General features: G+C 36.1%; 1 protein-coding gene across 1 annotated transcript; it reads right to left on the bottom strand.

Annotated features, from left to right (window-relative positions):
* Window positions 1–4,261: 4,261 nt before the first annotated feature.
* Window positions 4,262–116,950, bottom strand: LOC140157449 (uncharacterized). The gene is given in 17 exon segments (XM_072180652.1): window positions 4,262–9,458; window positions 9,461–10,387; window positions 10,390–10,812; window positions 10,814–11,299; window positions 12,499–12,670; window positions 13,048–13,109; window positions 13,112–13,382; window positions 14,458–14,572; window positions 14,920–15,102; window positions 16,764–16,914; window positions 17,274–17,379; window positions 19,502–19,696; window positions 21,031–21,231; window positions 32,833–32,927; window positions 66,572–66,694; window positions 79,862–79,972; window positions 115,620–116,950. Coding segments are annotated over 17 exon segments (5,070 nt in total). The 5' UTR covers window positions 116,796–116,950; the 3' UTR covers window positions 4,262–9,185.
* Between the last annotated feature and the right edge of the window lie 27,229 nt (window positions 116,951–144,179).

The following is a 144,179-nucleotide window of genomic DNA, read 5'->3' on the forward strand; positions in this document are numbered from 1 at the left end:
TTATTGTTTCGTTCTTTGTTAGAGGCCATTGCTTCGGCGCACGATGTGTTGTGGCCATTGCTGATTGTTTTTACACTCGTGTATGTGAACCAGAATAAAAGCTAATATGCAGCCTTGCAGGCTTAAGCTTACTGTTTTAAGCTTACTGGTCGCTCACAGTCTTGTGAAAGATCACACAATTAGGGTTCAAGATGACCACCAATTTCGTCAGGAAGGTCAGCTGAGAGACTTCAGAGATGACTGGTTTCGAATCCAAGCTGTCACCACGCCAATAAAAGGATTAGGGATTAATCTAATGTGATAATCACAACCAGGCACATGTAGCTTCCACGAGTGCAGAGACAGAGAGAGAGAGCCCATCCAGGCTCAGTGCACCTTAAGGGCACACAACTATGAATCAACTGGCGTAAATTTCAGTAAAGACTATTCTACTTTCGCTTTTTCCTCAACCTCCTGTAAGCACTATGGACCACAATGACCTCATCCCAATGACATAGTTCTCTAACCTCAATTAAACAATCATAGTGCAAAATTTGACCTCAAGTTGGAGAGTATGAGTTTTTGTACCCAAATTTCCAAAGGTCATTCAATGAATGTACAAATGTATTGAGGTTAAAGAACTGTGCCCCTGATAGATGAGCATGTTGTGGATCATAGTGAAGCTCTCTTTTTCCTTTCTGTTGCTCGCGTAGGCCTACCATCAGATATCAGGGGTGACATCAGGGTAGGCAATACCGGTCAAGTTTACGGGCAACTGCGAGTATTGTTCACACGAAACCTTTAGCCCCCAATCACGATGAATTGTGAATTTGAAGGTAAATACTATTTTACTCACAAATTAAGGTATAAAACTTATAATGCCGAATTATTTGCCTGAAGTTTTACAGTATAAAGCCTACTTAGACCATCAGTGCCGAAACGTACCGTGAGGTGGGTTCATATACTTTATCGACGTATTGCTTTGTCGATGTCGACAACTTTTCGACATCGGATTTTGAGTTTTGACGATTGTATTGTCGACAATGTAAATTCTTCTACTTGACAGCCCTATGTTTCAGTGTGTTTTATGGGCGCAGAACACCAAATCACTACGCGAAAGGTGCAATTGGTGATGAGTTCCGGTTATGAGTATTGGCTACTACTGGAGATAATGGTGTCCTCCGTGAGGATGGCATGTTCCGATTCGATTTAAATGAAAGATGCTAGCCTATTATTCACCAAAATAGATATGAAATTATACAATTCGATTTCACAAGAAAAGTAGGCCCTTTCCGATTGCTGCTAACGGAACAAGATTTCGTGCTAGTTTTGGTGTTGAAATAGCGGCGTCACTTTTCAACATTTTTAATAAAAAATCTATAAAGTTAAAAGCCCATTCAGTGATTTGTCCATCCGGACGATCGTAGAAATCATCAAAATTTAGATTTTGGTACCTTTGTCATTGCCATAAATGCATAGCCTGCTAGTGGTTCAGCCGAAAGCCGTGTATTCAATTTCGTCAATACTGCTCGTTTCTTCGTTTTTGGCCAAATTTTTCATTTCAAAAATACCAAATGACAATTTGAATGACTTATCCTTCACTTTTAAACAACTTGAGTTTTTTTACACTTTCGCTGGGATCACTGAATGTGCCTTTAACACAAACTGAAGTTTAAATGAAAAGTCATTCCTTACAGGGACGACGTAAAAAAAGTGAAAAATTTTGTCACGTGGGGTATAGACGAATCCAACGAGCCAAGTCATGGCCAGGATTTGGTCGGCCATCTTTGGGTACCCGCTAGCACCAACCTGGTGTTTTGAGCGTCCAATTGTGCAAATAAAAGCCACCTAACACCTAGAGAACATGCAAGGACGAGGAGGGTTAATAGAATAATACAATAGAGATAATTCCGCAGGCAATCCCGTAGCATCTATTCATGTAGGCCTATAGTCCTTTTGTTCGCAAGTACATCCATTTGTAGCGTTTGATACCGCGTGTAGTTAATCCGACTATTATGTCACTTCAACAGCGAATAGACCATTGTAGATTTTGCCTATTGTGTTGTAAACTTTAATCATTCTTTTGTCTACCTGTGTTTTCGCGGAAGGTGTAAAACGGGTGATGGAATGCAGTTTAAAGTTTCCGCCAAGGCCGAATCATTTCACATTTTGGGTGCATTGTAGCCGACGGGTACCCAACTAAAGGCTGCTAGTCAGGTGTAGGAATGCGTGGATTTGGATTCGTCTATAGAAATGTTGACTTTACGTGCTCAATAGAGAAGTTATTTGGTGCTCTGCGCCCTTATTGACTGCGTTGCGTGATTTGTCAAATAGCTGGAAATGTCACAGGGATGTTTACTGGCAGCAGATGGCGCACTTGAAAAACTTTTTTCAAGTGCGCCATCTTAAAAGGAACCAATAAGATGCCGGTCGAGTGCAAGGTGTAGGACAGTCTGTGTTCAATACTAGATTTAGGATTTTGAGGTTACCGTTCGTGCTTTATTTAATGTAATAAAAGATCTCTTTATAGTTTTATACGGTCATTTGTCATAAACACACACATTTAAGGAGACTTGGAAATAATGGCAACTGTTGAATCTCGATTTTCAAAGAAGAGCAGTAATTGTACCGCAAAGCTGGCCCTGGGGTTTAAACCGGAATTTGCAGGTTGGACCGGTCACGGATGCTTATTAGGGGTGCATTGGGTGTTAATTTTTTTTGGGGGGGGGCACTATTAGGGGTGCTTAGGGTTTGCTTATTAGGGTAAAATCTTTGAGATAGCGTCCCCTATTGGATATGCCTTGGAATTCCATCGGGGGTGGGGGGCACTCAACAGAAATGACCATAGGCCTACTGGACAGACCCGTTTTTGGACTGGACAGCTGTGAAAGACCCCTGAATTGTACTCAAACGTAGCCTTGATTTTGATAATTTCAGCTCTAAAAGACCCTTAAATTGCAAATTTGTCACATTCTGTGTTTTACAGATTTTCAACCAGAGAGCCAAGAAAGACCCTTGATTTTGACTGTTCACAGCTCCAAAAGACCCCCTTTTTAACGGTACGCTGTCAGCTCCCAAAGACCACCACCAGGGGAGCACACCCACCAATATTCTGTATGCTCCCAGGAATTCCTTATTCCCAGGCTTAAAGAATTGACATCTTCTTGACTTGAGCAATGCAGTGCTTTTTATTCAGTGTTGGGTAAATACTTTAAAGTGCAAAATAATGACACACATGGGAAATTTTGTGGGTTGGAATTGACAGATATCCGATTGCCCCTTTTACGAAATATACGAGTCAAATTGGAAAAAATGTGGTACTTCTATTTTAGCCACAGAGAGGAACCACAACAACCCTATCCTCTCGATAAAATTCTCATCCCTTTATTCTAAATTATTTAATTAAGGGAGTGTTCATAAATACTTTGGTGGGGAGGGGGGTTGGAAAATATTGGGGATCAAAAAATTTTGGGTCCTAAAAAGGAGGGGGGGATCCAAAAATTCAGTCCTTAATAGGGGGGATCAAAAAAATGTGAGGGTAAAATTTCGGGGTAAAATGTACGAGAAGGCATGTACATTCCAAAAATGCGCATGAATGTTAAGTATTCGATTTTGTAATCTCAAGCTACAAATCAACAAAATGTGCACACTTTACAATTTGGGTGTAACACTATGACTCCAATGAGTAATAACTCCAAACGGTAATTTTTAGCTAATGAGTTAATGACCATAGGGGTAGATCCCAGGGGGATAAATCACCCCAACATATTGTTAGGGGGGATGGTCCATACAATCATCCCCCAATGTTGACGCCTGTATGGTTTCTAACCAAAATTAATCTCATATTTGGTCATTTTAAGATAAAGTGCCAATTTTTTGGCGCTTTGCGCAAATTAATTCCATACTATATTTCACCAGTTTAGCTTCAATATGCCAAATTTGTTTGCACGCTTCACACGCATTTGTACCATAAACTCATTTTGTCAGCAAAAGGTGCTGGATTCACTGGACTTCAAACATTTTTCACCAACCCATATGGAAATCTATGCCACTGTTAATGATGTATATTTTTGGTTTCTTTTTTAGGACATGAAGGAGGGATCAAAAAATTTTTAGACCATAAAAAAGGGGGATAAAAAAAATCCACCCTTTTTTAGGGGGGATCAAAAAAATGTTGACGTCCGAGGTACCAACTTTACCAACCCCCCCCCCCCACCAAAGTATTTATGAACACTCCCTAAGAATCAGTAAACAATGCAATAAACACAATCCAACTCAAATATCAAATTAGTCTTACAATGCATTATGTAAAGTTTATTTTCTGTATAAATTATATATAATATATGCCAGCATTGTCAACTGTACAAAAAACAACTTTGGACATAACATGTTCTCTCCGTTTCATTCTGCCATTCCAGTCAAAATCCATCCACCCCCTGTGGAAGACATGACCTTCATCTTTCACACAGGGAGTGTGAATTTCAAATTGGGTTACCTGAATGGGTGACTCCATTTGAAATTCACACCCCCTGTGTGGAAAATTAAGGTCATGTCTTCCATAGGGGTGTATGGATTTCAACTGGAATAGCTCATTTTATCTTACTGCAAGAGGGAAAAAGAGATACACTAAATCAGTCCGAGCTAACTGCCAGATTTGTAATTCATTTCCTGATCTGGATATGGGTCCTTGTGCATGTCTGTTGAATTCAGCAACTTTAGGAAATTTTCTTTGGTGGACACTTATCTATCTTTTTATCATGAATCTGGTTTCGATATTTATGTAACATATAAATATCATGCAAATATCATGCAACTTTGCTGTGAGTTTTTAATTATTTGCTGTGAGGTTTGTACATTAATCAAATTCATCATTCATTGTTTTTACTAAAAGAAAGTTTGTTCCAGCAATTCCTAATTATTTTCTGTGAAAAAAAATCATACTTAAATGGTTGATTTTAAGCTAGAAATTTGAATTGAGCAAGCCTATGCACAATGCATCATGGGATCGATATTTCCTGATCAGACAATGTGTTGCCAGATTGGTCATATTTCCTAAATCTGGAAATTTGCCCGGACTGCTAAATTGGAGAAATACACATTTTTACTGTCGTATAAATAGAACACAATAACAAAGTCAAGGTTTCAGAACAGGAATAACAATCCCTTAAATTACCTCTCCATTCTTACAGGGCTGACATTTAATATCACTATAATCAAGTTGCTGGTGACCAGTAATGTCAGCCCTTAAGTGAAATTTAAATAGGCTGACATTACTATCAAGAATAAGTAATATAAATGTGTGAAGTAATGTCAGCCTTTTTTAATTTCATATGAGAAACATAATTTAAGGGCACAATGAAGGTTTATCGTACAATTTTTTAACAGGAATAAACTTTAGATTGAAATTACAATTTCACAGAGATAATATACCAGTATTCTTAAATTCAAAATTTATTATTTTTAGAGATTAGGTGTTCCTAAGACTCAAAATGCTACCGTGTAATGTCCTCAAATTACCAAAATAATTCCCGTTTGTATATTATTTAAAAACTGTCTGCAAAGTATTTCTAATTTTGGTAATGCATGTCTTAAAAATTTGGTAAAAATGGCAATTTGTGGCTTTAAAAATTTAACATTTTCCAAATTTGACTTCTAAGATGGACATGATAAAAAACACATTTCCCAAACTTAATGATCCATTAAAAATATGAAAGTTGAATAATTAACGAGATAGCACACTGAACTCACATTTCAAAATTTCTATTTTTCATTGCAGATTTGGTTGATTTTGGACACTTTAGTCAAAATTATCTTATATCTAACAAACAACTTAAAATTTAAAAACTTCCTTAAATTTGATACAGGGCTAATAATAGTTTCACAGTGCGCCATAGTTATTCTGCTTTGTAAGAGTGTTTTGTATGGACCATGCATTAAATCATTATGATTTTGGCAAAATGCTGAAATGCGATTCGACCACGCATTCTCTAATAGTAGTCTACCTGTGCAGTGAATCAATGGGGAGGTATGTATTTTTTCACATAGTGACAAATCACATGAATTTAAAGACCATACCCATTGTGATGTCCCAACAATGAGGGCGACATTATATTTTACTCGGCATATAGTTGTTTAACCATTGTCGCTGCCTGTACCAGCACCTCAAAAGGTTTTTCACAAGATATAAAAGGGACAGCCTTTAATAATCAACGATTCGTCCTGTTGATAAAATCTTAAATAGTCAAATACAGGTAAAAATCATTTACTTAGTTCTAACAGACAGAAAGCTAGAACAGCCATATATTTTAGATCGCACAGAAATACCACATATTACATTGGATCATGTGCCCAAAAAAGATTTGACTAAAAATCTTTTTTAATGAAACTTGTGGAAAATCTAGTTTGCTACAGAATAATAAAATACACAGGAAAGAACAATTTATTTTGGATATTGAACGTAAAAGACGACAAATATTCCCATCTCGTCAATATCTAATCAATTTAAATTCATTTGCTCATATACAAAATATATCTGTTAAATGTGGTAACTATAATACACAATATATTCAAGGCACCGCCATTGTGTGCTTAGGTGTTGCTCTGTAGGTTAAAATTTCTTTGTACAAGAGAGCAAGCAAACAATATTGGCCAAAAAATAAAAAATAATATAAAACTCGGAGAAAAGTTAATACTTTTTTTTTGTTTTCTCCATTTCAATTTTTTAACAATAAAATATAACAGACACTATGTTTGTACAAGACCTTTTGAGGTGAATTCTTGAAACTCAAAAAAAAAAAATAATAATAATAATAATAATAATAATAATAATAATAAAAAACACTGGTAAAGTTTGGTTGTGATTCTAAAGGAAGTGGAGAGAGATTTATCATCTTTGAGTAAGGCTGAATTTTAGAGAATATTCTGAGTCAAAAAACAAAGCTGAAAATAAGTTAAAACAATATAAATAAATCACCTAATAATATAAAGTGATATCAAAGCCTAATATCTAAAATATTTTCAGCTTGTGCAGACTACTACTTATTTGAATATTTTCAACAAAGAATTGTATTTGTTGTTGTTGTAAGACATTATTACGAGTTTGGCAGACTGCCAATAGTGATTCACCTTTTGTTAAATTCATATCAATTACAGTGATTCAGCAAGCTAAACAGTGGCTCAGCATAAGTGAGTGAGAGAGTGCGGCATACAGGGCTAGTTAACCATGCAGTGCCGCACCGCTTGATCCTCTATTCACTAATTCATGCATACCATGAATTTAACAGATACAAATCAATATTCGGCAGTGTGCCAAATTCATAACGATACGTTAATGCAACACAGTCGTTAACTACACAATTCGTCTAGACGTCAGATTTGTCATTTTTATGATGAAAAAAAACCCAGTGTGGTTCTAGTTGGTTCAGGAGCTATATCTTCTTGTGTTACAAAGTGCTTACAGTAAAAATGTGTGTAAAAAATACAAATTTGAGATACAATTCACTCAAAGGTCATTCAAATGAGGTATATGATAAATACTGTTAAATTACAGTGTGTATAAAAAACTGTACAAAGCGAGAGTTGATTTTTTTTTCTTCTTACAATCATTGATTCACAGAAAATTATGTTGGACTTAAAAAGTCTCATTTTCCATGTCAAATTGTATGCATTTAAAGGTGGACGGTCCGATTGCAGCACATGGTGTTATCACTGAGAACCATATATTCTTATTCCAAGTCAAATTGCTTCAGCGGTTTAGTTTCTAGAAATACAACTGTGCACCAGTTGCACTTCTGTGGCGGTGTACCACAAAACTACCAAGTTCTTGTTCATCACACCGCATAAACGGATTGCCCACCTTTAAACATCTACACCCAATATGTGAAATTACCACAATGGCATGACTGAATAAATTCAGAGAGACCTAGCCGATTACTGAGCACGCATTTGATGCATGGGTCATCTACCGAAAGACACAAGTCTAAAAATGTTGTCGTAAATATTGTCTTAAATATAAAAACTAACAACAATGATGTACTTCTAATGATGATATCAAACCAGAGATGATATATCGTACACTTCCCATAATGCATTTCTCCGTTTTTATTTCCTGTACTGATTTGCTATCCAGTGCAACATGTGTCGATAGTGACGAAATGTACCTCAATATACACAGCACATCCACATCTTGCAAAAATATGTTTATTTCATGACTAACGGCCCATATTTTAGCCAGTCTATTCTCAACTTGTGGAACATGTACAAAGTAATAAAAGCATCATTTGATGAAATGAGATGACGTATCATGTTGCAAAGGATTCTGGGAAGAGTAAGATATCATCTCTGGCGGCCATTAATACTCTCTAAGAGATGGATTTTAACCAAACCATTGGTGCTCCGACAGAACCGGAGCTTCAACCGTGGTTGGGTTTTGAAGCCATCCCTAACGCATAAAAGTCTAGGCCGCAGTAATGAATATCTGTAAGGACTTTGAAATCGCAATGAATAAATACGAATCTACTGTGATGGAAAAATGCTTTCCATGTGTCAAAAAAGAGTTTCAAATTTATGCTTCATATATAATCAGTTTAGTACTACGAGATCTGTTCCCACAAAATGAGATGAAAGTTTTTGAGTTATGGCTAGATTCACAATCTCTGGATCGTAAGCTTTTTAAATTGATACATAACTTGCCAGGATTGGTGCCTCACTTGGTCTTTAAAAGCCACCCAAAATTTCAAAAAGAATTCTTATGTCCTGGCCTGTTCAATGAACATATCACCTATAATATTTCCTTCCCATGCGACTTTCCGCTCATTTTGTGAGAACAGATCTCATATACCATTCTTGTAAATCACAATATTGACCAATGAATTAAATATGAGAGAAGGTGTACTCCACCATCTTTGCATGTTACTCATGAATGGAAAAATACAATACCTTTTAAAAGAATACTACAGGTACACTATTTTAGTCCCCAGACATGACAACCCAGTATGGCTGATTTCCCCTAGTATTACACATGGAGCTGTATGGAATGCACCTTCCCTTTTATAAATTCTTTGTAATTTAAACATAAGATTCTTCTGTGAACTCAATACTATCAAGATCTTCCACACATGCCCCAGAGTCTGTGCTACCAGGTTGTTTATGTTTTTGCCAGTTCCGTCTCGCTTGCAAGATCTTTTGCTTGAACTCCTCGTCCGATCTCAATTCAGACACCCTGTCGCTTTCCCATCGACTTCCCTTGACTTTGGTTGGGAAGACGGGGACTTGGGTGGTTCAGCGTGTGGATCTGGAAACGGGAAATGCAACGCCGTCCTCGGGCTGAATCCGTTTCCGGAATCAACCGACGTTGTCGAGTTTCTTGAATCTCTGCGGCCGACGTCCATATGGTTGGACTGTCTTTCCTCTACGCTCGCTGACCTCCGAATTTGAGGTTTGTGCGGAGATGTCAGTTCATTAATACCCCTCCTCTCTGTTACAGGGCTTGTAATCCGCCTTGCAAAGTTCGGCCTCTCTGCGATATTTTAGGGTCATTGTTTTCTGTGCCAGTTGATTTACGAGTTGTATCTTGAGCAAAGAAAATAGGCGCCCTCGTGGGCGAGTCTAATGGTGAGCACCTGTCGCTGCTGCTTCTTTTCAACGAATCCTGGGAATGTTGCAAATTTGATACCCGACTTTCTCGTGCTGTGCGATCACTCGAAGTACGCCGCACAGTAGGTGCTTTCAAACCATGCATACTGTTAGCAGGATACGATTTGTGAAGCTTTAAGTGCTCCATATCGACAGTTTCGTCGTCACTTGATTCAGAGTCTGACGACAAGTAAATAATACCGCTTTCAACTCGATGAGAGTCCTCGTAGAAAACCCTGTCATCTTGCGACAATGATGACCGCAAAGGTGGTCGTGATGGTCGCGACTGCATACCATCGGGACCTCTAGGGCGAGTCACTTGCCTCGATCTATGCCATTGCTGTCTTCCAGGGTTGATTTTAAGTCCGGCATTATCAACCGAGGGAGATTTATGCAACAGCGCCCTCCTGTTCATAGCTTCTTGATAAGACGGAGGGGTATGCCGATGAGAGTCGGGTATCGGCGACAATTTCCTCATTATTCTTTCTCGCTCCACATCCCTCTGTTGTCTCCTTCTGTCGGCAATGTAAGTGTCACTTTGCGATTTCAAAATGCCCTCTTTCGGTGGAGGGTTCTGAACCAGCGATGATTGCGTGGCATCGCGTGGGAAGAATTCCCGCGGAGGAGTTGAAATTACATGCTTTGGTTGAGCTCCTCTGGCGGTTTGCATTGGCCTAATGTTCAAAGTCTTTGGTCTGTCAGTTACTGGCATCGCACGTTGTAATTTACTGTTTGACAACTGTCGACGAACGCCCTCATGGGGCACGGGTTTGGAGTGTTGCGGCATGGCTTATGAGGGAAATAGTCCTTCGAAGATGATGATGAAGATGGTGAATGCCACTTTGGGCCTCTTGGGGAGTTGTTAGCATTATTATGTACAGATTTTGGCCTAACAGATTCAATATTCCTAGAATCTGCATTATGCGAATGTCCTTGTGCACTCTGTTGCGGCCTTCTAGGGCTTGAAGCCTGCCCTTTATCATTATGAAGAATCTCGCTGAACAACTTCATCGAACTCTCCTGATTTAAGTCTTGCAACATTTTTAATGTTTCTGGGCTAATTTCAACTTCATTGTCCGACGTGTCGGGACTGTTTTGTAACGTCATCCCTGCTGTTTGTGGCGCACGGACTACAATCCGTTTACCCTTGTATCGCATTTCTGGTGGTTCTGACCCCTCCTTCTTGAGGGAGACGACGAGCGTCCACAATTGCTGTCCAACCTTCTGGGACATACCCTGCACTACGACTGTGCCTCAGTCCTGTTTGTGATCCCATTGAAGAATTTGATCCAGAAGTCTCCTTCTTGGATTCAACGCCCGAGTCGGTTGACGATGCTTCCGATTCGGGATAGAGTTCATTATTGCTTGATGTCAAGCCCGAGTCTCTGCTCAATGTTGACGGGGACAAAACCTGCCCCGGCCAATGTAATGTCCTTGGACTTGGGCTCAGATCCTGATCATAGAGTTCTCTTTCGATGCTCTCCAACGACGAATCGTCACGTTTCAATCCGGATGGATCGTGACCGCTGTTCAGGCTGTCCGAGTCGCCGCTCGAATAGTGGCGCCGGTTTCCTTCTTTCCTGATTGGCGGATCGCCAAACACATTGATGACGTCTTCTCCAAAGATTTCCGTTGCATGCACGATCATGAATTCCACTAGTACTGGCACTTTCTTGGTTGCATGAGCCTGGAATATAGTAAGGGAAAAATAATAAATAAATTAGTTTAATTTGGACACAAAGATATGAAATGGGCATCTATGTACATCATTACGCGAGAGGGTTTGGGCTGCAAATATTTCTTTCATTCATACAACCCATACTATATCCTTGTTCCTTGTCCTATATTTTTGTCCTCCCCCCCCACCCTATGATTTTTCATTTTGTCTTTACATTGACTTTTCTTGTTTTCCACTGGCTGGTTATTGTTTGTTGTTGGTAATGTAGTTTTGCACGTTTAGATCAATTTTTTGCATAAGCGCCTTAAATCACCTTTATGTATGTATGTATTGTATGCTTTGTAATAACAATGGTTGCATTGTCATTCCATTGTTATCCAGCAACAGTACATTCCTTCCAGTGGTGTAATGTCGTAGGGGCAGGGAGCATATGCTCCCTCCAATCTTTGTCCAAATTTGACAAATTCCATACAAAAAATTATCAGGTCCCCCCTCAAATTGGATGACTTTTTTCTACATCACTGATTTTAATGACTGCAATTGTGACTCACTAAAATTTGCAACAAAAAGTTTATTGACCTGATCAATGACAGGAAGCTCTAAAGAGAAGGCTACAGAATCATAATGTTTATCACCGTCATTAATTAAAAGGATATCATAACCCATGTAATAATCACATCTGACATGTGACATTCAGGCAAGATGGGAATATTCCCTTGCCTGAGCATTCAAGATGGCTGCCATGCAGTAAAGGTGAATTAAAACTAGAAACGTCGCAAGGCGTCGAATGGGATGCCTCCACCCTGATGACCCCAAAATGGGCATTCAAGATGGCTGCAATGCAGTAAAGGTGAATTAAAAAAACTTTATTAAGATGAGGAATAAACATTTCAAATGTTTACGAAGTAATTTAATTGAAGACCGAATTAAAAGGACTAGTTTGCGTCTGACGTTAGGGCATAGGGCGCGACGTGATTGGTTGCTGACATGCGCAGTACGGCATTTTTGGTCAGGTTGACAGGACGTCATACGCAACCTAGTCCTTTTAAATCGGTTTTCAATTCTATACGTTCCCTCACTCATATATCCAAGATGGCCGCCATGGGGTTTGTCACATCAGTGCCGTGAATAAGGCTAGCTGGGCACTTTGGAGGCAAAAGCATCCAGCCAGCCACCTTGACCCGGGTATTACTACTTTATACACGTACCTGTGCCATAGCTCCTGCAGACAGTGGCGGCCACATCATGCTGGGTGCCACGCATATTGACAGATTGTGCGCATTCATGTTGTTCTCGTCGTTGTGCAGATCGATATAGTGCAGCATACAGAAGACATGGTGCAGTAACATAACGTGTGATGGTGGTATCCTGTCCAGTAAGCTGTGGGTGCATGAAAAAATAATATTAGCACAAATATTACCTAGTGATTTGCATGATAGGCTTCAATATGCAACACCAAATTTTTTTATATTGTCTCAAAATATCAAGTACTCCTGAACCAATACTGGGCTTGTTTGTACTCATTTTAATGCATTTTTTATGCTGAATCCAAATATAGTCATGATAATATACAATTCTGAAATTTTTGATTTTTTTAAAAATTGGAATTCCTGTGTGAAAACGATTCAGTGGCATGAATTGAAGACCTATGAATAACATTTGCTTTATTTTTGATTTCCCAACTGATTGAACACCTGGTCCCATCAGGACCCAAGCGTGTCACCGCATGGAGTGACAACTTAAACAGATAAACCTACCTTTTTATTGCTTCTATTCTCTGCAGTACATCCTCCACATTATTTGTATTAATCCAGTTCTCGTACAGATCGTGCATACGAACACCGACTCTGGGAGATTGCGCAAGAATTCCTTGAAGAGCGCAGCTGCAGCAGCGATGGGCAACTCTTCAATGAACACGTCTTCGCCCACATCCAATTTGGCACGGACCTCGCGGCAGACGCGAGCGTTTGCCGACTTGCGGAAGATGCCGGTGAAGAACGGGCCGTTGTTGTACAGCACGGTGATGATGTCTTGCACCGGTTTGGGAAGCGAGTTGTCGGGACAGAGGATCGGTAACGGGATACCAAAAAGTCTGCGAAAAAAAGATGTACAAATCAATGCAATTAGTCAAATGAACTGATCTTCAAAGACTAGTAAGGCACTTCGTTCTTGTGTTCAGGGCACATGATATCTATAATTACATCCGGCTATTCCATGTGAAATCCAGTCCCCCTCCGCAAGATTTTGGAAATATCTTCCACAAGGGGAGTATCATTTTGAAACCTATACTCCCCCTGTATTATGGCTTTACCTATATCTTCCACAACTGGAGTGAGTATTTCAAATGGAAGTTACCTAATTGTCTATTCTATTTGACATCCATATTCCATCTGTGGAAGACTTTAGCTAAATCTTCCACAGGGGTAGTGTGGATTTTAAATGGAATAGCCCAAAATTAATCCTTAGACCTTTGCATGCTAGCCATAGGCATCAACACGAAAAGTCTCAAGATATTTTCTCAAAATATTAAGAGCTATCTCAAGAACCCCTGAACCAATAATGAGATTACTTGTACTCATTTTAATGCATTTTTTTTCATGCTTATACCCAATATGGTCATGAAAATGTAAAATTCTGAAATTAAAAAAATAGAAACTTGTCGTCTGCAGTCGACAACCGTATTGAGAGGGTTAATAAAAGTTTGGACCCTGGTAAATTTATGTCTTCAAAATCTAGCATCTAATATTTTTCATATTTAGAAATAGAAATAAATTTCAAATGACTCAGACATGCTAGTTCCAATCCAAAATTTATGTCTACCCATTAAAATTTTGAGCCTTAATCAGCCCTTGCTTGCAGACTGTTGACTGACGAGTAAAGCGCTGCGACTATTCCATCGTATAAACGGTTCCTTGTTCTGACACAGCACAGACTACTGTTTGTCAAATTTGATTAAATACATTTGGTATTCGTCATCATTCATTACATCAATTTGCATCGATTTTCCTGTGACCTTAACAGAAAGATTGTGGACAGTATATTGACACATGTATCTGTGGTAACAATTTGAAATAATTGATAATGCAACGTGCGCAAAACAGTGCACATGCATGCTCCATGTGAGCATGTAGGTCATGTGCTACTACCCTGGGGGTGCTACTACTTACTTTCCGCTGGGTGATAAAGAGCCTTCGGATGGCTTGGTAGACATACTCCTTTTGAAAGACAATTTGAACGGTGATTTCTTCGCTTTTCTGAATCGCTTTTGAACTCCCGATGTATCTGAAATTGGTGTGGAAAAAAGAAATATCACAATAAGTTTTAATGCATGGTAAAAACATAGCATTGGTCACCATTACTCATTTATTTCTCAAAAAGCAAAACACTTACACAAAACATCAAAAAGAAAATCTCATAATTGTATAATATATTATCTTTCTTGGTTTGAAAACGCAAAATTATTTTGTTTAGTTTTCAATCAAGGAGAAACCTGTCATAACCAATTGCAAATCTTCTGTTCAATGTATTCTTTTTTCTTCAAATAAAAACCTTAAAATGGGTCGAAAACTTTTGAGCTTAACATTTATCATCAATTTGATAATTTCGCCAACACCACAACTCTAACTCACCAATGCTAATTCCGACGTTGGTCTTGCCGGCCCGTCTAAGTATAAACTGGCACTTGTGCTCCGGGAGCTCTTTCTCAGCGAACGACAAGACTTGGTCCTCATCGTCGGGGTGCAAGAGGTCATCATACTTGGCCAAGACATCTCGTAGGTGACTCATTTTGATAGCGTAGGGAATCTCATGACCTTTACGGGAAATAACAAACGGTTGAGAGACAATGTTATTATGGGTCAAAATAAGGACATATTATGACTTATGATGATGGTATGAGATAATGACAAATTCAATTACAAACATGTGCATCTGAATGTTGCTGTCACTATGGACCACAATAGCCTCATCCCAATGGCATAGTTTAATAACCTCAATTTAACAATCATAGTACAAAATTTGACCTCAAGTTGGAAGAGTATGAGTTTTTGTCCCCAAATTTTCAAAGGTCATTCAATGAATGTACAAATGTATTGGAGTTGAAGAACTTTGCCCTGATAGATGAACATGTTGTGGATCCTAGTGAAACATGTGCATCTGAATGTTGCTATTAGTCTCACCCCAATGCTATTTTTTGTAAAATTTGTGGCAAATTTTACAACATTTTTGTAAAATTCTGTGAAATTTCCAGACTACATTAACAAAAAGCAAAGGCGGAATGTTTTGTAATGTGATATTTGCAACAATACAAGATTTGTTTATAATATTATATATTGCATTATTGATATATCACATACTTCTGTCTGGGTCCAAAGGCAACAGTGAATTTCAAATATTTTGCTAAAAGAGATCTGGCAGATTATTGTCAAATACTGCGTATTATTGGCACGTATCGCAATCGATTTCAGAACCATAAATTTAAAAGCCTGCAAAATTGGGCTATTCCATTTAAAATTCACACTACCCCTGTGGAAGATTTTGGAAATATCGTCCACAGGTGGAGTATAAATTTCAAATGGAATGAACACATTAGGCAGCTCCATTTGAATTTCATACACAATCTGAGAAAGATTCAACTTGAATCTTCAACAGAGGGAGAATGAGTTACAAATGGAGCTGCTAAATGTGTTTATTCCATTTGAAATTCATACTCCCTCTATGGAAGATATTTCCAAAATCTTCCACAGGGGTAGTGTGGATTTTAAATGGAATAGCCCAATATTTTTCACCCATAGGCTTTAATCATGTTAATGGGTAACTGTTTGTAAATATCAGAAACTGCGAAACTGCTCCAAACAGTTAATTAATACCGCTAAAAATATCACAATTATAGTATCAAGTAAGTGCAAAATAGGAAGACTGTTTTAAGCAAAGTGATAATTATTTTGACAATTTGGGTCAAAGGTACGCAGAAAGTTTTAATCAAACGGATAGTTTCCTCTTCTCAGAGTTCACTCAAATGTCACCACGGGACGTGTAGATTATCAAAATCCATGTAGGACACGTTTTCACAATAGTTTATCTAAACAATTCCCTAGATGTTTTGACATTTGCTTGTTTAGACCCACTCCACTGTAATCTATGAGTTTAATATGTCCGACAAATCATAATTCACCTGTACATAAAAGTTTTTTAATTTGAATTATGCGTAAGCACATTTAAATGTAAGCCTATCTGGTGTATTTTATCTCTGTCAATAGTGCTCAGGGTCTTGGCTCGACAGGGGCTCAAACCCAGGACCTCAAGAGTACAAGTTTTATTATAGCTGTATCTACTATGTTTAATGGCAAATATAATAGCTATCCCTCTGCCTACATAAGCTCAATCCAGTTATAAGAATATGTGGTGTACCTCAAGGGTCAATATTAGGTCCCTTATTATTCATATTGTATATCAATGACATCATAAATCTTACCTATAAGAGGGTACATGCCAGCCTCCTTGCTTGAGCGCACCCAGAGTTGGTATTCGTTGACGTCATCTGTCTCCAGGGAGAACTTTTCCACGCAGATATCCAGTAACTTCTTTGCAGTATCTGTCAGACCTACTTGCAATGTTAGCTGTGTCTGAAAAGTACAAACCATCAAAATTAATATGACCCATCACAGCAGCACCAGAAATCCGGTTTTAATCTTGTCCTGACTTTTGTGACTATGATATTAACTTGCTCACAGGAACGGCAGTTTAATATATAAAACCTCTTCAGAATAGTTCTTTACCTGCTATAGTAATGGTGACATTAACATGAACCCTATAACAGCTCCCCATTTTACCCCTAGGTGGAGTGGGATAAGCAGGTGTCTTTTCCATGGATACAACATGTTGGCCCGGATTCGAATCAACACCCTTGTGATTACGAGTCAAATATCCTAGGCAAACTGTGCGCCGCAGCAATAATGCACAAAAACATTTGCTAACTGCTTACCTGTTCGGCTTGTTGAGCTGTGGCTTTATTTTCTTTAGTTTCTTTGTTTATGACCCGTACGCTTAATGTCTTCAACTCTTCCTTGTCCCGCTGCGCATCGATATGCCTATCGAAAAAAGGAAACAAATCAAGGATAAATCCATTAAACTTCATTCTTCCAGCAAGTTCAGCAAGAAAAAAAGAAGAGGAACACTAGTTGATTCATTGGCACCAAACCGAGCAACAGAATGATATCGACGACTGTTATTCTCTTATATAATGCCACATAGACCTGTACATTCTACGATACCATCAACTATGGCTGATTGCAACCCACTCATACCAGCATCCAAAACATGCTCACCCGTCAGTCCACAGTTCTTTAACCCTAACAGGCTTGTACATGTATCACATGACCTATGAATGTGTTGGGTACAAAAACTCATACGCCTCAACTTCAGGTCAAATTTTGAACTCTGTTTGGTAGATGGGTGGTGTTGAACTATGACTTTGGAAATGAGGTTGTTTGGTCTTATAGTGTTACTGCCTACAGGGCAAATGGAGTCTTTTGTTTTGTCAATTACGCACAAATGATATTTGGTAATGAAAATGCCTTCGATGGAGTAAATAATACCCTCGCCATACCCACACATCGAGGATTTAGAGTAAGAATACCCTGCCTGCAATAGCTGCCATGTAGACAATTCTACAATTTCTGCATTCTATATTGTACACACGACACCTGGCAGCTTTTGCAGAAAGGACATTCTTGCCCCGTACCCAAACATTGCCTCCATAGATTCCTATCAGATATCACACTACCACCTTAAGACACAAAGTCATCATCTAACGATTTGCCTCCCACTTTGTGTTCGCATTTTTTTGTTTCAAAAACTTTTTTAGGCCAATTTGGAATGAGCCCAAACAATTCACGCAAAGTGATGCAATGAACGATATGTATCACAAAGACTGCGTTGGTCTTTTGTGTTGTTAAATCTAATCAAAGTGACAAGGATGATGGTGATGGTGGTGAGTTATTGTCTCGAAAAACAACAGCTTGACAAACACAAGAATGTAGGATGATACAACTCGGGTTGGGGATCACTTTAAATGTAACAACAGGCTGTTAAACTTTAAGCTGCACAGATTGGCTCTCCTTAGAATAAATCAATCTAACATAGAAAGAGCAAATAAAGGCTTGACTTGACATTTTGAAAATCTCAATTTAAACCATTCTTATCCTGACAAAGCTCTGAATTACATTTGAAACTTTGCTGAACTTCCTTAATGCAATTTTTCACTGTTGCAGTGAGATGATGCTACTCGAGGTGGCATATATTGACAATCATCATCATCATAGCAATGCCATAGCTCCTTACATGCCATATCAGTTATGTTACCGGGTTACTATTGAGCGCCTGAAGCTACTGCATTTGTCGCTTATCACAAGATAAAGTTCAAATTGACTCAGTTACCGACTAATCGGGAAGTACGGGCATGACATTCAACATCTCAGCAATGAAAAATACTAAACCTCAAAGATGTAGCAGTACATTAGTGGTTGTGCTGAAACACAGCACAGATATTTCAAGATCCCTCCAAGATGCATACAATGAACTGAGCCCATTCACTTGATAAAGTTCAAATTGACTCAGTTACCGACTAATCGGGAAGTACGAGTATAAAGCATGACATTCAACATCTCAGCAATGAAAAATACTAAACCTCAAAGATGTAGCAGTACATTAGTGGTTGTGCTGAAACACAGCACAGATAATTCAAGATCCCTTCAAGATGCATACAATGAACTGAGCCCATTCACTTGTATGCTGACCATTCATTTGGTAGCTTTAAAAGATAACACTATGATAAGTATTCCTTTCTCCGAAAGAGTTTTTCAGCAGAATGCACAAGTATGGCCCAGATAATGATCCCCATTTGGCAAAATGACAATAATTTCTCTCTTCCACGAACCATGAAGTAAACATACACAAAAGTGGCTCAGTTGATGTATCTAGGCAAAATGGAACACGATCCTCAAACTAGCAAATACTGGCATAATGAGCCAATACTAGGCTTGTTTGTACTTATTTTAATGCATTTTTCATACCGATTCCAAATATGGTCATGACAATGTAAAATTCTGACATTGAAACTTGACGTCTGCAGTTGACACACACATGTGGAGAGAGTTAAAGATGACACATAATATTATTTTCAAAGTAGCAAAGTTGTAATTCCACACTTACTTTTCTAAGCAATGCCACCATAAGTTCCTCTCCTCCAGAGAGCTAAACGTGAGCACACAATTAGTGGTAGGCCACCCTAAGACAAATGATTGGTCCGCCGGTTTGGCCACCTCGCACACGTCCTCGAGACATGTTGCCATCCATAGCTCGCTGACTCGTAACCTGTGCTTCAACCTGAAGGTGCTTGCTGATTTACTGTAGAAGAAAAGACACACAATTGGAGCGTCAGTATTAGCGTGATCAGATAGAAAGTTACGGCTTGCAAAACTAAGTCACTGTGTCCTGATCTTAAAATATATTGAAATTATGGTACTCATACATACATGTATGAAGCATAAGTATGATGTTGATATGATCTAAGCAAAGTACTGCATGACTTGTGAAGAAGTGGCAGACAGGCTGCAGTCACTGTGCCGGTTTTAACGAATTAATTGAAACTGTGGTACTCATACATGTATGAAGCTTAAGCATGATGTTGATATGATCCAAGAAAAGTCCTGATACATGGGTTGTGAAGAAGTGGCAGACAGGCTGATCGAAGTCACTGTGCTGAGCTTAATGAATTAATGATCATCATGAAGTTAATGACTTGGGAAGTGATGAACCCCAGTCGCATTATGACTTATGTACTTATGCTAAAGTACTGTAAAAGTCAGAAATTTTTGCGCTACATTTATTTTCACGATTTTGGCGCTCCAAGCAGCTATCGCAAAAATAACAACGTACGTACGTAATAAGTATGTTCTTTTATGTTTAGGTATATGTAAGAAATTTAAAATCGCAAATTTAAAAACAAGTGCAGTAGCTTACAATCGGAAACGCACGAAAAATTTACATGTGCGTATATTAACACTTTTACAGTACCGAAATGATGTCAATTGGCTGCTGATGCAGTAATGATGATACATTCTTCTCAAGGTGACTCCGTTCCAAGGAGTCAGGATATCTGCGCATAACTAAGGTCGTAAGATTTGCGTAACTTCAGAATTTACATCACTGCATCCTTAATGATACAGGTTCAGGGTTGTAAATGTACTTTTTAGGATATATCAGCTACTTTCTTATTATCTTATGTATCTCAGATTGATTTGTTTCGTTCCTATGAAAGCAATGATTAAAAAGTGAAATTGGGAGGCGGGGAAGTCACAAATTTTTTTAATTGGAAAACTTTTTGATAATTTTTTGCGCCCAAATCCTTTCAATTCCCGCGTTTCAATTTTATGAGATCTTGACCAAACCATAATTTAATCAGGCTCCTTCAATCCAAGAAATGAGTAAGTCAGAGTTTGGCAAGCTTAAGTTACGGATTACGCAACAGGAAGTTGTTTGTGATAACTCACTTAGCATCTCAAACATCATCATCTGTCAGTACACAGTTCTCTAACCCCAATATGCTTGCACACTCATTGTATTGACCTTTAAATGTGTTGGGTACAAAAACTCATACCCTGCAACTTGAGGTCAAATTGTGAGCTGTGATGGCTACATGGGGGGGGTTAAGGAACTGTGGTACTGGAGATGATACTCACTTTGGTTTGGCGATGACGAGTAAATCATTGAAAAGAAACAGATATCTACACTGGCTCTGCACACCCGCCGTGCACTGGACAGGCGCTTCCATGATGTACTGACGATTGTTGTTGTTGGAGAACGTCGGCGAGGTTCTGTCCGACGGAAGATCCATGTTGGCCAGCGATTGTTGGTCCACGAAAGAGGTACTTGTTGTCATTCTGGATAGGTACAAAAAATAGAGATAGTGCAAATGGGTTAGTTTTTTTTCGGCAAATCAGCTATATCTGAAATTGACTATTGCATTAGGAATCCCAAGATCTACCTTGATCTCCCACAGAAGATCATTTGTCCCATACTCTGCATTTGGAATGCCCTAACAGCATATGTAGCTCGAATCCAGGATTTGCACAGCTATCTTGTGCATTCAACCCACCACAATTACCTTAAATTAGACATGACTTGTTTTAATTTAAATTTTTAATTTGTCTGGGTTGCATGATTTCTGAATAGAGACATTGATAAAGTTGTGTTACATCACTGGATGTTATAAGACAACCACATAGAGAGACAGACAGACAAGTGGACAGAGTGACAGACAGGGTGCCATACATGGATGGAGTATGTAGACTAGAGGAACTATTTCACTTTGAGGTTCCTTAGGTTTGGTTAGCTGACTAACATGCCTCCTCTATGATACCAAGAGTCAATATATCGTAACATGAAAAAATAACAAATACAAATCCACATTCCGAAATTTCGACATATCAATATCAACATGAATGATAAATAACACCAATGACATTTCAAACAAGAACAAGTCACTGGCCTGGATTACATCTTGACTATGAAAATAGCAACATGTACAAGTTGAGAATATTTTCCTTAGACAAATGCCATGTCACCCTAACCCATCACGATGAGTGTCCTGCAGGTGTATCAACTGAATATAACAAAAACTTTGTAACTCCAGGTACTCCAGAATCCTATAGTCAGTGTTGTAGTCAAGTCCACCCAGTCCAGGTCCGAGTCCAAGTCAAGTTCGAGTCCAACATATTTCCAAGTTCTGAATCCACTGAAAAGCAACTTCAGTTAGAGTTGAGGCCTCCAACACTGATCCTATTTTGATCCAAGCATACCTGAGTAATTTCTTCACAGAGTTCCATATTCTGTTCTTCATGGCTACACCATTAGATAGTAGTAGACATACATAATATTAACTGTTCTGAACGTATCATAAGTGCTATTTATCCCCAAAATTCTTCGAACACTGCTTTTTATAGCTCCAAAACTATATTTGCATAAATTCGCATATAAACAACTATTCCATAGCCATGTGATATATAAAATCAGTGTTTTTTCCCATAATGAATAATATATGAACTTAAAACATATCTAAAGAGGATGTTGCACAGTGACCACTCAACTGACACCATGCGTCAGTGGCACAATTATTTCAAAAGCTTACCTCATTATTGTTTATGCAACAAGAGGTATTTAGGAAGTTCACGCTGACCGAGATAGTTTACACCTAATAGTCTAGTCAAGTGCAAGGAACATAGCGGACCCAGAGGTATTATATAGATCTATAGAAGAATTAATCAGCTCTGTCATTCAAATGGCCACATCAAAAACCAATCCAGACTACAGTTTAATGCAACCTGTTTCAAGTTTCAATGTCATTGCTTATGTCATTGCTTATGTTATTGCTTATACTGTAGAAAGTACAACAAGAAGTTTTATATCCACTCCTTTTTCCTCTATTGGGAGGAAGCAACATTAAGGTCCAATAACACTTTCAGAAGAACAATAGAAAAAGAAGTTCTGAATGAAATACAAAAGATGTTCAGTAAAGGTACCATTGTTTACATAATATGTAATTGTCTGAGAACTTCATCTGCAATCCCTTTCCAATAGATGTTTTTAACTTCAAGAACAAGTTAGACGTACAACTAAAATCCAGAAAACAATCCTGATTTGGATTTGCATACCTGATTAATACCTGTTGTTCTAAAGATGTGTTTTCCTGAAAAAAAAATCCAATTTTTAGCACCGGAAGCTTCCAGAACACTCTTCACATTCTTGACACCATTGTTTACATCACGTGAGGCATCCCAATAAGTTTGTTCACCCACCCTGCTTCCTCTGGTACAAGTAGGAACATAGAATTCCCCAAGAGGACAGACAAACGTAACATCCTCTACGAAAACATCCCTATCAAGTGGTATTTACACCTAAAACACTAACCAAACAATCGGCGATCTGATCGATGAGCGATTGCTGCTCTGTCTGACGTAGTTCCCCAAATAACAGACTGTTTTACACAATTTGTTTTGTTATCTTTCAGACATTCAAGGATTAAGGATCTTTTGGTTTTGATTGCAGGATTTTAGGAAGTTATTATCTCTATAAAATTAAGCTCTAATGTTATTTGATGGAAGTACATGTACAAGTTTTATGGCTCATTTCCAATAAATCCTGAAAAAATTTGGAAAAAAAAAAGATATTAAGAAGATTACATCTGGTGCCATAAGTAAGACTAAAATGATATTACGAAATTATTTTAGGAATTCAACAGATTTTACGACTGATTAGTTAAATTAACAATGAAAATGTCGATCATGATGACATACAAGCCTTGAGTGACAGTCCTAATCATATGACGTGAAACGAGTCTTTTAAGGTCTTGGAAATCATTGAAAGAATTTTGTTTTATTATTCTGTACTGAATTATTATTCTGTGACTTCCAATGAATCCAAAACAAGTACAAAATCTTTATCTTTGTTTATAAAATAATTCCAATCAATACATTTTCTAAATTCATCAAGTTTTATGATGTAATTAATATTCTTTGCAATTGCAGTTCTTGGTTTTCAAATTCCCACATCCGAAATGTATGTCAAAGAGTAAAAATACAAAAACTTTCTCGAAACCTCACAAACAAATCTATATTAAGGATTTAGTGCATTAAAAGTCTATCTCCAGTCCAATAGCTGCCCCATACAATTTGACCAGTTCTGTATTCTATATTTTACACATACGACTCCTGGCAGCTATTAAAGATAGGCCTTTCTTGCATCAAACCCTCAATATATTACCTGAAATAAGTACATGACTCAACAACATGAGGCAATATATATATATTATAAAGATCTACCTGTTCTCCACATCCTTTCCCAATCCACATTAACCTGAATAGTCTCCTCTCACAGGCACAGTTCATGATACTGTACACCTAAACATGGTAATAAACTTGACCCCTAGATACGAAGGATCTAACCACCATTAGAGTTCACTCTGGAAGTTCAGGTAGAGTTCAGGTACGAGATAATGATATCTTTCCAGTTTAAAAGTGAAATTGTAGTGATTCACATGATCCTGGTTATCACTTTTTCATACAAGGTGCAAAAGCCAAAATGTCACAGTAATTCTAGTGGTAGGGAAGGAGGGTGGAGCAAGGAAGCCATTCCAGTTGAAATACACACACTTTATGCAAGACATGACCTTAATCTTCCAGGGGTGGGAGATTTCAAATGGAGTCACCCATTCAGGTAACCATGGTAACCCCATTTGAAATTCATACCTCAAATCCAAAGTTCTTTCACTTCAAAGTTTTATCAGCCTCATTTTGTCCTATTATTGTTGGATGCAACATTTTTCCCTGTGGACTTGAACATTGTACAATTTTACCAGATGGAAAGCCTGTTAAATCAACAGAGAAGACACTGGAAGATTCTTTCAAACAATATAGAGAAAGTTAAAGATTTGTTCATTATACATGTAAATGTCATGGCACAGTGTTGACGTCTCATGATTGGCTTGAATTTTGTATCATCAAGAATGCCAACAACCTACCAGTGTAAAATTTTCATTTTTTCCCCAAAATTTAGAAAGTACACTTTTTCTTGTAGTTTTCTCCAGACCCTACCATTGAACTCCTCTGGAGTCTGCACACTCAATATTATTCTCCTTTTCTTCATTCCTTCCTTCAATTTTACCATGTTTCATTCTGTTCCTCACAGCCTCTCTACCTGCATGGCATGAGTCATGACCACTTCTCACATGTTTGTACATTTTGAATAACTGTCACACGGTATCCTGTAATGTGTTTTGTAACTTTGTGTCAAATTCATTACTTAAAGTTCAAGTTCATTATTACCCATCTAATCACACTGACATTTGCAACTCGGTGAAATACTTATAGGTGGTTTTAAACCACTTCTCATTCAGAACTGACCGTCCTGCATTTGCACGTCCATCACGACTAGCACGTAGTATATAACCCAATGGACGTTGAACTAGAATTCAGGAACTGGCTTAGAATAACGCTACTGACCATTGGGCCGGAGAAAGGAAACAATTAATTGAGACAGAGAAATAATAGAAAAATTTATATCGTTGTGGCAATGAATAGGGAAGTAACTTTACGGACTGAAGAAAATCTCTCTCCAAGGTTGGTGTCCTAGCCAGCTTTCATTTTCTTTTAACAGTTGACTTTTGTTGCGATTGTTACTAAAGTATGCAAATAATACAATAATAAGGTTATTGTTTTGTGTCTAGAAACCAAACAGAAAACCAAAAGTTATAGAAAAGAGTTTTGAAAGCATTGTTTAAGATGGTAAGTGTATGAGAAGGTCATTTTTAAATTTAATACTGGCTTTGCATGTCGACTATAGTCTTCCACATAAAAACATACCAAGAGCAAACCCAAGAACCACTGAACATAAAATTGGGCTTGTTTGTACTCATTCTAATGCACTTTTCATGCCGATTCCAAATATGGGTATAAAAATTATCAATTTTTAAATTTTTAAAGACAATTTTGAACTTGTCGTCTGCTGTCGACAACTTTGTGCAAAGGGTTAAAGAAACAGGGTCTTTTCTTTTCATTACAATAAATGACCTTTCTGCTGGCAAAGTAAACCATTAGTAATATAAAGAATTTGGACAGAATAAAAGAAAGTTCTTTTATGTCTTAATTTAATTAATCAGCTTAATTAGTAATATCAAATTCATTCTACTTTTCATCATTTTTGGGCTCGATTATTGATGCCGAAGATCTGTCAGTGTGTATTATTAATCATGGACCACATAGAAGATGTGGACTTTCGATAAGACATGAGCACGGCAAAACTTGACAAGTAGTTTTTAAACAATTGCTTTTTAAAAGAAAATGTCTACAGTCCAATTGGAAAAGTGAGGTTTGAAGTTGCACAAACCTTAACTTCAACCAACATATCTTCATCAGGCTTATGGTTGCAAAATCACACCACCGACAAGCTCCAATGTGTACGAGAAAGATTCCGATAAAGCCGTGATATAACCATTATTGTTTACATTGACATTCTTGCACGTTAACAGGAAGAAAGGAAAGAAATGTAAACTTTAGATTTTCGAGATTTGTAGGTCAAAAGTTTGCCCAGACTACCAAAGCAGACGACACTGTTAAAATATCCGCTTTTCTCTGCTACCTATGCCTATTATTGGGCTATTCTGTTTAAAATCCACACACCCCACGTGGTATCCAGGTTGGATTTTACATAATTTGACCTGAAATGGGAAAGTATTGTCTTCAAATTCCAAAAATTTTCCACACCTTTTTCAACTTTCTGTGCATGAAAAAGCCGGATCAGGCGTTATTTTGAATTTGGTTGGAATTCCAAACATTTCCTCAAATGAGGAAGGTGTTTTTCTGATGGAACAGCCCATTGTCGTTTGTGTATGAAAGCACGTTCACCAGCTCAGAAAACTGGTAATGTTTATTTCGAAACTGTTTGGTGATTGATCACGTTTATTCTGGCAGCAGATTCTGCTCAACTGGAATTGGTTGATTTTGGCTCTGAAAGTGTTTTTCTTTATAAAAGCCAGTTTGATTTGGTATCAAGTCAATGAACGGCTTTGTCACTCTCACTGACCACACGTACGTACGATTAGCTACAAACCTGTGTTATTCTTTATAAAACCAGTGAAAGTCATCACATGAAGGAATGGTTTTGTAAGTAAATCTCACCGACTACACATAGCTCAAAAACTGAGTTCCAAACGCATATTGTAAAAGTGTTGTTGCAGTTCGAGTAACACTATAGTTTGTGTAGTTTCTGAGTCCAGACATTTCTAGAACAACTAGTTTTGTTTTACAATGAGAAACTAAATTAAGATAAGTAAAAGATGCAAGTTTTTATTCATTTTATCTAAGTGAGTATTAGTCCCTCAAGATAACCAGGGATATCCTCGATATAATAAATCTAAACAGGCAAACCAAATCTACACGCAAAACCTAAACCTAATTAAACTACACAAGACTAAACTAAACTTAGATTAGACCTCATTATAAACCAAGACATCCAAACTTGGAACCTAAGAAAGGACATTGACCTAGACCTACATCCCAAATATTAAAAACTTCCTTTCTAAAATAACCCAGAATGAGGTAACATATAACATCATTGCCAAGTTTCGCCTGGGCACATCACACAACAACATTACCATATTTAGTAGTGACATTACCATATTTAGTACTGACATTACCATATTTAGTGCTGACATTACCATATTTAGTAGTGACATTACCATATCGCCTGACATAGGCTCCCAACGTCACATCCAAAAACCACTAATTAATCTGGGATTAATAAACTAATCATTGAGATAGATCACTCAAAGACTGTGTTGTAAGGTGACACCCCGCTGAAGATGCACCGGTAATTGATGATAACTATATAGCACAGGAATCGGCCTTTAACATCCGCTATCAAATTTTGTATGTTATTTAAGTCGGAACATTTTAATTTCCATAGATTTGATGGGAACTGAAGACTGATCTTTGTCGCATTTTAAGCTTCCACGGAAGCTGGTGATTATCAGAGGTGGTTGGAGGGATTATTCTAAGAATATAATTTGCAGAAAAGTACACCGGAAATTAACGTCATAAAACAAATAAAAACATAAGTTTTTGGAATTCCCGTTAAAAATGGTTACATCAGATTTTCAATCAACCAGAAGGAAATGGTTCAGACTATCAATAAACCAATGCCTAAATATGGACATTCAATGCCTAAATATGGACATTCAAAACAAACATGATAAACATAGCCCTGCATTTCAACCAGGAGTCAACATACATGTTGTGTGAATTGGGTCCTGTCTTTTACACCCCGACTGTCACGTATCAATACCACATTGTGTAATTAACTAATTAATATGCAATTAAAAAAAATGAACTTGTGACTTGTACTAATTATCATCGGTGTTAAACAAAGAATGAAGCATGGATGATTTTTTTTAATTTGTAATATTAATGAACTTATTATAATACTGTACTTCTGGTTATAAGATTGTTATGTATTGTTGACAATATAATAGTAATTTTTGTGCACATTTTATTTTCACAAATTTGGCCACAAGTGGTCAGTCGCAAGTTTACACTGCTATGAATTATTGTCATATACCTGTAATAACATAGTCACAAAAATACCAACATACGTACAAAAGATCTCCTTAGTCAGAAAAGGCAAAAATATTCCGTGCGCAAAAATTTACCACTTGTACATTGATATTAGTTATTACACCTTGCATTTCAGGGGGCCTCGTCAATTAGTAATTTTTTATTTGCAGACTAAATATTGACATGCTTCTTGATCTTTGCGCTGTGGCTTTTATCTGACAGTGACAGCAATAAAACTGATAAAGCTATGAATACAGGGGGCTTCTTCCTTGGACTGACGCGTCATACTCTAAAATTATGCTTCATAGAACTAGAGCGGTAGAAATCCACAACTTCCAAGTTTCAGGCAATGTTGCGTCAATGTATATGTTGTCAATGTATGTTGTATTATGTTCTTATGTCAATATTGACATATGTTCACTAACATTATTTGTGAATGGAGTGCAAACTCTAAGCTTGTTAAAGTACAGAAATATTAAGTCAAACACTAAACATGTATGAAATAGGCCTACATTGCAAGTTATATTGCAAGTTATATTGCACTTTTTATATCATATTAAGTCACGTCCATTTGCCTATTACTATGCTCCTAATTTAAATAATCAATTTCATTTATGCTGACTTTGATCTGACTGGATCAAATTGTGCAACATTTTCAGTCATCTTTGAAGCAAAAAGGACTTCTCATCTAAAGAAGATGGGTTCTTTTAGATTTAACCAAATTTGTGAGGTAGTTGTATGTATGCAAATTAACTCAGCCTAAATCATATCCCTATTTATTCTCCTTAATTCTATCAAACAATAAACATCTGTGAAAGCCACAACTTTCTATATATTTGATCCCAAAATAGCCACAATAACATCACTGTAACTTCTTCCCAGATCCCAACCTACATGTATGCACTGGTCACAAATGTCTATCTTGTTCTTATAGCGCAACAATGTTGCAGTCAAGACCTTGCATCATTTATCTCAATTAATAATCTCATGTCCTGCAGTCCGAAATCAACTTCAATGGATTGACTTTAAAGCCAGAGTAATCGCTACTCACAAGTTCACACGGAGGTGAAACATTGTATGTTCTTTTGTTGAGTCAGGCTGCTGTGTCTCAGACATGTCAATGCCTTGAAGTTAAAGTATAAGCTTAAAAATAACTTCTACATCGCGTTGCCGCTCCCAATGGGAGGGTCAGGACGGAGTTTTGCATGATAGCCACACACCGGCAAAACTTAGCAGAAAGCCGACCAACAAACTTTGCTGCACCCTTTTAACTTTCATTGACTCCTAAATTATAAATAAAGCATATAATTATAGTATAAGTTGGTATTATATAGCGCAGAATCAAACAGGGCGGTAATGGCCAATTTGCCCCCTTCCCCTGTCTTTTGGATGGCTTTGAGCAACTAAATAAGGGACACACTGCTAGCCATGAGGCATGTGAAACTTCATAACAAAGCACAGCTGAAGAAGCTACAACCCTCTAGATAGATACTGAATACAACTTTTATTTTATGGTACCTGGATTAGGCTGTTCCATTTGAAATCCCCCCTCCCTGTGGAAACTTTGTCTTAAAAGTCTTTCACAGAGGGAGTACGGGTTTCAAATAGAATAGACAATTGTGTGTACAAATTTACATGTACAGCGGAAGTATGGATTTCAAAATAATTAACATGGACCAATTCCATTTGAAAAACATACTCCCTCTGTGGAAGACTTTTCTTAACTCTTCCACAAGGAGTTTTTGTCAGATTTCAAATATAAAATCCCAATTTTGGATCAAGTCTTAGGTCTTGCAAACTAACAAAAAGATGTTTTCATTTCTGATTGATGACCTTCAGAGTACTGAACCTCTGGTACTATACAAAGATGATTCCAACATCATCTATTACCCCCCTGTCATCTGTTATATCATCTTACAGAGGATTATCAAAATTATCAAGAGTCACCATCCATCAGCCATCATTATCTTCATAATTATATCTGATTATGACAGTGAGTTTATGACATGCCCAGAGATGAGATGACAAGATACAAAGGATCTTTAATTATAGTCCCCGTGTAATTGATCCTTCAAGTCGGATCTCATCACCAAATTCTGACCTTTCAAATTCTCACATTGCCATAAGATCGTCACATCTGATATTTTTAACTGATACACCGGTATAATTAAAATCACACCGGCCAGGATGATTCATTTCTCTTCCTATTACCCTTCTTTTAAATCACTTACTATCAGCAAGTATATGACAACTCCTGCTTAACATGTTCGTCAAATCCTCTCACATCAAGTTGGCTTCATCGTAAGACATCAGCATTAACAGCAGTTACCGGCTCAGAATTGATTACTTACAATGTCACAAGCATTAAGTCCAGCATTTACCAGCTCAACCCGATTATTTCCATGTACAAGTTGCATAATTTGTTACAGTCCTACTTCCAAGAACTGGTTACAGAAGACAAGACTACAGACCTATCATCGGATGGATGATTGGCGTCATTGTCTCTGTAATACCGATATGAAATAGACCTGACACATTCTCAGGAAAATCACTTATAGCCTCGTTAGTCCGTCGGCTTTGATCACAGACATCCTAGCACATTAGAAGTAATAGATCCTTTGTTCCAAGTATTAAATCTTAACCGTGATCATTGCTAAAGGCATAGTTTTACCCACGGTACTGTGTCTATATCATCAACTGATGGAGAACCATTCAACTGAATTCAAGTTGGAATCAATTTAGAAAATAAACACGTAGTAATCAGCGAAAAATTACCAGGAATTCGTCCTATGCTATCGTCATGGCATTCATTTCTTTCAAGGTATTGCCCCCAAGCAGCAACCCTGATTTTCAATTGAAGTTTTGGTCCTCTGTTTGCTAAAACGTTCAAGACTTTGAGGGATTTACTGCAGGAAAGTCCTAACTGCAATAGCTGCCGGGTATCATATTCTATACACGTGTGTGATAATACAATGCAGAAATTGTCAAATGTCTATAGGGCAGCTATTGGCTCTAGAGTCTTCTAGCACTCTCCCAAGACTTATACTTGATTATTTGGGATTAAACTTTTTACCCCCACTGAAAGTCCGACTGTCAAAAAGGCATTTCAATTTTAAGAGAAACGGTTTGACTGTCACTTTACACAGTAGGAACCTATTGGATGGAGTAGAGCAGAATGTAAAACATTGCCCATTCCGTTGACCCACGGCTACTACTAAGGGAACAGACCAAAGGATTGATGAAGGGAGAGGGGGATAAAATGCTGATCACAATTCGCCTATGCACTTAAAACATATTAATGTTATTTTGACCTACTTTCGATTTTGTTACAGATGGGGGGAGGGAGGAGACAGCTATGAAGTGAAACTAGTGTCTGCTACATCGATCTTTTCATTTGTTCCCTGAGAAATGAAATAAAGCGTGACGTGATTATGAGCTGTCCATGTTCGTTCCGCAGGCGCGCAGAGTTCAGCTCTCCTAAGGACTTCTGACAGCTTCATCAACCTATCTCAGCATGGAGAACAGCGGGGAAACCGACCAAGCTGATGTGCCTCAAACCAAAGATGGCCTCTAAACGCTTTGCCTATACATGACAACTTATATTGGTTCATTCTGTCAAGCTAAGACCATAAACGAGAAAGCCAGTTTTTCTTCCCAATATGGACGTTACTACTTGATTCAAAATCAGTAGCAGTAAATAATCTATAGCCTATAAGTCAAGATATAACGCTACCTAATACTCAAAATATGATCAAACTTTGTCCCGATATTGGGTACAAGACAATTAAATCAGACTCTACTTCCAAGTTTCCACATAGCTTTCTAGTTCCCACCTAACCTCCGCACTGTTTCCAAGTTTCCACCAAAGCTCCGCAGGTAATGTATTAATATACTTTCTCACCTTACCCCTACCTCCTTGAAACAATAGAATGTCATGGTGAATAACCTTGATGTTGAAATCTTATCTCCGACCAACACCATTTTGTTTGATACTTCACTCCAGTCGTTGCATGCTCCAGTAAGAATTGACAAACAAACATAAAAAGTTTACAAACAAACATCAAGAAAGGAGCCACAAATTTGGAATGTGGAACATAAATGTTTCCATGGTCCAATAAGAATTAACAAACAAGCACAAAAAGTTTACAAACAAACGTGACTGTAAAAGAAGAAAGGAGCAACAGAATTGGAATGTGGAATGATACTTCAATGTAAATCTTTCAACAGTCCAATAAGAATTAACAAACAAACACAAAATGTTTACTAACAAACATGACTATAACTGATGTTTACATACACAAACATGACTATATTAAACTGAAGAACAAAGCAATGGGCTTAAATCCAGTTGAAATACGTGCAGACTCAGACACTTACCCTGGTCTCTCATTCGTTTTCACTTTATTGAGGGCGCTGCGTAGTACGGTGGTTGGCGCTGACCGCCTTCGAGCTGCTGCTGCTGCTTTGAATTTCTGTAGCAAGACAAAACAGGAAAGGAAACATGTTGGTTAGAGAAGTTGTGCAAAACATGTCTTCACAATAATAAGCATCAAATAATACTGGTATCAATAATCAATATATTATGAACCACTTTTTGTTCCCTTTATTATACATATTCACAAATTGCAAACTTCTGAATGAATACCACATACACAATTTTGTTATCATAACTTCAAGGCTGCAAATGAATAACAAGTTAGAAAAATCTGAAAAAATCTTGTCAAATCTGGAAGGTTTTGTAGCAAAAAAAAGTTTCATTTTGATCTTTACAATTTAACATTCTATGCACATTAATCCATCTTTAAATGTTTTATTTTGTCCTTCCAGAATAAAAGAAAAAAAAATCATTCCTGTTCTCTCATTGGTGGTCCCTGGCATCAGCTGCAGGCTAAAATAAAAAGCTGCCTTCTGAAAATTATTGATATCAAATGCATAAAATTACCTACATGTATAATTTTGTAAGCAAGGAATTCTAATATATATCTTTGATGGGTAGTTTTGACAATTCTGCCTACAAAACTTAGGTACCGGATGTACCACAACATTAGAGCTTTATAAACACCCTGTTACTCAAAGAAAACAATCATGTTACTGAAAAGAGAAGAAGGTTTCAGGATTTTCTTAAATATTTCATAAGGCAGCTTTTTATGCACACATCTCCATTTCTATATGAGTACCCATCTTAAGAGTAATCCAGACATCTTGAGATTTCTAACAATTGAATTAATTCAAATAACCTTCACATTTTCAAATGTTTCATTTTGAAAGGCAATCCTCTAAAAATATGCGTCCTTTCTTCTCTCAAGATATTATTAATCCCTTTAATAAATGCTGAGGAGTATAGGGGTTTATTCTAAACTGAATTTTTTAGAGTATCAGATTTTATCGTTTGACCTTCCGCACATTTTTATTTTACACACCAAAATAAACAAAATTGGAAGACAAAACATCAGAATGAAACAAGCTATTTGATTGGCTCAATGTATGATATAGCACTAGTCTTAGTAACCAATCAATATCATTTTTAGATGCTGATAATTTGGTTGGCCAGTAGTTTGGTTTGAATTGATACAAAAAGTTAGCCAGATTCAGATTGGATAAGAATATTCAGACCCAACTTTATTCATAAATTCAGGAATTTCAAGATCTGCAAACATACAGACATATTTTTGTGAGTAGTGTTTGCGCTCAGCATTCATTAAGTTCTTGATAAGCGGCTTTAAAGTAACCAAATCAAACACTTCCGAAATATCTGGTGTGAAATTTTGACTCCAATTTGAGATTGACAAAATGTTGCTATATATTAAAGTGGGAAAGATTGCTCAAATCGAGCACGGCACTCTGACACACTAAATAAAACAATACTTTCAATTTCAAATTTGATATTATTTGGCAAAATATGGATTTTTATTTTTAATATTGAATGAGATATGAAACACTCCAAACTTGATCAACGCCTATACATTTGATATCAAAATACCTTGCCCTTCCACTATGGACCACAAGAGCCTCATCCCAAATGGCATAGTTCAATAACCTCAATTAAATAATCATAGTGCAAAATTTGACCTCAAGTTGCAGAGTATGAGTTTTTGTACCCAAATCTTCAAAGGTAATTCAATGAATGTACAAATGTATTGGGGTTTAAGAACTGTGCCCCTGATAGATGAGCATGTTGTGAATCCTAGTGAGACTATTCCTCTACCTAAGTAATGAAATATTTGGAAGACTCATTAAACAAACAAAATTGAAAAGAAATGATACAAAGCGATTCCACACTTTGAGAAGGGTTAAACAAATACTCATGTCACGGCAACACCCTTCTGAGACTGAAGATCACTTTCACATCATTCTCACACCTTAGCTCTCTTCACGCGGGTGTCGACTGCAGACGACAAGTTTCAAAAATTTTTTTAAAAAATTCAAAAATTTCAGAAATGTAAATTTTCATGGCCATATTTGGAATCAGCATGAAAAATGCATAAAAATGTGTACAAACAAGCCTTAGTATTGGTTCGGTAGTTCTTAAGATCGCTCTTGATATTTTGAGAAAATATTTCAAAACTTCAATTTTTTCCGTTGAAGCGTATGGCTAGCACGGAAGAGCATTAAAGACAACTAATGACCACTGGAGCTGACGAGAAAGGCTGAAAAGTGTGAACTTTGCATGGTGGATGAGTTTAATAACTTCATATTTCGTTTATTATTGTTTAAATTTTGTTTAATATAAGTAGTTTACGTCAGACGCTCTGTTCGTCTCTGCGTTGATGTAAAACTTCCGCATTTTAAGTTGCATCCTGCAGTTACTGGAATTTTGTTTACCTGTTTATATAATAATGCGATAAAGTAGTCGAAATTTGCTAAACTTCTCTCCACAGTAAACTTTTCTTAAGTTATTATTTCACCGGGTTATTTCACCACTCCCCACGTTTATGATACACAGTGTCAAACTGGTATTCTGTAAAACACCGCTGTTAATGTTGACTTTCCAAACAAATAAAAGGTTCACTTAGCTGGCTTCACTTGTTTTGTTGAAAACATCAAAAGAATTGCTCTAATGTATTCCTCAACACAGTGCAACAAGTACATAGACAAATATCTTCAGAATAGACCGTGCAATAATGGAATAATAGAGCAAATGGTTTTAAGTGTAATGTTTTGACTTGGGGTGAATAACAAGAATAATGCACATTTGTACACTTTCTGCAAGGATTTCTTTTTTTAGACACAGGTTTAACAGAAATGTGTTAAAATGTGCTGGGTCAATATTTGAAGATGCATTACTGGTGGTGTACATGAATAAGGAACAATGGGATTGAAAGAGAACAATGGAATTGTACAATAATAGGGAACAAATCGGGTTGGTACAATTTGTGACCCTACTTCTCATACCCGACTTTTCATACCCCACTTGACCCGACTTTTTTTCGTTACAATAAATCTGTTTAAATATTTCAATGAATACTAAATAAAGTGTAAATGAAGTCTACCGAATTGACATGGCTAAATCAGTGTGAATAGAAAAAAATCATATTTTCAAAGATATTGTGTATAAATCTCGCTCTTCCTCGTTCGCTGCCATAATCTCCAAAACAGTCGTTTGTAAGCTGTCGCATTAAGGTGGTATTTGAGGCATTTTGGAAGTGCTCTATGCATGTTAAAAATAATAGACTAAATGAGTAGGGCAAAGAACACTGATCAATACGCCTTACGTTTTAAGCTAATCAGACATAATATGGTTTTTATAATACACACAATTATATCTTTGCATTGTATTATTTTTTATCAATAATCAATGAACCAATATGACTCGAAATTAATATTCAATAACATTTTTATTTAATAGAATACTTGTTTCAAACTTGGTCAAAGTGTTCCTAATGACTTCCAGATAATTAATTAGTTAGCTGCTCTACTTTGCATAATTAATTTTTCTATTCAAAAGCTGACAGGGTAGTATTTGCACTTATTGAGAACATTTTGATAAGATTGTTGGTTAAAAGTGATAATCACGTGACCGTACACCGAATGAGCCGTAAATGTCCTCAATTGTATTCTGAGTTACAGTGTAAAATGGGCATGAAGGTCGTATTCATAGGTACCTCAATTTGGTGCTACGTACCTCATTTAATGAGATACACGTAGCACCAAATTGAAATACCTATGAATATGACCTTCATGCCCATTTTACACTGTAACTCAGAATACAATTGAGGACATTTACGGCTCATTCGTATAAACGGTCACATATACCTAATTAAAATGAACATATCTAATCAAAATGAAATAGTTACGGGATCAAAATATGGATTCTATTCAGAAACGTGAATAGTGTGAAATTAGAGTGAATGCTTCCCTTAGTTTCTGTTGACTATTTAGAAGCCGACGGGCAACTATTAAAGTTTAAGCTACTTAGAATATTTCAGGTGGTGGCGCATTGCATTCTCTAAATTCAGTAAATTTTCATCGTCAACCGTGTAATTGAATGGGATTATTTTGAAATTTTAAAACGCTTGAAATATCACAAACAAATAGGCCTATCTTGATAAATAATATAAATACAAGCTAAAACCGTTGTTCGATCACGGGTTCGATAATGAACCCCGCAAAACTAACCGAGTAAGTTGGAAAATGTCATACAGCCGGGCGGTTTCAAAAGTTGCCGGCTCGATCATGTCATCCGCCGCCTGGAATAGTATTTGCACTTGAATGAAAACATTCTGTTGAATGCCAATAATGAGTCTCCCTCATGTTTCTACCCCGGGTTTCTACTTTTCATGTTACTCTGGTTATTCGTTAACGAAAGTATTTACACCTAAATGATAACATTCTTTTATTTTGAATGCCAATAATGTACCTCCCCATGCATTGTGCTTCGAATTTTTATGTCGCTCTGGTTATTAAAAGTACTTTAGTGTCCGTCTTACTGAGATGTGGCGACCACACTATTAACTCAAAATCAAAATGAAAATAAAATCTTCCGAAAGTAATAAAATATCTATTATAAAGAGTATAATATTAATAAAAAAAGTTAGGCCTAAAACGAATTAGACGTAGTCAAACAAATCAAACTCAAATAATTTATTTTTAAATTACATACCTAAAAATTTTCTGAAAGTCACAAACGGTTTTGTCTCAGACATTTATTAATTTCTAGAATATGCCTCAAATACCACCTTAAGATCTACGCATGACGACATCATAAACTTATTTTTATTGTCATTGCATGCAGTAGGCCTATTTAACTATTTTACTGCTAGCAACATTTGGCATTTATTTAATATTGACTTCAACGTATACAGCTGTATAGGGCTATCACCACACCAGGTTCAACCAAGTTTATAGCAGATAAGGGGAAACCACTCAGTTATTGACTTTTCTCCTGGTAATTGGTCAATAAGCAAACACTCATGGTGTGCTCATGGTCTGAGCAAATAAGTCCGGTGATTTGTATTGCACAGGGCTCAAAACTCATCAATGCTAATTATATCTCAATATCGCTGAACGAGGCTTTGAAATTTAAGATAAAAAATGCTTGAAAATGCTGGGTTTTTTAATCGATAATAAAGGAAATGTGTATGGCATTTGTTAAATATTTGATTACCTACTGAATACACTGCGAATATCCCACAAATAAGTCGGGTCAGGTGGGGTATGAAAAGTGGGGTATGAGAAGTAGGGTCACAAATTGTACCAACCCGAACAAATCACCCAAAAGTGCATTTTTTGAAAAATAAAGATAAATGTGATAAAGTTAACACTTTATTACATATAACATTTCCATTGTTGAAGCGAGATTCTACAATGTATATTAGTGACAAATAAAAAGTGTACAGTAATTTGCTAATTATTGGTAAACATTGTATTTTTTGAAAATAAAGATAAATGTGATAAAGTTAATAAACACTTTGTGACATAAAACATTACCATTGTTGAGGTGAGAGTTTATTTTAGTGAAAAGGGTACAGTAATTTGCTATTATTGGTAAACATTGCATTTGTTGAAAATTAAGATCAATGTGATAATTCTAATTAACACTTTCTGAGACCATTTCCATTGAGGTGAGAGTTTATTTTAGTTCAAATAAAAGGTGTACAGTGATTTGCTAATTATTGGTAAACATCAAACAGTGTTATTACCACAATTCCATAATAATACAAATGCTGTACAACAAAAGCAGTATTGTTCAACTTTGAGACAAAACAATATATTGTTCTGTAACATGGCAGTTTAATCATTTTATTAGAACTTGTGGTCTATTAATAACCTACATGCAGTAATTTAAATAATAACAAAACAAAATCATATCAAAAGTTTATGACGAAATGTGCCCAAATGCCAAGATTTTCTACCAATGAATTTCACTGGTTCCAATCTTTCCTTTATATCTCTATTTGTCCATATTGCTCGGAGCTTGATAGAAGCCTGGAATAGACAGGGTTGTCAAAAAATTGCAGCCCAATTTCCACGTCAAATCATCATAAGTTACCCAATTTTCTCTTAAAAACATGAAAACTAAAGAAATTCGGTGGAGCCAAAGTCCAAAAGTCACCCAATATTTTTCTCAACCACTGGTTTCTACAGCCATTGGGACAGGATTCAGGAAACAAACAGTCAAAATAATAACATGGAAAATCTTCATAAGCAGACTACCAAATCACCAGATAATCATGTAATTAAGTAATCCTGAGGAGCTATAAAGGCCTATATTGTAGAAGTAGAAAAATTGCTGGAAAAAAATCTTTCCAGAATCTGAATGTTTTGATAATCATGTTCACTAATGCATCACAAACCCTGATAAGAATACCAAGAAGTATCGCATCACAAGAGCACCCAGTCTCATGATGACATAGATCCTGTGTGCACCTAATCCACATGTAATGATTTTCCCAATACCTAACACATTGATTCCCCATAACATATAGATCAATCATAAGCCATTAGTTCCATGAATAGAATTTCCTAATAATCTTTGATGATTATAAACTGTTATATGATTATAGATGGATAGATGTGTGCTATGGTAGCACATTATTGGTATGATCAAGTATAATGATAATAAGGGATCTAATCCCGAGAATCGAGATCTAACATTGATGTTCTTTTTGCAACAACCATTAGTACTTTCCAACTTGCGGATAAAAGCATTATTGATGCAATCATGGACAGTTGATGAAAATATCTCACTTGGAAATGATTTAGTTCAAGAGTTCAGTAGTAAAGGAAGCCTGGCATCCTTACTAATTTACTAGCTAAGTCATGAGGATGCTCGTTTGGCTATTAAAAAAAACCCACAAATTTTGAAATTCACCTGCAATTAATTGGGTTGTTAAAGACATTTTTTATGCTTCACAAATGAAAACCTCTAGTATAGCAAAATCTGCTTCAGATTAGGATATAACACACACAGATAATTGTAAGTTTCTGCGAGATGTATCATTTCTTATCTAAAATCATCAACAAAAAAAATCCTCCAAAACCCTTCAATACAACCACCTTGAACCAAAAGTTATCGCTATTTCTACTAACTCAGCCTGTTCTGAATGTCAAGGCCCACAGTGCATGAAGGGCCGGAAAGTGCCTGCTTTAGGGCCAGGCAGGCTAAGTACACCTGTAATTCTTATCTTTTCCTTTATATTTCGGAGCAATACAAGGTCCAAACACAATTGGTTCAGGGCGGCCGAATATGGGCTGCAGGCTGCCTTTTAAAATGTTAAGAACTGCTGAATTAAAAGTCATCCAAGTTACTAAAGCAAAGTTGTTAATCATTCACCTGCATTCACCTGTATAAGGCTGTATTCACCTGTTGGTCAGGCTCTGTCTGGAAATAAGGCTGATGCCCTGTAAATAATGCCCACCAATTTCAATATTCACTGCATAAAAACTTTCGCCATTGATTAAAAAACTTTATTGGAGACTTGATGCCAGAGACATCCAACTCCATATATCCATCCACTGTTGTCACAAGTGAAACTCTCTGAATCATGATACATGCAAAGATCCTAAAATTAAGATCTACATTTTACACACCATGCACACAGCTCAGAGCAAACGGTGACTGTGCTCTACACAAATATTACAGTTTACAAGCAAAACTATAGGCCTAGGCTTATCAATCCCATAAAATTTCATACCACCAAACTACATATTATTTTCTACAGACAAGCCTATACCCCATCCCCAGTTTTTAACTTACCTTCCTGGGATGCATGCCTACAAATGAAAGGTTTGCTAAGCCATGCTAAGTGTAAAATCAGAATAATTCACCAATACACAGTCCACATCACAGGATCCTAGATCCACAATGCCAAACACTCAAATGATATGTCTCATTCAAATATACACATTTACACAACACTTCTATAAATGTTTCCCACAGCACAGTGTCCAACTTGAAATCACAGTGGTATAAACTACAATGCCGTTCTTTCTACAACTGCCTACGTAATCCAGTCTCTCCTTGGAACAGTTTTCAACGAAATAATCCCTCTATAGCATACAAGAGTGCATCAGGGCATTAGTCCGTATTTACTCTGCCTCTAGGCAAAGCTGCTACTGATCTCCTGCAATAGTGGGTAAGCAGTTCCTTGCCGTTAGCACGAGAATCCATAAAATATCAATATTCCCAACTGAGCATGACAAATATGAAGAATGAAATTCTAATCTATATTATTGGCTATAAAAATAAAATTGTTCTATTACAACAACTTTAAGGGCGTACTACACCCATATATTGGTTTGATTGGTCTAAAAAAATATTTTTTCATTTATAGCGAGGCGATATATGCACGGATCATGTGAAATAAAAAAAATAATAAAAATAAAATAAAAAGGTGTTTTTAAACCATTGTATAGTAAGTCATTTTAGCCCTATATATTTTTTTGTTTACCGTATCCTGGTAACTCAGATGCGTGTTTCATAACAAACCATAATTTATTCTTTTCAACATGTTCAAGTAGGGTACATGAATAGAATACATTAAATCCTTTGTTATACTCTCTATAGAAAATCTAGTGGTGCTTGCAAAATATATAACACTGAATAAATTAAATAAACACTTACACAATAGATGCATAGTCATTAGTCAATTTGATATTGATGTTGTTATTGATGTGTTGTTAGGAGAAGAAAAGGCTATTAGGTCACCGTATGTCAGGTTATAGGTCAATTGGTTCAGGTCAAATTTAAGCATCAATTTTGAATACACATGTGAGAGTCTGTGATACAAAATGTATCATAATGAGGAATAATTTTGATATTCTGTCTTTAATTGGATATATATCGAGAGAAGTGCAAGGTGGATATACTAATATACCTTGGGATGTAAATGGTGAGTACAATTTAGAATGCCTAGTTGAGATGGATTTCACAAATAAATATAAAATAGTTACCAAAATCACAAAAGCTAAGCTTACGGAAAACTACCCAATATGGTGGTATAGGTGACAAGAAATACAATTTTTTCAACATTGCTGTAGTATGGTTGTGGTAACCTGTTACCTATGGCTTAATTAAGTTTCAGTGAAATAATGTCGCAAGTTAAAAATACAAAATATAGCTCAACATTGAAAATAGAAGCATTTTAACCAGTTCCTTTTTGATAGTTGTGGAGCACCAAGTTCATGAAGTCATAAAAGAAATCAGGAACCACTTATTCCCATTTTACATATCAACTTTATTTCCCTAACGTGTTAGCAACACATATCCAAAATTTTAACGAAATCCGTTGATATTAAGCTTTCCAAAATGAAGTGAATTTAAATCATCAGTGATGTACCACCTTTTGGCTTCTACTTTTAAAAGCATGTAAGCTACGTTGATACCGATGCCACCAATAAAACGAGAAGATTTGCCCTTCATTTTGCATACCACTTTGTCCAATTTTTTTGTAATTTCTTCACAAAATGCAAAAAATGCAAAAAAATCAATGGGTGTAGTACCCCTTAAGTCAGTGCTGTAACTCTTGAAAGACTAAATCCTCATTTTCTAGAAATTGTTTGGTTTGTTGGTTTTTTTATTTCCTCAAGGTGCCGAAAAATCAATTATGTTTAGATTCCAATGCAGTGTGTATCAATTTCACGTGTTATGTAAACACTATGTAAACACTGGTACATAGAGGTTCGCATCCAACGGAAAAAAATAATGTCTTAGTTTTGAAAGGCCTCTAGTCTAAGTAAATAAGTTTCAATCCATTGAAAAGAAAAACTTGGAATTTGATGTCACTTGTCAGAAAAAATCAAGGACTGTAGTCTTAAAGATAATTAATATTGCACAAAAGAACGAATGAAGAGAGTAAATTGTTGACATATTTCAAATCACATGAGCTACAACTGGACAATGAGGTCTCTTTATATCGGTGAAATAATAATTTATTCTAAAAGCTTGTTTCCTCTTTCACTTTCAACTTTACACACACATACAGAATAATTAATTTTCCATGAATTCTGTTCAATTATTCTTTTACGACAGGAAGACATAAAAATAATTGTCTTCAATTAGTTAATTAAAAACCACAAATCATTAATTTAATTAACGCTGTAATATAAAACCAGAAAAGTTTGACTTTTGCCCCAGAAAACATTTTTTACCCCTACTTCACTTCCAATGCTTTAAACTGAAAACAATCATGCATTATTTCAGCGTCTCCAATAACTTCTCTAGGGAAACAATAGGGTCTACATACATCCTACTCACAAACATTCATTGTTGATGAAACAAAAGAAGTCATTGTTGAACTTGCTATCAACTTGATCTTCATTTGAGCAACTTAAAAAGTATTTAAATTCCATTTCCTCTCCAGCACCCGAAACAGGTGTATTCAACACTCCTACTCATGGCCCAAAAAAGGCACACCCACAATAGTGTTCAATTTCAAGGCCTCCCAAGTCCATCATTATCACTTCTGTTTCTATAATTAAACCGATTTTTCACTTCTGGCTATTTATTAGGAATTTTTAAAAACATTTAACTGCTTATTTTAGCCACTTAACCCGATACCCATGGCTATTATCGGTTGCAGTAACAACATTTACGTATCCTTCAATTCACTAATAGTACATCAAGAATAGAATGATGACAGGTAAGATTGTTCACAAGGTTGACATAACTACTTGTTAATTCAGTACTTGGTGTACAGGTATTAAAATTTTCCATGATTGTTAGTCACATTGAGATCAGGAAGGCCCTGATGTATTTTTAGTTGAGAAGAAACCCTTTCCTCTGTGCTGGTGCTTAAAAATAACTTGGCCTATAAGCTAAGCTCCTATTCTAAAATAATTCCCAAGTTTGTTGTATTTAACTCTTCTACCTTTCTAATTTCTGGTCAATTTTTTGGAAAAACTTTCTAATTCACTTCTAACTTGACACAATATAATTTATAATAATGAATAAAGGTTATATTGCATCCATAAGCTAAGATATCACATAGTAATGTCAGCCCTAAACACAACTCTGATATAGCGATTAGCCCATGTAGAGAGTTTGACACCTGCCTGTACTTTAGCGTTGACATCCTGCTGCGTGGCTTGTGCCTTGTGGTCAATGCCTCTTAATTAGTCAGTCCACTCTGTCATGGTGAAAAAAACTTTGATCTCAATAATTTTACTAAAATAACATTGAAACAATAAAGAAGTGTGGCCGAGATATTAAAACAAAACTTAAGATGATTCATGCCGTTCTAGCAACCACTGCACATATCTTGTATGTAATTTATTTTTAATTGCAATGAATTTGTTGACTGAAATTTGAAACCAAGTGATTGCTTGCATTGCTTACTGCGTAGGGCCTATTCATCTCTCAAATTTTTCAATCTATGAACTGGTGTCATGGAATTATTAGTATTTTCAGTGGGAGTTCTATCAAGAGGCATTTTGTCTGTATTTTCAAAATATCAGTGGTATTAACAAACAAGAAAAAGCTTCATTCATCTGAAGAAGTCAACTTGGGGCTAACTTAAGCATGAGCAAAGCACATACACATACCATCAGCAAGTGAACAACATCTCACGTTAAACAAATAGGGAGAGGCCTAATGTTTTAGACACTGCACATGAACCCAATAATTGAATCACGTAAAAGAGCTCTAACAATGGGACAATAAACGACATGACATGGGGATTTTTTCCTTGATGTATGACTAAAATCAAAATGCCAAGCTAAGCGTGAAATGATGCAAATAGAGAGGAAAAGTCGAGACTATAAAGAAATGAAAAACACCCTGGGGAATCATTCATTTAGGCCTATACCTGTTACATTCCCTCAAAATTATTGATTTTTGATATCGTTTGAAATTTATCATCAGGAGAAAATGTTCTAGTTTATGAAGTTCAAGTTCAAGCGTGTTTTGGTATTGAAAACCCACACTGGTATTTGATATTCCAATATCTTGGATCCATCTCTCTCATTTAGATAATGAGGTATATGAAGCATAGAACTGCTGGTGAGGGTGGGTTGAGAGGGATACAGGATTTGGAGCCCAACCTGGTCAAAACATAATTTAAGTACCCCCTACCCTCTAATCACCCCTGGGGTTCCATTCTTTGCGATTCCTTGGTATCTAAATTAGAGGTAGGACAAGATATTGGGATTTCAATCATGTTTACTGAAAATGCAGCTTTTTGGATTGATTCTGATATAAAATTGGATCAGTTGAGCCCATATTTATTGGTCGAGTTTTAAAATATTGGACGAGACGTAGTCCAGTCCAATATTTTACAACTCATAGCGAGACCAATAAATATTGGGCGTAAAGCATCCAATTTTATCATTATTATGTTTTGGATCCAATATTATCACAACTTGGATCCATCAAAACATAATAATGTCCAAACATGGACCCATGCCTAAGGAATTTTCCAGCGCAAACCTACCCCCAAACCTAGTATAGGATTTGTTGTGAAAAACAAGACCCATTTAGACCAATTACGTTACCCCATCCCCCTGCCAGACACCCTCATCACTTTTACCCTACCATAAACCCAACCAAAGCTTGATATGTAACACTACCCAATTACCCAACATGTTGGCATAATTTTACATCAGTACATTACATATCGTATTTCACAACCCCTACCTGTATATAGCGACACCTCGGGCATACCCTCGGCCTGATTTCTTTGTCGGTGAAAATAGGTTCTATCCTGCACTGTGCCCCCATCTAATTGAATCTCCCCTTCAGCAGATTACCCCACCTGTTTAAAATACCTGTATTTGTAAGTAACATTTCCAAGGTACACAGTATTTATGTATATCCTAAGCCTTAATGTTTTATTTTAAAATAATACTGTATGTCCTTCTTGCACACAGCCCCACACCTCACTGCATCTCCCCTTCACAATCACATGCTTCAGCAAACCCTCAGTGGCATTTGAGATCGGATTCAGAATTTCCTCTCTCTTGACCTAAAGGCTGACAGTAAATTTGTTCACTTGATTGTTGAGAGTATCCTTCATTTTCTTGTTCTATATCTTCTGTTTCTCATGCTTATAGGCTTTTGAGCCTGGTCCTATCAGGACCCAAGTGTATCTCAGCATATACTTTTTTAGCAGAAAGTAACCAATTGCACTCCAGTCCTGTTGGGCTTGAGAGGCTGACGTGCGCACAGCACACCATTCAATGACATCACAATCAGAAGAACTGAGCCAGTTCTATATTTGTTATACAGATCACACTTCAAGTTATTTTTACTTTATTTAAAGGATCGACCTATCAGAAACCTTACAAAGTTTATAACTTGACCAACCTATGGAAACAACAGAATAAGAACCCATAGCTTACATATTCCACTGGTGACAACACAATGCTACCGGCCTTCTCCGCCTTCCCCCTGGCCTGTATACACCACCCCCTCCCTTTTACCACACTTTCCCTTCGGGCCACACCCACCTGCAAAGAATCCTAACGAAACATTGATCTGTTTGTGTCCTGCAAAGCAAACCTCCCTCCTCCTATTATGAACAACCCTAAAGCATACTAGCCTATTTTTTTCGGACACCCTCCCCACCCTAAACCACACTTTACCCTGAGCAAGACTGAATGCATAAATACATCTTGTTTTTGGTAATGGAATACCCTGAAGTACGGCAAATTGAACATCCATAGGCATAGCCCTAGTTGATAGGCCTCATTTTCACCATTTCTATTTTCGGTATCCTTTTCTAGTTCTTGCACCCCACCCGTACCTAACCATAATTGCCTGTAGCATAACTCACCACCACCTGAAGAATGCAAAAATACCTGAATTCAGTCCAGCAATGCGGATTTGACCACAAAAACGTGGCGTGATCCCAAAAACACCTTTTGGTTTATTAAAGATTTGATTCTGTTGTTTGAGCTCTGATGCATGACAATAAGTTAACTTCATGGTTTAAATTTTCTCTATTTATTTATGAATACTGCAGAGCCCCTACAGCTTGAAATCAATATTTGCAATAATTATGGCTGCCATGTCATATCATCACAAACTCGTACACAGGCCCATACACTAGGATCCACAACATGCTCGCTCATCTATCAGGACACAGTTCTTTAACTCCAATACATTTGTACATTCATTGAATGACCTTCAAAAATTTGGGTACAAATCTCATACTCTGCAACTTGAGGTCAAAATTTGTACTATGATTGAGGTTATTGAACTATGGCATTGGGATGAGGCCATTGTGGTCCATAGTGATAGCCAAAGACAATCCATCCATCTCAAGTCCCTTAAATTCTACCAAAATCACCAGAATTGGCCCAAAATGACCCGAAATGCCCCACAACATCCTAAAAAAAACGTGGGGCTACGTTGCTGTATGGGGATCTGCCATCATGATGAGCTCCATCCTCACGTAAAACACAATGTTCTAGCCAAAATGATGTAAAAAACATTTGTAAAACATAATCACATTTTCAGTTCAAATTAGTATTCAATTTAGGGAGAAATCAAGCTTATATTGGGTGGTTTGCCATTTTGACCCTGTCTGACTCAAAAACCACATTTTGAACCAAAATATCAACTTTTTACACACATGTTTGCATGGAGATACAGAGGAGTCAATGAAATTGGTAGGAATGTGCTATGGGAGACTTGTTGCACTTGTAGTAGTCCTACGCTTTTGGAGTATAAGTTTTTGTATAAGCTTACCTTATTGATTAAAATGATAAGGCTAAAATTCAAAACAACGAAATATTAATGCTAAAAGAGGCTGTACTATATACTTTGTTTGGCTTATAATTGGTATAAGTTTTTGTTACTTCGCAAGTTAATTAAGTCGCAACTTACGCTCGCGTAAATTCACAAAAGTGCACACCAGTCAAACGTTATGCAACTAGCAGAGGTGATGTGCCCAACTGCATGCACGCTAATTGTGCTATATCAATCCGCGATCTTATGAGTAAGACAAACAAAAGTATAATTAGTTTTATTCATCCTGAATTATATCAAGACTAAAATTATGTAGAACTCTCTGAACTCAAATTGAGATGAAGGCAAAATATGCTAGGGTGAAGCATTTAGGCCACATTTTTAATGTAACTGAAATATTGGCATATGAAACAGGGTCTGCAGCTCCCTTAGTTAAAACCAACAATAATAACAACTTAGACAACAAAATTGCATAAAACTGATAGTAAGACATCAAGAATTGAGATATCTGCATCTTCCATTAGCGCAATTTTGCCTTCGTACTTGGATACAATCCATTTCCAAATCCATTCACGCAGTCACCTGGATTGAACTCCGGCAACTAAATACGTCAACTGGATTATTTCAACTACGTCCTATTTTGACGATAAAAACAGATCCGTTACGGCGAAAACTTGTGCATCCAGCTGGTGTTGCCATACTTTACCAAACAAAAAGCACCCAACTTGGATGTTATAAATTCTTTTTTAAGATCTGGTCCCAGATCTGGTGTATGATGAATGGGCAAAAGATGCTCAAATTAACTCGTCAAAAATTGGGATTCTACGCGACAGAAACTCCCTTTTGGTGCCGCTTTATATTCATCTCGCACATTTTACTGATTTTCTGTAGCAATATCCTCAATATTCTCCACAAAACAATGACCAAAAGAGCCCAATTGGGTGAAAAAAAAGTAGAAAATTGGCAACACCCTGGTTTTAGGCTATAGCAGCTGTAAACTCAATTGGCCATTTCCAAATGTGAGAACAGAGCTTGTTGCTTCCTTTTATTTGTTTGGCACGAGGAAATCAAGTTTATTTTTATCTCTGCCTGTTTATCTTCTATCACTTCTTTTCCAAAAACTATCTTGTAAAGCGGTCCCTCTTCCTTTTTTTATGACTGTGTAAATAATTTCTTACGTCTTTGAGGCTGCATATTAGCAGATGGTGGTTTTGTTTGTTGGCATTTTTGTTTTCATAGTAGTTCATATTTGATAGTGACTTCTGCCTTTCTGACGGAGCCCCTGATTGAATAATTATGTGATATAGTCACCTGAGTGACCAATTAAAATACAGCCTATAGATTAAGCTCAATCCACTTTGGCCCTACCACGCTCAAAAATCATTATAATTTTCTTTTAACCAATCAGCAGGTTTACACATGGGGTTAAAATTTGCACATCTCTTCAGTGAATAATAATAATTTACACCAACTTTGTACAAAAGTTCATTATTATCATTTCCTACATGGAAACATGAAACTATTTGAGGTAAAAATGGTGGAAACACCTTTCAAAATAGGAGCATCATGATTTCAAAGAAAAGCATCTAAAAATGTCAAAAATGTGCCTTTTCCATCTGTTGCAAGTAAAGTTTGCAACTATTTATTTTCCTTTCCTGCCAAGATAAATAATCAGGAAACCAAGTATGCAAACTCAAGAGCATCCATTTGTGTCATCCTATGCTCGTCCACACGGTGATTTTTCTGCTTAAGTTACGTCATTCTTGAGTCAAAACTTGGGGAAATGTGCAATTTAAACACTGGAGCCCAACACTCAGAGGTCAAAATTGCACCATTTTATTGAATCAGTACATTTTGGCAAAAAATTATCAAATATGCAAGATTTTCATCAAATGTCAACCACCACTAAAAATATCCTAGCTACAACCCTGCTCTCGAGTATGCCCATTCTCAAGAATTCTATGATCGTCTGAGAATACCCTCTGACAATTTTTTCGGATAGGACTGACAACACTGTAAATTTTCTGGTGCTGGCCTGTACCAGTGGCAAAGAATATAGCAAGGGTTTGGTTCAAGCGGCCTATCTGCAATAGCTGCCCTATAGACAATTCAATCATTTTGTGCATTCTATATTGTACACATATGACACCTGGCAGCTATTGCAGATAGGCCTTTCTTGTGAATATGACATCCAGGATTGACACGCTGCTCTACTTAGATGTGCTGCAACATTACGTAAATGACCTATCGGTTTTGGATCGCAAGAATTCAACAGGCTCTCCTTAAACGTAATCATTTTGCAAGCTGGACGTGACATTTCTCCTAATCTTCAGATTGAAACGAGGCATGACGCACTTGTTTCTAGGTTAAAAGCAGTTAGACCTACCAGGGATAGACCTAACAGCTTTGACAATCAATGTTTCAAGTATTTCTACACCATAATAATAAATATTGACATTATAACAGTGCCTTTCACATGTATCAAAACCTTTTTATTTATTCCGCTGCCATTAGAATATGTCAGCTGCCAAAGGCATGCTCAATACCTTTGAATAGACAATATTCATAACAGCTCCCAATTTCACCCCTGGATGAGAGAGGCAAGTGAGGTAAAGCACCTTACCCAAGTGCACAACATTATGACACTGCCGAGGCTCAAACTCACAATCGCAGAATTGCGAGGCAGAACTTGTACCCACCATGACCATAACTGCAAATAAATTGTGATTTTCACATACATTTTTGCGCAACAATTTCAATATTTTTGCCAATTTCTAATTTTTCAACAATTTCAAAATCACAATTTTGCACACATTTATTTTTACACAAGCTTTTTATGAGCACAAAGAAAAAATGTGAAAATAAAGTGGAACAAAATTTCCAACTTGAATCATTAATTGAAAATCTAAATCATGAGCTACTTACTCATCCTAACCCATTTTTTATTTTTTCCCATGCATCTATCAAAATTTGAAATGATCAAAATTCCAATGATTCAACATTCTGGCATGTCCAGCTGAGTGCACCATTGCTTCGCTAAAACCGCTTAAAATTTTTCCACTTCAGTTTTAAACAAAATCAACTGTCACACCAAGTGATTTTTCAATGATTTTTTGGACAAATTCCAACTTTCACAACCCCATTTAGCATGTTTAGGGATATTTAATGTACATTTTGGTGTGAAATTCATCAATAGAAAATATTTTTGGAAATAACAATAAATCTACTTTATTGGTCCATTATAGTATGTATAATAAATAAAAGAGCCAAAATACAGCATTACAAATAAGTTTCAGTAAATATAATAATTCAATCTACAATTTCAATTGCACAAATTGGAAGTGTGCTTTACTAATATTGAAATAAGAAAAAATATGACCCTGATACTAGTGATAGGTCAGTTACAATTTCATCCACGATTCCAATTGTACAAATTGGACCAGTTCCAGGTACCTGCCATTTTCGATCAATAATTGCAGAAATTATATTTTATTTTATCATAAATGAATAATATTTACCAATAATTTTTATCAGCATTTATCATTAATATCAGTCAGCTCTGACAATAATGCTGGTAGAAATTATGGTAAAATATTATTCATGAAGATCAAATATAATTTATATGAGGGGATATAAAACTGAATTTGGTTCTCATGATATAATTTATGAGTGTTAATTCAATATGTTGACCCAATGGCTGGTTTGATAAAGGCTGTGGCTGGCATCAAGTTCACTGACCAAGTGTGCAAGACCATAGTCCATGCATAATCAATGTATAAAGAAGTGGGGGATAAATTTATTTCAACATCTGAAAGAATTTAGTTGTACAGGTGTAGGGCCTATTGCAAATGGGGGCACTAATATTAACAAAAGCCACTTGAACAATTCTGTAAGGGGCACTTATTAGGGGAGGGGTGCTAATTAGCCTGTAAGTCAATTGCTGGCCAGGATCATGATTTTGGAGCCAATCCTTGGTCATAATTATTTGTCACATCTACTGTGACTATTCCCTCTTGTACTATTCTACAGTGAACTTGTTCTCAAAATATTGACAGATTTATGTATCATAATAAAAACATTGGAATATTTGAGGAGGACAAAAAGACGATGACCATGACCTCATAGTATAAGGGTACAGAAGGCAAGAACATGGATCTTTCTCAAGTACCCAATTTTTGTGTGATTTGCCTGTATCATGTCATGTGGTGAATAGTTTTGGAGATGGAGTAAAGATCCAGGCTTCTGATAATGGTACAATAAAAGAATGGACAAAGAGAAGGCTAAATTTTCAAAGAAAATAATAACAGATTGATTTGAATAAATGTAATAAATTGTATTTGGATTGAAATTATTAGTCTTGTGGGAAAAAAGATAAAGTTTATATTTAGATAATTTAGCTAAGGGAAATAAATAATAGTAATTAATATGTCACAACTATCAACAAAACATTCTTTATGATACCATAAAACTTTTAGCACCAAAACATGAATAGCTGCATTTAGAATTTTAATTTTTCTATTTTAATCTTTTAAAGTGAGTTCTTGATTTATATTAAAATAATAGTCCAAGTCCCTGTTTACATTGGTATAACAATTTAAATTACATAAATGTGTATATAAATGGTAAGAAATTTGAAGTTCAAATGGCCACACTATGGTGAGAAAAACATAACAGCCTGATCTTAGACTAAAAATTGTTAAGTTCTGGTATCATCTTTCTCTCAAATAATGACATTTACGCAAGCCTAATTTCCTCTTGGCCAAAATCCAATGTATTCCCTAACCATGGAAACAGCTTGTACTTCCATGCCTAAACAAAATGACTTACAGTGGACACCTCATTCCTTGCAATATTTTTCCCAGCTTATGAACCTGTTCAACCTTTTTCCATTTCTTTTCTGATTCAGAATTGTATAATTAACAAGTTGAAATGATGCCAATATATTTTATAAAGCATTCAAGCTAGCTTTGAACCGAAAAAGGCGATTAATTTCAAAAGCGCCAACAATTGTACTTTCATGTTTGATATTGAGACTAATGCATGGTTCCAGTTGAAAGTGGATTAATGTAGAACAAGTAAGTCCACTTTAGTCCATTTTACCTGGGATTTAAAGCTTGACTGAAAGTACCCACATCATCATCATCATCAGAAATGGCCAGCATTCACACACAGAAATCTGGATCAACGGTATCCGAATGTGAAAACATTACGCATATATTTGATCCAGATCACCATCTCTGATCTGGATTCAATCGCATCACAGCGTCACATTGGTTCCTCGCTTACATCACACTAGGTGTTCGTTCCCTATAATATACCATGTGGCTCATTAGTAATACACATACACCTGTATAATTTTTTTTTCCTTTTCCAGGAAGTTACAGGTGCGTTTCATTATTTGGCACAAATCTGACTATTATTTTCTCAAACATTTATTTTATTTACCGAGTCCAATTCAAGTGTTCTACACATTTTGGCGTCATATTATCAGCTGCTGAAAAGGTCGATTATAACCATCCATCCGCTCAGTTACGTCTTTGGAGTGAATATAGTAAGTTTGTGGTATTTATGCAAAGTTCTGTGTTTATCATCATACTTTTTATTACAAACAACTTGTGACTATGCAAATGATGTATACGTAGCGATAAACGTAAATCAAAATTAAATTTCTACGCACTCAAATTTGGTACACTCACCGGAGCACTTTCACCGCCACATTACCAGCGTCTTCAGCGGATGTTATTGCTCTGAAGATATGTTGCTGCTTGGGCTGTTGATTTTCTTGTTTGACATCATCTACAACCTGTGACGTCATCGGAGGCGTCAACATCACTAGCAATAGTCAACAAATCTTCAGAGCAATAACATCCGCTCAAGATAAAGGTTGAGCCGGTGAAAGGGCTCCGGTGAGTGTACCAAATCGTGAGTGGCGTAGTGGTTTAATCTTGCTTTTCAACTTGTGACTAATTCATAATTTCTCGAAAGCTTGGTTAACATTGTTAATTTAGCTCACCTGTGATAAAACCATTGCTATTGTTTTTCACTAAATGAACGACAAACTTTGTCAAAAACATCCACTGCACAACAGAAAGTCCACAGCTGCACGTACTTCCCGTTGAACCAGTTTCCCAACAGCACCAGCCAAACTGGATGTTATTGATGTAAAATAGGAACTCCATTCACACCAATATCCTCTGTCAATGCATGGTTAGGCTCAACATGGCACTGCCAATCGGATGGCTAACCGAGATCATTCTCATATTCACAGAGTGTTGATGCTCTATCTGGTCCATAATAACCGCATTGTTCTCAAGTTCGGCTTAACTTATGATATTAAAGGATTATGTATTAGTTAACCACAACCTGTACCAAGTACAAGGTAGTAATTAATATACTGGTGGTGCTAAGCGGGTATTTTATTGACGGAATTAACAAAAACCATAAATATTTTTTAACCACAATATTTTCAGATACATATCTTTTAATCTTAAAAGCGGTAGCCGACATTGGATGAGTATCAATGGTAAAGTACAGCGATGCAGTGATTGTGTTTCTGAACCCGGGACTGGCCTAAGACCAGTGGGGGTGCCAGGAGGGGGCATGTGTCCATCCCGGGGTGTCCATCCCTCCACTCAAAACAAAAATTCCCACCTTTTAGGCCAAGAATGCCACACCTCAATAGGCATTTTTTCAATTGGTACCCAATTCCATTATTATTTAAGACTTGAAGAGCATTAATTCAGTTTTATAATAAAACCCGATTTTAATTCACCTCCAAATTGCGTAAAATTATGACAGAATTGCCTCATATGACATCACAAGTTAAAATGACTCACATCACAAATGTTGTGTTACATATGGACCAAATCAGCGTTTCTTAAGACGACAATTAAATGCTTCCATTTCTTTAACTCAAGCCATCTGTGGCCTTATTTTATTCTTTTAAAACAGACCATTTTCTCTGCGTCAAAACAGCCTGAAAGTAAAACAATTGTTGTTTTTTTCAATTTGTGTACATTGAAAACAGCGCCAAACGTTTGGGTTCATTAAGGTTGGTCTTATATAACCCTGGAATTATAGGTAAGTCCCACCTTAAGACTGATATCTCTTTCTGTTATCATTGTCGGAATTTTACACTATGGACCACAATGGCCTCATCCCAATGGCATAGTTCAATAGCCTCAATTAAACACTCATAGTGGAAAATTTGACCTCAACTTGCAGAGCATGAGTTTCTGTACCCACATTTTCTAAGGTCATGCAATGAATGTACAAATGTATTGGGGTTAAAGAACTGTGCCCTGATAGATGAGCATGTTATGGATCCTTGCAACAGTATCATATTTTCATTCAAGCAAGCCTAGACTGATATATCCTTTTAAACACCCAGCGAAGACCATCGCACACATCCATACAAACAAGAACGTTTCTGTAACAATTTACATAGAGTCGGGGCTCTCTGGTGTAACAATGGAACTTGTTGGTATAACAATGGGACTTGTTGGTATAATAATGCATCCCAACGCCAGCAAAATATTGTCATAGCACCTCCAAAGTGACATAACAAAATATTGGGCTCATCCCAACAAAACAAGGAACAGAAACAAGATTGAACTTACCATGATTTCCTGTGGAGAGTACAATGGTAATATATTCCAAGTTATGTATAATTGCTACAGGAGCATTGCACTATTAAAGTCCACTGCGCTTATATCATAGTTGTAACAAATCATCTTATTTATCTATCTTCCGACAGAATATCCAGAATAATATCGCATATTTGAACCAATCAAGTCCATCCAGGTTTGATTCACTCGTAGAAGAAAGTATTTCCCATAAAATAATTCAGTTACTGACAAAATTAAAAGTTTGGGTAGTCCAGTCAGAGTTGTAGATTTCTTCAAGCAAACAAGCTCAGTAATTTTATTCCAGCTGTCCTAATCAAAACTTTTCACAAATTGGAAGTGAAATATAAGTCCGTCCAGTGTCCACTATTGAAAACTCACTTGCGATTACTTGTTGAAGAACAATATTTCCAATAAAATAAAAGACCGTACATGTACCAACATTGGTATAGTCTGGGACTGACTTGTACTGATTTGTTCAAGCATACAAGATATAATTTGATTCCAGTTGACCAAACCAAAACTCCACTCAAATTTTAAGAAATACAAGTTTGTCCGAGATAGAAAATTCACTCTCAATCACTCGCTGAACAACAGTATTTCCTATAGATAGTACCAGTTACCAATAGTACAATTATTGAAAGCTGGGATAGTTCCGTCCCAGATCCAGTGATTTCTTCGCACAAACAAGTTCTATAATTTGATTCCAGCTGTCCGAATCAAAAACTCACCACACATGTGTATGGGAAAAGACCTACGGATATCCACTCCTATGTAGATCTAATAAGTCATAGAGTACCAATCATGTTGAGTTGCACCATGCATGCACACATTATGGTCCTATACCGGGTCCCCAAACAGGTGTAATAAAGCCTGTGTTAATCACCTATGAATCCTCCTACAGTTTCCTGCCTGCCAGCCTGCTTGACCGGTCCTTAACAAGCCTTGACTAATTAAGACACTCTTGCTGGTTGCTGTTCATATATGGCATCGAATGGTACAGACGCAACACCATTGCTATATCCTACCAACTGTGCCAACTATGAGAAATTGTTGTTGTAGTAAAAGTACTAATAAGTTGGTACGAGTCCAGTAGACTAATTAAGGCGCCCTCATTGATTTTTGGTCATATTCGGCATCAAAACAATGGCATAGACGCAAAACCATTTCAATATCCTACCAACAACTGCACATGAGTAGTAGTAAACTTGATAAATGCTTACGGCGATCGAGACCCTGTGACGATTCATAATACCAGGTCCCTACCAAGATCTTTTACTCATCAAATGGGATCATGGCATAAACATCAATGACAAAACTACGAACCATTGTAGTCTATATCACATGCTACTAGTAGCAACATAACTTTTGCTTATATACTGAAGTTCCGCAATTTCACAGAAAGCTGTGTATGTAGACTAGCTAGCATGCAGTTATCTCAACGTCACAGCTTCATACCCTGGTATTGGTATTATAGTAAGCCCTGGTAGTGGTCACAGGCCTGACAAGCCCGGTGCTCATTAGTGCCGATTTAGACCATGTTTGACCGGAGGGGGATGAAGTCAATGAACAGCAAAAATCCCTCCCTATCTCTGACAACTGGCTATGACATGCGGTAGCCATGGCAACAGATCTGGGGTAACTGGTAGCCAAATGACTGGCAGCCATTTTGGTTATCGCTTTCCAGAATAAATAAATAAATAAAATATGGAGTTGGTATCAAAAATTAAAGAAAAATACATTTAGAGTGAAATTTTGAAATTAATATGTTCCCTCTTATTATTTTTTGAAAACTGACAATTGAAATTTTATTTTAAAAAATGGATTGCACTCTGAAAGAAATTCAGCATGAAATATCGCAAGTTGAGCATGTAAACGGTCAAAATTAGCAGCATCACATCACACAGACTATTAGCAGGCACATATCTTTAATACAGGTCAAGAACCTCTTTTCTGGTATATATTTTTAACAGTTTCTGCAAAAAAATAGTAACACATTTCTATAAAAGGGACAGTATTTAATTGGTTGGCTGAGTCGGGCCAAGGTAGAGTAAAGAATCTTTTGTTTTAAATTATCAAATTAATTCTGCCCTAAATGATTTGTTTCTTCTGAAGAGGTCATGTGAAAAACCCAGGTCAGTTGGTAAATTGTGGGAAAACATACTATTTGCAGAAAAGGGCAATTTTGCATGGATATTCTTTGAAATGTCCATATTAGGGGGTTGCTTTATAATAATAATTACACAAACAAGTATATTTTGGAGTTGAAATACTGAAAGAGCTCTGCCGATCTTCCATCTCACTCAATAGCTATGTATTTCGTTCATTATTGCTATTAGTTAAATTACTTCTGCATACACCTATGTGACAGGATATGGAACAGTCCAAACAACTTTGTTTTATTACTTTTCACTATAGCCTGACAAGTCCACTCTTACTTTCAGGGATGAGGTAGGGAAAAGGAGGGGCTGTACATACCCTGTAATAATTGATATCACTTGTTTCTGTGTTTATTTTTCACTCTTTCTAATACTGCAATTTATACATAATACATAATAGAAGAGATACCACAATCATGCCCTAGCTACTTCAGTGCAAGATATCTTAACTCTTGACTGATAATTAAATAAAACATTAAAATCCCAAGCATAAATGACTAATTAAACCCAATTTAAATTTATAATTAGTCCCTGTTTACCAAAATGTGACAGACTAATTGTCAGTGTGATTATGCAATTAACAGTGACTAATTAACAACCAGATTTACAGGGCTACCTCCTAATAAACAAAACCATCCCGTCCGCATATATAATTACATCCTGAATATACCCCTTTAAATAGCTCGCTGGTTTTTGTTTTGACAAATTACGACGACCTGGAAGACGTCATGACAGTTGGACGAGCGAGAACAAAAGAAGCGGATAATTAATCCTCTTCTATTTCCGAAAGATGAGATTGACAGCAATTAAACAAAAGATTAAATTGTCTCTATTTTAAGGTTGCTATCAGTACATTCGAGAATGAGATAATTTGTGAATTGAGTGTAGGATTTCTGTGTAGTAAATAAAATTAGATCAGTCTGGTCCAAAAATAAATTACAGTGTAAACAGAGTGCATGTAGGAGTAATTATAACATGTAGTATTGCTTTGGTCTATAATTATTATGATATAAAGTTTCAATCCTACTGCATGACTTCCTAGTTTAAATCCCAGGGGGGTACTTAGTACAAATGACCATACGGGGCGTGCCGCTAATATGGGTAGCATTTTCGGCCTTTTGGTATATCAATGACCCCTTTTTTAAGCCAATTTTGGTATATGAATGGGTCCTTTTTTCAAAAAGTTTTCAATTTTTTAGAAAAATAGCCCAATTTTGCCTCAATCTAGCCAAAATTTCAAAATTTTCCCCAAAAAATTGGGAAAATTTGTAAAAACTAAGACAATTTGGGTTAAATTTGGTCGAAAATTTTGACTTTTGGTATATCAATGGGTCCAAATTTCTTGAAAATTGGTATATTGATGGGTCCACTTTCAAATTCTCAGCGGCACATACATACCAAAATCAAACTTGAGTACCCCCCCGGGGTTTAAATGATGTGTGCAGATCTGAAATGGTACACACATCATACTCCTAGAGGCTGTCTTGTCCTGTCTTGTCCTGGCTGGACATTTTCTGTCCTATAGGCATACCCCTGCACTTCTCAGGGATCAGTTACTTTCTACCAAGAAGTAAAATTAGAATTGTTTATAAAAACTACACAAAAGCAAAATTCTACTAGCTCTTGAACCCTCAGTCACTAAAAAAGTCGAGTTAACCAACACTAACCCACAAACCTTGTTCGGAGGATCTGTGGGTAGCTCGGACTAGCTCCAGTGACTAGAGGGCAAGCCTAAAGTACATTGTTACACCAGGACCTAGAAAGTCTCAGTTATTCGCATATCGCACGGTTCCACCATGATGCAAGGAGAGCCTCAAACTGGCATGAAATGAAAGGAAAAATTACAGAACTTTACACAATGTTATATGACTGGTTCAATTCCCATTCATGCATGCTGCCATTAATCTAGGCTCTCCTCGCACAATTGGCGGAACCATGCAATGGGTGAATAGAAACTTCACCAACCATGTACCAGCAGAATGCTCTTGATATTTTAATGTACATATTCCAGTCTCTCTTCAGCCTCAGCATAGTGTCAGAGGGGATATGCTATGTAATTTGGTCACTTGTTTTTCTTTATTGGATGGAAAAATAAAAGGCAGGTTGGCTTAGGAGCACAGCTAACCTTTTAGCAGCAAGTTGGTAGAAGTCGCATATGCCATTGGTTCATTATTTGATCTTAAAATGACATCATAGAGTGAAGATGCCATAATCGCTTAAAAACTTTTGAACCATAAGCACCAAGTTCAAAATGACTAAGCATTTATACACATACCCACACAACATGCATTTCTTGTCTCACAAGGTCTTTTAAGGTCCTACGTGCCTACTTCTTAATTCCAATGCATGATCATGCAGCGACTAGAACCCTCGTTTAGTATAGAGTTTCCCTCGTTATCATACAACAAATCTAAATTGCTTTGTCCAATCGGTGATTTCAATGATAAGAACATAGCAAGTACATGTGACAAGGATATCACATTGCAAAATGAAAACTACAGCCTACTCTTGTTTTTTAAATGTTGCAAAATTGTTGCCCGATTTGAAATTTTGGAGCAGTACCAACTTTTCGGATCACATTCATAGGCCTCCAGCATTTCAGCTGGGCCATTTAGGTTTGATGGACATGTTGAGTTTGATGTTTGCTTTCTAAAATACCAAGGTTTCGACTTTTGTTGCACGTTGCAAGAATCAAACTTTTTTGTTTGTGAGAATTATTTGATTTTATTGCGTAAACATAAGTTTACGAGAAGTTTGATTTATACAAATTTGTTTACGAGAATCTAATTGCAAGAATCAATTCACAGATTCTCGCAAAATTCTAGCCCTGAATTCACAGCAATGTTGTGAAAGGTAATGCAATATTGCTGGGGCGGATCCTGAGGGGGCTGATGGGGGTCCCAGCCCCATCTTTTGACAGCTAAATCATGCAAATTCAGCCTGTTTTGGGATTATATCAGCCACTTAGCCCCCTCTTTTTACAGACACTCAGTCCCCTCTTTTTAGAAATACAGGAACTCTAGTATTACTCATTTGAAGTAATGTTCTTCATTCTTTCTTCAACGGTGTCACTAGTTAGCCAGGTGGAGGCCTGGGGTAGGTAGCCAATAGTCTCAACAAGATCACCCTTCGCACACACTTTTCATCAGGCGACAGCCATTTCTATTCTTAATTATGAGTCAACTAAACTCACCAAACATTACCTCATTGATTATGATTATTGCATTCAATTTTCTTGACCTTATCACCACAAACCCCTGGGAAAATATTAAAAACATTGATTTTTGCCCAAATTCAGCCTTTTCAAGAACCACAAGACCTGCTGAACAAACACAACTGAAGAGAATCTGCGGAAATGTATACATCCACATGACCAGATATATTTCATCTAATTAAGGTTTGGACATATTTATCCATCAAACATCACAGATCAGTTATAATCTCCTGAAATTCAGATGAGTGACCAGTCATTATCCTATGTACGAAGGCAAAGATGGGAGACATGTAAACAAACCCCTGAGGGATGGGATATACTTGAGACCCTGGGGGAGGGGGAGGGGATGGCCACTGTGGCTGTGGTGATGGCACATACGGTGTGGGTGGTATGAGGACACTGTTGATAATTTGAGAAACGGGCATGTTATCATTATCCCAGTTTCCATTTGATGAATGAATCTTGTTGTTGTTATTTTTTATCCTCAAAGTGCTCTGAACTATACCAATATTACATGTGTAGAAAAGTGCGTACAGTCATGGGATGGGCATGCTGAGGTGAGATGCCCACCCCTCCTTTTAATTTTCTTCAAAATTACACATGATCAGCATTTAAGCAAATATGAACCAAAAAACATCTTCGTTCTGCAACTGCAATACATTAATCTACTGAGCCATTCTCAGAATGGGCAATGTTAAACTTCATCGATTTTAGCGTTTATGCCAATTTATTGACTATAAAATACAAGTAGCTGTTCAGCCTGCAATGCAAATAAACAAGTGCTTTAAATAGCCACCTATTACAAAGTGTATTTAGATCATAATAAGCAACAAACATTCATAACAATTCTTTATAATTGAAATTTAACCCAATTATTCTCTTCATTACCACATTGTGCGAAAACATGTCGACAATTTTACCGCAGGCAAACTTTTATCAATTATGAATTATTATAAAAGCATTCCAAAACGCTGATAATACGGCAGTGCGCAACAACATAATATTTGCCGCTCGTCTAGCCAGCAACAGATATTGTAATTGATTAGCGCAATTTCGATCAATACCACTCAACATGAAGATGACAAAGGATCCTGTCGTAATGTCAATATCTCCGCCATTGTTCTTCGACCTCCCTGTAGCGATCTACAATGCTTGCAACGATGTAATATAGGCAGTCATTGTTGGAAAACTTGTTAGGCATTCCTAATTATTATTATGTTTGGGCATATTAGTGTTTTGCATATGGATTTTGGAATCGGTGTCACTATTAGTATTAATTTTTACACGGACGCATATTTCCTTGTTCTGGACTTCAGCTGAAGGGCAATTCTGTCTATAGGAATTTTAGAAAACGAGGTTACAATGTTAAATTATGAATGTCCTGCTCAGAATTTTTTTTGTTTTTTAATGTTTCCAACAGAAATTAAATAAAACTTACTCACACTTTTAAGAAGTACCTTATGCCATAACCTGTCCCTTTTGTTTAATGTCTATGTATCATAAAACTTGTCCCTTCAAGTGTATAATTGTATGGATTGCTCCTTTAATAATTTATTTGAAAATAAAGAACAATTTTGCATTTTCCACAAAATCATTAGATTTGCTCATTTAATTTCCATCCTTATTTACTCTAGTCACAAGTAAATATATGAATTGATATTTTAATTAAAAAATAATCGAGAAACGGTATAGGTGATTCAATTCGTATCTGTGTGTATTTGCAGAATGAAAAAATTGACTTTCATTTTTTATTTATTTAATGCTTGCCTATTCATTATTATGCCACAATGAATCAAAACTCTCATTAACAGCGGTGTGTAAAGGTTCTCCGAGATATCAATATATATATTAAATTATTCATGTAGCAGAAACATTTAACAAAAGTTTTAAAATGATTCTTTTTAAAACCAAGCATGAATGTTAGAATCTATTTAGCACCAAATTACTCATTTTGTACGATTGTGATATAAAGTTGTATTTCTTTCTTCCTTTTTAGATTTTATTTAAAACCATACTCATCCATTATTGAAAGCGGTACATGTTTTGAAGTCACTCTTTTCACCATTTTATTCAAAGTTCGAACAATATGGAGTCTAAAAATTCAATTTCTCGTTTCATACAAATTAAATTACGAATTGACCACATTTCAATATGATTTGAAGCATAAAACCCAGGTTGTTCACATATTTCCTGGTTTATTCATAATTTCCATTAAATTACATTTTAATACACTAGAGCTTTGTGCTTTTAATAATGTTCCCAATTCAAAATTCCATTCTTACTGCACTGAATACAACAGGTCAATGTTTTGGAGCATGAAGCGATTTTTCTCGCTTACCATTTTTATCACGATTATAAGTTAAGTTTTTTTCTCACCCCAAAACAACTTCCAAAAGAAATACTACATAGTACTCCCTCATTGCACAATTTCTCCCTCCCTCAATTATACCCCAGCCTACGGCAACGGGGTTTGAATTATTTTTTAGGATGACTGGGCACATATTTTGGTTCCACAATTGTGCGGTTTTTAGTATGTTTACCAGAGCCCAAATGCCCTAAATTCCAAATTTCATTGTTGGTGCTGTCGGTTGGTACAAAAAGTATTACCACAACCCCTGGGCAAATGACGAAAAATTGTGCCATTTAATTTTTTTTTCTTCCTATAGGGCCTAGATACAGTGGGTCCAGAAGATCAGATATAGATGTTGTTGCAATATTGAATACTCACACCTGTGTGACAAACATATTAACAACAAACATTTAGTCATCCTGTTTATGTGTTTTTTGGAAGGGTTGCTCCAAGCCTAGTCGAAGGGGCATCAGCTAATTAACTAACACCCCTCCCATGCAATACTGTGCAATCACTTTTTCCAGGGTTTATGGTACGATTAACTTTAGACACATTGAGCATCTACTGTGGGGTCCATACAGTCATGCCTAATCAAAGGGGTATCAGCTGGCCCCCATGTGCCCTTATGCCATTCACCCCCAAAATAAACCATTTTTTAAACAAATTTTGCCATTTTGAAGCTAAAAATGGCCAAATATGATGTTAAATGCCATGCATGTGAAAATGTGCAATCTTTAAAGGCTGAAATGATCAAATAATGAAAGTAGGCTATGTCAAATAATGAATAATGACTAATGAAATAGTCACCTCCTCCTGACCTTCCTTATCCAAATATTTGAGCTGAGAACCAATGAATCAACTTTCATTAGCCTAAAACACTCCACATTCCCTTAAGACGGCACTACTGTCCACACGCTATAATCTATAATCGTAGTCTGCAATTGGTTTCCTGACTTTGTGCAAATGCAAAGAATTCCAACTGCGCCAGCCGGAGAGTGACAACTACCGACACATTCAAAGGCAAACATTCAAACAATCGTTATTCAACTTCAAGTCTGTATTTAATGTTACGACCGACATTTCTGACACAAACGGCGATACACGCCACACGTAGGCCCACATATTAATAAAAGGCCAATAAAGACCCCTGCTTGCCTTTTTGACTTTTTGCCAGTTCAAACTAAAGGTTCCTAATGTCACTTGTCACTATACCCCGTTCAATACATCACATCCAAAAATACATGACCGTCTAGACTCAATTTGTCACACATTCATGCTGTCAGGAGTGAACGCAGTTTGAACTTGACTCCTTTATAGTGCACCAAACATAGGCAATATAATGAGTTCTTGAGCACTATTTTCAAGCATTTGATCGATTGATTACTATTATTTATGGTCTATACCACTCTTTATTTGGAGGCAAAACAAATCATTATGTTTTGAACAATTTTTCAAGTTCTATCAAGTGAAACACCTAGCGATAAATCAAAACTTTTATTCTTACAGAATGACTGTGCAATGTATAGGTCTATTGCTAAAAATACCAGTACAATTGAATGGTCTGATATTATTATTTGAATTTTAAATATATCTATAGGTGAAGCATACATTTATAACCTATAAAATATTCTTCTTATCTTTTATTTCACAATAGGAATTTTACTGTCGCATTTCAATTGTATGCTCAATGTGATTAATCAAAAGCATTGCAAGAGTGATACATTTATACATTTGTGTAAAAGGGAAAGTTGGATTGTGGAGGATTCCACAAATATCAAATGAATCCATTTAATAAAGTGGTTTTCAATCAACATATCAAATTACAAAATTGTTACAATTTCATTTAATGTACAGCCTGGTGAATGATGTATTATTTATACAAAAAATATTCCTTTAAAAAGACAGCAACAAAGATGCCAAATGATCATAATTAAATTTCAAAACATTTCTTTTGAGTGCTAAAATAAAAATAAGTGTGAAGATGAACAATAGTTGCAAATGCAGCCCAACTGTTGTTGCTTTCCCCAAATTGCCAAATATTTTATTATTTAAATAAAATATTCTACTATTTAAAGCAAACTTCATTTTTCTTTTAGAGAACCATGCAATTATTGTTTTCATTTCACGACAGCAAACTTTTTCACAACTTTTTAATCCTTCGCAGCAATCCCAACCTCACAGCATATCCATAGCGATTGTCACCCTAGTTACAAAGTAGTTAATCAAGTACAAAAATTCTCTATTTTTCCTCATTTTTTTCTAAAACAAAATGGAAAACATCTTACACCACATGCGTCATATTACAGCTCAATAGTCTATTGAATAGTGAAAAAACAAAGCAGGCTGACCCAAAATTTTACAAAATTGGTCAAATTCAAGGAATGATCTTGTTTTAAAGACGTTATCCTTAATTACATGCACCACTAATCCCAATTAATTTCCAGACGAGTTTCCGTTTTTCCTTTCAAATTTCAAAGTTAGTAATAACTTTTGTGGTCACTCCTGTTAAGACATTGGGGAAATCCTGCAAAACAATAGTGGTCCTTGGCTTTATTTTTGCTAAAACAAAAAGGAAGTGATTTGCACCAAATCTGCAATTAATTGCATAAGGGAAATTAATTTCCACTTCTGTGAACTTAAACCCCTAAATCGGCGCTCAAGCAGGTAGGCAAATTCAAATGATACATCGTCCGCTTTCTTTGAAGTGACTTTGGACCAAATACAGGTGACATTGATCTTTGCACTGGCTAAATTGGGAGCACAGACAAAAAAACCAAAAAAAAACACAACTAAATGAGTGACCCAAATGCAAAAACACGTGACCCAAAACATGTAAGTATCAATTGCAGGATATTCCAAATAAAAAAAATTAAAAAAATAACTAAATGAGTGACCCAAATGCAAAAACGAGTGACCCAAAACATGAAAGTATCAATTTCAGGATATTCCAAGTTTGTAAAAACAAAACAAAAAACAACCCAAAAACTGACTCAATGAGTGACCCAAATGCAAAAACGAGTGACCCAAAACGTGAAAATATCAATTTCAGGATGGGTTATTTTTCATCCCTTAGGCAACAAAAATACAAACAGAATAGACTGGTACCTGGATCGAATAAGAGAATCGTTACAACCGGCTTATACCTAATGATTCCCTCCACAAATTATGATTACGTCAAACGTGAAAAACTATCAATCATATTACAATACCTGTTTGTGACCGCTACCGCAGACAAGTAAAAACAAATTTCATTGGTTATCTAACCCATTCAATAGAATATGAACACGACCAGGGTTTTGTGGTAACTTGTATCTATTCTGCTTGCACTTCTTAATTTGATGTCAACTCACCGCAACTAAGACTTTCATTATATATTTTTTTCTTTCAATTTTCCAATTTTCCAAACTTTCAGACTGAAGCCATGATCTTCTTTCAAAAGATATACAAATGTTAATCTTTGACACTAAGTAATTTGCAGACTGGTGCATATTTGTGGTAGACTACTGATTATAAATAATACAGATAGCAGAACTTTTCATATTATACATGTAATCAAACATTCCCTTTTAAAGGGAACTTTAATTTTCATAACTTTTTTGATCAGGGGGAGCCATTATAGTTTTTGTTGAGGGAGTAACCTACCTCTTCTCTAGGGACCACCCTTTCCATCAGATCCAGGTCATCACTAGGAAATCTGTCTTGCACTTGTTGGAGTTTGTTTTCGTTTTCTGCGTGTCCCACCTCGTCTTCTCTGTCTTTAACCATCTGTAACGAGAATAAACAAAACATAAAATTACACAATGATAGATAATCATTGATGAATTTGAAGATATGCACCTGTTCACCGTCACAAGAATTCAGCCTACTGGCCCTATGCACAATCATGCTTCGCAGGCCTGAAGATTTCAGTTTTAAAAGCATCGCAGCATTGCATCGCGCTTAAGATGTGGAGTATGAATTGGACTAAAGTGCCTAATGGAGGAGTTCCCAAGCATCCCAGGAAAGGAATCCGTAAATCTGAAATGAAACTTGCACATTAAAGCGCATTATCATTCAACCTCCCTTACCAAACATGAATGCCTATTTGGCATTCTGTAGCTATTCGCCAAGCCCTCGAGTGCTAAGGATAGAGGTACTAGATGGTCACTAGCACTCAGTAGCTAATGAATGCCTATAGAGCTGGTTCACAGGCATTCCGAATGCCTTACAAGAATGCTACCGAATGCCTATTTACTCATTAAGCCCTCAATAAAGCTCAATACTATTTACTTAGGCATTCCTAAGCATTCATAACTTAGGCATTCCAAGTGGTTCTAGGATTAGGCGGTTTGCTATAGGCCCTCGGTGGCATTCGGATAAGTCATAGGCATTCCACTGAAAAAATTTCTAAGTATTAGGCATTCGGTTAAAAATTTTTAAAGTAATAGGCATTCCACTGAAAAATTTCTAAGTATTAGGCATTCGGTTTAAAAATTTCTAAGTAATAGGCATTCTGTTCAATTAGGCATTCTGCTATAGCCTTGACTAGCATTCCTTAGTGGTTGACCCAAGGGTCAAACAGGTGCATGATGGGAATATATTTCTAACTGCCATTTTTGAACTGGTGTGAATGCAGAGATGATGGAATCTTTATCCTTTCATGTTTCCAGCTTTATTATAGACCTTATTTTTCCACTTTTTACATTTGGGATGTTACATGACAATGCATATTATGTGGACAACATCATACATGTATACATGTGATCCATGTAGTTATCTTTGTGTGCAATAATATGCCACAATATGGATGGTGTATGTATAAAAGGTAAGCTTAAATATGACTAGATGTAATGTAGGCAGTTTCTTGAAATATGGAAGGAGAGGCTAGTTAGTATGTATATTGGGGCATTATTATTATTAATAATAATAGTGTACATTTATACCACGCACAAATATCCACTAAAAAGCACTCATATGGTGCAAGAAGAGCTCAAGCAAAGAGCATGAAACCTCAAACAATGAAACCAAACAACAGTGACAAATTACCGGTACATCATTGTGTAGCTATAATTATTTTGTGTACGTACACTGATCCCAGAAATCAGGCTGTATTTGCAAATGAACTTCAACCTGATTTCAACCTCTGCATCCGGGCTCTGCATTGAATGTTGGTTGAAATCAGGTTGAAATTTCAACCTTGTATCAACGTTGAAATTTCAACATGATATCAACTAACTTTTAGGTTGAAGGGTTGAAATCAGGTTAGGTTGAAACTTCGATGTTGTTTCAGTATTGATACATCGTCGAAATCCTAACCTGTGCAGACTAGGATATGTTACTCAATTTATCAGTTATGAATTTGATGCAATTTAGTGGATCTTGCTGATGCCCATGGCTCCGGGACATGGCTATATACTTGCTGATATATTCAAGTTCAATTTGTGCATATTCTTAATCCTTACTCTCATAGAATTCCTACAGCAACCCTATAAGATTCAAGTTCAAGTGCTATTTTTGAAAAAAAAAAATACAGGGAAATCATATGGAAAAGTATACTGTTACATCTTTGCGTTCACTCAATTGATGTGAATACTGAATTTTAAGCTGAATTTGCAATTAAAATGCCTCTGCCTCTGTCACAATGGATAAAAAATGGGAGTATATTATGGGCTTACCATTTGCGATTTTCTGCAGTGCATTCCTATTCCTCACTTTTGTAGAATTGCTATAGCTATATTATTATTTATATCGTGGTTCAAGTGCTATTATACAGGTGGTTGGAATACCTATAAGCGGTTGGAATGCATATAGGCGGTTGGAATGCCTATAGGCGGTTGGAATGCTTCCTATAGGCAATTGGAAATTTCTTTGGCGGTTGGAGTGCTTCATAGGTGGTTGGAATGCCACTAAGTGGTTTGAGGGCCTAGCTCATTTACATATTTCGCCTCTGAGGAGGGCTTATGAACCGCTTACGAACCACTTATAGCGGTTGAGGGCTTAATAAGTGGTTCGAGTGCTAACCTGTAGGCGGTTGGAATGCTCTGAAGCGGTTGGTATGCTTCCTAGCGGTTCAATGCTTCCTAGGCGGTTGGAATGCTTCCCAAGCGGTTCAATGCTTCCCAAGCGGTTCAATGCTTCCTAGGTGGTTTAAATGCTTGGTGGTTTGAATGCCTCCTTAGTGGTTTGAATGCCTCCTAGTGGTTCGAGTGCTTAGCTCATTTACATATTTCGCCTCTGAGGAGGGCTTATGAACCGCTTATGAACCACTATAAGCGGTTGAGGGCTTAGAAACAGGCGGTTGAGTGCTAACAACCGCCTATTAGCTCAATGTTATAGTATTGGAGGCATTCACCATTTAGGCATTCATTAGCGGTTCTTTACCATTCAATGGAATGCCTAGTGAGTGCTTAGAGAATGCTAGTTTTTTAGGTAAGGGCTGTTATAGACCTGCGATACTTACATGTACATTTTCCTTCTCCCTGGGGTGCCGCTGTATTTCCACATAAGCACTGGTGGTATACAGACTTACAAATGCCATGATTCTCATTATTCCATTCAAATATTGGTGCAACCTATTGGTCAGTTATAAAATTCCCAATTGTACGAATCCAATTATGGCTATATCTGCAGCACAATTGTATTTCAAATATTCCAATGACTACTAGTAATATTCCTATGCTATTTTGGGTATCAGCAATTTGCAGTGCAAATTTTGTCGAAAAATGTATTTCCACTTGTATTCATCTTGTTGAAGAGTCGTCACCTACGTCTAAAAATTCAGCATCAAAGTCACTCAAATATCCATATGATATTAGATATATATCCGCTTCGAGATACAAAGTAAGCAGCTTAAAACCGACTTCTTGTATCTCTGCGTCAAGGACTCAAGGTATCATCTAGAAATGGTACAATCATTCCAACCAAGAACACTTTGTTCCAACCATTTCCGAATCGAAAGACTAAAAGCAAAACATCCCTATTACTCCTCTCAACGATGGCTAATAATGGAAAAGAGAAAGCCTTCAGTTTCCTTTCACGTCAGTCACCAATCAGTACAAATCAAACTCCACTTAAGATCTTAAGACTCCTTGACTTCACAAAGAAATGAAAGGAAAATTCAACAACGTGTGTGGTAAAGAAGGCTGTTTAAAAATAGCCGATCTTAAATGGTCTGAATAGACGTCACCAAGGAGACGTACAAGACTCGTCTTATACCGGCATTGTCCAGCGACGATGGTCAAAACCGTTAATGAGTGTCAATCTTGCTGTAGTCCTTGTGCGTCCACTTCAGATGATGTTGTACAGAAACACGAGGAAATGGTTGACGGAGAAGCACTATCAATGTTTGAAATGTGTACAAAGTGTTGCCGGTTCATATTTAAATAATGCACCTCAGTCTTATAAGAGATTACACAGCGGTTTTGTGTGCTTTTCGTAAACTTATCTGTTAAGGCGGTATTTTAATTGTTAACATTACTCATCTGGTTATGAAGATATCTGATAGCTTCTACTTCCTCCTTGTGACTCCCAATATGATGCTAAAGGGTGGAGGAAGATGATGCTGCACAATTGAGGCAACCACTACCACTCAGAAAGCAGTTGAGGGCTATCCGAAGAGACTAAAAGGTCTGCCAACCCAGCCAATAGCAGTATCAAAACAAAAATGAAAGAGTAAGCCACTGGGCAGCAGATTCATCAAGGTGAAACGGAACCTTTTGTGATGATTTGAAAGTCAAAAAATGCTCTAAATAACCTGACCTAGGCTTTCATTTTACTGACCTTACACAATTTATCAAAGCATGGAAATAGTAGATCTACTAATATTTCCATGATCAAAGTTATCTCTTTTTTAAAGAAGAATAGCTCTTCTTCACACTATCAGCAATATTAATAGTTACTCCATGTACAGGTTTTACAATTCATTACTTATATCTTCTTTTTTGTTCAGTTATAGCGATTTTTTGGATACATGTCCTTTTGGATATATCACTATGTGATTCTCTGACTGTAATGTCAACCCTCCTTCAATTCCAGTAATGAACTCTTCTGTTCACATGCTACAAGAATATTTTGGAGGACCAAGAACCAAGACTACCAATTTACAAACATCACCATTTTGGGCTCATAAATTGGGATACATGGCAACTGTAGGATTTCATTTTTATCGTAATCCACTTGTGATGTTTGATAAAACGATAGCCAGATCGGAAAAGATATCTTACACTTCCCACAATGCATTTCTTCCATTTCAATTTTCTGTACCGATTTGCTATCTGGTGCAACATGGGTCGATATTGACAAAAAGTACCTCAATGAACAGACCACATATCCAGATCTTGCCAAAATGTTTATTTCTTGCCTATCAACCCATGTTTATCCAATCTATTCATAACATGAAAACAAAGGCAACCTGTAAAGTAACATGAGTGTCATTTCCTGTAATGAGGTGATGCATCATGTTGCAAAGGATTCTGGGAAGGTCAAGACCTCTTCTCTGCAGCGAGATTAAACACACTGTGTACAGAACATATCAAGAACTAAGGCAAACTCACATTTCTTTCTCTCCATCTCAGATCCAAACATTTGTAGCTGTTTTATTTTTAGAAAATTCAAAAGATGTTTATTCTATTTAACAGATCGATCAATACCAGATCGATCAATGTGCCCTACATTTAGTATTTACATTATTTTTGTCAATTAGTGGCATTAAAATGGAGGTGACTTGGGAATTAAAGGTAGAAGTACTTGAATTAAAAAATATATTTAATGTCCTCTGAAGGCAACAAAAACAAGGAGTATGTAATATTTACAAACTGATAAAAGTTAATGGATGTTTTCTGATCCTTGTAACATGCAGTCCTTGGGTAATTGTAAGATATACCATGGTTAAATAATCACATTTATCTTTTTAATCGCTTGACTCATCTCGGATTAATCAAATCTTGATTGCACGGTAAATACACCTACGCAACAAGTATGACAATTACCTGTATACAGCATGTAAACTTAAGGTATGTAACTTCATTACCGCTCAAAAAAAACCTTTTTGCCATTTTTACTTAAAAAAGTAAACTGCTGTTAATTTAGGCTTGATTTTTGATTGCCAAATCCAAGGATACTCACATATTTGCTGTTAATTGTTCTTGTGAAATTCAAATAAATTTGATTTTGATTTGTTGCAAAAGTTTTCGCATTCACAATTATTATTTGTTCCACAAGTTCTGTTTGAAGTAACCTTTATTTTGTACAGGTTTTATTATCATTTGACAGGCTCACGGACTCCATACTAAGCAGTTTGGAGATCAATAAATATGATTTTGTTACCTATAGTTCGGACAATGGTCGAGGTTCTTTTCCCCAATGCTCCAATGTATTATGTATATGAAAATATTATAGTTTTGGTTTCTTCGTATTGGATTCTCAGAATTACCACTATGCTATTCTTGGTCAGAAACCTTCAGGATCCATATACATTATTCCAAAGGCGCGGAATTGAGTGTAAAATGCATAAGAAACCAGTTCCAAAGTTTTACCAATTAATCTATTCTCCCACACATCCTACACATCTATGCAATTTAGCAGAATCAGTTTCTCAGACTGTGGCACAGGCTATGTTGGAAGATGCAGGAACCAGAGGAGATGTTTGAGCAAGAGTCTTATCTGGCTGTGGTAGATAAGATGACTCTTCCCAATCCTTGGTGGTGGAAGGAATTATGCCAAGGATTTTTAAAGCGCATCATAAACAATTCTGACCTTAAATTAAAAGATATGATGACTGTTTCTAATACTACCCAGTCATCTTCAAGATTCGGAGATGTTGAAATTTCCTGCCTTTTCGCATGTCCGCAACCGATGTGCATCATGTAGGTACAGGCCTTTCTTGGGGTGGCTTCAGCATTGGATCCTTCATGCTTAAATGCAAAATAACACGCCAATGCACAACGCTGAGGTTGCACGATACTACGTGAGCTCTCTGTGTGTACTTGCAGTGTCCAACGCATTTAAACCCAAATCGAATTGTACCCATAAGATGATGAAAGGACGAATAACTTTCTTTGTTGTCAGTTTAAAATTGGAAACTCAAAATTTCCCCCAACAAAATTGTCCACCTTTTCAAGCAGTAGACCATTAGTCAAAGTCTCACCATTGTAAGTCATCAGGATTTATCAATTGATTACCATCATTACAAGATGTTTGTTTTACCTACTTTACTTAGCTTTGTAGTTTAATCAAGGTTTTAAAATATTGACTTAGTGAGCCAGTTGCATGCAAATAAAACTGTTATATGCTAATGACGTACTCTCTTGGCTAACTCTATTACACAAAATGTAGCCTCAATATTGAGTGATGACAGGAGATGATTTTTTTGGCCTCTGTCCAACTCCCCCCCTCCACACACACACCACCCCCGCCCACCACACCACCACCCTCCCCTAAAAAAATCATGCAAAATTAGGAAATTTTGGCCTCTCCATACACCAAATTTGACCATTTTTGGTTAATCCTTCATGAAATTATTTCATGTAAGCTTATACCAACCCTAATCCTTATTCTAAACCTAATCCTAACCCTGATTTTGTGTAACATTTAAAGGAATAACCTAATTTTTAATTTTCAATCCTGAACTTTGACCCACTCCTGCTTGCACTTGATATTACATTAATTTTCCTAGATCGAAATGACATTAATTTAATAACCACTACACCCATAATCACAACTCGCTCCCCCAAGATTTTGAGAAGGAACACAAGAGTATAAAATCAGGACGGAAACTGATCTTATTAGTAATCAATACTTCCTATTTCATAGTTTTGTTTACGAAAAAAAAATCACAGCATTATTTATCATAGATGGACTTTGTATTGTTTTGTTTAATGTTGGTAGCCTTGTCATATTTGTTAGTAAGCCTGATTATGATAATGCAAAATCACCAAAACGTATCCATAACAATGTCAATGACGTCTTTGAACTTCTGGCTTTCACGGTGATCTTCCATATCGACTGCTGGATGCCAGAAGTGGGTATCTAGTTAAGTGCAGTAGCTGCCATGTGTTAAGGCGAGCTTGTGAGCACAATATACTGAGTGTAAATTGTCCAATGTTCACAGGGCAGCTATTGCACTTACCCGATTCTGGCACTGAGCTCATCTATGCTCATGCTCATCTGTCAGTACATAGTTCATTAACTTCAATAGGCTTCTACATGCAGAGGATGACCTTTCAGTATTTTGGGTACCGTACAAAAATGCATATAATGCACAACTTGGGGTCAACTTTTGAGGTGTGCTTGTTGAATGGAGGTTATTGAGCTTTGCCTTTGGAGATGAGATCATATAAATTGGGCTATTCATATTGAAATCCATACACCTGCTATGGAAGACATGAACTTCATCTCCCAAACAAGGAGTGTATATTTCAAATAGAGTCACCCATCAGGGTAACCCCATTTGAAATTCACACTCCCTGTGTGGAAGATTAAGGTCATGCCTTTCACAGGTGGTATATGGATTTCAACTGGAACAGCCCATTATTGTGTCAGTGTTTGATTTGGATGGATGAAGCTGAAACTTCTCTCAGTTGAGCAGAACGCTGCTTCTTTTGAATTGTGCCATTAAGGATGGTAGCGGGTTGTAAATATTATGACATTATTTGTCAAATAACGCATAGCCGTTGCCCTGGTAACTTGAAACACATCAACAAACTTTGTAAATGGGTTTCGTGCCTACACTCTATGTATGATCTTCTTTTTAAAATCATCTTGAACCCATTAGTACGTGAAAATGAAAATGATTACAACTTATTTTGTCCAAGCAATTGAGTTATGCTTAAACACACAAAAAATGGATGGCAAACACACAAAATCTGTGCGCCCTACTCAACCCCTTTCAATCACAGAAATCCAACATTTCCTATTTCACAAATAACCTGTGAAATTAAAGAGGAATATATTGCTATGTACTTACGATCTGTCGAGACCTCTACAATTATGTACTCAAAGGCTCGATTAGCTTCTGAAGAGAATGTAAATATGCAGATTTAGGACCAAGGCTTTTGTGGCCGACACATTAGATCGGAAGGCCAAACAGCGCAACACAAAAGGGATCAAGCATTTTATTCTTTTCATCAATTGAAATGGGCATTGAATCACAGAAGTCATATTTCCATTGCATGATGCTCTTCCATTTGAAATCAGTGATACCCATGTGGAAGACCATGATACCCCTGCTGAAGATCTAAGAAAAGCTTCCACAGGGGGAATATGGTTTTTAAATGGAATTGGCTAAGGGTTAAATTATTTTGAAACCCTTCATGTGTGTAAAGCTTTACCAATATCTTCCACAACTGGGGTGAGTATTTCAAATGGAAGTTACCTAATTGTCTATTCTATTTGAATTGTGGAGTACCACTCGCACAGGGGGAGAGTGAATTTCAAACAGAACAGCCCACTTTCGAGGCTATGGGCATGGTAACATAATACGCAACGGTTCGCTGCATACTTGGCCACCGTTTCTGTTGTTCGTTAATTCAATACACATTAAAATCCTGTTTAAAATACCTTTTAATATATAATGACCTTTTATTTAATGTCATTTTGATTAATTTGTTTAATTGATTGGTTGCAATTGAGGTTTAATGGCATGCACTAAGGTGTAAAAGTTAACTAGGGCAAATGTCACCATTTTCTTCATCAAGAATGATGAATGCATGATAACATTTTCTTTCTCTTCTCTTTCAATTATGACTTACTTTGTCTCGTTCCAAGATTAACCTGTTACCGTCAGTTTTAGGACACATGGGATTTCCAAAAGAAAAGTATCTTTTCAGTCGATCAATACAGATAATAAGCTTGATAAAATTATGAACCAATTGCCCTCAATTAAGGATTCTGCATCTCGTTAGTAAAAACAATAGATTGCTAATGAACAGGTTTTTCTCTTGATCATGATACCAGATAAATGTTCCGATTATGACTAATTTTCTCAGAAATGGCTCTTTATGATGTCCCTCAAGCGTAAGTCAAGATTAAGGGCATGCATAATGAATGCATACAATCAGTACACCTTTATTAATTGTTTCAAATTTACAGGATAACCTGAAAACAAGGAAATATTGATTCAAAGGATTCACCAACCTTATTTCGGTCGATCCTTCAGGTAATTATTTCGTGTAAGCTAATCCTAACCCTAACCCTAATTTTGTGTATAATTACATGAAGGAGTAACCCTTATTTCTCTTTTGCAGTTCTTTTTAGAACAAAAACGCTATCTATCCCAAGGTTTTGGTGTTGCTCGCTTCTGTTATCATTTAGAATTCAGCAGAGAAATGGTTACATTATTCCTAGTAATGTGAACATCCAGTGGCATGGGCGGGGAGGGGGGGGGACCGTGTGCTCTGGGTGCCAACTAAAGGGGGAGCGTCCAATTGACCAATTCAGTATCAATTCTGCACCTCTCCAACCGATGTAAGTAGTAAATATCAGCACAACGTCATTTGAAAGATCAATTTTAGTCATTATAACCAAATTTAATTAGTGGTAAGCCCTATTTCAATATTTGTGCAAGAATTTATTTCAATAATGGGGGGAGAGGGTGACATTATGTATTCTTAGCCCTGGGTGCCACAGCTACTAGCTACGCTGTGAACATCCCTCTTTCTATATGATGATGCGGTAGACTTTGTATGATGGTGATCATTTTGAATGTGCTTCATTAGATTTATTTGAATTAACAAAATACTAACAATATAATACAACATACAAACAAGTACATGGTAGGCCCTAATTCAGGCAAGAAAAGTAGACTTGTAAGTCCAACAGAAGAAGGAGGGTCCAATGATGCAAAATCCAGTTGACAAGTGATCGTGGATTCCATATAACACTTACAACTAATAGGATCACACAACCCATCATCAGATTTCAAAGCGCACAAATTTCTTGAAAATCAGCTCATCACACAGTAGCAGCACTCATCAGGCAGGAGGATGTCAGAGATGATGCAAGGAACTGACTGATCTTCTCTGCCCTGATAGTACAATGTGATACCTGTACATTACAATACTACCTGTATAATCACATTACTACAGCATACATTCCATATTGATTAGCCCCATTTCTATTGTTCTTTTGAAGTGCTGTTCCCTATTGAGATGAAATGATATTGATTATTGGATAAATCTTGTCAGCTTTATGTGTCTAAATCTTGATATGATGCCAGTTATTAACATAAAATCTTTAAAAAGTACATGCCCTAATTATCTAGTAGCCCCTGTCCTTGATATTCCTTTACCAATGGCAAAAATTGCATCGATTATGCACTTACTTAATCTATAGCGCTCTATAAGTGTCGTTTAATAATAATAAAAATAAATAATAATAATACTTGAAAGAAGAACTTGGTGGCTAATATCAGTACATAAAAACATTTTCATTTTTAGATTTTACATTATTTTGTTATTTGCATCAAACAACCCATGTTCTGCAGCAACTTGAAAAGTACATTCAACTTTCATATCTGGGTACAACATGAACCATGTAGAGGGTTGTGAACTGTCTTCAAAATGAGCGGTTGACCAGTAGGCCGAGACGATAAAACTAATTATGTAAGATGTGAAAAGCCTCAATTGACATGGTAGTCCACTCTCTAGCAAAGCCCCAATCACCCCACCCAGGTACATTTCCCCACCAGATTCAGGGTGCACTTTCCCCCAACTGATTGATTGATAAAAATGCCCCCCCCCATTTGCATACACTACAAACACAACAACAAACCTACCACTTGATATTCGTATCCATAGCAATGAATAAAACAATCTCTCAGTATCAAATACATCTTCCTCCTGGTCATGCTTCCATATTCCAAAATATTCCTTCCCATTTCGTCTCCGCGTGAACTGTCAAATTTTCGTTCTGCTCGTAACGGCTGTATTTCACATCGTGACGTTTGAGACCATGTTAAAACATCGAAGTATGTCATCTTTGTACTGCACTAGTATATAAAGGTGTTACTAACTTAGTGTGCACGTAGGTCATGCGGATGTGACATTAGTTGTCGCCTGACTTAGCCATGTGATGCACTGCACGTTGTACTTGTGTCTGAACAGCCCACTCAATCATGAGACAACTTAGGAAGGGGGTCGCAAAATCATCACACTAGCAAATCATCTTAAAATATCACATCATTCTATAGGTTAATGAGTGTTTTACATATCGTATGTTTGAGACCATGTCATCTTTGTACCAGCACTGGTATCTTATAAAGGCACTACTACACGTAGGTCATACGTGTGACATTTATTGTCTGAATTAAGCTCTGCAAAGCACTGCACGTCGCACTTACATCTCAACATCTAACTCAATCATAAGACGACTATAGGAAAGGGTTCGCAAAATACCTGACTAGACAAGGGATCTATACCAGTAACAACTGATGGGCATCATCACTATCATCATCATGTTCATCTGAATCAACATACCTTGCGTTTCACACATCTGTCACGCTTAAAATGTTATTTTAGATGGCTATAATTCTGGTCTGCATCGTGGACGAGCAATTTGCCTTTCCTGGACACTTTCTTCATCATAATGGTTGAAAATACCCCCGTGTCAAGCACCAAGCTGAGAATCAAACTACCCTTACGTACACGCCTTCCCCCAATCAGCTTTGAATGATCTAAATGGACACAGTGGTGGTGCCATGGGGGATTCCCCCTAGTCAGAACTCTTGCCCCACTATTGCCCCCCTCCCAGTAAAACCCCAAAATTACAAAATTTCCACTATTTGCAGCAATTTTGGGCAAAATTAGTTGATTCCCCCCCACCCCAAGTCACTTTGCCTCCCCATGCCCCCCTCCAAAAAAACAACAATCCTGGTGCTGCCACTGAATGGACACAAAATGGGTGTAAAACTTGGGGGTTATCGCAGAATAACATGCCCAACTCTTATTTGTTTACTAACCCTAATACTAACCCTAAACTCTTACACTAACCCTAATCCTTAACTCTAAACCTAATCCTAACCCTAAACCTAATTTGAGCAGTGCTCCATATTCTGTAATGACACTCAAAATTTGCATCCAATGATTTTATTTTTATATATTCAAATTTCATAAATGATCAATTTCAATACATATTTAATCAAACCTAATATCTATTTTTAAACAGGTTTGCCAGATATGAGTGGTGTCCTGAAGAAATTCAGTGACCAAAGCCCACATCTTTTCCATTTCATCAGTTGAATATTGCTTCTATTTCAAAACAAACATCACTACCAGTCTCTGTTTGCTTTTGGTTGAACCATAAAACCAGTGTACAAACCAACATGAACTTTACTACGACCAATCGTACCAGCTGGATTGGTACCTGCATGGAGTAACACAGTAGTCGTCTCGGATGGTATGCGATACATGCTGTATGCGAGTGTATTTTGGTCATAACATTGCGGTGTTATGCTTCCAAGCTGTGACAGACTCATGTTACCGTTTGATGGTAACAAAAATAAAATCCGATGCAACACAAATACAGTCAACAGCGGTTCCTTCAACTGGATCTAAATCACGAGCATGAAGCTCACCTATCCCACCACAAGAGGAAGGCCATAGAGGAGTTCAGTTTTCGGGACTTTTTGTCCATTTGTGACAGTTGAAAATCCAGACAATATAAGAGTCCAAAGACGAAAAAATCCAGCACAAAATCGGAAATCCTCAATTTGATAACTCGCCATTTTGGACATTAACATTGCATTTCCCAAGCCAATTTTCCAGTAACATTGGCAACTGGAATTCCAGTCATTTTTTGAAAAAAACTTGGAAATCCAGACATTTCTTTTATTGAAAAGTTTCTTCTCTATAAGGATGTGCACTTATTTTCTGGAATACACCGATAACATTCATGTACCTCTCATACCTGAACCTAAATGATTTAGAAAAAAACAACTTAATGGCACAATAAAATACTTACACTTCTTACTGTGGAAGCCGCTTCCTTGAGTGTGTCCGCGTCTGTGTGATGCGGCGGCGTCCTGTTATATAATTCATTGATATATTTGTCATATTGTGATACCCGTTGAACCTGTAAAAAGAACAGACAATATACCCGTCAATATATTGTACAAATGTTAAGTCTTCAGAACTGTAATACCGTACTGACGCGAGTATAGCCCCACCCCGTTTTTGGGTGAACATTTTTCAAAATTGGGGGGTGGGACTATACTCGAATTTCAAAAAGTTTTTAAGTTTTTGGTTTTTTTTTCGGCTTTGTAGTGTCCCTGGACCTAGACCTAAATGCTAGGATCATTCATTGTTGACCTAAAAAAAAAAAAATTCAAGATGTTTTGTATTTTTAATATGAAAATTGATCATTTGTATTCATGTCATACTCTATTAATAATTTTTTTTTTTTTTAATTTCTGAAATTTTTCGAAAATTTGGGGTGGGACTTCACTCGAAGGTGGGACTATACTCGCGTCAGTACGGTACTTTGCCTCGAGAGATAAACATTATATTACAATATTTTAATTAATAAACGTGGAAACGCTACTTTTTTGTTTGATTTTTCGAACTTCAGACCAGGCTTCAGACCTACTCACTATTTCAACTACATGTCAGTTGTAAGTTAGATACCTGAAATCCTGGATCTGTGCTGAATGCACTTTCGACCCATCTCCTTTATTAAACCACACAAATTTAACGAACCACTATCACTTCATTCATTATTTCTATCATGTTAGTAACAATATACCTGAATTTTGTACAAAAAATAATCATACACAGTAAAACTACCTAACAATCAAAAATGTGTCAAATTAATCATTCATGCGGCTAGGCTAGTAATAACTTTGAACATCTGAATGCAAATTCTTTGAACCAAAACTAACAGTCGCATCTTTTCTGTCAAATCAATTTATTTGCTGTAAACTAAGAAATTGACATAGCTTTTTGTGTTAGTGTTTCCACCCTTGAATATTTCATCATACTTATAGCCCATTCAGATGAGCTAAGTTTGTGTTAGGCTAACACTAAGCTACCTCTGAGGTAGCTTTACTGTTATCAACCATCTGAACAAGTACTGTGTTAACAAACATGAAGCTTAACATGAAACATTTACCACCAAGAAATATCTGAGATAGCGCACTAACACTAAGTGGTCGCTGCATCTAACACGGAGTGAACAAGTTAACGACGTGAGGAGGGACCGTGTGGACAAGTATCCGTGTTAAATGATGACCTCAAACTACCTCTGTGTTACGCTAAACACTGAGGTAACCTCCCCTCTGAACAAGCCTTATTTTCACAGCCTTCGCAGGTTGTTGCCCGGGATCGTGGGGAAGGAATTCCCGCTGACTTTGGCATCAGATGGTGTGATTGGCAGAACAATACTTGATATTTTTTTACACTTTTTCAAGCCTCAACAATTTACCCAATCTGCAACATGTATACAATGGTCAGGTTCCACAGGAATAACAGTCCCATCGGTCCCTAAGTAAACTTCAATGATTGTGGTATATTGTAATTGAATCATTTACTGTTTTTAATAGGGAATTTGCACTTTGGCCTTTGTAATTTCAACTCATAGTGGGATTTTCTTAAATTCATAATAAGAATACAGATATCATGTCGAGTTTTGTTCAGCATAAGTATAAATGAATACAAATTAAATTGTAATTACAATTCAAGTTCAAATATTTACCGGTTTAGGATTTTTTATTAGCTTTTATTGAAGAGAAGGCACAAAAGTTCAGAACCACGATTTGTACTTTCAACTAAAGAATAGCTAAGGTCTATAAGAATGCCAAGCGAGTACCACAATTTAAAACTTTTCTTTGGACCCCATTCCTGACTTCTGCTCCCATTCCTACAACAATATGGGTACAGTATCATCAGTATGTCGTATTTAGAGAGAGAAGCCATTAAAAGAAATTCAAACTGACTTAGGACCCTCAATGTACCCTGAGATATATTTGAAATTTTATTATTTGATTGCATTGAGTATTATAAACAAATGAAAATTTGAGTTTTAAATAAATACCATAAGTTTTTGAAAAATATAAAATTTTGAGACATAAATACTTCTTTTTGGAAAAATGTAAAATTTTGAGACATATGCATTTTTCACTAGGTAGGAAAAAAAATATTACATGTATATATCACATAATAGGAAATACGGGAAGACCATATCATTTGACACAACTAAATTTAACCTTTGGACCATATGACAACTGATGACACTTACAGAAACAATTGCATAACGAACACATACAGGAAGAGATTGAGAAGAGATTAAACAGCTATCACATTTTTTATCAGAGGATTAAAAATAAAAATTACAAGTTGACAAGCGATAAAGCAACATTTCATCATTTCTGTAATGTTCTCCCCTCTCCCTTCTGTTTTTCTCTTAAATTTTCTCTCTAAATTATTCTTTTAAGCCTTAAGGGACTCAAAAAAATGTAAAAATGGATAAGTAAAGAAACAAGTTTGTTAACTGAAAGCCGTATTAGTATTACATTTGGAACAAATCAAAAGTACACCGCTAGGCCGCTTGAACTTACAAGTATGTTAACATTTTCTTGGCCTATAAATATTTAGGCCCTATAGTGCCACACTCGACCTAAGTTTATGGCTCATACATGTCTAATAGAGAGTGCATTTCTTTTCCACAAATTTATTATCATTTTTGGCTTCATTCATTTATTCCGAAGCTAAATTTCCCAGAAAACAAATCAGTACACATCCTGCTTTAAACTCAAAAGACAACATAATAACATACGGTACACAACTATTTTAGGGTTTCTATGGAAAATGGATGTGGGTTGTAAATCAATATGGAAGCAGACGACTTGATTCTGTGTACTACATGTATGTATATATAATTGATGTTCCAGTTTTATTTGCTCAAATGTTGGGTCCAAAAGCCACGCCGCTAAAAAATATCCATATCATAGATCCTGTGTAAAATACATGAATGTTAAATAAATATTTACACAGATATATTGACAGTGAATTGACAACATTATTCAAACAACTAAGTAGTTATTATTTATGAAATTAACTGGTAGGTAGAATGTAACGTGATATTCATTTTATTGGCAAGCGATATTATTTTATTTCAATTTTCAATCATGTGATTCTCTTTTCAATTCAATTTCAAATACATTTAATATTGCACATTATTACCCTAACTTGTTGCCAATAAGGAAAAATACCCAGAATTTATTTTAAAAAGATGTCAACAATATTCATTCATTTGATAATTACGTTTATTTCATGACTATCGACCCATTTTAACCAGTCTAATCCGAACTTGAAAACAAAAGAACATACAAAGTAAAAAAAGTGTCATTTGATGAAACGAAGTGATGTAACATGTTGCAAAGAATTCTGGGAAGGGTACAATATCCTCTGCTTAACACAGGCCCTGGATCCCAATTAATCACTATAATGTCTTTACTAATAACCGATAATTACCTAATGATTTTTCTTACAGCCCTATTGACAAGTTTCCTTTAATTCATCAAAAAAGAGAGAGGAAATTATTAATATTGACCCTCCTGTCAAACGTATAATTAAAGGAGTATTTTGTGATCCTAGCATCATCTTTTTATGACATGTTTCTGTAGATATCCACGAAAAAAATCTTATTCCCAAAATTTTAGTTGTTTCTGATTTTGCATTATATTTGTTAGTTATGCATGTATTACACTGCTCCATAGACAATGTGTTGTAATTTTGCTCTGGTGTACCAGAACGTAATTCAAATTTCACGATATTTTTGCTAAACAAATGAATCTGCAAGAAATTTTTGCACATAAACATTATGTATGGTTTCCAGTGGTATGAAAATCTCAACTTTTTTTTTTTTTTCAGAAGTGGGGGATGATGCTGTGTATCATGAAATGCCCTTTTACTTTATAAAGTTGATATCTTTTGGTCTTTCTTTTACGATTTTTCAAAATAAAACCCATAAACTGCACTGGACTGGAAAAATCATTCTTAGGTTTCCAGATTTTTAAATACTAATCGCTAATTTCTGAGGAGGAATGGATTTTTTGGTATAGATTTTTATCTTGGTTGTATTAGAAAGTGAACTGTGGGAGGATACATTCATTGTGAAATAGAATTTGTGGTTTTTACCATTGTCAATTTTTGTGTGGTATTGGTGTTTGTAGGCGGCTGACATTACGACATTAAAATGTTATTATCTTCTTGAAGTACACAATTGTCGTGTTCAGACGAGGATCGGCGTGCTCTAGAATTGCAATTCCTAAGTCAACCCCTGAGTGTGCGTCCACACAACTCAATTGCAGCCTGGAATCCTCAAGTTTTGCAATGAATGATGGCGATGCCAGCTCTGGAATTGCAACCGGAAGCTTTACTGCGAATCTGTGACCCATCTAGTAGCGCACAGATTTGGAGCCGTATTAAATATAATCATACAAGGACATAGGTTATGCTCCACACTTTAGAATCGCAAAATACATCATTCACACAGCAGCACTCGAGGATCACTGTGGGAATCGGAAAATCCCCTAAATTTCTTGGGGATAAATTTGGGGACAAACTTACGGATTCTCAAGAGCGTTCACACGGCAGATTTCCCCAATTTTTTGCTCGAGAAACGTGTTGCTTAAGCAAAAAGCCCTCTGTCTGGACGTGCCAAACGTAGGACTGTAGTACAATGTACTATTGCTTTTGACAATTGAATGGATTTTTTCATAAAATTGGAAATGAAATAAAATATATTGACATCTGATTTTAATAAATGCAAATAAAATAGATATATACCATTACCAACACATTTTCCTTTTTGTAATCATTGCCGGTATTTTAAAAGTTCAGCGTCATTGCTGCTCAACAAAGACTGTGACCGAATAGATTTTTTCATAAAATTGGAAATGATATAAAATATATCGACATCTGATTTATATGCAAAATAAATAGATACCATTACCAGCACATTTCACTTAATGCAGTAATCCCCCGTATTTTGAAAGTATTTATTTATAAATAACAATAGGCTCTTATGATAAGGTAATTTTTTATTTTAAAGGGACATTTCATGATCCATATGAGCCTCATCCCCCACTTTTCTCAAAAAAAGTTGAAATTTTTTATACCACTGGAAACCTCTGGCTACATAATGTTTGAGTGCAAAACATTTCTTGCAGATTTATTTACTGAGGCAAATGTATCAGTATTACTCGCAAGCATATAATCGGAATCAACCAAAATTTTGGAATAAACTTTTTTCATGGATATCTACTAAGACTATAAAAAGAGAATGCTAGAATCACAAAATACTCCTTTAAGTAAATAATAAACATGTCTGAATCTGATACTACAGTACAGTTTGTCTAGCCTACATTGTACACTATGTCTGTATTTTTATCAGAAATTATCATTTTAACATCAACCCAGGTCTGAACTTATATAAAATTCATGATTACTATCATTAGCCCATGGTCCAGATCGGGGTCCAGATGAGTTTGCCACTGTCCAGGTTGACCCAAACCATAATTGGCATTGTTAGTTTATTATGATAGTTTACTTTTGCCATTTTACAAAGACAAATAAATATTGATTAACGAGCCCAAGGTCTTATTAATGAGCCCAGAGGGCAAATTAATACAGTGTCATTTGATGATAATAAACTGGACTATTTTTGAACTTCAGCATGTTTTCGTGCCCTAGGGCGCTTGATAAAAACTGATAGTTTATCTATCTTATCGTCATTTATGGCTTTTTATATATCTCTGACCCTATTCTATACCTCTACATGTAGGCCTACAGTCTAATGATAATAAAAAGATTTATCATATCTATTCTACAACTATGACAATGACTAGCTACATGTAAGATATAGGCCTATAATTATATACAAGGACCAATGATGATAAACTTTTAAAATTCAGAAAACTTCAGATCTTTCAGAGAGGAATTTTTATAATAATACCAATAGAAACAGGTGAGAGAATTCTCGCCAGAAAGTTGCTAATTATATATTTCTTGTTTACAAGTTGCTTTTAGTTATTTTAAGATATTATATTAATTAACAGCCAAATAATAAAGTGATAATTTGTTACAGAAAAACAAAATTGGGGGAAAAACACTTGCCTCTAAACAACTTATAAACAACTCTAAACAAGTTATAATTTTTTCACATCCCAGACCAAATTCTCATGTACATGATAACTAATTTACCAGTGTTTTTTTGTTTTGTTTTGTTTTTTAGCTCCTTATTTTTTGCTATGTAAATTTTATTAATGCTGACTTTTGTCTCACTGGATCAGATCATGTCACATAACAACATATACAAAAATACAGCAGTAAACCCTGTCACTGATAGTGATATGACAAGCTTTGAGAGTTTAATTCTGAATTCCATATATTATTTTATGTAATCATCCCCACGATTATATTTGCTTAATGGTTTCAAATAGATGATCAAATTCTCACGCTTATTACTAGAGATGATACATATATTCCCAGGTCTTCATTTCAATACAGTAAGCACCCAGGTACCTTGTAAATAAGTCCATTAATCACAACGTGTGACATATTTTCTTCTACTATAGATTCCATTTCACATGTAAATTAAAAATATCAATTGCGGATTCCAAATCATTCCCATGATATTATGATTAAGGAATTCTCACCTTTTTAATTTAATGAATTGAAACAAAGTTTACATGTGGATGATATTTGGATAATTTGCAGACCTAATAGCATCTTTAAATATCTTAGGACCATCTTATTTAAATAACTCATCCAAAATAAATGTTGTCTACCAAGAAGCCATAAATTTATTGATTCCCACGTCTTCTTACTACACATAATACTAACGCTACACCGTCAATAAATGGCCTAAGATAGTAGATAACAATGCATTGATAAAATAACAACTAATAACTATCGACAACTATACACCTATGGCCATCGCCGGTGCAGCGTACTCACGTAAAGGTAGTGCTTATCCCTATCCCACGGCCCTTCGCGGATCTCCTCTCCATCAAATCCAGCGACATAAAAAAAATCCATCATAACTATGGTTCTGCCATTTCCACTCGTCAAAAAAAAACGCTAGTAGGTATATTTGGTTAAGTTTACTATGTCCTTGATGTTATATCTGCACTATATGTGGAGAACCCATTGGTCCAAAATGTTGAAAATCACGATATAGCACGAAAAAAATGGCAAGGTCCTTATGCATACACACAGTCCTTTTACAACTACTAAAGTTTTTTTAGTGATTGTGAATAGAAAAAAATATATCACCAATAGAGTAAGCTTGGATAATAGGTCCATTGATATGCAAATGAATGGGGCCCACTCAAGGGAACCATTGGATACAGAAGCTATGACTGGGTGGCTTTTGTTATGCTAATGAGCTGGTGTGACTGCTTCAGTGTGGAGTGCTGCCATCCATGCCAATACACAGAGAGATAAGCAAATTATGAATGCTGTAAATATTGATAAAATGTTTGAAGTGGTTTGGATTTTGACATGTTGGAGGACTCTTCAGTTGTAGGGTTTACTATCAAAATAGATTTCTGCATTTAGTTTGCTTGTCTGTTTGTTTGTTTGGATTGCATGGCAAAAGCTGACAGTAACATCTATAAACATCTAATTGTTCTATGTTTATCATTTTTGAAAAAAATAGTAAGAAATGTTGTTGCAAGTTGTTAGTTTGTTTTGTTTTGTTTTTTTGTTTTCAAATTCAAAAACCCCATGATTATCTCTTTTTTGTTGCATCTTTGATTAATTTTCCTACAAAATTACAAAATATATTGTTTAGAATACTAATAATTATATCCAAGTGGAAAAGTCAGAAACAAGCAAAGCTTCACTGAGATAATTACCTCAACATTTGAAGGTGGACTCCAATGATGAACTGATGGGGTTGTATGTCCTTTTCTCCTTTGTTATGCTTTCTAATGTGTGAGGCCATCAAACACTCCATCAAGTGGCTCAACTTGATGATCAAAGACTTGGACTCCCATTTTAATCCCCTAATCTGATTAATAGAAAGGACATCACATGCAAACCCATGTGCATCATTGGCTCAACCCCCCCCCCCCACTCAACCATGATCAAAGACTTGAGCTCCTTATATGCCTTAATCTGATCAATAGAAAGGACATCACATGCAACCCCATGTGCAAGTTGTACACATCAAAATCTACATGTACTTTAATAGCTCTATATTTATCCCTAACCGAACCAAACATATAAAACCCTTAATTCGCCGTACAACAAGTGCAGGTATCTCACGTGATACGATTGCGTCATCATGCGAACACATTATGGGCAAAGAAAGCCTGGCCGACAAAGCGCGTAGACCCCGTAGAACGCTATCTGCATTTGCGTATCTGGCATCTGAGTGGTTCAAACCTGCACCCAAGAAAAAAGGTTTTCTCTGCTTCTTCCCCCTCACCAAAAAGCACCTACAAAAATTTACATACTTTCGACTCAATCAGCAAAAAACATTATTTATTGGTTACAACCAACATCCAAATGAATTAAATCATGGCCAAAATAAAGTTTAGTCAATAGAGGGGGTAATACCTATATCAATCTACAACCCTTATAATTCCACATGCTCATCAGAGCCATCTTGATCATGACTGAAAGCCATGGTAATAGGCCTAATACTAGCAGTATTAGGTTATGCCTTGTAAATAGTAAGATCAAAAATCAAATTCCAAATCATCATCTTCAGAAGACATGAGATGTCCCTTGGCAGATGAAGATGGTAATGAAGATTCTCATCAACACAGAGCTCTACAAAGAAAGTTGCTTTCCTAATTCCAAATTCAAAGTTTTCATTTGTGGCATGCGCTTTTGATCCTAGGCTACCAGGCTCTTCATCAAAGGTTAAATCATTCCTATCCTTTTGATTTACTCAATTGAGTAAGTGATTAGTGGGGTAATGGTATCATAGTCCAATAAAATATTAGTCGAACGTATATGTGATGTTCATAACACTGTACGTACGTACATGGAGTATAGGACTATCATAACACAATCGAAGGTGTGACACATCTAGGTGCTGGAATCAAATACCGATGTTCTTTGTTTTGCCTCATTTGTTTGGCTCAAAATTTAAAATGGGACATTTCTGAGATTATAAATTATCATTTTGTGGAAACAAAATACAATCTATTTCTTAATAAGGAAATGTTACAACATGGCCGCTTTTAATTAATTGTTCCTTGAGTCGGTGATCTCCTTTGAGGAGCAACGCCACTGGCTAGTTTCTCACATCAAACACTTTACAACAATACATTCAATAGTTTCTCTAAACAATTATTCAATTAAAACTATATTTTAACTATCACAACAACAAGAACTTAACTTGAGACCACATTAGAAAATTATACCAATCCCATGATGCATTGCTGAAATTGATGTCATTAGGCAGGAAAAATCTCCTATGTGCTTGTGGCCCCTGAACATGTTTAAAACAAAACTGCCAACAGGTTACATAGGAGGATTTGCTTTAAACATGTTCAGGGGCAAATGACACAAGGTTTTTCCTGCCCAACGATGTTGTGCTAAATCATACATGGAGCCATGTTTTTTCTCACGTGGCCGATGGTGCGGGTTTTCTGAATACAGACCTTTTCATTAGAGCTTCATTCCATCAACAAGCAGACCATTCTAAAATTGATTTTCAGGGGTTATTTTAGACAAATAACTGATGAAGCAGGATTTCATGCCAATATGTGCATGCCTGCACTCTTGGAACCTAGCTCTATACTTTGTAATATGATGGGTAGGCCTATAGTTCATGGAATATCAACAAAGTAAATTATGCATATTGCAACTCAGGTACCTCCGTTAAAGCAATTGTCGTAATATTTTCAAAATTATAGAATTACATTTTATGCGCTAGTTTATAGAAACACTAGGAATAAGGCATGATGGGAAGGCATGATTCTCTGCTAGGACTTGAGACTATACACCCAGGGTTGTTAGTAGCCCAATTGGGCGACTTTTGAATATTCCCCGACCCCTTCTAAACATTTCTTGAATCTCATCCCAAAGAAACCGATTGGAATTTGAACAAAATTGGGTGACTTTTCAACATTGGCTCCTGCAAATTCCAGTAGTTTTCTGTCCTATAAAAACCAATTGTTAGGAGAAATATTGGGTGACATTTCAACTATTTGACGGGTCCGCAACTTTGGCTGCAAATGTGTGGAAACAAGACTAAACCATGTTGAACCACACCACACCTATTTCGCACCAGTTTTGTTGACATAAAACTCCTTACAAGAGCCTCAAACATGCCACTTCAAAAAAAAAGTTATTGTGCTAATGGCAAGTTATGATTGCATTCCCCTCATTACAAAACAACTTATCATTCCTCTCTACTCTAAAATTCAACCCCTCAAGGTTCAGTTGACAATACCAGCAAAAGTATGTCAAGAATAGCTTTTGTGTCTTTTTGTATCCAGAAGGCCGCTCCATAAAAGAGAGAGATAAAGATTCTTTAAGCAAACTGACACCAACTAAATTGGGTGTAGTACAGATCTTAGTTTTGATAATTGCATAATGAAAAGTCATAAATTTATCTCTGAAGGGAGATGAAAGGAATCAAAGAAGGAAGGTTATTTATATCTAAATACTTTGTGATTAATCTATGGTATAGCTTGTTTTCATCAGATTTCAACTCAAAACAAATAGCTGTGATTTCTAAAAATTGCTGTCTTCAGTAGATAACCACAACAACACAATGGTGGAGCAGATGTGTTGAAATGCTTTGCATGTGCAGAGAAGAGAAACTTTGTAATAAGCTAATAAGTTTTTCTTTAAAAAGTTATTTATGCTGTAACTTCACACAGAATTTTTTAATTACAGTTTTTAAGAAACATTCTTTTCGCTTTTATTAATATTATACCATAATTTGATTCCTTTGGCCTTTGATAATTTGTCCAGCAGTTAAAGCGAAATACAAAGTTGCCCAAAGGCTATGTATGACTGGATTCTTCAACGTCTTCCTTATTGCAAAAGTGAGATTATAAAGTTTATCTAAACAATTATAAATGCTATATTGCTCAAAGTTTATGATCTTCACTCTTCAGCTATAACAAATTTATCCACTGTTTTTCATGTAGCAAGATTTATGTATATTTTCAGAACTTCTCAATATATTTTGCTGTATAGGGTCACACAAACATCCAAATTAATTTGATTAACACCTTACTGACAGGCAGATGTAGCCAATGAATTAGACAATGTTGCCAGAAAAAGGGTAGTCCAAACAGCCCAAATCATCACAGCAAAGTCATAAAATTTTCCTCCCAACCAATCGTCTATGGTACAGGAAATCCCAAGGAGTTGCAAGGGCAAATGTCGAAAAGTCACCCTATTTTTTTCTTTACTGCATGTTGGTTTCTATGGGACAGCAAGTGGTCCAAAGTACATGTAGCGGCAACAATCTTTAAAAGTCACCCAATTGGGCTGCTAAATTGTTGGTTTGGCAATGCTGTGAACAAGGTGACACATCTCATGTAATAAGGGACTGGTCAAGTGTAATTGATCAATTATAAGGCCAATAGTTCAATGTCATCATGGGCCAATGATTGGTTCTGTGTATCTCTTGTCATAAAATGTCATTGTCTTGGCGTTATGAAGGAGATAGCACATCATCACCAGCATGCTGTGTTATTCAGATGGGTTGGCAATTCATTCAACAACACAATAAAAGTTGGTGGTCCAATATAATGCGCTGAAAGTTCAAGTTTATTTTAACAGCAACAAAGATGTTTTTAAACCTTTCATGCAATTTCAAGAAGCACTTTCTCTGAGAATTATTGCATTCGGAGGTCAATTTTGCGGCTAATTTCACTCTATCACAAACAAAGGAACACAGAAGAATGGTGTGATATACTTCTCAGATACTAATGAAGCCCACACCTGTCCAACTGATAAATTCATATAAAATTCATATAAAAAGTGTAGTTCTCAGTATCATTTCTTTACAGAATTTTCTTCTGCTAGTATGGGTTGAGGGCAAAACCTGATCAAGATGAAATATTTTCCTTTCGTCTTCCTAGCCTGTTCTTTCTTTTTTTGACATTGACTGCTTTATGCTCTCATTTGTTTATTTGTTTGTTTGCTTTAGGTTTGTTGTTGTTTTGGATAAATATTGCCTCACAAATACTGTTAGTCAAAATCTAGTCAAATTAAAATTTATATTATGAGAGAAATATCTAGTCATGAGGACTGCAACAGTTTTTCAGTTGGAAAATATGTTATGGTGGAAAATACAACACACCTTTCTTAGCATGTGGAAAGAACAGTGGTCAAATGGTTTAGTGCATTCCACTCATGGTAACAATGTTGAGGGTACTACTACATGTGTACTACTTAAGGTTATTAATTATTTTAAACTGTTGTGATTTGGTAGTTCACAGCATCTTACGAATGGTAGTGAGTTTTGGCAAAACTGCATTGCTCAATTCATAGCGGCGTGTAGAAGAATTAAAATATCACAGAGATACTTTTATAGGTGCTGCGGTTCTTGAGTTACGTTGTAAAGAGCGCTGAAACAACAACACTTTTGTAAAACGTACATAACTCATTAACAACAATAAATTAAGCAAGTTTGCAAAGTATACAATATGTAGAATGAACTTTTGTAAAACATCAAGGTGTTAATTTTCAATAATATATTGATCTAGATAATGAAAATCGATTTTTAGGTTGCTTCGACCAACAATACCTCGTCTACCCTTAAGGCCCATGAGGGCAAATAAGACTTTTATCTTGCCTGTCCCTCTCCACCTAGATTTATAATGGGGAACTCATGCTGCAGATTTAAACCTTTGTTGTTCCAAAACTTCAAATACAGATCAAGTAACTTAAGGTGGTATTGGATGCATTTTCTAGAAATTAGAAAATGCTTTGAGCATATTTTAAACAGATTAATTGAGTAGGGTAAAAGTACACTGATCAATATGCCTTTCGTTTGGAGCAAATCGGACATACGGTTTCCAAAATACATCAATTTATATTTTCTTTGTATCCTATTGTTTTTGTCAATAATCAATATAGTTAATGAGCTAAAAGGACTGGAAAGGCTCATTAATATGTAATTTTTGCCAATATTTTGCTAAAATCAATGCATAAATGTTCAGGGTACTTTTATTTTGCATACTTTTGCCCTGAAACTTGGTCAAAGTGTTTCTAATATGTTCTAATGTATTATATAGTGAAGCCGCCCTCTAATTTGCATATTTGCATAATTAATGAGCTAATATGCATAAATGCTAATTAATTATGCAAATATGCAAATTAGGGGGCGGCTTCACTATATAATACATTAGAACATATTAGAAACACTTTGACCAAGTTTCAGGGCAAAATTATGCAAAATAAAAGTACCCTGAACATTTATGCATGGATTTTAGCAAAATATTGGTAAAATTATATGTAAATGAGCTTCTCCAGTCATTTTAGCTCATTAACTTGATTGATTATTGAAAAAAACAATAAGATACAAAGAAAATATAAATTGATATATTTTGACAACCGTATGTCCGATTGACTCCAAACAAAAGGCATATTGATCAGTGTACTTTGCTCACTCAATTAATCTGTTTAAAGCATGTTTAGAGCACTTTTATAATGCCTCCATAACCACCTTAAACCTGCAAATCTATTCAACAAGTGAAAAATTATGTAATTCAAATTTCCAGCTAATTCTGACGAGTTTCCGATCTACGCTCGCACGTACGTGTGACGTTGAAGTTAGTTTATATTATGCTTTGATATGCCACAGTGCATTGGCATTGATATATTTGTTGGTTCAACAATATTTTTAATGCTTAATTGCTTTTGAAATATGCTGGTTGCAAAATACTCTTTGACTTAAAGGTGTGTAAAACAAATTTGACCCAAATGATGCTGAAAAAATTATTTGGGAAAAGTTATATTTATACAAGGGCAAGGTTGGAAGGACATCTAGGCTGATGTCTACTGAGAATTTGAAAGTGGACCATCAGTATACCAATTTTTCAAGAAATTTGGACTCGGAAATATATCAAAAGTCAAATTTTCGGCCAAATTTAACAAAAAAAAATGTCTTAGTTTTACAACTTTTCTCAAAAAACTGACACAAATTCAAAAAAAGTTGGCTACTGAGTGAGGGAAAATTTGGCTATTTCCAAATTTTTTTAAAAAGGACCCATCCATATATATATATATATATACCTAAATTGGCCTAGAAAAAGGGGCCATTGAGGGGTATGTCAGGTACTTCGCAAGTTTAAAAAAAGGGACGAATTAGTAACAAATTGAGTTCAAATGACGACAAGGTATTTCACAGTAAGTCATTTTGCAAGTTCAAAATTTTTTTAAGTCCGTCCGTACTTTGCCTGAGAGGCAAAATGTACAACTCCATAGGGTAATTGATAACAACCTAATCTTTGTGAGGGGTAACTCACCATTCTAACTCACTGTTTTTGTAACTCGTCTGTTTTTTTATAAACTCACATACATGTATATATCCTGCTCTCCTAGAGGGAGTGATGCAAGTACTGGAACAAGAGACATTGTGATATTGTGTATGTAGCTTGAACAGGAAGATTTAACAACATTTTGAACCTGGAGTTAATTTTCTTCATAATTAATGGTTGTAAAAAGTTTGCCGGAGTAACATGAAAGGAGCAAAATGAATAGCCTACGGGACGGGTTGAACTTAACAAATTTGAGCCCTTAATCTTTGCACAAACAAAACATTCCCTTTACAAAACATAACAATTCCTTTCTTATCAGGGGACTGTACTTTTCTGGACTTGTTTTGCACTTTAATATTTGCATATTTCCGACAAGAAACATGAAAGACATTAATGTAATAACGTACTATAGACTGAGCTTAATCAGATTTGGATGTTAACTTTTGGCTCAAAAAACATTCCCTTCATAAAACATAACAATCTTATCAATACATATCACATTGCAAATGACTGGGGTAAAAATGTTATGGGTCTATACTAGTCCGACGTGTAGGACCTTTTTTTCTTATTTACCAGACAATGTTCAGCTCAGACTATGACCACTATCTCATATCTATGGCGCAAGAAAGACGATCGCGAAAGTCCAGTGACCGCGCATCACTGGACTTTCGCGGTCAATCTTTCTTGAGCAATCAGAGCCTGAGCAGTGATAGTTGGTAACTGAGAAAAAACAGGTCCTATTCGTCGGACTAGTCTATACCGGGATACAAAATTGAACAAACAGCATTGTATTCAATTCAGTTCAACGCAAAATGTGATTACGATTTGGATATTTTTAGGAAATTTAAGAAACCAATGCTATGATTGTTAGTTGTCTCATACTTAAGCAGATTTGAGCCGATTAGCATTTGTGCATGATTAGCTGGTAATACACACAGAATTCAAAGCCAAATAATATTCCTTAATATTTTGCGCACGTGCTAAAATAAAAGTCTTGAGATATTTTCTCAAAATATCAAGAGCCATCTCAAGAACCACTGAACCAATACTAGGCTTGTTTGTACTCATTTTAATACATTTTTCATGCTGAATCCAAATATGGTCATGAAAATGTACAATTCTGAAATTTGTGAATAAAAAAAAAACAATTTAACTTGTCGTCTGCAGTCGACATGCATGTAAAGAGGGTTAACTGGTACCATCAGCATAGAATTTAAATCCAAATAATATTCCTTAATCCGGACAATAGTGACAATGACATTTAAAATTTGGTGGTGATGGGAGCGTGAAAATGCGCACCGCATTGAAGAGAACCGGAATGCCAGGGTTAGTGTTTAGGGCAAAGTTTATTACACTTTTCCTCTTTATATACGGGTATTCACTTTTGCCAACACTTTCCAGGTGTAAACAAAAATACAAATATTTTAGATTTTTAGTGTATTAAAGTTAACCATGTTTTCATGACTGCAAGCTCAATGACACACATTGTATATAGACCAGAAAAAAAAGTCTGTCCCAATATGTTCAATTTTTTTTTTTTTTTTTTTTTTTGCTGTTCATATTTTCAGTATCGTATCGCGATCCAATTTTGTCTTTTTTGCAGCTTGGTTGATGTTTTTTTGTGCACATTTCGCCACTAGTAAAAGAGACAAACAAACTATTCATTGTGTGTGTATATTACTATGTTTCTGTTTTTGAATATTGAAAAGTTCATAAAAATTTTTCCTTGACTGTTAAAATTTTTTTAAATATCTCACATCGCATCTATATCTCTTTTTCTTTTTTTTAACAAGAAGAAAAGAAAAAGAAAAAGCATAGCAACAACTTTGAGGACAACATAGTTTTGGGCAAAAACTTTGAAAAACCTACTATGCCCCAAAAATTGAACTAGTCTTAGATTTCATCATGACATTCAAGCTGAATAAGTTTGAAACCCACCTCTCCCCTCACATATGAACACAACAAAAATTAAATATATGAAGCAAAGCAAAGAAAAGATTTTGGATGACATAAAAATAATTGTCACTGCAGAACAGAATATTATTCAAGCCCTATGCCTGGGGGGGTACTCAGTACCAATGACCATACGGGGACGTGCCGCAAACATGGGTAGCATTTTCAGCCTTCTGGTATATCAATGAGCCTATTTTGGTATATGAATGGGTCCTTTTTTCAAAATTTTCTCAATTTTTTCGGAAAACAGCCCAATTTTTCCTTAATCTAGCCAAAATTTTGGGGAAAATTGTAAAAACTAAGACAATTTTGGTTAAATTCGGCCGAAAATTTCGACTTTTGGTATATCAATGGGTCCAAATTTCTTGAAAAATTGTTATATTTATGGGTCCACTTCCAAAATCTCAGCGCACGTCCCTACCAAAACCAAACTTGAGTACCCCGGCCCTATGTTTAACACTAGCCCTAACCCTAAACTATCCTTCACTCTAATCCAAAATGAACAAAACGTTAACCTTCTGTTTGAATTTATGGCATTCCATTTACGTCCAAGAAATGGTAAACTTTTGATTTTGTCAGTGATTATTAATCACGTCTCATTTAATCACAATTAAAACATAAACAAGAATGTGAACACACATCCTATCAGCTGAGTCATGTCCTGAGACCCTTATCCTTCCATTTTTCTAATAAAACAACTCAAAAACAATCCTATTTTATTTTTAAACTTGGTCATAATCGCCAATACAATTCCGCGTGAATCACAAAACCAGTCTTTGTCGAGTATTGTGCTAAGGAATGCAACGATAGAGAATAATTAAAAAGGGTGCTTTGATTTTTAAAGGTAGCGTGACTCTTGGCCTGGGATGTAATCGTATGACGCACCAGCTATTCAGGCTCAATAAGGCATGAAAAGGCATTAGTTGGGGTGCCAAAAGCGACGCTGTCAAGTTCATGTAGTTTTTGGGTCTGTTTTTAGGGGCAATGCATAAGCAAAAACATCCTGATTATTTTAAATGAATATGCCGAGTCGGGACATTAATAAGTTATATAAATGCAAGGATAGTATTACAATGGGTCTGTGTGTTATGTAACATGTTGTATTAAATAAAGTGATTTAGGCCTATATTAAACATGTAAAAGGAGAAATCACTAGTGATTTGCTTATTAAATCAGAACACATAAAATCCATCAAAATTCAAAGTTTTTGCATTTTTGGAACAATGGGTAGGGTTGGTTTAATTATTTTAAAGATCATAGAAAAACATGACTGTATTCCTAAATATATGCCTAAATAGCTGTGAATTGGGATATTATTCTCCTATATATATACCACTTCATTCACATTGTTAAAACAGTTTAGGAGTGTGAAAACTTTTCAGGATGTCAACTATTTTGAAAAACAAAACCAAAAAAAAACTTTTGTCTAGAATATCAAAAATTATGGTTGGTATTCTTTTGTACAGTAAAACAAAACAAAATCCAGATTTCCAGATTAGGGTCGGTCGGATGAGGACAATCAAACAACTTTTTGGGGTCCCTAATAAGCAAAATAGTTGCTGCAGAGAATCTCTGAAAGTCCCTTTAAGGGGGTACTACACCCCTGCCCAATTTTGTGCCTATTTTTGCATTTTTCTCAAACATTATAACGCATTGGTGAGAAGTAAGATATGTATATTATAGGGGCAAGGACTACAACTATTGCACTGAAAATTCAGGAACTCAAGGCACGTAGTTATTGATTTATTGATCAAATATTGGTTTTCCCTCATTTTTGACTGTAACTCCACAACTGTTGTCTGTGTTGAAATAAAATTTCCAGTGCAGTAGTTGTAGTCCTTGCCCCTATAATATACATATCTTAGTTGTCACCAATGCACTATAATTTTTGAGAAAAATGCAAAAATAGGCACAAAATTGAGCAGGGGTGTAGTACCCCCTTAACTTAGTATGAACAGGTAGCACTTTTCCATTTTTGCATGTTTCATTGACACAAAAATTAACACAAGAATACCACTGGCGGGCAAAAATGGTAATTTCTTCTAAAAATATCCCATTCCAACCCATCAAAAGCTTTACATAACCCACACATACAAATTGCGGTCCATGTAAAAATATACCGTATCATAATGAAAACTAATACCTGGGGACATTATTTGTATGGATACAAAACACCACATAGGAAGTTGATGTGTGTTTTCTGAGCTCTTTAATTATTCTTATGTAATTAGCTGATAAATAATACCCCTCTTGTTTGATATGTAAAGTTCGCAAGTTCAGGTTAAGGTTATTTTCGGTCCGATTTTGAGATTTTATGTTTAATATGCAGGCGATATAAGTGAGTGTACAATCTGACTGACCCCTATTCCCCCACCTCCACACTCAACTCCATCTCCATCCCTGAAGTGTGGAATCTTGGTAAATTTATTCGATGAGAAGACCATCCCTGGACCCAAGCAAATTTACTGGAATCCCCCTTTTGCCAGTGCATTTTCATTAAAAAGGTTCTATAAACTTCTGGCATAATCTAAAATCATTAATCTATTATTTCTTATAATTACCTTTCCTTTAGGAAATACACCTTTTAACCCCCCCTCCCCCAAAAAAAGACACATATTTTTAATTTCACAAGATCGATGCACTTTATACATAAGATTGATGATTGATTTTTTCCGTAAATCCGTAAGTCTTTGCAGGTTGGACCTGAGATATCGTCATTTAACATCATACCGATGTGCACATCGCTTAGCGAACTTCATTACTGCGCATTTGAAAGCTGTGTGAAGTGCGCAGCAACGACGTACGCATCGGCATAATGACATCTCAGGTCTAACCGCAAAGAATCATGGGATTTACAGAAAAGGTCAATCACTTTGACCCAAGACAAAGCATCTTCCACAATGATGGAAAGACTCCCCAAGACTTTACTGTTCAATTACTTCTTCCTCTGTTCTCCTTGCAAGTAAAAATACCACTGGGCTTTAGGTTGGCTCCAGGACTCCAGTTCCTATCAAGGCTAACACCACAAAGGCCTTGAGGTCAGTCAGGTCCAAGTTCAAGACTTGGCCGTCATTCTACTACTACTATATAGAGAAAGTCCAGATATCATGGCTCCACATTCCATTCACTATTTCAAGTTCATTGATAGTATAATAAGAACAGATTTCTAGGAAATGCATGTAATAATCAATATGGGCAGTGATTAACAGTCAAGGTTCCTTATTTATATCTTGGAAGTCAAGGTAAAATTCAATTCAAAGTTGATACCTGCAAGATTCAGTCACTGCTTATGCCTAATGATGAAGGTAGGGTCAAGTTCGATGAAAATAGATTTGTAATCTACCTCTTTTCAAATTTTAAGAAATATAATATTAATCACTGTCAAGATCTTGTGAAATTGATGCAGCCAGTGGAGAGGAAAATAGCCATTTTTTGGGATACGCTTTTATGATGGTAAAGTTTTTAGTGGCTGCACTATCTGCCATGTTTAGAACTGTCAAGCTTTCGTCACAAGTAGCTCAATGGACAGCTCTTTTCAGAGCCATCAGTAGGCAATGGGTGACCTACATGTCTTATTCTTAGGTACTTTGTCCTGACAAAGTCAGAGCAACTCCTGACAAAAGCTTTATGAGTTCTAACTTGTCCCACAGCAAACCCACTAAAACTTTATTATGGTATTAACTTCGCTGCAAATTGCAACTAAGGATTTAGCATAAATTATTTGTTGACAGGGTGTACACAGTAGTCAACTTGTGACTTTTGACTTCTAAATCATCACTTGCTTGTGCTTCAAATAAGTATTATGAATATGAATTGTGTCTTTGTTCGCACTGCAAAAGTAGAGTTTGAATTCAGTGACAAAAGTTTCTCTGGGTCATCATTAGAAGTTGAGTTCTGAAGTCAAGTTCAAAATGCGGCAACCCTGTTTACACACAAATGAAGCCAAATTCATATTATTCAACTAACATCGATTTTGAGCTTCAAGACGTTTCACATGGCGGGGTTCACTTCCTTAAAGTTTCTGTCTGTAAAAGTCAAAAAGCCCTCAGTGTGGTGGTGCCTTGAGTGAACAGAAGAGTGACAGTTTGACATGCTAATGGCCGTGATTAGCACCAATCAATTAGTAATCAATCAATAATGCACAAAGTAATCAATGAAATTAACAGGTACTGATCAGTGTAGCTTATTAATAGCACCCATCAAGTACACTAAGTACACCCATCAAGTACCTTGGTAGGGAAGTTATAAACTGAAATCACTGGCTGTCAATCAAGGTTATGGGCATTTGACATGTTATATAATATCAGCTGACCATCAAGTTGATGGTCAGTTTATGAGCCATTCAGTTTGATACATAATAATGAGCCAATCTTGAAGTTCAAAGGTTCAATAGAGATTTTGTATGCATAAGATGTTCAGTGGTATCATTCAGAAGAAGTCATGTTAATTGAAATTGGGAAATCTTTCCATTAATATTAAATGAATTGAACTACCTCCATGGACTGTAAAAAGAACAGTCTATGCTTCCACAAAAAAAAAAAAAAAACAGCTAAAAACATCAAAACCTCATAATTTTCAAGATTATTTGACTTAATCCCAAAATAAAATGCAAAGTTAAATGTCTTGGAAAATACCTTTTTGTAACAATAAGCATTCTTGCTTTTTATAGCTAAAATACCTGTATTCTGCTGACAATTTAATTTTAACTACTAAAATTGAAACATTGGAAGACTTCAATCTACCCTGATTTGATATAAAAATATTTAGCGACCACTAAACCCAGATCAATATCGGACTAAGTCCACTTAATGCTGGAGACAAAACCATCATTAAGGAGACATGGTTCACCGTCCCTAAACCACTTCAAGAATGTGTCGGCATAAGTACCAGGAAAATCCTCTAATCAACATAATCAAAGCTTCCAATCTTCACCTCTTTGTAACCAATGTATACCAATTCGCTTGCTCAAACACAGGAATTATAGCTAGTCCTTAGGACAGTTTTAATTGTTTTGTATTCATGGTGTGTAACCATTTGTATTACTAATCAACATGACAGAAATTGTATTGTAATTTGTTCAACTGTGGCTTTACCCTGTGACACCTTGTTGAAAGACTTACACAATATTCCATTCTTGTGTCTTTCTTCCATGTGGTTTTGCTATTATTATTTACCATGTTAACTATGGTTATGTTCAATTTTTGTGTAATTTGAATAAAACAAAACTTGCACTGTTTTCAAGTTGGTCATTGGTAAAGTGGTTTTAAATTTGGTTAAAAGTTCTATACAGAATTCATTTGTTACTTTAGTTCTTTTCATATCACAAAGACCGTTTTCTTTCAAATCTTTTGAAACTAAATAATGATCTTTATCTGTAATGATAGCATTTAAAATAAATTAATTTGCTACTCAATTCCGATTACATCACAAAGCCCGATTCAGTTAAGTATTTTAAGCAGATATTATTTGTGTCTGACCAGTCTATTTGTATTTAATGCTCTGCATGTTGGCCATGCTTTGACAAAAAAAGTACCAAGATTGGGATATTTTCTTAAAATATCAGGAGCTACCTCAAGAATCACTGAACCAATACTAGGCTTGTTTGTACTCATATTTATACATTTTTCATGCCAATTCCAAATAGGGTCATGAAAATGTACAATTCTGAAATTTTTCAACTTTTGAAAAAAAATTGAAACTTGTCGTCTGTAGTGGAGACATGTGTGGAAAGAGTTAAAGATGCTTAAATTATAAACTGTTATTGAGTCAACCACAACATGAAACAAAAGTTTTTATCAATTTTTAGAGACAAATGAACAAAAACTGAAGGAATGCAACAAGATTTTATCAAAAAGATAATGACTTTGATCAAAGTACCTACATGTATGTGTACAACGTACTTTGAAAACAATCTGTTAGTTTGAAAGTTAATTACCCATTACAACATAATTATAGATCCATGCCTATTTAATATTCATTACAGGACAATAAAATCGTTATTATGAAGATACACATTATATTTTTGGGCCCAACAAGTACTTAATTTGTTTTGTGTGTGTGGGATACAAAAGATACATGTACATTGTACATTTTGATTTTATATGTAGCTCTATCATTTAAATATATTAAATGATGAAGTCAAGGAATCAGATAGCAATGTTTACACCATATTTTTGAGGGACCTGAGAGCACATCAGACACACCAAATTGCATTCTGAATACAACAAAGAATATCAAATAATTTTTTGAAATTCACAATATAGGCTCCTATAATACTTTAAAAATTGATGTTCTTTGTATTTTTGATATTTAATAGTCCTCCAAGTAAACAACCCTTTATATCATTTGAAAATTTTGACCTTTGGAATTGAAGATATACATTTTCCCCCCAAAAGACCTAAAATTTTAAATGTAAAAACAAGTATTTGGAGCAAAAATATGATTTGAACCACGTAACAATGCAATTGAGTTTTGTTAACGCCCTATGTCAACCTTTTTTTTTTTTCCTTAGCAATGAAATTTACTCAAACTCATTTGCCTCTCAAAGTACAGCATTTATACCGACTTGGTAAATTTTTATGATAATGAAATATTCTATATTGGTCATTTTATGGATTTTACATCTGGCTACATTCAGAGTAATAATATATTTATTAAATAGGGAGAAAAATCGTATGATGTCTGGTTCATGGACATAAAATATTCAGTATCCCTGTCACCTGTAGCAAAGTCCATGCATAAAAAAATGATAAACACGCAAATCCATATGTTTGTTGGTGTACAACTGCTTTTTAGTCAATTATATTAATTGTATATAATATTTTGTCACGGTTTTCTTCACACCAAATTATAATTTCACTTTTCATTTCCAAAATTGAAAATCATTTCCTGCAGATTTTGGAGGCTATTTGAGAAGATATCTTTACCCTTCCCAGAATCCTTTGTAACATTTCATCTCATTTCATCAAATGACATTCCCGTTACATTTGTACAGGTTCCGTTTATTTTCATGTCGAGAATCGACTGGCTAAAAACATGGGTCGATAGTCAAGAAATAAACATATTTTGCAAGATCGGGATGTGCTCTGTTCATTGAGGTTACATTTCGTTACTCTTGACCCATGTTGCACAAGATACCAAATCAGTACAGAAAATCGGAATGGGAGAAATGCATTATGGGAAGTATAAGATACCTTCTCTAACTATAAATTGGAACCTGAGTGAGATGAGCAATTCTGGATTTTATCAAGTTTGATATCAATGATTCTCATCCTGTAAACACTGTAAACAGATATCATTAGGAAGGATGTAGGCCTACAGCTAAGTGGTCAAAATAATGTCCAGATGTATGTAAGATTAAGAATCTGTGACAGTACAATGTGGTACAGTCCTGGCGGTGTACTCAATACTAAGTGCAGCAAACATGGGTAGCATTTTCAGCCCTTTGGTATATCAATGACCTCTTTTCTAGACCAATTTTGGTATCGGATGTCCCCTTTTCAAAATTTCATAGTTTTTCCCCAGAAAATATCCCAGTGTAGCCAAAAATGTTGAAATTTCACTGTGATTACGGCCTTTGATAAACAGTGGTCTTGCTACAGGGGTATTTCCCCCTACCCCCGGGATTGTCCCCCAACTTTGCCCCTGCCACCTCGTACCACTTCCACTGTGAGGTAGGGAAAATAAATCACTGATATTTGCAGTGGCGTAACTAGGGTTGACAGCGCCCGGGGCAAGAAACAAAATTTGCGCCCCTATTATAACACCCCCCAAGAATATCTTAGATGCGGGCAATACTTGAAACAATTGTTTTTGGGTAGTGCAATTTATTGTCAATAAAATTTAAGCTGATAGAAAGCACAACAAATCTTTAATTAGCGATGTTTTGTTCTGTATCTCATCCGGTTCATTGACATCTAGATACACTGATACTGTTAGAAAACAACCGGAAATATTCTAAACAGAAAGAGGAATCATTGAAATAAAAATTGTATTGCTTAACCCTAACCCGCCTGAATACTACAAAATACTACTCGATATATATGCTGTTAGTGCATGCATCCCACGTGGTGTGATGACGCAATCGCCCTAAGTGATATATAGGCACGCAGTTTAAGCTGGCCAGCGAAGCCCAAGACCCGTGGCAAAGTGTCGCCGACCGAGTGCTTGGCATGCGAGGGGTCTCGGTTCGAATCCCACCCAGAGCAAACAACTTCTTTCCTTCTTTTCTCTCTTTATTCTTTCCTTCTTTCCCTTCCTGTCGCCAAAAAGCCCTTAGGGCGTTAGGGTTAATGCTAATAGGCAGTGATAGGTGTTTCAATCAATTTGATTGAAATCATATTTTACTATGAAATATATTTTTCAAATCAGGTATTGTCAAACTGCACATATTCTATAATATAATCTGGACTAATTTCTTAGCTTCATAACCTTTTCTTGAAAGGGAAAAAATTAAGATAACATTATTTAAACCTCTACGATAAATTAGTGAATATGAAAAGGTTCTACAATACATGATCATACATGTACCATATATTAGTGCCAATTTCAAATCTACAATAAGGCCTAAAAATAAAAAAGCTTTGTACGTTCGCCACAAAATATGATGGTAAACACTGATTTTGCCAGGCTTGTTTTTGCAGAGTTGTGCGGAACAAATACATACAGTCAAAATATTTTGTACATTTTCTACTAAATATTAATTTTGAAAATTCAAATATGAAAAAAATAAACATGACACAATTTTCGAAAGGGCATTACAAACTTTTTTCATTGGAGACCTAAATGTAGGCCTTCCAGAAATATCGCCTTATGACATACAGCCACATATTTTTTTCATTTCTCTCATTTACTTCTTCATATTAAAAACTTGCATCCCAACATTGGCAATGATTATTTTATATTGTCTCAGGTCAAAGATCAAGAGTAAAAATTTGAAACAGGAGATAAAGGACTATTAAATATATAGGTGTGAAAACCATTCAGGAAGTAAACAGAACAGTCTGGTGGTAATTAGGCCTATATGTTTGTATCTCACTATTGGCTCATCCATGTAAATATGGGCTATTCCAGTTGAAATCCATACACCCCTGTCTGGTGATAATTAGGCCTATATGTTTGTATCTCACTATTGGCTCATCCATGTAAATATGGGCTATTCCAGTTGAAATCCATACACCCCTGTCTGGTGATAATTAGGCCTATATGTTTGTATCTCACTATTGGCTCATCCATGTAAATATGGGCTATTCCAGTTGAAATCCATACACCCCTGTCTGGTGATAATTACAGTACAGTTTTCAGGACTAGCGCTATTTTTATTATAGTTCGTTTAGCAATTTACACAACTTTTAAGTTCTGTAAATTGCTAAATTTAACTCAACAAACAAAATAATGTCACACCTGTACACAAGTCTATGCTCTTTTACAATTTCACACATAAACAACAGATGAAGTGAAATAATATTCCAACTTTGACTGGGAATATCGCCTCCTTTAAAAAATATGTAATACATTTCTAAATAACTAGGCTTTTTTTTACTCCTCAAGATGGCCAGGGTCACACACACCTTAGTTTGACAATTACGTAAATTAATGTACAGTATAAAACCTGGAAAGTTAATAAATTTTTTGTTTCTCTATAATTTATTTACAAGAAATATTGAGTGTTTCTACTTAGCAAGCAGTTGCAGGTGAATCTGAGTTAATGCAGAGTGATGCAGAAGAAACATGAAGATACATGTAGAAACAGATCAAGTAGAAACAGATTGTGTGAAGATGAATGAAAGATGATGTGAGTGCATCAACCACTTTTTGAGGTGGTTAATTATAATATAGTGGCGAATATGTGGCAACATTCTCAGTAGAAACAGATTGGCTGAATATTTGGTGGGTGACACAGGAAGATAGTACTACGTGTAGTTAGCAGAAGCATTCATGGAAAATGTTTTCTGGTCTTTTGCCTCCCCCACTATACATGAGTAATCGTTACACTGCATTTAAACTTGCAGGGTTGGCGCGATTTAAATCAATTGATTTAAATCACGATTTAAATCGTGATTTAAATCAAATGATTTTTTTTTTAAATCACTGATTTAAATCAACTTGTTCAATTTTTATCATTTTTGATAAATTTAAGTTAATTTCTTCCTTGAATTGACTGTTTTACTTCATTTGTAATGCTTCTACACCTTTTGGGTACAATTAAATACCGCTATGATGTCATTTTATCTATTGCTAAAAAAATCATTTTCAAGGTGCAGAATTCAACAGGTTTTTTCCCATGATTTTACCAAATTTTTTCTGTGAAATTTTCACATCTGAAAATGCGTTTTGACTTTTTGTAAATACATGATAGGATTGTGCATATGTCTAGTATTCCACTGGTCTCTTTTGACTTTATCATGGGGTATAGCCGTATAGCAGTTCTTGGAATTAAAAAAATCAAAAAAATTGATTTAAATCAAAAAATCCGATTTAAATCAAATAAATCGATTTTTTTGATTTTTTTTTTTTTAAATCAAAAAAATCGCCAACCCTGATTTAAAGCCCAGCAGTAGGAGCGAAACAACCTGATCAGAAACCCCTGTTTGCAAGATATTTTGCAAGAAGAAAATCAGACCCACGCTTGCGGCACACCAGGGCGGCACATCCCCGTATGGTCCTTTGAACTGAGCACCCCTCTCCTGGGGTTTTCATCTTAAAGTAAAAGCAGACAATTATTTGTTACCAACCTTGACAGTGGGACTGTCCCCCATTTTGGATGATTTTCTGTACAAAACACCATACCCGGCATATCCGACACCTATTGGCTGTACAAGAGAACGGACCAGACTCCAGGGCTGCTGTTGCTTCATCGAATCACCCCAAAATGACATTTAATTAATCATTTATAGATCCCCTCGTTAAAATCACATGCTAACATTCAGCTAACGATCCACTGTTCTGGCAGAAGGCAACATAAATCAGTTGTGCATTGGTAATAAAGGCATCTGTGCCTTGATTGCAGAATCCTCCTCCAATTAGTAACAAATGGTCCTGAACTTGAGTAGTGTAATTATATCCTTAAGGCTGTTGGTCCCTGGTTTGGTCTAAATATAGCACAGGAAGTTATGGAGTGAAAAGCTTCCAGAGTTCCTTCTACTATGGTTATTCAACAGGCTAAATGATCCAGTGGGTATTGTCCACATATAAATCCAGAAATCCAAAAAGGTTGCTGTGCTAGTACGAGATCAATATAATTCTGTGGCGCACACTGAAGTCCATGTGTAAATCTGGTTGTAAATCTGCGCTTCGAAGCATCACGCTAACGACACACTCAAAGCCCCCTCACAATATTATTATTATGTATGCTTACTACCCCTCTCACATGTGTGAATTGGAATTGCCCTGGGGCAAAACTTTTTGTTGGTTTCTCTAAACTTGAAAAATTATTTCTGATAAATCTACCGAAACTTTTCACGATTTTATGCACAGGCATGCATTCTAATATTAAACACAAATAGCAGAGCAGTCCTTATAATCATTTATTCATATGTGCAGCAATTAATACAAATTAATTATGAAATTTAATCCAAAATGATGACAGTGAAGCATCAACATCTAGAAACACTCTGGGAATAGTTAGTACAATAGGGTTATTCCATGTTATCACAACAGGGAAGTTTTAGATGCATTAATAAGAGGGGCTTTGTTATGTTAATGAAGCTAATCAGTGCATGAAAGGACATTGAAACTTGGCAGTGAGCTTGTGAGTCACTTGCTGGTAACTCTCGCATGCCCACAAATTACAAACCCGATGAATGCAAATCCTTTGATGCTTTCTTCAGAGTGTGAAATGGTTAAATGGAATGTTTGACAAGCCGAATAAAGCCACTTTCTTACAAGTAATTCCTAACAATTCGATTTTACGCACTGGTCACGAGGATACTGAATCCATTGAAATTGACCATGAGAGGGGTTTTTTTTCTTTCTTTCTTTTTTGAATTTGTATCCAATTAATTTGAGTTCTCTAAATAAATTATCCATATCGTTGGACCCAACTGCTAGATGTATCAATTTATTTTACCACAAGGCACAAACAAAAAAGTGGAGCCAGACGTTGCCGGTTCGAATCCTGTTGTATTATAATTTCCTCTACCTCAAGATTAGACTCTACCTTCTAACTTCAAAATGTTCACTTACTTCAGAATATGGACGTAGCAAGTGGGAAACCTTTTTTTAGAAATTTGTCATCTTTTTCTAAAATAGCTTTAATATTAAACCAATTTTGGCACATATTCATTTTTTGGCCACCCCTGATTTTGATAGCTGCCCCACATTCTTAAACCTTACTACACCCCTGCTTCAGAATCTCAAAAATTTGATAGAATGATTTTTAAAATTATGAATAATAATAACAAACACAACAATTTTATTTCAAAATTAATATACACCTTTTAGAAAAAAAAAAAAGACTTATGGGTCAAAAAAATTGCAAATTTAAACCAGGTGTCATACATGTATGTCCTGGGTTAATTCTGCTTTAAAAAAAATCTTCAATCAGCATTTAAGTTTTAATAGTTCTTAATGTCAGTTGCTCCTTATTTAAGATGCATTTTGCCATCTTAAAACTTATTAATACCTTACAACACCAATTTAATGTATAATATCAGATATGAACCTAGGGGTGAACGGACTCAACAACAAAACCCAGCTGCAAGTTTCTATTATTTTCCCTGTTCTTTTCGTAAATGTCGTTGCACTTATCTTGAGATTGCTCGTGTAATTAAAAATCTTTCTCAAGCCACAGGCATTTACAAGATTATACGGTCGTTGCTCCAGTGTTAAACAAGTGGTAGAGCTGAAATCGCACCCGTGATTCTAAACTTGCAATCCCGTCCTAGATTCATTGAACTAAACAAATAAGTGATAGGGCTACTGAAATCGGACCTTTCTTAATTTAAGTAGCTCATCCTAGTTTAACTGAACTTTTAAAACTTCACCAATGGACTTCCTGAAGTGACACTAAGTTTCGAAAAACCAGAATAGATTCCAATATAAGATTTGATGTACTTTGCACAGTACATGTATATTCTTTCCAAGCCAACACATCTAAATTTTAATGGCTATTATCTGAAACATGGAAAAATTTATACTGGTTTAAATAAATAGGCTCAGGAAGTTTACACTTCTGTAAGCTCATTGTTCTTTGGTAACTGGAACAATAATATTTATGTGTGCCAAAGTGCATGGAATGTGTTACTGCTGGACTTGGATAATTCGCAGTACGTGCCAGCATCATACAAATTCAAAATTTTGGAATGTTTGCACATATAAAGTGTTCCACCCTATAATGATGGTGTAATATCAATAACACTATTTTAAAATTAACGCTGTTTAATTAATTAATAATGACATCATAGGTGAAACTCAAAAGAGCGCAAACTTCTGAAATCCTTTTCCGAGTAACGATAATTGACCTTACAAGAGGTGATCCATAAAACTAAAGAATACCAGTATTTGTGTTTATATTAGCATTATTAATCCATTGTGTGATTAGTAAACCACAGTATGTTAGCTTGACAATAGCTGGCTAACACACAGCCTATTCAACTGATTTACTGTACGATTTGATGGAGAAGCTATCTCACCCTTCCCAGAATCCTTTGCAACATTATGCATCCCTCATAACAGCCAATGACAATCCTATTTTGTGCAGGTGCCCTTTTGTTTTCATTTTGAGGATAGACTGGTTAAACATTGTGTCGATAATCAAGAAATTAACATCATTTGTACGATCTACATGTGCTCTGTTCATTTGAGGTACTTTTTGTCACTATCGACCCATAATGTCACACTAGACAGCAGATCAGTGTACACAGAAACGGACGAAATGCATTGTGGGAATGTAAGATGCTCTTCTCTGCCGATTGGATTGCTTTTGTTGGCATGTTTGAGCAGTAGGCAATCGCCAAGGAGACATTCAAACATTCATGACCTACCTACTTGACTAACTGACTTCACACCATTCTTAGATTTTCAAAGGATTGTTTGATGACTAGGTTCAAGATTACAATGTGTGATGTAGGTCACTATGACTATGTCACATGTACAGTGGCATAAACCTAGACAAGGGTGGCAGCAGCGCACCCCCTCCCCCTACACACACACACCCCTGCTGGTCACCCTGATATTTAAGATTTTTAGGTCTATTTTTATCTTTTTAAGCCCATTTTTGTCAAATTTCCACTCCAATCCCCCTTGAAAGTTGTCTTGCCCCCTCCCCTCCAAAACACTTCACAGTGTAGTGACATAACCAGGTGGGCCAGGAATTTTTTTCAGGGGGGGAGGGGAGGCATTGGGGGAAAGTGATTTCAAAGGAGGCAAAATCAACAAATTTTGCACAAAATTGCAGCAAAAAGTGGAAAATGTTCGTAATTTTGGGTTTTAACCGGGGGAAACTGAGTTCTGACTGGGTCCCCCATGACACCTACACTTCTCGACGCACTAATACACACAGTGCGATGATACAGGCGCTGGGATACATCATGATTTTCCCTATATTGTCTCATTTATCCAGCCTGACATTAAAAGAGGACATATCTAAAGAAAAATATCTATTGTTTAATGCAAATCGCACAATATTGCTTTAAAGACAATATAAATCAAACCTTGGATTGTCTGGATAACGACATATCAGACACATTTAGATTTGTAAAATTGTCACAATGACACCAATTATGTGAAAGATTAATTTCTTATCTATTATTATCAATATTTTGCAATGATATTATGAAAATAATCATATTTGTAGACAGCCTTGGAAGCTATTTCCTTTTTATCAAGAAACTGCTCTAATTATTTTGTGAGGTTGAAATCCTGATGTAATTTCCTAAAGTTTCCGAATCAGTGATTTAGTGAATCAGTCATTGTAACGAGTCAAGTCATTTCATGGTCGAGTCGAGTCATTTCTTGCAATATCTCGAGTCAAGTCAAATGACTTGAGTCACTGTACAATCTGTCATTTCATGGGAGAGTTGAGTCATTTCTTGCAATATCTCAAGTCAAGTCGAGTCAAATGACTTGAGTCACTGTACAATCAATCTCTATGGGGAAAATTTGAAAATCCGAGTTGAGTCATTTCATTTTGGAAAAGTCGAGTCTCGAGTCATGACTTGTTACAAGTCTGCGAATCACTAATCTGCAACTGCAAATTTTTGCATTGCGGAATGAGGGCTATAGAAGCAAAATATCTTAATGGTCTTTCAAAATGGGTGGGAAAAATGTTCCTAGGATTATAAGTAAAACTGTTCATTTTTAATTCATTTTTCTAATGTCCATGAGGGGCAAAAATGCCTGTTTATAGGGCTACATATTATAACACCAAACATGGGGGGGGGGTTGCACCCCGGGGGGGGCACTCACATTTCCCAGCTATACGGGTATGTGCCGCGACGACCCCCCTTTTTCAGAGCCACTGGCCGTTCCTTAGACCCTCTGAATTCATTGTTTGCCCGCTCTGAAGCCCCAAAATTTTTCTAGCCGTGCCATAGACCCTCAGATCATCGATTTCCGCTCTCATCGGCATCTTGAGAGACGTGTTTTCTGTCCTACTATTTCAAGCCCAAAAGCAGACCCAACAGCTACCTTTCCGAAAAAAAAAACTTCAAAGGGAATTTTCCATTAATTTCTTCCCCATTGAAACACATTGTAAGGAATAAGGTGAACTTTGGGTGGGATTTTGGGCTCCTTTAGTAGTGGCAACACTGGTTGACTGATAATAAATAAACATTGCAGCAATGCCGCTCGCGAGTCCAGCTGGTGAACATTTAGCTAGAAATAAATGATTTTGAGATCTCTTTTTGGAATAAAATTGCCAAATATGAGGAAAAGTACCTTAATAATTATGTACACATCCTTGCAGCTCTCCATAAACAATGAATTAAAAGGTAATTTACGATCTACTGGTCTAGTAAAATCGGGAGTGGAATGGCTGTCAAATTCTGCACACTTCACTCAATCATCTCATGGTATAAAGCATGACAGTTCAATGTAGTCTAAATGTTTTTCTATTCGGCACTGAAAAAAAATAATTCTTGTGGGTTTGTTTTTATGGTGGGCTTTTGTAATGCTGCTATAATTATCAGTAGGCTAATAGCATAGATTGTAGGTCTACAGGGTCTAGTAATTTTGATTTGAATGCTGTTTTGCTTTGTTGAGGTTTCCATCGTAATGGGCCAAAACAGACCTATTTTGCATTAATGATTTTCCTGATTAATAATTTAATGCACAATTCAAAGTGAAATCGATTCCTTCAAAAATCTGTGGCCAAAACGCAACAAAATTGATCCCTGGTTTGGCCTGCGGGTTTAGTTTCCGAGATTTTTCAGATTTTGGCGGCCGATCAGTTCCTAAGACCCCCTTTTGGCCAGTCAATCAGTTCCCAAGACCCCCCCTTTTTTACCGGCCAATCAGTTCCCTAGACCCCCCTTTTTGACCTGCCGATCAGTTCCTTAGACCTCAAGTTCGAAACTGGCGGTGGCACACCCCTACCAAAAAAAAAATTCGAGTGCCCCCCCCCCGGGGGTTGCACCAAACATAGGGTCTGATTTTTTTGGTTTGATTATATGCCAATGAAGAGAAACTCTTCTATATATTTATCTATCAAAATATGACAGTGTCTCCATATATTTTAACCTGCTAGTCCAAATATATTGCAGTATCTAATATCTAGCCATTAACACACATAATAATAAAAAAGCCTTTTATATTTACGGCTTCCTTTGAAAAGCCAAATAAATGTAGAAATCCTAGAGTAACTGTAGAAATCCTATATATATATATATATTGCCTACTTGGTAACCAATATGGAGCCACAAAGCTTTTGTAAATTTGAAGAAATGGGGCTCCATAATTTACATAAGTCCCATTAAAACATCCAAATCACACTGATAATCCAAAAATTTGGAAAACATTACTATTTATAGAAGAAGAATAATATAAATGCCTGCTATTAAAGAATAAGGAAACTAAATATGTGGTCTGCAGTAATGTTGTGACTGGTGAATGAAAATCTGCTTTTTTATTGGGCGGGTGCGGCGTGCCGCACCCGCCCTGTATTCTCTGACTATTGACCTACTTTTTCACATGCCGCAGTGTTGAGAAAATATTCGTGCCGGTTATATCCCAAACACCCACAGAGGTGATAGTTTACGGCAAGTTTTGTAATTATTACTTGCTTTTGATATGTAAGTAATACGATAAAGTCGTCATAGGCAGTAATGTGTTTGTATTAAAAGAAATAGCAAAAATAATTATTTAAGTAATAGAAATACTATTTGGAAATTGCAGCAAGATTTGCAGATGTTTTTATTTGAACAGTACCAGTTCACCAGTTTTGCTAGTTTTCCTAATCTTTGGGCTAAATTAACAGCATCGTGAAGGTCATATATATCATTTTGACAGCTTCTGTATGGACTTAAATACAGCTTGTATGTACTCGTACATTGTGTTCAGTGTGTACATAGGCTATTTACTTTTCAAATCTTGTGACAAATTGTGCTTGATAATGCTTGTATAAGGTATTATAGACAAATTATTAGAATGCATGTGCACCAGTAGAAATGGCCCAGGTTGAATAAAATAAATAAACATATGAATGAATATTTTATTCCCTGGATTATTTTTGTTGGGACAAAATAATGATATATATAGTTTGACGCTTTGAAATACAGTTATGTTAATCATAATAAAGTTACAAAGTTAAAAAATAATATCGAAATATTGTAAAATCAAAGTTTTCCCCTCGTACGTTGTATCAAAACAACATATTGAGGAAATTGATATGACAGATTTTGAAACTTTGATATGGAAAGATAACCCTGTTGTCTCACCAGAGAAGATGAGCAGAAGTATTTCTATCTGATGATAAAAAAAACCTCTAGGTATGATTACGAAAATGTTTTAAATAACTATTATCTACAACAGTTTTATAACAATGTTTTATATAAAATGTTAACATAAAACGTCTTCTGTTATGATGTGAAGGGTTAATATTAAAACAGGGAAAATCTGTTCCAACTGACCAGCAGAGATAAGCAATAGATAAGATTAAAATCAGGGAAAATATGACACAACCTCCAATGGGGAATAACAAACGATAAAGTTAAAAACTCTTTAACTTTGTTTATACGTTTTGTGTTATTCCCCATTGGAAATCGATGTTGTGTCATATTTTCCCTGTTTTTAATTGTGAAGACTTACTCATCATAGTCTTTCATTTCTCTTGACAATTTTTTATTTGCCCGCCCTATTCCTTTTAAAGGAATTTTTATTGGTTTTAAATTGACTATAATAACATGTAGACATATGAAAACAAAAGTTTGAAAAGGTTTGATATTTTTATCTCGTTAAAAATAAATTGATATTTTTGCAGCGATGTCTGCATGGTGGTCCTGGATTCCGCTTTTACTTGTTTCTTCCTTTGGAATTGGAACAATAATGCTCTGAAAGTGAAACTGTACAGAAGAGATTTTTTTTTTTTTTAAGTTACAATTTTTTGAATAAACCAGATATTCAAGTTTTCTGAAGTCCAACAGTAAACAACCAACAGTAAACAAGAACTGTCTTTAAGAAGACAATACATTATAATGATGATTATGTTTCATTATTTTGCAATGATACATGTTAAAGTGCCTGAAATGCTGATAATTTGGTTTTGTGTGTGGAAGTGGGTATAATGATGTGACATCTCACAACTACATAATACATCTGAAAATGCCTGATAATTAATGTTTTCCTATATAAGTACAAGTAGAATTTTTGACAAAAACAATCAACATGGGCCAATTAAGATATAATTTCTTGTTTCTGGAACTAAACGCCTCAGAGAGCAAATTATTTGTTTCATCTTTAGTAGGCAACCTACAATATTGGGGCATATGGTTGATAAATCCTAGTATGTTAACACTGGTTGTTTGACTCATTATACGAGCTTGGTGAAGTGTAACTATGTATATTTATGCCAAGTTTCCCATTGCAAAGGATATCAGAAGAAACAAGCTAACAAACAAACATAAAATCCTGCAAAAGCTTGCCTAACTTGCAAGCATCCCAACACAGATCCTGGGTGCAAAACCATGTATTTATGGACATTTTTGTATTTTGCTTGTCAAAACCAAGAATCTTTTTACTCACTAAATACTTCATCCTTCACATCAAAAAACTTCAGCTACCACCTACTTTCCCTGAAAACTGGTAACCGGTACTCCTACATGTAGTCAATCTTAGTATGTATTTATCAATGAGTACTTCTTGACCTACCTGTGGCTCCCGTGTAGCCTGGTGTGACGGATACAATTTTCCGATACGCTCATGGATCCAAAACCATCCTTGCTGTCCAGCCTGCATGAAAGAGGATTTGTCAGAGAATGACCATCTCCTCTGATGATGTTTCCCGTATCTTGGTCCTTTACGACTTCCACCAGATGGTGCGCCTATTCCAGTATGTGGCGGCTCAGATGGATGGGTTTCAGCAGACAATTTATGTGCAGGGTTCTTTTCTAAGGATGAAACCACTGAATGCTCATCTGTAGGTGATGATGCTGGTACATTAATTTCACCTGAGGCATTTGGAGGGTCTACCTCCGGTAGCGATGCCATTGTTGGCCCTATTGCAGTTGGTGATGCCAGCGATGTCCGTCTCTTTGTAAAGAAGAAGGAACCCGATTCCGATGGTGATCCTAATGATCTGCGTCTTTCAGTATGAACACCTTTAGGCGGATTTATTTCATTCAATGATGCTATTGATCGACGCTTTCTCAGGAGAGCCAACAGGGGGCGCTTTTCAGAAATCAGCCCAACTGATGAATATTCTTCTGCAGGTGATGTTGTTGAAAGATTCTTGTCAGAGGATGATCCCAGTGATGGAAGATCCTTTCCAGACAAAGTCGTTAGTGGACTACTTTGAGCAGACGATCCTAACAATGACAGGTCCTCTGAAGGCTCAGCCATTGGATCAAGTCTTTCAGTAGATGATCCTATCCATGAAACTTCCTTCAAAACCTTTGTTGAACTTCCTTTTGACTCCGAAGAAGAACGCTCTTCTCTAATCAAAGTCATTGGAGAACTCCTTTCAGTAGATGATTGCCACCACTCAAGCCCATCTGTGAACAAATTCAACGATGAAGGCCTTTCTGGAGTGCAAGTCTTTGACAAACTGCTTTCAGTAGGTGATTGCCACCATTCTGCCGATGAAAACACCTCTGTGGATGAAGGACTCTCTTCCAGGCAAGTCATTGTACTTCCATCAGTGGGTGTCCCCAATGACGAGCCTCCCTCGGCAGACAAATTCAATGGTGGATTATTCTCATCAGATGATCCCTTTTCTGAAAGGAGAACCATTGAAGGAGAGAGACTCCTCACAGGAGATGCCTCCAATGATGACTTTGTTCCAGTACACAAATACCCTGGTGGACATCGCTCAGAATGTGATGCCATAATAATGTCAGTGCAGTTCCATCTATGCATACATCAATGTGTAATTATTTCCTTATAGTTCCCGCAGCTGGAATCGGAATAGGATGTTCACCACAGGAAGTGTAACATAGATAATATACATGTACCAGTTGAGGTCAAAGCTAAATGCTTAGTGAAAATAGACAGTCTGGAAGTTTGGTTTATCAGCGGATTACATTGCAGTTGCCAGTTGGGATAGCATTACAAACTATAAACATGTAGCAGTACATGATCCGTATTGTTGGTTCACAGTGTAACATCACATCATGAGCAATACGCATAATCAAAATCTTCCACTATTTCTAGCAGTGTTGGTCAGCAGTGAAAGTTCACTGCAGCACTGAAGCATTACAATCATGACAATGCATATGGACAATGGCACATGAGACAATAACCGCAGATAGCAGTCATAGCACTTTGCCGATTATTAAACAAGATTGAAGCTCCCAAAATAAGATCTGGTAACTCATCCCATTCAACAACCTGTCCATCTTAATTAAGCAAATTGCTCGGTCAAGATGTCACTTTTGAAGAGTCTGTTATTGTCAATCTCCATGGAAACGAAAGGTGATAATCAGGCACAAATATATTAGGAAGTGGTGGTTTCCGTATATATATATATTCCAAAATCCCTCCAGTGTCACTGTTGAAGATATAATGCAGATAATATTAACATAATCTCATGCAAACCGAAAAGGCGATAATCAGGTACAAATGTGAGGAAGTTGCGACTTCCATATATCTCAAAATCCTGGTGTCAACTTTGAAGATGCATACTGACAAAATCTGGAAAAATGGAAACGAAATCAATCACAAATGTTAGAAAGTTGTGGTTTCTATTCCTATTTTAAAACACAGACTATAGCATCTGTGTTCAACTTTAAAATTCCGTCAGTGTCATTTTTATGAAGATACAGATATTGACATAATCTCCATGGCAACGAATAGTGATAATTAAGAGCAAATGTAGGAAATGGTTGTTTCCGTTCTAATATCCAAATCCTGTCACTTTTGAAGATGAACCAGTAGTGATAAACACCCACATCTAAGGAAATTATGGTTCTGTTCGTCAGTTCTAAATGCGTCTTCTCGGAGTGCCAACCCTGGAATGATAAGGCACGATTGTCTGCAGATAAGTTTGCTCTCACAGGTGTTACACTGCCTACTGCATTTCACACACTCCTTAATGCTCTCCGTGCTAGCCATGCGCTTCAGTGGAAAAAGTTGAAGTTTTAAAATATTTTCTCAAAATATCAAGAGCTATCTTATGGACTACTGAACCAATAATAGGCTTGTTTGTACTCATTTTAATGCATTTTTCATGCTGATTCCATATATGGTCATGAAAATTTAAATTTCTGAAATTTTTGAATTTTTAAAATTTTTTTTTTTTTGTCGTCTGCAGTCGACACCTGCGTGAAGAGAGTTAACAGTCATGTCAAGTAGTCCTTATGGTCGACAAATACGTAAATCTTGCCTACAACAAATAAGACTCGTATCCTATTTGCTTTCTTGATAAATGTACCGAGATAATTTTTATATTTTTCCGTCAAGACAAACAAAAATATTGCCGCTCGCTTCTGCACAACTACTTGCATATCGGTAGCTAATGTAGGTAATAAAAACTTTTTTAGTAGAATGGGGTATTTATAACTTGTAAAAGAAGTTGCAGGCAATTTGTAAGCTATAAATAATCACAACAATAGTACAAAAATATCAAATTATCTAGCAAGACTAACAATCATTAATATTTCATTGCATTATCAATAGGATTAAAATGGTGTAACATGAAGCGAAACAAAAGCGCACTTTGGATGAGGCTGAAGTCTAGGGTTGCCAAAAAAATGTCAGCAAAAGTCACCAAAATTGTCTCTAAACCGTTGTTTTCCATCGGACAGGAATCTACCAAACGTCGACAGGCCAATCTCAAAAAGTTACCCATTTTTTTCTTAACCAATAGTTTCTATAGGTTTAAAAGTCTAGGGAAATCTTCAAAAGTCACCCAATTGGGCTACCAAATCGCTGCTTTGGCAACAATGGTATTCTTTCATGGGAATTGCCTATATCACATGTCCAACTCAGCAGGGAAGCAAAAATTGATTGATAATGATATGAGGGAATTTCTTTTATAATGACGATAATGTTTGGGTTTTTATTATTTATCATATTGTTGTTAATTACACGCATGACATGTCCGAGGTAACATGAATGTTTATCGATCTACAATAAACTAGATATCCACTAGGAAAGTTGAGATCTCAACTAGGAAAGTTGAGATCTCAACTAGGAAAGTTGAGATCTCAACTTTCCTGGTCATCCCCACTTGCTTCCTTTTTTAGGGATTCTGAAATGTTTTAATCCTTATTTCAGGCATAAGTTTTATTGTATTATTTTTGAAAAGATAACATATTGGTAATAAATCTGTCCAAATTTCAAAAAGACCCTCCTCCTCCTCCTCCTCCTTTTTTGGAAAAATCCGGGCAATCAACTGGTTGTTGTCTTTGATTGGCCTAAAGGAAAATAAAAAACAAAAGGTTAATTTTAATTTTAATATCACATCAGAAATGCTCAGTAATATGATTTGGATCATTCAATTATTCATTTTTTTTTTCAATTCACCATATATTTACACTTTGTACACACTGATGTTGCTAAAAATAGCATTAAAATTAAAACAGTATTTATAAATTAATATCCTACCAAACTTAAAACTGAAGGGCAAAAAAAGGGCATTTGACACCAAAAATACCAGTTTTTGTTAAAATTCTACCACTGACATATTTCCTGCTCAAGTAGAGTGCTATTTGCTCCTGAAGTTCACCTCACACAAAAATCACTTTTTCAGCACGTAAATAGTAATTCTACTATTCATATCAATACACCAAATCACACTGTCATTGTGATCATTATTTCACTACAGGTCGTAAAGGTCTATTAAAATAAAAAATAAAACAAACCCCACCAACAAACAAATCTAGGAGTACAATCACACCAGAGAAGGCATCTTGCACTTCCCATAATGCATTGCTTCCATTTCAATTTTCTGCACCAATCTACTATCTAGTGCAACCCCGGGGGGGTACTCAGTACAAATGACCATACGGGGACGTGCCGCAAACATGGGTAGCATTTTCAGCCTTCTGGTATATCAATGGTGGAGATGGATTAATCTAGCCAAAATGTTCAAAATTTTGGGAAAATTTGTAAAAACTAAGACAATTTTGGGTAAATTTTGACTTTTGGTATATCAATGGGTCCAAATTTCTTGAAAAATTGGTATATTTATGGGTCTACTTCCAAAATCTCAGCGGCACGTCCCTACCAAAACCAAACTTGAGTACCCCCCCCCCCGGGAGTGCAACATGGGTCGATAGTGACAAAAAGCGCCTTAATGAACAGAGTACGTCCAGATCTTGCAAAAAAAACTGTTATTTCTTGACTATTGACCCATGTTCAACCAGTCTATTCTCAACGTGAAAACACAGGGAACCTGTACCAAAGTAATAGGAGTGTCATTTGATGTACTATGAGGTTATGCATCATGTTGCAAAGGATTCTGGGAAGGGCAAGATATATTCTCTGGAATCAAACGCAAGTGTAGTAATAAAAAGTTCCATTTGTAATGAAAATGAAAAACAACTATTCACAATGCATACACTTCAAAACTAATTCCTACTATTCTCCAAAAATAAGATCGTTATCATTTTTTTCTTCAAAAGGGTGTACTTTGAAACAAGAGAATAGCCGGTAAGTTCACAAAAAGTAACACACCTTCTTTCCCGTGCCATTCTGTTATTGAGATTTTTTTTTCAAATTTATATAATTATTTACTAAACTTTTTTTTTTAAAGATGCAACTTCAGGATTTAATTTGAAATGTTTGTCAAGAAGAAACCTTTTTTCAAGTCATGCTCATCAACATATGCCACATTATGCACAACAAAATACAAAAAGATTGGTCTTACCACACTGTGTGAGTATTTAACGCTTTTGACGAACAAAGCAGGGACCTCCATCGATTACCTGCATACTACATGTAGACTCCATGGACAAGTTTCAAACTTTCTTGGAGTGAATTGACTGAAGACTGAAGACTTAAGATCATTACAAAATGATAAAATATCAACTGTGTCTAATGGCCACATAATACATTCCAACTTCAACATACATCATAAATTATTTAGTAAAAGAGATACTCTTTCTCCTTCTCCATGATAGTCAGAGCCAATAATGAGACCTACAACTGAATTGACTAAAGGTCTATCTCACAGAATAGTCTATTTTGGGCTCAGTCTCACATTGGGGTGGAAAATGGAGGATTAAGCAAAAATTGAATAATTTTATGTAACAAAAGGTACTAAGTAAATGTTCATTGTTAAGTTGAAGTGGTCTGAGACTCTTCACTGTTTGCTAAGTTTTTATTGTAAACCACATCACTATGGACCACAATGGCCTTAATATCCTGATGGCATAGTTCAATAACCTCAATTAAACAATCATAGATACTAAATTTGACCTAAGTTGCATAGTATGAGTTTTTGTACCCACATTTTCAAAGGTCATTCAATGAATATACAAATGTATTGGGGTTAAAGAACTGTGCCCTGATACATGAGCATGTTGTGGATCCTAGTATCTTCAAGTGCCTTGATCTTTTGCAGTGTTGCCCAGGTACTGTACTTCCATATCCACACAATGAGCCATGGTACTTCCAAATACCTGCAACTTTGTCCCTCCCCTCCCCCACCCCCAAGGTACTTGTCAGAGAGTGAATCTCTACGCTACATGCATGTTATAAAATATTACATAAGCTACATAAGCTTGCTCAGTCAGGGGTGGGCGAAAGATGACATTGCCCAAATAGCTTGCTCAGGAGAGCGTCTTTGCTAAATATATATATATTATATTAGACTTTATTTCAACACGGAAAGCCCAATTCAACAAAAGTTGTTCTTCCTTGGGGCCGTGCATAAACAAACATACATGTACAAAATAACAAACTAATTACAAAAGCTTATTATCTGACTTAAACATATTACAAACTCAAAATTATTAATTGTCAAGTCAAAATGATACTTATGGTTACATACATACCATGCTTACAGGCATGGCTTTATGATTTTTTAAGATTATTTTTGAAAGTATACAATGTTGGAGAGTTTTGGATATTATTTTCTAGTTCATTCCAGCTTACAGCACCTCTATATGACAGACTGCGCTTTTTGTACTCTGTTCTTGGCAGGGGAATAGTTACATTGCTTTGGCTTTGACGAAAATTATAGGTATTGTTAAATATAGGTAATTATAGGTATTGTGAAAATTATAGGTATTGTTTAAAAACTGGGTTATGAATACTTTTGCATGTTTTTGTCCTATTTTATCAATTTCCACAGCCTATTTGAGTCTCCATGCAAAAAGTTAAAAAGTCCTTTGCAAGCATTTAATAATTGTCACCAATCCATCTCCACTGCATATCTGCCCAATTTGGTGAACCAGATACATACAATAATGTTGGTTCCTATGAAAAAGTATCATTGGGCCCCCCAATAATTTGCCCCCCAATAATTTGGGCCAGGCACCATTGCCCCCCCCCCCAATATTTAACATCTTCCGGAGCCTCTGCTCTTGGATTTTCCGGATAACAGTGCCATATAAATTGCCGGTATGTTGACTGTTTAATCTCCGCTATTACCCAGTGAACAATATTTCACTTGAAAAATTCCAGAAGCTCAATAGAAATATGCTGCTATTACCGTAATACTTATTTGAAAGCCTTTACTGAAGTTACAAGTGGTTTTAGTATCAACAAAATATGCCATACCAGACTACTCCAATATTCATGAACTTGCAGTTTGTTGTCGGGCACCAGCTAAAATATACCACAACCAAAAGTGTATGATTTTGTCCTTAACAAAAGCTTTAAATTAGTTTAGCTCTTTCTTTTCACTTCCAATTTACATTATTTTACCTTTATCATGTCTGAAATCTTGTATAACTCGGATTGAGAACTTGATTTGAACTTTTCTCATTTGCATTTATTTGCCTTGTTTTTTTTTTTTTTTTTAAAAGGGATTGCAAGTTTTCTGCATGATAGCTCAGAGTATATCCGGGGCACTCCAACTTTGGAGGTGATGCGTATGTAGGGCTGTTAAGACCCCTTTTTCAGCATCACTGTCACCAAAAGACCCCATATTTTTACGAACACATGCTCTGTCACCCGAAGACTCCCTATTTTTCCATTTGATCTGTCACCCAAAGACCCTTACAAGTTCAATTTGAACAGCAACTATCATTTATCACTGATTTTGTTACTTATTTTAAAACTAGAAATACGATTTTCGAGGTTTCTGTGGCTCTGTTTCGGTTCTCACCCAAAGATTCCATTTTGAGGGTACTTAAGTTTGGTTTGAGTAGAGGTGTGCCTTTGAGAATTTGAAAGTGAATCCATCAATATACCACGGCAAAGGGGAAAACTTTCCCAGACCTCATGTTTTCTCATTTGTGAGAGATACTTGCCTACATGTCTAGGGCCTATGTAACCAATGGTAGCAACCCTATGTCACTCTTGTGTTACAGCTGCACTTTAATCACACCAAATCTATCCAAAAATAGATTTTAGAATAATTATTTCTAAGGATGAACACAATTTTCTTGTCTATCTCTTTTAAAAATCAATTTCCCATTGTTCAAGGTGCCACTGACCACAGACAATTCCAAAATTTTGTGGGATTCTTGAGTCAAATAAAATAACGATTAACCCCAATTCATGGGTGTTTTGCTATCAGAAGGAAAAGAAGAAATGAAAAAGGAAAGATGAACAAAGAAGTCACTTGGTATCCCAGGGATTCCAACATCAGACCCCTCAGATGCTGCGCAGAAGGTCACCGACCTGTAGCCACAAGGAGTTTCGCTGGCACGGCCATCGATTCCGTGGGTATATGACTTATAGGCTGATTTGTTGAGGCATCACATGTAATACATGCACATGCAGTGGTTTTTTGCAGTGGTATCAATGCACACATTATTTTCAACTTTGTGTTTTGACTAAATTAATTTGACTGACTTAGGCTTATCAAAAACTTGAAAAAGGAGATATTACACCATAGGCGTAGATCCCGGGGGGATGGGGGGATTTATCCCCCCCAATATTTTGCCAGGGGGGGATGCTCCATACAATCATCCCCCCCAATGTTGACGCCTGAATATAAGTTTCTGACCAAATTAACCTCATATTTGCCCATTTTAGCCCCAAAAGTACAAATTTTCGCGTGCGAAGCGCATTTATTCCACTTTTTGCACCATATTTCATCAGTTTAGCTTAAAAATAACAAAATTGTGTACCATTAACTTATTCTGTCGCCAAAAGGTGCTGCTTTCACTATACTTCAAGAATTTTTTCCAACCCCATCCCCCCCCCAATGTCAAAAAGAAATCTACGCCACTGTATTACACATATGTTTTCTTTACATTGTTTTAAACAATAGCCATTATACATGTATACCTATTTTGATTTGCACAAACAAACTTCTAATCACTTTGCCTAAAACTACAAGTATCCACCAATTGCTTCACTGATGACATAACTCCTGCTGGTCAGTGAGCCCTAAACTTTTCTTCAACTGCAAATCAATGGTCAAAGGTGAGGCTCATTTCAAAAGGCTATTGTCATGACTGTAAAGGGTCTTTATTGTTTTCTGAATGGGGGTAAATCCTTTTCTGTTAACAGCTTGGCATCATTACTTCTATTTAGGATTAACATCTCTATTAGGCCGAAAAAAATAATTGTTTGTTTGTCCTCCACAGCTTTGAAAGAGGACTTGCGGGCGGGCAGATTTTTTTTTCTTTTTTTATTTCGGATTTGGCGTATTCCTGGACCTTGTTAGAGCTAAAATGCTACAATCATTCATGGTGACTTAAAAAAACCAACATTTTGTTTCTTAAAATATGCAGTTAAAGTTATAATTTGTGTTCATGTCATAGTCTTTTAATGATTTCAAACCAATGTATTTTGAAGTCACTAAAAATAATAGACTATGACATGAAGTTATAACTTTGCATATATTGTTGAAGACACAAAATGTTTTTGGGGGGCTTTTTTTAATTTTCAACCATGAAAGTTCTTAGCATTTAGCTCTAGCTAGGTCCAGAGAGACTCTAAATCGAAAAAAAAATTAATTTTACTATTTTTATTTAAAAAAAATAAAAAAATATTGGTCAGGCCTTAATCTGAGGAGCTGGCGGTGGAGGACAAACAAACAACTTTCTTTTTTGGCCTTATAATGGGTGTCTGCTCCAAGCACTTTTAAGGGTAGATGCAGTATTTTTAAACAGCCAAAAAAAATTGATTTTCATTTTCTAAATCAATGTATTTATTAAAAAAAAAAACACTTTGCAAAAGTTCATTCTACAAATCATATACTTTGAAAACTTGTTTGATTTATTATTTTGTTGTTAGAATGAGTTATGTAGGCCTATGTTTTACAGAAGTGTTGTTTTTTAGCCCTCTGTACAACATAACTCAAGAACCAAAGGACGTACAAAAGTATATATGTGATATTTGAATTCTTCTAAAAACTTGCAATGGAATGATCAATGCAATTTTTGCCACCACCATTCGCAAGATGTTGTGAACTAAAAAATCGCAACAGTTTAAAATAGTGCCATATTGTTCAGGTTCAGACATTTAACTAAAAAAAAGCGCAAATCATTTAGCGATTAAGAAATTTCCAGCAAAATCTCACATTTTTGGCCTAGAAAATGTCAATTTCCCATGTTTTCACAGGGTTGGCAAAATTCAGAGTTAAGCTTAGGGAGATGTCCCCATGACCCACTGTTGACCCCATACATGGATGTATTCCAAAGGAGATCGTACTTTCTACCACATATCGACATGAGGATGTATATTTAAATAGCTATCAATAGATTTTAATGATTTAGTATTTGAACAAAGAAAATATTTGATCAATGAATAATAACTAAAAAATTATTATGAATAAGTATCAATCAATTCAACACATTATGTATTAATAATATCTGGAGTATGTCTTAATCAATTTTTGTGTCACTTTTACAAAAGTTTTGAAGTGGGCTTAAAACGCATTTGTTGTGCTATGGAATGGAGTGATCAAAGCTGATGACGTACACAACTTTATAACAGAGCTACAATGCTGGAAAAAATAGTTGACGGACTTTAGTTGTACTAAAACAATTGAAAATGCAGGCCCATCAAACTTGCAAAGGCGAGTGAAACATGTAATATAATATGTGCCAAATGACCATATACTGGGACGTGCCGCAAACATGGGTAAAGCATTTTCAGCCTTTTGATATATACGAATGGCCCCCTTTTCTAAGCCAATTTTGGTATGTATATATAATGGGTCCTTTTTTCAAAATTTTATTAATTTTTTCAGGAAATAGCCCAATTTTGCACTGAGATGAATATACCTAAATTCGTCTCAGATTTTGCCTCACTGTAGCTAAAACTCTGGAAATTTCCTCAAAATTTGGATGGAGATAAAGTTGTAAAAACTAAGTCAATTTATGTTAAATTTGGCTGAAAATTTTGACTTTTGGTATATCGATGGGTCCAATTTTTTGGAAAAATTGGTATATTGATGGGTCCACTTTCAAAATCTCAGCCGCACATTCCTACCCAAACCAAATTTGAGTGCCAACCCACATGTCCCCCAATGCATTGTGTCCCTTTCTGTGAAGGGAAAGGTATCCTCTCTGCCTGATGACCAGGGACAGGCGATTTCTTGTGCGAAAAAAATAGCAAATTATGGAATTGCGCGGAACTTTTTTCAGTGCAAATCATGTATCCCTGCCCATAGGGAAAAAAAGCTTGTCCCTGCTGATGACGTACACAACTGGATGGATATCTAAGATGTGAATTCGGCGATTGGCATAATAAACATTGGGTAATAGTTAGACTTGAATTAAATGTACCATGAAATGTCATGAGATATTACTAGGTGTGATTTGTTTGTACTTGAAGAATGATACAAGTGAATAATCATAATGGAGTTGCTGTCATGCCCTGGGAGGTGGTACTCAAGTTTGGGTTGGGTAGGGGGTGCTGCTGAGAATTTGAAAGTGGACCCATTGCTATGTACCAATTGGTCAAAAAACTTGGACCCATCACTATACCAAAAGTGAAAATTTCACTTTCATCCAAATGTTTAGCACAATTTGCACATTTTGACTATAGTAGGGCAAAATTGGGCTATTTTTTGGAAGGGGGGAAAAGTTGAAAATTTTTGAAAAATGATGCATCAACATTCAAACATTGCCTAAAAAGGGGGGATCATTGCAGGCCTGCAGCCCATATTTGTGGCACATACCCATTGGGTCATTTGTACTTCCCTGTACGTTTGTACCAAGTACTCCCTACTGTCATGGAAGTGTAAAACAGTTTCTGAGATGTCGCTGAAAATACCAAAATTAATTTCTTTACTGGGGAGATTTTGGTTGGGTTTTTGTATGGAACTAAATGCTAGCAGTAAAAACCTTCAAGATATCCCTAATGTAGAGTAACACTATCACATTAAAAATCACAGAAAAGTGTCAAAAATTGAAATTTCTTGATTCAAAATGTCTTCTCTTTTTTCACATGTGAAATATCAGGTTTAAAAATGATTGACTTTAATGACAAATTTAATTACATCATTCTGCTATTTATAGTTGATACGATCTTTCAAAAAATTTCAAAAACCTCGAAAAGGTAGTTTACTCCCTAACGACTTATGTCACACCAAAAGCGTCAAAACTATATTTATCCGATTTATTTGGATTACCAATCAGCTTTTCATACCTTGATTCCATCGATTTATGACACAAAGCATTTAATCTTAATCTGGGAAACAATTTCTGACATTTTCATTGAACTATTGTTGCGTATAAATGAAATATGATAGAAATTTATTGTCAAACAATCAACATTAAAAAAATTATACTAAGTTAAGTGGCACGTACAGAGTGTCACCATGGTCACGACAGAGACAAAACTCTCTAATCTGGCCCCATTGAGCTTATATACCCTTATCTGCAATGCCCCCACATCCTTATGATCATTTTGGTGTTTTATGTGGCTCAATTTTGTTTCCCTAACATATGATCACCTCCTACCCCAAAGAGAAAGTTTTTCAGCTTCAGCTGACACTCAACACAAATGACCGTACAGGCATACTCCCAGGAAAGACCCGCTTTTATTTTAACATGGCAGCTCTCTGAGACCTCTGAATTTTGCCAAAACAGAGTGCTAAAACATCCTTGACTTTAATTAGATGGCTAAAACAGAATGCAAAAGACCCTTAATTTTGATCATTTCAGCTCAAGATCCCTAAATTGGTCATTCCACACATTTCTGGGTTTCTTTAGGCGATTTTCAACCAGAAAGCCAAGAAAGGCCCTTGAGTTTGACTGTTCGCAGCTCCAAAAGACACTCCTTTTACCGGTATGCCGTCAGCACCCACCACCTCAAAATTACGGGGGAGTATACCCACCAAAAAAGTATGATGTGTGCCCCCTTCACCGGATACGATTACCAGGCAGAATGTAAAATATGCCAAATTTCAGCCATCTAATTGTATAGGCCTAATTGTCAATATTACCGTAATTATTATCATATATTTGATATCAAACTATAAAATATTTCAAGTATCATTAAGCATGGGTTGGTCCGCACTGCTGCGAAACTGACATCATCGCGATAAATTGTCAATAATCATGAAATTATTGATCGTACCGGCCACACCAGCTATTCATAACTATATCAATATTTGTTTTTATTTGTGTATAAATATTTCCATGAATGGAATCATCTCTCAGATATGTATCAATATCTAGTTATTTCAAGTGGATATTGAAGATGCAAATATTTCACTGCTCAACTAATGCATTTTGTGGTTATCAATTGACAGTATTGAGTGGACAGGGGCCCTTTTTTTGTTAGGGAGGTTATTAGCGGAAATGAGAATTTGCAACTAAGAAAGGCGTATAGCATTCATTACTCAAGGTCTACGGTTTATCAACATGTTGTGGATTTCAGCAAACTGGTCCAGTTTTTTTAATCAGACTGATAGAACTGCTTAAATCTGCTTAGATCTTTTCATTATAAATTTAAAACTATGGAGTAGAAAACAATAAAATACATATGAAAATAAACATCACAAAGCTTCAGACCTTATATGCTAGACCACTGATGTTTTCAGTATTAATATTATGATAGCCTAATGATATTTGACCCCATGGAGCAGATCATGTCACATTATATGATTTTACATAGGAGCTGATCCAGGGGGCCTTTTCTTAAGTCCCGAATCCAGCCCTGTTTACAAGAATTATCAGACTACTTCATCACTTCAGTCAGATGATTTCTGCGTTTACACCTTGAATTTTTCAACACCTACTATACACCTATGCCCTCAACCATGAATAACAAAAGGATTCAATCAGGTTGCAGCTCATGTCACTAGGATCCATGACATGCTCATCTATCAAGGCACAGTTCTTTAACCCCAATACATTTGCACATTCATTGAATGACCTTTGAAAATTTGGGTACAGAAACTCATACTCTGAAACTTGAGGTCAAATTTTGCATTGTGATTGTTTAATTGAGGTTACTGAACTATGCCATTGGGATGAGGCCATTGTGGTCCATAGTGTGTGACCTGAACTTGTGACCTTTCATGACCCTAGATTGAATAAGATGATAAGAGTTAATTTAAGTCCTTCCATTCCATTTCACCCTTATATAAAAATTCCCTTTAAAAGGGAAAGCCAGCCTCAATGTAGAAGAGGTCTTGTAATTAGTTTTGGTCAATGTGAAAGGCATTTTTAGGATCACGCTTACATCTACATGACAGTCCACCAAACCATCAACGATGAGAACATGCACACTGAAACAGCAGAAAACATTAATTCCTAATCTCATGTCAACTCTTTTAATTCATTACATGTACTCCAAATTGTTCTGGTCTGTTTGTTTTGTAGTTGTTGTTGTTGTTGTTGTCGTTGGGTTTTTTTTGTCTTTTCAGCTTTTTACCCACGATATCTCAATTTCCAATTTTGTAATACCAGAACTTACGAACTCAATATCTTCGCTTAGGAATGTCCGATTTCACTGCTTTCGATATATACACTGCGGTTTGAGTTAACTTACATGTACATTTTATTTTAAAATAACTTAATTAATTACGCAATGTATAGTTTAAGCCTACTATATTATAATAGATAGTGGCCAGCACATTTATAAAGGACTGGTTACTCACTACAATCTTCACTCTTAAACTGTGTTTTTCTGAATGTGCTGATCATGTTGATTGCTAGTCGGAAACTCCTGCGAAGCTATGGACATGGCATCTTACATACTCCATTCTATAACAGTCTGCCTAGTGCCTTGTGTGTTTTCTCTTCAATCATTTTGTTGAATGTAATTTTATGAATCAAATAGTTATGTGTCATTTTATTTATAATAAAGAAGTTATTAAATTAATAAAGTAAGACAATTTATTTATCTATAAGTGCATGTCAAATGGGGTACATTGTTCAATACTATATGCATAAATTATGCCCATATTATAGCTAGGCCCTAAAAACTTTATTTTGCATCGGATTTTTCCCGTTGAAAAGACAAAACTGATGTTTATGATAGCAACCATTTCATCAATAACATTTTGAGTCATTTTTATCCATAAAACGACACAGGATATGATAGATAACTACTTTCACATCAATATGGTCCATATGATCACAGATTGTTGAGAATCTGTGATATGATCCGGGATATGATGAAGATTTTGATTCTATAGATCTGTTATCAACATGATATCACGCTGTTCAGTGGTCAAGGAGTAAGGACCCCGGTCAAGGACACTGATATGACATCATAGGTGATGTCAGATTTTCTTCTGCTGACCATATGATGCTATATATATTAACTATTATTGTTACATTTAGGCCTTTAAACTTTTAAAGTCATAATTAATTAGTTCAAACATAACTTTGGTAATACTCACTCGTTTTAGTTCGTTGAAACGGCAAAACATACTTACTTTTCCTAACAAATCGAATTAAAATATTTTTAAAAAATTTAACCACAAAAAGTTTTAAAAAAAAATCATTCCAATACCACTAAAATATAATCTCTTAAGTAAACTGACCCCAAACCTGAAACAAGTACCAGCCCCGAATGGGCTGGCGAAAAGAGAAATATTTTTAATTATCTTGAAAATTCAGGATATGCTGGAATTAATTTTCTGTAGTGTTGATATCACATCAAGCTATTTTTGGTTTCCCTGTGAAAATATGTAAAAAACCCAAATTTTTAACTCGTCAAATTTTTAACAAGAATTTTCAAAGCTAAACCAGCTACATAACCTGACTTTCATAATCGAGGGGACAACAGGGGAGAAATGTGGGTGAAAAATATGGCATTGTATTCGATATACATTATAACTGCCCGTTAATAAAGGGGGTGGCAAGAAGTCTGGTTGAGGGTGCTTGAGCCGCCTCCCCCTCCTCTGGTTACACCAATTGGTTCCAACTTTCATATCTATTGTATTTTTTGGTACAATATATTTTTAAGTGTTTGACTAAATTACTTGTTATGCAAGGTTGGAACTGGTGAAATTGTTTTTTATGTTATTTATTTTATTTTTACTAATTCAAATTACAGAAAAATCTAGGTGCATTTTTGGCTTCCAAAATTGTGTTTTTCTCCTGTCCTGATTTCAATGACATATTTTTGAATTGACCACAAAATCTTTACAGAATGGCATGAAAACTGAGTGAACACATAACTGGGCCAATATTCAGAACCCAATGACATGCCTGTTGGCCCCTCTGCACTGTACTGTAGACACAATACACCACATATCACATCCTACTACTTCAGGCCAATAGTTTTGGACGAGATAACCCTTTCATACTCCAATCATTTCAGTCAAAATAAAACTTACCATATCGGTCTCAAAATTATCATTCCTATTTCGTACTGCTCCCAAAGAAAAACTTCTGTACCGTCGAAATCTCGTGCGAGGTCCGATGCTACTACGACTACGCCTAAAACTAGCTCTTCCCGGTAGATCCGGGAACGTCGTCCCTGGTCCCGGAACCCAGTGCCACTGCGAATTAACAACTCGTAGAAAATTGTTCATTCCTGGAGAGGCCATCATCGATATATTCCATTAAATTGTGTGTCCTGAAGTAATTCCAGCCAGACCATCTTGATGATTGTAATCTAAAGACCATCCATGAAATCACAGCAATGGTATGACTATGAGAATAAAATATTTCAACTTCTCTGAGTTGTGTGTGTCACCAGTGTTTACACAGATGAGGTATATCAGACAGGCTGATGTGACGTCAACTTTCAGTTGCGATAGATAACGAAAATTTGCATAATATGATAAGCGGTCTGAAAGTGAAATCTAGTCTGGCTACAGTTGTACATCCTGATCTAAATCACAATGAAGTACTATTTCCAATGGCATGGCTTTGTTAAACAAATCAATGTCCTCTCCTATAGCTTATAATCCACACACAAAGATGCGTTCTTGATGTTGACCAAATTACAATAAATATTCCAGTTGGTCAAAAAACGAAACTCCAGCAAACTGAAACTGATCTTCAGACCAGCCGGCATTCCACAATTTCAAAATTTATTCATACCACATGGTCCAAGCCATGCATGCATGTTTGAACAGAAATTCCAAGAGTTCTGTACTTTTCATCAAAATAGTAAACATGTGTATAATTCTGTATCCAAATGAAGGGTAGCAAAGAACATGTAGAGCCTCAAGTTTTACGCATTATTCATGCCGAAATGACCATTGCTTTTGATGTCAAAATCTTAAGCAAACAACTGAACAAATGTACGTCCATAGAGAAGGATTTGTGACTGAGAATATTATGAATGGAGCTCAACACAGGTTGAATGGAGCTACACATACTTTGCTACATAATCCTGGCTATATCTGTCCTGATCTGTGATTTAATACTGTATGACACAGATGTGTCTCAAGATGAATGAAAATTGTATTTTGGTCCATAAGTAAGCTTATCAGTAAATCAAGGTTTCAATCATGCTCATCATCCCCTTATGTAAAGGCAGGCACTGATAAGAATACCTATAATCATTCAATATTCTCTATCATTCCAATTCCTGATTCAAAATCCTAATTCTCCTCTTCGATCGTAGATCCAACACCTCCACTTAATCCAAAATTCAAAGATATCTATCTTCTCTGATCCTTGATCCAATCCACAAAGATTCAAGTTGATGAATGACTGACAGAGGTTTAACCATATATTTCAGTTGCCACATGCAACCTGTATCTTCTCCGTCTATTTTTATCTTCTCCATCTATTTTTACAGATCTACATTGATCCCAGATCCAACACTTCCTCTGATCCCAAATCAAATATCTTCTGCAACTCTGAATTCAATGCAACAATGTTCAAGTTGATGAATGAGTTACTGAGATTTAAAGCATATATATTTCATATATCAACTGCAACTGCCTTCCCTGATCCGACAGTAAATAACAATATTCTCTTCTCAGTTCTTGCTGTTTCTCTGATCTCAAATATCTTCTGATCTTGAATCAAATCCAATCAAAAATCAAGTTTCATGTCGACAAATGCCTGTTTCTTAATACTATCTCCAAATCATTACCAGCATGTACTCTCTATCTGCTATCCGAAAAGCTTCAAAGAAACACAGACACACAACACAATTCGCACCGTAGCTGATCTGAATCGGAATCTATTCTACCGGCAAAGTTCAATAAAATTTCTGTTGTAATTACACAGATTTCCACAAGTCCGACATTCCTGACTTAAATCCAACAATAGAAAACATCAAATCCAAATCTCTCATTTGTCATTTTAACGTCCTACATATATCAAACCGCATTTATTAACATTTGCGAAACATCAAAAATACATGAAATACACAAGAATAAAAATATTAATTACACAACAGAGATATTGAACCTAGGACAACTTGCTTACCCTGTCCAGCAGGGGGCAAGGCAAGGAAACTATAAAATTTTAAGAAAGCAAAAGGTTAATAAATTCCCAAAACCAATGGTGAAAACTCATTCTTCAGCATCTACCCAAACACACCTATACCCACACTTACATACTCAACCCACTAATGCTTCATCTACTCCCTTGCACATACACCTCAACTAAACACTTACATACTCCTGCTCCTGACTACACTCATTCACAACACAAATCTACACACTTACATGCACACACTCCTATAACTGCATAACAAAGCAAATGCATAAAATCATGGTCGTATTGCACATCATAAATAAAAACAAGTATACAACATTGGAAAAGTCACATTTGAATCAAGTCAGTTGGATGAAGCTACTAGTCTCTGGGAGCCATCAGGCACACATGATTATGGAGGGTTGTAAACCCGAGAGGTAAACTTGCCATGGGAATAGAAGGAGAGAGGTGGAGAAGACCAGACAGACAACTTGCGCCTACTGAACATTGACTGCGAGCAGGTGATGGCGGTTTTGCAAACATCTTGCATGATGACTCTCAGAGACTGCTTGGAGACATTGGCATTACACAGATACTTCAGACTAGCATGGAAGTCACTTTGGATTGTATGACCAAGAGATCCAACTTCAATGGTCACATATTGCACATTATCAAACTGTTCACCCAGTTCTTGGATAAGAGTCAGATAGTTTGGCTTGTTTGCTTTTCTGTCCTTGGCATTGCACATACTTTGCTTAGAGTTGTGGGGAACAGTTAGTTCTCCCAGAGTCACACGATTCTTATTACGATTGATGACACACAATGTCCGGTCTTGCCGAGGTTAACGAAATGATCAATCCGCGCAGGCATAACAGTCCTTTCAGAATTGTTGCTGCAAACTGGTAAAATCCTTACATGTTTTTGCATTGAGAGTTCTGCTTCGTTGAGCTATGTAGGCAAAACAATCCCTTCAAATTATCTTTTCATTTTCCAGTGTTATCCATAATCTTTCTGACATTGCCATCAATTGTTGATCTATTAGCAAAAAAAAGAAATGTCTTCAAGGTAGCTAGCGCTCCGATTAGGAAAATAAAGCGACGACTTCGAGCATGTAACCACCAACTAAAACTCCTTTCAAAAGTACCCTCCCATAAAATATTTATCATTAGAAACATGTCCTCCAAGCATCGCTGGTTCACATAATTCACCTAATTCAACAAAAAAAGAGTCCATTTAATTTCCTTTCTGCTTTGGTATTTCCATAAAAAATATTCTGCGCTGTTCATGAAGTTTTACTACCAGCAATCACACCATTTATAGCACATAGTTGTCTTTTTTTGTGAGAGAAAATAATAGTGTTGTCACATCGATAATAAATATTTTTGCTGTATCATGGGTGACTGGGCATCAAAGGTCTGGTTTTTATGTCTAATGAAGATGAAAATAAAAACCCACACAAAGCTGGTTCAGTAATCCTAACCCAATCAGGTTGATTGCACTAATCCGGGTTAAGGTATGAGGTTGATGACACTAATCTAGTTTAAGGTGTAGGTATCCAGGTGAAATTGATGGAGCATAATTATATATCAAGGGGGTTGTCATCAATGCATGACTTAACTTAGCACTACATTCGGGCTCTGTTGCTATTTAGTATTCTATCCAGAGAGGTTGCGTCAGCATCACGCGCTGACACGCTCGATTAAACGCCTCGCGCTACGTGCTCGGTTCCTCGAAAACGTAAATGTAAAGTATGTCACAGATTGCCAAAAAGTTTCATACCAATTTGCAAGGCAAATCATTTGCATGGCAAATTACTGAAAAGTTACCAAAAAAAATCCAATTTTCTCCATGTTTTTATGGACCAAATAGGGACTCAAATTAAAGACTTTAAAAGTATAAAAGGAACTGGAGCTGAAAAGACAAACCATTGTTCTATATTCAGAGAACAATGGTGCTAACCATTGTTTACAATTTAATGGGGTATGAAGGAAACGCAATGTTGCACTTACAGAAACTAAGTAGTCAAAAAATCTTTGTAACCTAAATACAATATGGGGCAGGTATGCACAGATTATGGGGTTCTCTTTTGGAAGTCAATTTTTGGTGAAATTACCGTATTCGTCCGAGTATAGTCCCACCCATTTTTTAGGTGAACATTTTTCAAAACTGGGGGGTGGGATTATTTTTTCGGTTTTGGAGTGTCCCTGGACCTAGACCTAAAAATGCATTTTGAAATCATTAAGGGTTCTAAAATGAGCATTTATTAACGTTTAACAGTATTTTTTGTGGGACATGAGAGCACCTCAGACCTATCGAATTGCATTCTGAATCTGAAGCATGTCTTTCTGATATCAAATAATTTTCATTTTTGAAAATTACAATATAATACAAATTTTATGACAAATTATAAAAATTTGATATTTTTCAAATTTTGATATATAACAGTCCTCGAAGTAAATTATATAAATCTAATGATATATTCTTAAAGTGTATGTAGCAGGGAGGAAAAGCCGACGGTCAATTGAAAATTTTGACCTTTCATATTGAAGATATGGATTTTTTCCCAAAAAGACCTAATTTTTTTTTGGTGTTTTGGGAAAAAATCCATATCTTCAATAATGAAAGGTCAAAATTTTCAATTGATCGTCGGCTTTTCATCCCACCTACATACACTTTAAGTATAAATCATCAGATTTATAAAGTTTACTTCAAGTACTGTTAAATATCAAAAATATCAATTTTAATGATTTGCCATAAAATGTGTATTAAATTGCGAATTTCAAAAATCAAAATTATTTGATATCAGAATGACATTCTTCGTATTTAGAATGCAATTCGATATGTCTGATGTGCTCTAATGTCCCAAAATAAATACTGTCCAAACGTTCATACCCCAGCCCTTAACAGAGTATGACATGAATACAAATGATCAATTTTCATATTAAAAACACAATACATCATGCAATTATTATTTTTTAGGTCAACCATGAATGAACGAAAAATGGGGGGTGGGACTATACTCGAATGTGGGACTATACTCGGACGAATACGGTAATTCCTTCCCACAATTATGCAATAAGTGTATTGCATTTATAACAAAGAAGCTTCATTATCCTTAGAACCGGATGCATTGTTATGCAAATATACCTATTGCATGGACTTTCAACACAAATTTACTTCTCGTACAAAAACTCAAAATCTGCACACGTAAATTGGCCATAGAGGTAACAATATCACCTAAATTGGGCTCCAAATCACAGAATTGGTATCCCTGCAAGGCTGGAGCAGCACTACCAAGTTGCCATGGTGCATAACAGATTCTGATGATGAATTAATACAATTCCTGGTATCAGATTTTGTAATGATTTTATTATGCCTTGCTAATCCTTTTTGATCGGTCATATCACTTCTGATGGTCTTCACAGATTCTGTCATCCGTAACTGATGCAGAGAGAGGCCAGCCATAAGGCAAAAAAAATTGTTGTGTTGCCCTCAACCACCCGACCCTATATCCTGAAAAATCAGGGTCGGCAATTTTTTTTTTTAATGATGATTTGTACAAATTTGTTCAAAAAATCAATGTTTTTCACTTAATATTTTATTGAAAGACTAGTTTTTAATTGATGTCTAACAGGTATCCAGAAGTCAAATTTGACAAATATTCCCTAATTGAAGGAGCATTACTTAATATTTGAGGGGATTTTTAAAAAACTGAAGGTTTGAAAAAAAAAATGAAAAAAAAAAAAAAAAAAAAAATCTGACCGTCCGACCCAACTTTCCCAATTTCCCACTTGAGGGCAACACAACAATATTTTTTGGGCCTAAAGGGAGGAAGGCAGTCTGAACAAATACACACTCCTTCCAAATCTTTATCAATTATCAATAAATTTTCCACAATATATGAACTTTTAAAAGGTGACACTTATGGATTCATTGAGCAATGTTGAGGTACACCAGTTTTTTTTTCCCTTCAAAATAATTCACAAATTGATAGTGGAAAGTAGCATATTTAAATTGTTATTGTACTAAAAGTTGCAACAAGTTGAGTCATATCATGGTTGAGTCAAGTTGAGTCATTTCTAGCAATATTTCGAGTCGAGTTGAGTCAGAAAATATGGAAAATCTGAGTTGAGTAGTTGAATTTTTTTGTCTAAAATATCGGTAAAATAATCACTGTGGGAAGGAAGCATATCCCCCCCCCCCCCCACATCGAAGTGTCATTGGGGTGTTCACGTTTTACTGAGCACACCCACGGTAGCATGCACAGGAACCTTCAACCCAGGGGGCTGGCTGGAGGGGGTGGCTGAGTGGATAAACTGTTCACATAATTGACTGATTTTTTATGTTTTTGGCATAAAATCCAAGGCAGGCTCAACCCTCCCCAACAGGCACCTGCCCTCTTCCCTCGATTGCCCATAAGTCTACAGAATCTAGAGTTATAATTTAGTCATGATCATTTTGTAATGTGTAGCCTATATTTAAATCCACCTTGGAATGCCAGATTTACCATAGGAATACAAAAGATGAGTGATCCTGTTATATGCATAACCAGCTTCAAATTTATTCATAAATGGCATAAGAAAAATCTGAGTTATATATGCTGAATCTATTGAAACTTACACAATTAATGCTATTTTGGTGAGCACTCAACTATTGAACCATTTTACCCAAGGATTTTGCCTGTGTTCCTTTCACTATTTATAGTGAGCAATTTTGATTTCAGTCAAATAAAGGTTTACATTCCAACCTATAGAGGCCAGTTTATTTCACTTTCTGTGATAACTTCATTTTTATCAGTAAATAGAACACTTCAAAATTCAACAACCATGGAAGTCCTTGATTTTATTTCCTCAATTCCCAACAATTTTGGACACACACACAAAAATTTGAATGATGTTAACTTGAGTTATACACAGATCCTTGATGGGGGTTTAAACTGAAGCACCATCACCAACATAAATTTTCTCTTCATCAACTTCAAAGAGGCGTTTATACCTTCCAATGCTAATTCAATTATTTGCAGGGTTAGAAAAAAGGTTCTATCTGCAATAGCTGCCCTATACATATTTAACCATTTCTGCATTCTACCTTGTATACATATGACACGTGGCAGCTATTGCAGATAGAACCTTTTTGCACTGATATCACTAGGATCCACAACATGCCCATCTATCAGGGCACAGTTCTTTAACCCCAATACATTTGTACATTCATTGAATGACATTTGAAAATTTAGGTACAAAAACTCATAACTCTGCAACTTGAGGTCAAATTTTGCACTATGATTATTTAATTGAGGTTATTGAACTATGCCATTGGGATTCAGATTCAGATTCAGATTCAACTTTATTTAACCACGGAGAGCCCAAATCAACCCAAAGGTTGTTCTTCCTTGGGGCCGTGGAAGATGAGGCCATTGTGGTCCATAGTGTATGTTGTGTACAAGGTTGTGATTGGCATAAAGTGCAATGTTATTTATTTCCAAACAAATATCTGAGAGCAAACAACTTGAAATCCCTTTGCCTAAGAAATTCGACTTTTGCTTTGTTTGCAGCAGCAGCATGTTTTTCACCTTCCAAGAGTAGACTATAGTCCATTATATTCAAAAGAAAGTTAACTAATGTGTTTGTTTTACCTACAAAATAAGTCCCTTTTGATACATCATTTTGAGTGATACATTCATCAATACCTCAAGTTCTTGGGCTTCTCTAGTGCACAAGTGTACACAGGGCTGCTGAGAGCTGATGTGGTCCTCAGTCCAAGAAGGCAAATAGAGTAACTTCTGGCCTTTATGTTGCTCGGTCAGGCCAAAAGCCTCCACCCAAGGCCCACACCCAGTGGGGTTTCCCCATTGCCCCCTCCCCCTGTCAGTGGTACCAAGTGTGCCATCATAAATGCACCTCAGGTCAGTTTAGTCTTGATCAGTTTAGTCCTGACTTTGATCCATTTTTCAAGGGATTAGAGCTAAATGGGTTATTCCAGTTGATTTCCATACACCCCCTATGGAAGACATGACTTTAATCTCCCATACAGGGAGTGTAGTTTTCAAATGGAGTCACCCATTCAACATTCGAGTAACCTTGTTTGAAATTCACACTCACTGTGTGGGACATTAAGATCATGTCAGGGTGGATGGATTCCAATGGACTTGGACTTAGACTTGACTTGGATAATTTACGATGGACTCATCTACTTGACTTGGGACTCTGACTCCCCTGAACTTAACTTAGACTGAGATGGACTCAACGACTTGACTTGCGACTCCAGACTCTCCTGGACCTGATATGACTTGGGACTATGACTCTGCTGGACTTGACTTGACTAGGGACTATAACTCTGCTGGACTTGACTTGGGACTCTGACTCCCCTGGACTTAACTTGACTTAGGACTATGACTCTGCTGGAATTGACTTGGGACTCTGACTCTCCTGGACTTGACTTGACTTAGGACTATGACTCTGCTGGACTTGACTTGGGACTTTGACTCTCCTGGACTTGACTTGACTTGGGACTATGACTCTGCTGGAATTGACTTGGGACTCTGACTCCCCTGGACTTAACTTGACTTAGGACTATGACTCTGCTGGAATTGACTTGGGACTCTGACTCTCCTGGACTTGACTTGACTTAGGACTATGACTCTGCTGGACTTGACTTGGGACTTTGACTCTCCTGGACTTGACTTGACTTGGGACTATGACTCTGCTGGAATTGACTTGGGACTCTGACTCTCCTGGACTTGACTTGACTTGGGATTATGACTCTGCTGGATTTGACTTGAACTCTGACCAGGTAGGCTCAAGACCAAGATCCCATGTTTACAAGTTTGCAAAATCTGGACTGGTCATTTAGGGTCATCAGGGTCTTGAACAGGGCTTATGACCAAGAGGTCCATGCACTCTGAATCTTCATTACTGGACTACTGAGGCGGACTATTATGCAATCATAAAAATGACTTTGATTTAAAAGAAGTACTTCTTTTATCATTTGGCACAAATTATAATGTCAATGACTGCTTTATTATTTATAGTATTGTAACAATATGATAATGGTGTGGTATAATCTGAGAACAAAATCAAAATTACAATACATTAGGGTTAAACCTATTGTTTGGTGGAGACAATTCATTCTTTGTTATATTGCATGAATCAGATCCATTACACTCCTATGTTACAATATACACTCTTTTTTTACAAATCTAACCAAACAAATAAACATTGAAATAAAACATGTGGGTGTTCTTCAAAATCTTAGCTTGTTAAATTTTAATGAAAATGGGGTATGTCTATAAAACTTTCTTCAGAGTTCATAGCTGGAGTGTTATCCCCCCCCATCATTGGGCATCAAAAATGAAGACTAGTCAGGTATACAATACAGGAGCATTCTTTGAACCAAATTCAAGTTGTGAAATATTGCCATCTCATTGGCTGAAAAAGTTGTGAAGCATGACCCAGAAATTGCAGGCATGTTCAGTGGATGCCCCCCCCTCCAAAAAAAAAAAACCTGGCACAACAATAACTTGGTTTTTGTCTCCCAGTCAGATTTTGTTCCCCAGTCAAATACAAAAAAAATTACCCACTATTTGGGTAAAATGTTTCAAATTTGAGCCAAATTTCAAATTCCTGGTGTTTACAACTGAAAACCTATGGCAGACTTTATGCCAAACTACTAGTAATTTGACTATGCACACACCACACTTCACATACATTACTAGGGCTCAGAATATTATAAGACCAAATTTGAATTTGAATTACCGCTAGCGCTAGCACAAAACAAGTTACACCCAACACTTGAGCGATACAATGAGACGCTTGCCACACAGGTGGTTCTCCCTTACAAGATCTTGACCAAGTTGAAAGACCTAGACAAAAACCAATCCATATTCTGCCTTTTTGAGCGGACACCAGAATCAATAGCTAAATAAGATGGTCAATACTTTTGGTGACTGAGACATTTTGTGGTCAAATTTATTTGACTGATTTCGGACTTTAATGATAATATTGAATATTGGTTTCCTCCTGAGCAAAATGCATTGACCAAAACCCATTATTGATGGTCAACTTCATGTAGTAAGTAGTAAGAAAAGTAGATATATTATAAATATTTGATCATTTTTTCCCCTCAAGTTTATGAAGGCAGCTTTCAAAATTAACCATTAGGATAAGGAATACAAAGTACATTGTATAAAATATGGATTTGACTATTAATTTGATATTATCATAATGATGACTGATCAATTGGGGTATTGGTCAATTAACTTGTCTCTCTCGCCGCTGCAGGCTGGGGTTCGAATCCCATCAGTACCAGAAGTGAGCATAGATGTGCATCCATGACCATCTTCATGGGTATTTTCTCTGGGCATCTGGTTCTCCTGTTGCCCTGTTGCATTCTAAAATCTCCTTGAGTTATAAGACCACTTCCTCGATTAAGGGGGTACTACACCCCTGTGGTAAATTTGTGACTATTTTTGAATTTTTCTCAAAAATTAATAACACCGTGGTAACAAAAGTTTTGTATATTATTGGGGCAAGGAATCCAATTACTACACTGAAATTTCAGTGAATCAAGACAAGCGGTTCAGTAAATATGATTGAAAATGAGGTACATCCTTGCGGTACCTCATTTTCTATCACAAGTATCGAACCGCTTGTCTTGGGTCACTGAAATTCCAGTGTAGTAATTGGATTCCTTGCCCCTATAATATATACATAACTTTTTTTACCAGTGTTTTATTAGTTTTTTAGAAAAATGCAAAAATAGTCACAAATTTATTGAGGGGTGTAGTACCCCCTTAAAGGAGGATTTCGTGATCCTAGCATCCTCTTTTTATGACATTTGTCAGTAGATATCTACGAAAGAAGCTTATTTCCAAAATTTCAGTTGATTTCGATTTTGTGTTTGCGAGTTATGCATCATTATGTGTATTACACTGCTCCATAGACAATGTGTTGTAATTTCGTTCTGGTGCACCAGAACGAAATTCAAATTTGGCGATATTTTTGCTAAACAAATTAATCTGCAAGAAATATTTGGTACATAAACATTATGTAGCCAGAGGTATCAGTTGATTCCAATTTAGCGTTTGCGAGTTATGCATGATTATGTGTATTACACTGCTCCATAGACAATGTGTTGTAATTTCGTTCTGGTGCACCAGAACGAAATTCAAATTTGCGATATTTTTGCTAAACAAATTAATCTGCAAGAAATATTTGGTACATAAACATTATGTAGCCAGAGGTATCCAGTGGTGTAAAAATCTCCAACTTTTTTTTGGAAAAGTGGGGGGATGAGGCTGTGGATCATGAAATGCCCCTTTAAACTACACAGTTAAACTTTGTAAAATGCAACATTAAATCCAATTCACCTGCCTGGCAAAACAAGGCACCCATAGTTAGCCCTACTATAGGGCCTTTTAAACACACTATATCCGAGAACCGCTAAAACCCACTAACTGCTCCACCCGAACATTCATTGGGTTTAGCAATTCACTGGATAGAGCCAGGTTTTATGATATAGCATGGTTTTGGATCACCACATTCAGAAGGCCCTATACTAGTAGGGCTAACCATAGTTTTGGTTCAAATACATGTAGGTCTCTGAGTTTGTTGAACTTGCATGTACACTTGTACAGACACTAGAAACAAAATACAGCTGTCTGCTGTTGTCATTTTCCCCACATTTACACATACTTATAAAATATCATAACATGTGGTTTAAACTAAACAATAATTGTTATGTTACCATTTTTGTACAAAGAGAAATTAGTTTTCAATGATTTGAACAAGCTACCATGATGCTGATGATGCCATTTTTGGAAGTGGTAAAGTAGAATTACTATGGTTACCAGCCCCCACACATCACAATGAGTTCCCCCCTATCAGTTGCAATTGCGCATCCCATTTGGGAAAACATTGATACACACCCACTGAAATTGAACTTCTATCATTCTTAATATAAAAAAATATTATAAAAAATTCCTTTTAAAAGGGAAAGCCAGCCTCAATGTAAAAGAGGTCTTGTAATGTAATGTGGTGGAAGGCATTTTTAGGATCACGCTTTAACTCCTACCTCCTGTTCTCTTATTTCATAATATTAAGTTGAATCATGATCAAATTCAATATTACCACTTGTTGGTACAGCAGAACCGCACTTGTTAACATTTGAGAGCGTGACAGCGTAAACACAGAAGTGGAGTTCTGATTGGCTAATTCAATCATCTCACAATCATAATAACAATAGACTGATAATCTGATTGGCTGATTACGTATTAAGCATTGGCTGGCGTAAAATGGCGCTCATGAAGAGAACATAAAGCTACACGTTGCTCAAGAAAGCACATGTGTCGATCAGA

Source organism: Amphiura filiformis, chromosome 7 (assembly GCF_039555335.1).
Source record: "Amphiura filiformis chromosome 7, Afil_fr2py, whole genome shotgun sequence".
Taxonomy (NCBI): Eukaryota; Metazoa; Echinodermata; class Ophiuroidea; order Amphilepidida; family Amphiuridae; genus Amphiura; species Amphiura filiformis.